Below are 143671 nucleotides of genomic sequence, written 5' to 3' on the forward strand. Positions count from 1 at the left end.
CACATTTGGTTAAAATATATTTGTATTTGTAGATATAATACGTGCTTATTTTATTTTTTATTTATATATTTTAATTTTATGAAAAACTGAGAATACATATAATAAAAACATATATTACATATTGTCGTACCAATACCGTATTGTATTCTAATTTTTGAACATTTTTCATGTCGTACCGTGTTCATATCATCGTGTCCTTATTCATGCATCATAGTCAAAAGACTCAATAACAATGTCTTCTTCCTGTCAGCCCACCGCCCACCACCCCAAGATTCTCCACAACCAGCCAGGAATAAACAACATTCATATATAGCACAATAAATACAACAAATTTTGATCAGATCCTCACCATCTTTAGTGTTAACTGGACCACAAAATCCTTGCAAATTATCTATCTAGTTGGAATCAAATGAATTAGTATAATTATAAGAATCAAAGATACTTGAATTTTCTATTGTACTCATCTCGCCACATAGTTTACACCGACGACATTATAAAAAAATTGATTTTTTTTCTTTTTATAATCACAACTTAAAAAATATTATAAATTAATACTATATATTAATTACTATCAAATAAAATGAATGGAAAAATTTAAATTTTTATCATAGTTGATTAATATTCGATATGATTTTTAGTTATAATCAAAATATTTGTCATGGTTGTAACAGTGACTAATATTTGGTCTTATTTACAAAAATAACAATTAATATTCATTGCACAATTATAATTAATTTATGTTCTTCCAGCTTTTAACCATAGTGATTGTCATGATTATATTTAATTTATCTTTTTCATCTTTAGATTATATTCTCCATCCCATGTATTTGAACGACAATATAATTATAAGGGATAGTTATATTTACATTATCTGACCTATGGTGTATTTATACAAATTATTTTTATCTTATATATAATTACAAAAACTACCCTGGCAGCCAAAAAATAGCTGGATTAGTTTGTTTAATTATGCTAATATTTTTAAGGGGTATGTTTGTAATTCTTTAAAAAAGTAATGGGTGGTTTGCGTAAGTAATATTAACATTTGATGGGTATATGCGTAATTAGTTTAAAATAGGAAGGATTTGTGTAAACAAATCATAAGTCAGGAGATGTAAAAGTAATTATCCCTAATGATAATTCCTTGAAAGCATGCTTCCTTCACTTGAGTTCTATAGAACTTAAAACATTAATTTATAAAAAGAGATAATTATATTTACACCCTCCTCATCTATTGTCTTTTTACACAAACTACTATTATCTTTTAAAAAATTACAGAAACCACATGTCGCAATCATTAAAACTAAAAAATATCCTTGTTGATCCAGTCAAACTTTAATTTAATTTTTCAAAGGTAGAAATGCCCTAGGAGTATTTTGTAATTACCAAAAGGTAATAAGGGTGTCAAAGTAATATATATGAAGATAAATAACATGACCCCATATATTTTTTTATTATTTATGCTATTTTTAATTTAAATTTAAATTATTTTATTAACTTTTTTAATTGAATCTCAATATAAAATTACACCTTTAATAATTAAAATATTAAAACATTTAATTAATATATTAAAAAAATTAAATATTAGATTATAAATTTAAATAAAAAGTCAAACGTAAAAAATTATTAAAAATTAAAAGTAAAAAATTATTTGTAAGTTTTTAAAATTATTAAAAGTAAAAAAGTATTTATTCTCTATTTTTTAATTAAATTTTATTAAAATTAATAAATTATAATTCAAAATAATTTATGCAGTTTATATAAATTATATTAGAATTAATAAAATAAATAATTTATTTATTAAAAATATTTTAAATTATTAAATTAATTTTTTTAAAAAAATTATTTCTTCTTCCTAATCCTATCGCCAGGCTACCTTCAACTCCTGCCTTCGCCCTTATTTCCACTGCTCTATTGCGGCCTATGGATTCGCCTCACTTGCACCCAGTGTTTCACCCTCCTCCACCATTGTTGACCATCAAAATGTGTATGTATAAATGTATAAATATATACATATGAATATGTACAATTATATACATATGAATATGTACAATTATATACATATTTATATATTTATATTGTATAAACATATATACTATATATATATATATATATACTATAATATCGCCTCACTTGCACCCAGTGTTTCACCCTCCTCCACCATTGTTGACCATCAAAATGTGTATGTATAAATGTATAAATATATACATATGAATATGTACAATTATATACATATTTATATATTTATATTGTATAAACATATATACTATAATATAATTTAGTTATAAAATAATAAAAAAATTCTTTTTATTTTAAAAATTTAAAATAATTTATACAAGTGTGATAATTTTTTAATTTAAATTTATAAGTTTGTAATTAATTTTTATTAATATATTAATTAAATAATTTAATATTTTAATTTTTAAGAGATGTAAATTTATATACAGATTCAATACAAAAGAGTTAATAACATAATTTAAATTAAAAGTTAGCAAAAATAATAAAAAATATTTACAAGGTCATATTTCATTCCCATAAACATTACTTTGGCAACCCCTCTATCTTTTGGTAATTACAAAACACCCCTGAGGGTATTTCTGTTATTGAAAAATTTAATTAAAGTTTGACCGAGTCAACAAAAATATTTTGGAGTTTTAAAGGTTATCAGGGGTGGTTTCTATAATTTTTGAAAAGGCAGGATAGTTTATGTAAAGAGACAATAAATGACAGATGTAAATGTAATTATTCCTTATAGAAATTATAACACAAACATGTATATTATACACAAATTTCACTAAGTTATTCTAACTTTTATAATTAATATATTCACTTGACTTTATTAATTCTTAGGCCTGGAGTTGCACGTAGGAAGAAACTTCCCAGTCTTCTTCTAGTAACTATCTATTGTTCCAGGAAACAACAATAGATATTTATTGAAACTCCTTCGAGCGAGTGTTTAAGGTCCTTCGCTACTTTAGATTGCATTAGGGCTAAGTTCGAAGAGGTTTCGATTATGGCTTTTCGACGCTCAAATCAATGTCGAACTCAAGATTTCTGAGAGAAGAAGTGTAAATAGTTGGGTAACAAAAGTTGTACCTGAGCATGGAGAGCCAATATTTAAAACTATCGGTCTGGTTGTACGATTTCATGTGCACCTTTGATCTGAAATGTGACTTGTGATTTCTAGTGGTTTGTAGTCCATATATACCAGGATATAACACTGACAGACGGTGATTCTAGTAGACAAGGTGATTTTTTTATATAAGAATGCATACTCTTTTCACCAAGTATAGAGGTTTCATTAATACCTTAAATACTTAAGAAATATTGAAAAGTGAGGAACCTTTTAGCAGGACTTTGAGTGTATAATTTTGGAAAGTACAGCCCATTATCATCAAGTTTTCGCTTTTCAAAAATAAATATCATAATTGTTTTTATATCGTGGGCTGGCTGCTATGTTTAGGAGAATTTTTTGTTTTTTAATAATTGCTATGTTAGTAAGGATTAACATGTGCAACTTGTCACAGCTACTTTATAACTTGCTAAGTTGCATATTATTACATGCCCTTGGTCATGCAAATGTATATTGATAAAAGTCATTTTGAATTACATATACATAAATTACAACGAGGTGAGTAGCTAGTGAGGTGAGCGACGGAGAAAGTGAAAGCATACCAACAAGAATATTCCAATTGGTCAAACCAATGTTAGATATGTCTTGTTATCAATGGTGAGTTTTTTGGTTAGTTTATCTTATATTAGAGACAAATAGGTAAACAGCGTGGAGTATAAAAAAGATATATATGTCTAGGGAACAGGGGCTGGGGCCGAATTAGAATCCCATCTCCCAGGAGCTATCATGATAAAATTGAGTTGTGGATATTAATCAAGGGCCTAAAGAAATAAACGGGGGATCGATACGAATTGGGTTGGATATTGGCCCAATTCGAATAAGTTTATGAGGCTTAAATTCATAACAAATCAATTCATATATTTGTTGATTAATTGATTTTCAATCTACTATAAAAAATTTATTAAAAGTAAAGGCATTTAATTTTTGTATTCCAACATCATCAATCTTGTATCCAACTTCGAAGCACTATAAAACTAATTAATTTTCCCAACGAAAATTTTTTTGTGACAATGATAAATTTATCACTAATGGCACCTTTACTTTCTGTGACGTGATTATAAGATGATTGATTAAACTTTGATTAATTTGAGGATTGAGGGGCTGGGTAGAGTTTTATTTGCCAATTTTATCGTATTATTGCAGGCCAATCAACCTTTCTTATTACATATTCTATGTTTACATTGCATACTTATTTTGTGTGATACTCGGAGAAAAGTCATGAATACCCTTGAAAAAAGTCAAATATATCTAATCAAGTGTCATAGAGAAGCATATGAAGATGTTTTACCCGTGGTGGTTGAGTGGCATCAATGCTGAAAGAAGATGAAGAAAGTTAACAAAGAGTGTCAGACTTGACATAAATCACCTCACAAGGATGTTGGGTAAATTGGCCTAAGATTTACTAATTTATTTACTAATTAACTAAATTTCATAAAATTTGTCAATTAATTTCACAATTATTTATTATAATTTCTCAGGTGTCGCACGAGGTATATATTTATTATTTACAAATTAATGGATGCGATGAGATATAATGTTCACCTTTATAAGTGTAGTTTGGTCATAAAAGATTTATTTGATATGGAATAGTCAATCGGGGACAAAATATGGATTCTTATTCAATTTTTGTTTTTCTACTATTAGTAATTTTGGTGAATTTTGAATAATAGAAAAATCTGTTTGTTATTGTTATTGTTAAAGTACTCTGGTCATATGAATTCTTATTCAACTTTTTTTTTTTGCTACTATTAGCAAATTTAGCTGATTGACTAATGGAATGATCTATTTATTTTAAAAAATAAAATATTAAATATAATTTTTTAAATTATAAAAAAATTATATGTAATTAGAATCAAATATTAGGGAAGTATGGTGTAATTATACTAGCAGTAAAAGAGGGGTTAATTATATAAATATTATTTAAAAAAAATATATAAATATATTTATATAAACTGTATAATAAAATTATGTCGAGTCGTGGATCACATCTGCGACTCGACTTAAAAAAGATTTTTTTTAAAAAAAATTTGGGTGTCGTGGTTCCAATCCACAACTTCATGACGTGTATTGCAACCACGACATGAAAATAATTTTTTTTTGTTTAATTTTATTTTTTATAAAATAATTATATTTAATTAATTTTTAACAACATATTGAAATTCAAAAAATTATAATGTTAAAATTGTATTAATTTTAAAAATACAATGAACTATACAAATGTAATAGTGTATATGTTGTTATACCAAAAAAAAACAATGAATTATACAATTATTGTTGACAACCCCCCAACGCGGCACATTTGATTGTACAGAAGAATCTCTTTGTTGGTACTGTTACCTTTCACGTATTTGCGGTCAATCCATCTTGTTGTAAATATGTGATGTTTGGTCTGGACCAGGGCGTGTAGAGATACAAACAGTAGTGTCGTGGACCAACTCAAATTCTGGGACATCTCAATAATCTTCGGAATGCACAGATTCAAATGACTTAAAATATGTATTCTTATGAGCCATTAAATCATAATAATCCTTCACCATTGATGCAGTATTAATCATGTATGTAGTGCATACTTTTTGAGCGTGACTGCAAAGATACCGAATTGAGTCCACTTGCCGCATGAATATTCTCGGTTCACAAGTTTGACAACATGGGTATTGAGTCTATGTACAATCTACGTCTTGTAACAACCGAGGCGGATTGTTGAAACTGATGGTATTTAGTGACGGTACGCTCAACATAATTTCGTTGCCAACGTGTGAACATCTTGTATGCAATATCCGGCTACAATTGGTTGTTGGTCAACATTATACTATTTTTCACAAACCTCTCATGAAAATAATGAACAGTACGTTGAAGCGTCATCTCAGCTATTGCTATCAACGGTAGGCGGCGAGTCCCTTTCATACTCCATTGATACATTCTAACATGTTGGTTGTCAAAATACTGCATTGCCATCCACCATCCACCATCATGAGAAGCTGTCCATTTTTCCTTGTTGATTTGGTCTAAGAATTCAAACGCGGCTAGTTTTTGACTCTTTATCTCTTCCATAATTCGATTGAATTTTTTGATTTGATATTCAGAGTCAACTTTTCAACAAAGATCCTTCAACACGATATTTTTTAAATGACTGTTGAAATTATAACACACATGCCTCAACCAATACTGGTGCACGCTGTGAGGTGGCACAAATCTGACTTTTCACCTACTGCTTTAATGATACCGGGTGAAGGTCACAAAAAAGGCACATCCCACGTCGCTCCCGTATAACATGTCTGCTCGATCGTTTAAGAAACCACTTTCAAGATGAATATGATTATTCATCGATAATTGCAAAAGTAAAAAGGAGTACCTATTGATTTCCATCCATTGGTGTAACAATTAACATTTTGTGCTTGTACTTTGTGTATAAATGAGTCCCATCTACACTAATAAGTTTGAGACAGTATTGGAACCCTTCGATACACAGTTTGAATGCCAGAAGACGTATCCTAGCACATATACACCGAAGGCTTTGTGTTCCCATTCAACAATAGTTTTTGGATTAATGTTTTGGAGAACTCCCATGTATTTGGGTAGCTTTCGAAACATTTCCAGTAAAAGAGAAACATAACAAGGGTATTGAGAATGATACTACAACATAACACGAAAATCGTGTCATTATCTACTGGCAAACGTGTGGAAAGTGAGTACCAACCTGAAGATGCACCTATGCTACAAGTTGTGATTTGCTATATAATATCGTATACTTTATTTTAAATATTTTTTTACAACACATGTTTTGTACTTTCTTCAGGTAGAAGAGGTGAATGCCCTTAAAGTTTGTGTCAATTTAGACCACTAAATATTGAAAGATATAGTCAATTGTTGGACAGATTCGAACACGGGTTACATATTATCAAGGAAGCCATAACCCATCAGCCACAACAAATTAATTCGCCATTTGATGATGCTCCCACCACATCCCACAAGCAAAGAAGAAGTTCTAGCCGAATGTCTATTGGTTTAGTTGAACGTCATGATGTTGGAGTGGATATAACTGGTCCTTCTATAGTGTATATACCTCAAAATTATTACGTGCCCCAACCGCCACAAGATCACTACATGTCTCAATCGGTACAAGTTGATTGGTTTCAATCGACTCCATATATGCCAACTCAAATAGAATATTAATTTTCATAAATATATCTTGACCTTAGCTTGGCATGAATCAACCATATGCATCAAGATACAACATTTCACCAATTCTATTTCCATCATTTTAGTGCATATCGTGATAATATAGAGTTTAGTTCTGCAACAACATCAAGTCGGTTGAACATTAATCCCGATGGTGATGATAATGAGGCACAGAATGAGTCAATGCAAAAGGCGAGAAAATAAGAAGATCTCAGTATCAACGCTACATACGCAATTGTGGAACAAGTGGACATTTTTTATATTCGTATTTTTATTATATAGTTCAATTGTATAAAAAATATACATTATTATATTTATATAGTTCATTATATTTTTAAAATTAATACAATTTCAATATTATGATATTTTGAATTTTAATATATTATTAAAAATTAATTAAATATAATTAAATAAAAAAAATATTTTTATGTTGTGCTTGCAATCCATGACATGATGTTGTGGATTGCAACCATGACATCCAATTTTTTTTTAAAAAAAAATTCATCCGCAACTCAACATATTTTTATTACACTTTTTATATGAATTATATTTATATAATTTTTTTAATAATAATTAAATAATTAACCCGGTAAAAGAGGCTTTTTACTACACAACTGGGATCCAGACGGACAAAGTAGGAATTGGGGCCTGACGTATAGAAGCAGTAGAGAGACCAGGGTCTGCTGCTGGTGGTGGACCTATCGTCATAATTCTATTACCAGTAATAAATACAATCTCCTTACTGCTTTTATTTACTCTTTTTATTTATTGTTTTACTTGAATGGGTTTAGATCATTATAATTTGTATCAAAGCGGTTTCTTTCGAGCCCTTTTTTTCCGCTTTCCATGGCCAGCAACACCAAAATCCATGTCAAGCAAGAGCTCGTGGACCCGAATCTGGTCCCCAGAGTCAAACTCAAACCTGATTCCACCGCCTCTGCTGCCGTAATCGAACTCTCGAGCTCCGACTCCGACTCCGATTCTTCTTCTTCCGATTATGATAGCCCCACCCCCAGCAGAAGTAATAGTGTGAAAAGGAAGAGAAGAACGACGGTGGAGGACTTTAGCGCGTTGTTGCCGGTGGGGTTTCTGGATCCCTTGCCGTCTAAACTGACGCCGTCGCCATTACCGTTGCCTTCGCCGCCGAGTGATGAGGCGTGCTTACCATTGCCGCCTGCGGGAGTGAACGCCGTTGTGGATGCTAGTGCAAAGCAGTTCTGGAAGGCGGGTGATTATGAGGGGCCGCCTGGTGGCGACTGGGATTCTTCTAATGGTGATATATTACTTTTTTTTTTCTCCTCATGTACTGCATGCTTGTTTTTGTTCTTCAATTTAGCCTCCGTCACTGTGTATGTGTTGGTTGTGTTAAAAAGCGCAAGGTACAAGTTTTAGTGCGTATGCTTTTTACTTGAGGAGATGCTCGGAGACTTTGAGGAGAAATGTGCACAAAATTTAGAAGCTTTAATGGACGATTCGCGAGTTTTGTACGTTTTGCTTCAGCGGTTGTACCTTCGTCTCTGTGCATAATAGTAACCCGGAAAAGGTTTTCTTGCGAAGGTCATACGTTAAGGACATAAGGATGTTTGTACCATTTTTTGTTTCAGGGAGATGATGAGGTTGAGAAACGTAGCTATGATAATTGACTCATGTGCTCAACTTTGGAGTGTTGGCCATTCAGGAAATATTTTCCTATATCAGTAGCTATGAGAAGTGCCTTTCATCTGTGCCTGTGGTCTTCTGTTCCAGCATAGCCAATAGATGGAAATTTGCCAATCGCCCATGCATGTAGTTTGAGTGAAGAATGTTAAGATGGATCTTTGTCAAAATTTTGAAGAACAGAGTGAGAAATTGTTGGATTCATCCTTCCCTTATTATTCTTATTTCTCTAACTAGAATTATGTTTTTCTTGCTTTTCAATTTTTATCTGTTAATTTCTATACCCTGATAATATGCTTGTGTAGGTACCTTCAATATAAAGGTAGATATATAAATTTATATGCCAATATATATTAACCATATTTCATTTAGTTTTTATTTTTATATAAGCTTAAATGCATATATGTACATATATATATTATTTTTATGCATATATTTGTGTACATATACACATAAATATATGTTCGTTGAGGATATTTTTGTCAACTTATCTAAATATGATGGGAATTCATTTGTTGTTGTCAAATAACGCATTTGCAAGTACTTTATTTCATCTCCCTATTCAAATGCTATGTGCGTCACAACACTTGAAATGGAACAAGATGAGTAGCAATCAAATTCTTAACAGTTTTATTCTTTGTGTCGGAGTCTATTCCGGCCAAGCAAATAGGTCTTAAGAGTTACATGGAATGAAGTGATAAGCGAGGAGTTAACTGCATAATGATAAAATATGGGCATGATACTTGATTGAAGTGGAAGATGAAAGACCAAGGACAGAGGGGTATGCATTTATGCTAGATGAGTTGAATTGTAACCCTATAGTGACATGAACAAGCTGAGACATAGCACTGATCTAGAGTGACTCGTAGCATGGGAATGATATTTAGAAACCAAGTGGAAGCATAAGGCTTTTCTTGAAATGATGCTGCTTAAAATTCTCTTTTCTATCTTTCTGTACCTCTCCTTGTTAATGAGACTGACTAAATAAGATGGAGCGGGTTTAACTGCTTATCTATCTCTTCCATTCTATGTACAGGGGGCATGGACCATGTCAGAGTGCACCCCAAGTTTTTACACTCTAATGCTACCAGTCATAAGTGGGTTCTTGGAGGTAAAGGGACTAACTCAATTAACAAAATCTGATCTTGGTGATATGTTTCTGCAACTCTGTTCTTATGCGACATGCAGTTTTTTTTTTTCATTCTTACCATGCTGGTTTATTTTATGAATCTGCTTTTACAGCCTTAGCAGAGCTCTTGGATAACTCATTGGATGAGGTACATGCAATGTACATTCTTTTGTTGATCACAGTTGCTCTAGCCTTCTGATTGTTATGCCTTATTGGTATCTTTATATTAGGTCTGCAACGGAGCAACTTTCGTGAATATAGATATGGTGAAAAGCAAGAAAGATGGGAGCAAGATGTTGCTGATAGAAGGTATATTGGTGCATTTCACTTGTCGTTGCTGGTACTATTAATCCTATATTTGGTTAAAGACGTTCATATATAAAAGTTAAACATAAACTCATTCACTACTGAATGGAGTTTAAAGTTACTTATACATGTGACAACTTACATTGGCTTTACTTTCTTGCAGACTTCTGATGTGAGAATAGTCTATAATCCTTGAGCCATCTACATTTTTCCTTTAGTTGATTTTTTTATGGTCATATTTCATATAACCTATTTATCGATGTAGGCTTTACAAAAATTGGCTACAGTTATTGTATCAGTTGTACTTAGCCTTTTGATTACATAATTCGAGTAGCAGTTTGATCGTCTGATTTTTTCATCTTTGAGGTATTTATTACTTGATATTCCCATGTGCAAAGTGTTTACTTTGGGTTTTCCATAGATAATGGTGGCGGAATGGATCCGGATAAAATGCGTCAGTGCATGTCTCTTGGTTATTCTGCAAAGAGCAAACTTGTAGATACTATTGGGCAATGTGAGCTCTCTCTCCAACCAACCCCCCCCCCCCCCCCCCCCCCCAACATGCACACATAAAGTTTGGAAATATGGTATATGTCTTTGTCCTACTACTTAATTTACTAAGGAAAGTCTGTGTGTCAGATGGAAATGGCTTTAAGACAAGCACCATGAGACTTGGCGCTGATGTTATTGTTTTTTCTCGATGTTGTGGGAAGAATGGAAAAAGGTTAGTATTCTTTAACTGAACTCTGTACTTGTATTTTTATGATATTTCTAAATAAATATTGATTAACGTGAAGAATATACCTTGGAGCCCAGTTATTACCTGTCATCTGCCTAGGCTCCTTAGCAGTTGCGTAGGCAACTAGGGGCCTGGATATTTGACGATTATTACCTTAGCATTTTATATTGGTCAATTTTGTTTTCTAAGGTTAGCATCAATATATATTATACAACATTATATGTTAAATGCTATCTAGCTCTTCACACATTGATGTGCAACTGGACATACCTAGAAGTACAAGGAAATACTGTCTAGAGATGTTATATCCTATTTGTATGGATATACTTTTGTCCCTGGACATTTGCAGGTTGACCATCTATCATATATATATATATAAATATTATATATATTATTGAATGGCAATTGCTGTGCTTGCCAAGCTAGTGAACTAGGCTTGTTTATTGGGTTACATAGTCATATTTCACATATATGGTTTAGCTTGCAATTTAGAGACTAAGTCTCATGTGCACTTTTCTGGATTTTGAAAAATTTGCATTGACTGGGTTCTATCTTATGAGCGAGTGTTGTTTTCCCCTTCAGTGATGCCTAATCATAAGTTTTATCTGATCTTTGTTTTTCCACTGTAAAGATGATTTTAAGTCTTAACTGAAATTTGATCTACAGTATTTTGCAAACTGGTGGTGCAGTACCATTAAATATCAGTAATATAATTTTGATATCTACAAGTGATCTCTGATATCTGGAGTTGCAAATATTATTAATTTATGAACTTGATTACTTGATGAAATATCCAAGTTGTTTTGCTGGTCTAAACTACAAAAGATTGATTAATTCCTTCTAATTTTTTGTCTCTGATGAGAGGAGTTCTGTCATGATTAAATTGCATCAGTGGTTCCTTATATTCAGTCAATTGGGTTAATGCACTGTTTCATCATTTTTGTGGCCCACAACACTCTCCAATCTGGAAAAAGTTTCAAAAAGTTTGCTATACTGTTTTTCTGCCGACAGAGTAGATGCACCATGATTAATGACAATCTATAATGAAGAATGGAATAATTATTGGGACTTGTTAAAGTAATGCTGCAGTTAGAGTGCTGAGATCTGTTCGCCATTTACTAAAATATTGTTTGTTTCTATTATCTTCATTTCCATCTTCCGCTCCACTCTGCAATTCTGTTTGCATGATTTGTATTTTAGTACTCTCCCAACATATAGTGGATTATTGAATTGTTTTAGGTCAACACGAAGCATTGGATTGCTATCCTATACGTTTCTGAGAAGCACCAGAAAAGAAGATATCGTGGTTCCCATGGTGAGTAGTTTTATAGAATCTCAATGGTATTCAAATTCCTTCATTTTTGAAATAGAAATAGAGATAATTGAAGTTTTTGACTCAATCAGCATGTTGTCCTGTCACGTCTTGATCCAAATAAAGCAGAATAGCACTTGTCTGGTTTATTATTTGTTTAAAGTAAATTGCGTTTGTAGGAAGAGATTTCCTTATGGAGAATGTGATGCACGAAACATTGAGAACACAGAAACTGAATAGAGTTACATCATCAATTTTGAACCCTACTAGGGATATCCTGATGAAATTACCTATATGCTATGAACTAAATGGTTGCGAGAAGATGAATCGAAAGTTTATCCATTGTATTAATAGTTCCTTTTGGTTTCTGGAAAATCTATACCCTAAAGTATGTTTGACACAGAGAAGGGTCCCTCTAATGTCAAATTATAATTTATTTCCAAAATCACAAGGGGACTTAGCTGTTGTGTTGTTAAACTTATTCTCAAAATGTAAAATGAACTGTTACTTCTTTGAAAACTGGAGGCCATGTCTGTTATCATTCTTTAAGAATTTTATCTTTTCTCAGACACCGTTAAGGTGAAAATTTGTTTTGCTTCATCTTAAACATATATTACAAAAATGGGCCTCCTTTTCCTAACCTAATTTCAGAATCGGTGCCCCCTTTTTCAGAAAGTGCTAATTAAGGACAATGTTTCAAACTTTTGTAAAAATGTAAATCTAAAAGGCAAACTAAGCCTTGTTTTTTCACGATTTCACATCAAATGATCTCATCAATCTTCCGCATCTAGTTTACGAGCATATTTTTATTTTCTCATCAAATACTTCTGACATGTTTGCTTTCAGACACTTTCCAAGGAAACTTTATCATCAATCTTCAAGAAGAAATTTTGAAAATGAGACAGAAGAAAAATAAAAACAAACATAATGTCAATATTCAATAAGGGCTGTCCTTTTTGACATGGTTTAGCTGAGAAGCATGTAATGCCTATAACTAAATTGAAATTTTTAAGGTGTTGTTGGCATACACATGTAGTTCCATAAAGTTACATTTTCTTGCATTTGTGAAGATATATAATTAGAAGCACTGGTCTTGAATTCTATTAGCCATCACTTCAACTAAGTTCAGTATTTCTTCTTTAGCTTCTGTTTTATGTTAAGTAGTTCATGCCTACTGGCTTGCTTTTATCCTTTAAATACCCACACTACTATAAATTATCACAGTAATTTTTGTGGTCTTTTACTACTTTGCATTATTGCTGTGTGCATGATATGGATTTTTCTAAATGGTTAAAAGCTTGATTATGAAAGAAGAGGACAAGAATGGAACCGGATGGTTCGATCCTCTGCTGCTGACTGGAAGCTAAATGTTGAGACGATAGTACAATGGTCTCCGTTTTCAAGTGAAGCAGATCTTCTTCGACAGGTGATTTTTCTTTCTGGTTCCTAGTCCCAGTTTTGTTGCAATCTATAGTTCTACATAGTTTTTACTGGTAATGGCTATATGTCTTAGGACCGCTGCATCTGGCCTAAACTAACTAGTTTGAGGTTAGGTTGGGTCTAAAGATGTTGTAAATTGGGTCCAGTTGCTCAGATTTGGTGGGTTCTATTGGGTTTAACCGGGTCCTGATTCGAATGGGTCCATAGTAGGCCTATAAGTGGGTAGGTCGTTCACAGTCCACATTAATGCAGCGTGCATCATGAATGTCTTGTCTTTGCATTGTCGTGCATCAGTACACCCACGTGCCACAAATTCTGCGACTCCTCAATCAGCTTCTCTAGGTAAATATCGATAAGACATTTCAGATTGGAAGGACTATGGATCACATACTCAAAACTCATGTACATTCTCGGTGGGAGATTGTACAGTGCATGCAAGTATAACAGGCCAACATGAATATGTACGACCGCACTCCTCGTGTGGTGCGATCCCGTCCGTGCACAAATCCAGTCTAATATTACAGGATATGTTGCAAAATCAGGATATGTCTGGTCAAAATACCTCCATGCCTCTGCATTAGACGGATGGCACATAGATCCGTCCTCCGTTTGATTATTGGCATACCACGTCATGTGCTCGATAGTCACTTCTAAAGCATACAATCTCTACAGGCGAGGGTAAGCAGCAAGTACCTAAGAACGATATACTAGATTTTCTTTCGGTTAGGATTTCGCTCCCTGATCGGCTTATATCTAGCTTCTCCATAAAACTTGCAGTAGTTCAAATCAATGTCGTCCTTTGGTAAATTATTCTGTTAATGCATTTCTTGGTCGTTTATTTGCTAATTTTGTTTCTTGTCTATGTGTAGTTTGATCAGATGCAAGATCAGGGTACTCGGATAATTGTATACAATCTTTGGGAAGATGACCAGGGCATGCTGGAGCTGGATTTTGACACTGATCCACATGTAACCTGTTCATGTTATTTATGTTTGTGGATAGCTTCATTTATTCCATGTCTTATGACACAATTTCTGTATTTTCATCATATTTCTAGGATATCCAAATCAGAGGTGTCAACAGAGATGAGAAGTGCATAGATATGGCAAAGAAGTATCCTAACTCCAAGCACTTTTTGACATATCGTCATTCATTGAGGGTAAAAGGCCACAGCTATCATGCTATTTTGCATTTGGTGTTGTTTTGATCTCCTTTGCCTGCATGTTTTTATTTATGTAGTATTCTGTATGATGTTCTTAATAGTATCATTTGCTGTTATGCGGTCTCTTATGCGTCCCTCACCTGTATCCTTGTTCTTTTTGGGGCTTGTCGATGTTACTTAGATACCCATCTGTAATCATATTTACGGTTCTTGGTTACAATCTAATTTAACTCGCAGAACATTTTAGCTGGTCTGATAATGTAGCATAATACTAGCTGAGGGCTAATAACCTTGTATCAGCATGCAGTATATGTAACAATATCAGGATGGACATGGAAATGTGCATGGCTATGCATGGTCTTTATGAAAATTTATTGAATATTTCTAATTTACTTGGTTAGGGACATTATATTGTATTGGATTGAGCTTAAGTGTGTTTGTGCTCTTTTTCCTTGGAGGAAAATTTCAAAGCTTCACCCTCTTGATTGGTGCATGACTTTTAGGATGATTGAGTAAATTTTTAATTGACGTAATATTTGTTTAGCTCCCGATATAAGTTGATTATCATTTCACTGGCCAAAAAAGCATGGACCAGGTCCTGACAATGGCCATGAGCAACTTCCATTAGCGTTATCCAACTGTACTTCGCATTGTTGAAATTGAAGCTCCTTTGAGTAGACCACATCCCTGCAGGAAGCTGGTGCCTGAATATTTTGTCAAGGTTCTTAAGAATTCAGTAGTTTTAGTAGCATTATAGTTGTTTAAGAAATATCCTTGAGAGACCAAACTGTGAAGCAGGGAATAGTTGGCTATGGCTACAAAGGGACTTGAGAGACCAAACTTTCCAAGTTGTTGCAAAACAGTTGTGTTCGCTTAAGAGAATTAACTAAAGTTTGTGTATAATAACAAATGTCCCTGTGGGTGTTTTTCTTTCACTGCCGTTCTTTCTGCTTTTCCAGTAACCCTCCTCTAATTGTAAATGTTAGCATATTTCTCTTGTAAGTGTTTGTATCAACATATATATATATATATTTATATTACATATACATACTTAGCATGGAATACAAATATGTATGTATGTAATGAACAGAAATATATTTTTTTTCTTTAACAAATTTGCTTGTTGGATTTGCAGAGTTATGCAGCTATTCTCTACCTCAGAATTCCTCCTAACTTTCGAATTATTTTGCGCGGTGAAGATGTTGAGCACCATAATATTGTGAATGATATGATGATGTCTCAGGAAATAACATATCGTCCTCAGCCAGGTGTTGATGGGATTCCAAAGGACTCAAATGTAATGACTTCACTATGGAAATTGGTTTAAGTTTGTGTTGGATTTCTGCTTGTGCAATTTCGTTTACTTACTGGTCTTTGTTATAGATGGTTGCTGTAGTTACTGTTGGGTTTGTGAAGGATGCAAAAGCTCACATTGATGTTCAGGGGTTCAATGTTTATCACAAAAATCGGCTTATCAAGGTAATTTCATTTTTGGTAGCTGGTCCTCGCAAACAGATTAAGGCCTTTCTTGCCTATGATTGTTCTGTAGGGATGACCAAATTGGTTGTGTGTGGTGTTTGTTTGTTTGGAGTTTTGTTTTAATAAATGTTGAGCTGGGGGTGGTTCATTTTTGTTTTGTGCTGTATTCAACTTTTGATGATTCTGTAAACGCCTTTTGGTTTCTTAAGTTGTTTTTGGCCTTCTAGTGGTATAACACTGAAAAATAGGTATCTAATAAGAGTTCTGGGTAAGGTTATCTTTTTAAGTTGCATTTAGTTCATGAAGGTCATGCACAAATAACCCGCTGCAGGGAACAGAGACCAGGTTATTGAAGTTAACTCAAGATAGTTTGCTTCAAGGCTTCTTTAATGCTTGTTAATGCAGGAAAAGATCAGAGGAAAAATGATCTTTTTTTGGCCACCTTCAACTTCTTGTGTATATTGTAGAAATGTATTTTATTCTAGCGCAAAACTTGAAATTGTACCGGAACAATATATTTGAATGTCTGAACTGTTGTTACCAAATTTTGCAATGTTTGACATCTTTTCCTTGTATGTTCTGTGCATGAATGCATTCCTCATGGTGAGTGTTTCCATTTATCCAGCCATTCTGGAGAGTTTGGCATCCTCCTGGTAGTGACGGTCGTGGGGTTATAGGTATTATTACAATCCTTGTACTTTAACAAGTTTGATTATTTGGTTTAAGTTTCTTATGGCTATATTTTTTTATCTATGAAAGGTGTGCTTGAAGCCAATTTTGTGGAACCGGCTCATGATAAGCAAGGTTTTGAGCGGACTACTGTTCTTGCAAGACTCGAGACGCGATTGATACAAATGCAAAAGACATATTGGTTGGGTTCCTAAGAATTGATTTCTATTTCCACTGCTTTGCTTTTATTTTTTCAGGAAAATTTTTATTGTTTGTGTTTTACTTCCGTCAGGTCCTCAAACTGTCACAAGATTGGCTATGCTCCCCGACGCAATAAAAAAGTTAATGAAAGAGGTAACAGAATGGAGTCTTTTGTTCCCAAACGCCACCGCCCTAATAATGGAGGAAATTAAGAAAAAGTGAAAGAAAGAAAGATGAGAAAATGAACTCTAGCGCAACAGACATGTATGTTAGCATCTGATACATTTTTGTAAAGGATCTTTCTGATGAATGTTTATTTTTATCAGAGATCTCCCCTGATTCTTTTACTAGAAGTACGGAGTTAAAGAAGAGAAATATTGCTTCAAGTGACAAGGGACAGACCAAGTTGGTGGACAAGGGCAATAACAACGGGCGTCTTAATGGGAAAGGGGAAGCTGGAACACTTAGAAAACGACCAAGTTATCGAGAGCAGTCCCCATCTTCTTCAGAAGATATAAGCTACAATGATAGGCAAAACCGTGCATCCAAAAAGCAGACAAATGGCTCATCTTCAAGGGAATTCTTGGGAAAAGATGCTCAGAAGCTATCAGGGTCGAGAAGTCGTGAAGCTCCACAAAATAACCCACCTGCTGAAAGGCCTGCCCGAACAACCAGAAATTCAAACCTACAGGTGGTTTTCTTCGGTTGTACTTTTCTATGCTAACAGAGATTCTGCTGAATTTTATTGTCTTAACAAAATTCGTTTCTGTTTTACTATTAGAAGGTAAATACTGAGGTCCTTCTACTGTCTCACCGTAAAAGTAGTAGTTAATTTGTTACTACAAAAGCTGTGTTGGCTAATATAGGTGCTTGAAGGTTGTTGATTTGTGTACTTACAATTGCAGAAAGAATTTGCCTTGACGATAGAAGTTTAAATTTGCAATCATGGTTCAGTGGTTTAGTTCTGCTTTTTACATTTGTTATTGGCTTGAACAATTTGAAATCACCCTCTTACTTTGTTTTCCTTCAGCTGTGACCCCTTTATTAGGTAATGTTTGGATCTCAACATGTTCATTTTCTATATATGCAAACGAAGTTATATTGCTTGAATTTCAAAAATGCCTATGCACAAAAGCTTCCATGATTACAAGTGAATTAACATTGAACGAATTCTGGATGCAATAATTTAGGGGCATGTTGAGCTAGCTTGTTTAAGATTGGCACGTTTCATGTGCTTCCATATTTAACTAGAATTTTCTCAGGAGACTTCTAGGAATTTCTTTATGTTCTTCTGATAACTGGATCTACCTGCTTGTGGTTCTCAAAATTCTGCCTCCGTTGAGTTGCTCTAACAGTGATAACTTTGACCATTATATCATCAATTGAAAGAACTGGATTGTAAAAGTTTTAAGGATGATGGTTATCCAGTTATACGGTTCTAGGGGTTGGATGGGAGGGGGTGGTTGGAAGAATGGAGGGCTTACAAACCTTGGGTCATTTGGTATTTTTGGTCTTAAGTCGTATAAGGTCTACTTTTTGTCTTAGCCTGACGCTCATGAATTCTGAGGGTTTTGATATATGGAAACTTGTACCTCAAAGAACATTATTTTCCCTTACAAAGGCACATAAGGGTGATCTTTCTTTCTATTATACTATGTTGCTTATTGTCGGTACACCAATTTTTGATTTATGCTGGTGTTTGTATGATAAACAGGAGAATGGCTTTAACTGCTATGAGTCATCACCATCAAGTTCCAGTTCTCATGCTTTAACTCAGTTGAAGGAAGAGAATCTCCAATTGAGGGAAAGGTGTTTATTCTACCTGAATTATGGTTTTCTCTGTGGGGTGTTTAATTACCTCAAGTAATTTGTATATTGCTGAGTTGACAGATTGAAGAGGAAAGAAGAGGAGATTCATGGTGATTTACTGCTTGATTTACAGAAAGAAAAAGAAAGATGCAAGTCTCTCGAAGCTCAGGTAATGATTTATGTTATTTTCCTTGTATAATGGGTGATATCGCTTTCCTCGTAACTATGTCATTTGAGTGAATTTTCTGAAAGTACTTCCTAGTTGATTAGTTTGGTTTCTTTGTGTATAATGTTCTTTTGTGTTATAACTAGATGTTAAGAGTACTTGTCTATGGTTTGATAATAAATTAAGATAGATTTGTTTTGGTAAAATAATGGTGGAGAAATTTCTGTGACAGCTTAAGCACCTTTCTTGTTTAACTGTACTTTGTAAAGTGGAAAACCTTGAGCAAATACATGTTAACTAGGCTTTGTAGCATGAGCAACTGATTTGTTTTCTTGATATCAGAGGGCCATATTACCATATTGATTCTGAATCCAATGTGAAGAACCTTGATAACTTTGTATCTTAGATGGTTGTTCTTGAAGCACTTGGTGATTGTTTTTTACCATATGCATCAGACATGCTTGAGTTTCACAAATTAGCTTTTCCGATTGTCTGGTATGGAATAAATGGGTCGCCAGTCTACCTTCTATTCAGATTACTACAAATCTTTCACCTCCTTGTTCTTGACCCTAAAAATTAAAATAATCATATAGCTGGCTGGATAAAACTTATCTGAAACATACTTTGTTAGCTACACTGGATAGAGCTAATTGATCTTTGTTTCAATTGCATGGCTGATAGATAGTGAATGTTAGCTGTAACTATAACTTGCAACTTTTGTAGAATAACCCATCTTGTTATTCAGCAGCATAGAACTATGGAATATTTTGGCTAGCTGTATATATGTAATTTTCCTACTTTAGCTGATGCCTTTATCATTTGACCAGTTGCAAGAGGCAACGCGGAAATATGACGAGCTTAGTAAAGAACAGGAGAGTTTAATAGATATATTTTCAGAAGAGAGGCAGCGCCGTGACATTGAGGAGGAAAATTTGAGAAAGAAACTAAAGGTTTAGCATCTCGCCCTTGTTTAGCTAATTTGGTTTTATTCTTGTCACTCCTTAATCATCACCTAATTTCTTTCCTCAGGATGCTTCAATTACTATTCAACAGTTGCTGGACAAGGTGAGGTTTCTGGAGAAAACTATCACTAAATAGGTTAAGTTGCTGATGTAATTGGAATTAGCGATTCGTACTTGTCGAAGTGTATGCTGTGTAAAATTGTACATGGTAGGAATAGCCACATTTCTGAGCACCAGTTGCTTCACATTCCCTCCGTCAAAGCTGCTGGAGTTTGCTGATGTATAGTAAGGCACCATTCTCCCTCAGATTCCAGGTATTAGGTTAGTCATCACTACGTCTGGCAGGTTCTAACTTGTCTTGACATCTACCCTTTAGCATCTTTTGATTTCACAGGTCGTCTAAACAAGAATTGTATGGGGAGGGAGATAATTTTTCTCTGTGCCTGTCTGTGCATTGAATATTTTCTGTTGTAAAAGATTCCAGTGTAAACTGATCCAATTGATGATATTTGTTTCTAGTCTTATATTATTTTTCCTTTGATTTAACGCCATGCCGAGATTCTTGCCTGGCATGCATTTCCTCTTCAATATCCCTCATGGGTACGTCTGCTGAGGCGTGAAGAGGAGTTGGCTTTTCTGTTCAATTTTTTCTGATTTGTTAGCAGGCTTTTGTGCTTTCAAAAGAAAGTATTGAGTTTCAGATAAAGCAGTACAAATGGCTTAAGAGTTGCAAATTCTTACGAAGAGTATGGAGCTGTAAGTGAATAGAAGTTGCTTTTAGTAGCTTCTGGGTTTCCGAATGTCAAAATTATCGCTATAACTTGAAAATTCTGTCTACCAGTTTTTTCGTAAAATCTACTCTTATTCAATAAATATTTATCCATCACAGATCAATTTTAGGGTTAATTCCTTTTTAATACGAAATTGTAGTTTTTTCTCAAATAAGTTTTGAACTTATACTTGGACTCTTTTTTAAATTTCATTGTTTACACTTGAGCTGTTTACTCTTTTAGTTAGGATTCGAATGAAAAATGTTGATGCCAATAAAAAAAATGGCATAACTTTTTTATTTTACTTATTATTTGATATTTTCATGTAATAAAATATTAAATGAGGGATAAAATTAAAATTTTATGTATTTTTTTTTTTATTTTTGTCAGCATTTCCTGTCAAATCTTAATAGAAGGTTGGTAAATTTAGAATTTGTAGAGGGGGTGTAAGTGTAATCTTAAATTTTCTTTGAGAGAGTGTAATTTAACAATTTTTTGAGGGGGTCTAAGTGTAATTAATTCTTAATTTGAGTGAAAAGATATGATTATGGGTGCTTGAGGGGCGCTTTGATGATCAATACGCAAGGTTTTGGGATTGTATCGAGGATGTTGGAGTTACTAATCCTAGGTCCGTTCTTATTTTGGTTACTGAAGATCATGATGCGTAGTAGAGGTTCAGCAGGTTACTTTATATGTATGTTTTGGTGCTCTAAGAATATGTTTAAAATCTCTGTACAGGCTTATAATTGGGGTGACGGGTCTCATTTGAAATGCTCGCGTGGAGGTATTCTCTTCACAACAACTTGTCTCTAATTGCTTATATTGCTGTTAACAAACAATGTAGAGAGGGTTTTTAATAATTTTAAGCATAATGAGACAAGATGAATTCAATTTTATGTCGGATAAGCAAGAGGGTCTTACGCATGCAAGCATTTGAAGAAGTGTTCCCAGTATCTAATCACAAATTTTATGTTAGGTATTTGCATAGTAACTTTAAATAGGCGGGGTTTGGCATTCTGAAACTGAGCATGGTCATGTAAGTATTAAGGCTCAAATAACTTACTTATTTCAAATTTATTGATATACTAATTTTTCGTTACTTTTAAGAAGAAATCATTCGGATTGTATAAACCCTGAATTTCAAATTAATTATATTTTGTATGTTGTAGCCTAATAATTATATTTCAAGAGCAGCTATTATAGTTAAATTTTAAATTTAGTTATTTAAAGTAATATTGACTATATATACTATTTATCATCAACTAACTTCAGCCATTTCAATGGCATTTATTGTTATTTGACCTCCATGATATTGTAAGAAAATGAACAAAAGTAATTTCTATATACTTTTATATTAGAGAAGGTACATTATCAATATGTTCTATTTTAGTTCTCTATACGATTTATTTTAAAAATTAATACATATAACCCTAAAGAAAAATATTTAAAATACTAATTCATGTTGAATTCATCCTCAATTATTTTTATTATATATATATTGAAATACTTTATAGAATCTATGGATTATAGTGCTAATATTTTGTATCATCAAATATAGTTTGCTTTAGTTTAAAATGTTCACTCATAGATTTCATTAGGAATTTTTATAAATTAAAAAATCATAATTTAATAGTGCAGAGGATCAAATAATATTCTAACCAAAGTTGCTTTATTGTCCTTCTCCCCTCCCCCATATTTCCCATTTCTATCCTCAACAAAACACAAAAATCATGAATACAATAGTTAAGAAAAGATGAAATGGAAAGCAAAGGAGAATAAGGTGTGGGAAATGTGAAGGGCAAAGTGCTACAAAAATGACATTGAGGGTATCTGCATTTAACACAAATTAATATATATAGAAAAGTAGATTAAAAGCACAGCCTCCATGAGAAAAGGATAGGTTCATATGTGTGCAGGATAGTACCACTACTCCAATACCTCTTACTTATCTACTGGATTTGGGATATAATGCTTATTAATATTCTGTAACACCCAACAACACATTCATCAATGAACTCTCTGGTCCACACTATGTGAACCACTCACCTTCACATGATGTGTATGCAGAATTAAAATGTCAAACACAATAAATACCCTAATCCCACTGCCTTCACATAAATACATGTACAAATTGTAGTTGAAGCTATAATTATATCTTCTTTTTTTTTTAAAAAAAAAAAAAAGTAAATCAATCATCTTTTTTTTTTTTTTTTAAATAAATCGATTGCAATTGCATTCGATGACCTTCAACAATTATATTATTCAATATACTAAACATCACAAGACAATAATATCAACTTGAGATCATAACCTCATATATAGGTTTGAGGCTCAATTTTGTCGATTAAATTAGGTTTATGCCATTATATCGCAAATTTCCAGCAAAATTCAGATATTAATATCATTAACTGTTGTGGGAATAACAATTGTAGCAGAAAAAAGATGCAAAATCTCTTTAGGTTGAGATGGGGTATCTCACTCTTTTGAAGGACATTCAAGCCAACTGCAGTAAAAAATTCTCATTGGTCCAATAGTATCATTCTTAACTTGTCCCCTTTAGGATACAACGGTCCGACAACATCGTATGACTCTAACTCACTCTGAACAAATTGTAGATGTTAAGATCCACAAAAAAGAACACCTTCCTTCACTGATGTAACTCTTTCTTTTGTAGAATAATAACATGTAGATATATATTGTATATGTGTATATATAAACAAAAAGAATGATGCTCCCTTTTACAGGTCTAGAAATCACCCAGTGTATTAATATGAATTAGTGAACAATAATGCGATAAATTACAAAAGATAGTACGGATAAATGATTAGTAAGTGTAAGTATAGTGTAGTCGTGGGAAGATGTATTGAAAAAAAAATATTACTAATATTGGCCATAATCATCCATCAACGACACTAACCTCAACATCAATAAAAGAAAATAAAAGGACATAACTTACATAATTTAAATATTAAATTCAATATATACTAACATTAACTTTGAAAATTCAGCTTCATCATTAAACTTAAGTCTCATTATTAACAAATGTTCTCTCATGCGAATTTGTCTTTTTCTTTTCTTTTTTTTTTTTTTTTGGCAAATTAAACAATTTAAGATACAAATTTTTGGCTAATGTTGAATAAGTTACCTTCATTTTCTCCCAATGTTTTATTTCCTTATTTTGGTTTTGGTCAAATAAACCGGTTGATGCATCATTAGGTGGGGTGTGAAATTCTCCCACTAGAATATTATGCTTATGTCTTTTTTTTTTTCTTTTTTTTAATACAGTGGAATTAGATTTCATTATACGAATCCTATTTAATTTTTATAAAATTACAAATATATTTTTTTTGATTTGAAACGATGAACTATCATTAATTGAAATTAAATATAGACAACACATAATATTACAGTAGACAATACCTACTATACAGCATATTACGGGTTTGAACCCATAACCTTTAAGGTCATAGAACCTCAACTTCGTCAATTGAGCTAAATGTCATTAGCAGTATACCGCTTATTTAAGGATAAAATTTTACAGGTAAACCCCTTGAAGTACTTACATTGATCACCCTCTCAGAGGGTGACCTTATAATTTTATAAAAAAATAGGGTGTATTTGTGTAGTTAGATTTGACACGAGTAATATCAATATAATTTGTACTGGTATTTCTTAATCAATTTTCAAGATTGTGGTAAGTACATTCTTCAACTTACATTTAATTCTTTTGCAGTCATTAGATACTGATAACATAAAGTGACAAATAAATTCAACACAATCATCAAAAAAATTTATTAGTTTTCAACAAATGCTGAAATTGAAATGTCACATCAATATAATATAATATAAAGGTAATTACATTTTTGGTCCCATAAGTGGGCCTGTTTTCAATTTTGGTCCCACACTCAGGTCAATTCGCACATTGAGTCCCATATGTGGTTTGTTTTTCAATTTAAGGACAATTGAGGGATTTTCGTTCAATTGATAATGTCAGTTGTTCTCTCCATTAGTTAATACAAATCAAAATAAGGATAAATTACATTTTTGGTTCCATAAGTAGATCTGTTTCTAGTTTTTTGTCCCACACTCAGGCCAACTCCACATTTACGTTTCTCACACTTGCAGATCACATGACTAATGGCCTGACAGGGAGAGCAACTATCGTTATCAATAGGACGAAAATTCCTCAATGGTCCTCAAATTGGAAAAAAAAAAATCAATATATGGGACTCAATGTGCGTATTAACTTGAGTAAGAGCCAAAATTGAAAACAAATCCACTTAGATAACCAAAAATGTAATGTACCCTAACATAAACTCATCTACAATTTTAACTTCATTTGAAAATTGAAATTATAAATGCTTTGATATATGATCTGTGATATTGAATTTTGTAACAGTACTATGCCCCAATTATTTTTCTATGCTACTTAGGCCTACTTTGGCCCACCAAATTAATTTTAAAAAATTAATTATAGCTTTTGAATTGACAATTTTATAATTAATTATGAAAGTGCAAATTGCAGTAAAATTCCATAATTTTAGGGCAGCTCTCAAGAGATTTGACATAATTATAAATATTCGTTCATTGTTTGAAAAATTACTATACCCCCTCTAATTTTAACAATTATCTAACAATTAACTCAATTCGTTAGTCTCCGTTGGGTTTTCACCATTTTTATGGTAAATTGGTCAAAATGCCTTTGTAGACTATGAATTATAATTTTACTTATGTTTTTAATAGATCAAGTGGATAATTTTTTTGTATAATCTTTTAAAATTTTCTATCCACCTCGTCCACTATTTTCATATTTTTTTTAAAAAAATATAGTTAGAGTAAAGTTGATAATTCCAAACCTCCATCAAAGAATTATATAATTTTTATAAAATATTCAGGAAGTATTGATAGTTATTTAAACAATAAGGTATATTCATAATTATGTCAAATTTTAAGAGAGCCCATTGTAATTTACTCTATTTGACCTCAAAAGTTATTATAGATAATAGGGCAAACGACATTAAAAAAAATACATTTGCACTGGTAACGAACATTTGGCCTGTATTTGCAATCACAGGACTGAACAGACACTTAAATATTTTATATTAAAATTTTATTTTTGAAATAAATTTTCTTTTTCTTTATATTTTCAATCAAAATAATAATTTTGATTATGTCACTATTTTTCAAGGCAATGATAAAAAAGTTAAAGTTTTTGCTTTCCTAACCTCGTATATAAAGACTTATTTCGAGTTTTTTTTTTTTTTTTTAAAAAAAGCTGGCTTTTTCATGTCTTTTTTTTTTCTTTTTTTGACTAAGAAGAATCAATGCATGAAACAGGCTGATGATAACTCCAGAGCAATTCTCGTCATGCCAGAGCAAAATTACCTAAATGACAGTTTTACCCCTTTCAAATTGGTTTAACTCCCAAAGGCCCCCCACAAGGCATGTCCCCATGAATCTAATTTCCATAGCATAGATATCATCACATAAACAAAGAAATCACTTTGTATTAATGAAGGAGATTGCTTTAGTATACTTGAGTGGTTATTCAAGTGAAAAGGGTATAATCGGAATGCAGAAATTTATTAGCAATTTTTGCCACATTTAACTTATTCTTTGCAAATAGACACACTAAATGTGTGTGCAAAATTAAAAAAAAAAACAATGTTATTATGTATACAACAACAAAAAAGAAATTATCCATGCACTATAAACCATCACTGAAACTTAAAAATTATGGCAAATCAACACTATTTGTTACTGTTAAACACAATCGATAAAAAAACTTAAGTTTTAACCACAGTTAATCAACATTTACTATAATTTTATCTATGACCAAAATATTTTTCATATATTTTGTTGTAGCCACTGTTTTGGCCTCACTTGCAAAAACAACGATTAATAGCTATTGTGCAACTGGAGTTAATTAGCATTCGTCACAATTTTATACTTTTAACCATGATAAGAAACATAAAGATAGTATAGTGATTAATTAGAACATTTCTAGTTACAACAAGCTACTTCCACTCAATTAATGCAAATGTAAAATAACTATCGAGCACACTGAATGCTTGTGCATAATTTAATTATTAGATTTTATTTGAAAATGAAAAATTATAATTTTTTTTAGAAAAGTTTTAAAATTATAATTACACCCCCTCCAAGAATTTACTAATTAAATCTTACCCCATTTTTGTTAGAATTTGGATGAAAAATATTGATGTTAGCAAAAAAAAATTACATAATTTTACCCTTCATTAACATTTTCATGTAATAATTTTGTACTTATGAAGAAAAAAATGTAATGATGTTAACTTCACTCCATACTTATATATTTCATTTATCTCTTCATAAGTATAAAAATATTAAATGAGGGACAAAATTAAAAATTTATATAATTATTTTTGCTTACATCAGTATTTTTGTCCAAACTCTAGCGGAATGATGTAAGGTATAAATCGAGAATTTTTAGAGGGGATGTAAGTATAAATTCAAAATTTTATTAGAAAAAAGTATAATTTAATATTTTTAAAAAGAGTTTAAGTGTAATTTACCTTAAATTTAATTAAAGACGAGAAAAATAAATAAAGTACTAACCAAGATTGATATTTTTTTAAAAAAATTAAATAGGTGTAAGTAGAATTTTATTCATAGGTATAAAATTTAGAAAGCCTGTGGTCCTGCCTGAGAATAAATACGTTTAAGGGTGTTATAGTCAATAAATATTTTATCGGTCAAATTAAGTTAAAAATGAAAGTAACAGTAAAAGTAATAATGTCATCACCACGTGCACTTTTTTTAACCGCGGTGAAAATTTTTACCAGCAATTCGGCGTCGTTTATCGCTTCTGTATAATAATCAAAGCTGCGTCGTGGGCATGCTTTCATGCCTTGGGATTTATACTCAGAGGTCTTTCGTTCCCAAAAACCCTACACAGCACTGTGTTTCTCTCTCCGCACATAGATACAGACTTTCTCTCTCTATATATACACACACAATCATGCACGCTTCTCGGAACTGATTGTTCTCTCTCTCTCTCTTGCAATATTCCAATCCAGAATCAAAGGTAAAAAGACTAATGAGGAGATCTCAGAATGCTTATCGCCATTTGCTGCTGCGCCATCTCTGCCTCTCTGTTTTGTCGTCTCCTTCTGCGTTTTCTTTTGCTTTCAATGAGCTGTCCCCATGTTTATATGTGTATATTTGTATACACAGAATTGTTTTGGAATTTTTACTATTTTATGGTTGGTTTCTGCTTTCTGATTCTGAATCTTTTTGTTTGTGGGTTGCATTAATTGGGAATGGGAAGTCAGCATTGAGTTTGGAAAAAATTCGGCTGTGGGCTCTTTTCCCGGGATTATGTTAAAAGCAATGTCGGGAAACTTTCCTTTATTGATGCTTAAATTCTGAGAAAAATTCCATGGACTTTCATCGAACACCCACTCTTCTTGTTCCTCTTCGTCTATATATGTAAACGCCACTCCTGACTTCTCTTTCCAAAGTCAAAACCCTAGCCTCCTTCTCTTCTTTCTTATCAGTACGTGTGTTAAACTTAAATTTTGAAGAAAAGTTGTAGTTACTTTTTGGTATGTATATATGTGTGTGTGTTTATATATATGTTGATGGGAAATGATAGTAATGGTTTGATGTTTGGCTTTTTGCAGAGATTTATAGTCGTGAAATCGAAGCTGTCAAGTCATATCAAAGATTTTCTTCTTTATCTCTCTCTCCGGTTCCCAGGCAAGGAGGACTCGGAGGATATTTCTAAAGCTGAGATGATCTTCGTCCGTGCAGTTCCTACAGTTCCCTTCATGGCGGTGATTTGCTAGCTTCCTATTTCTTAGGCTATAGCAGCTAGTTCTGGGTCGACTCAGTTTGACTAGGTTCCCCTCCAATCTCTCTTCTTCTCAAGCCAACCCAGTAGAAAACACACATCCGCGAGTCTAAATTTTTGGGTGCTGATAGAAATATGAATTGCGAATCATCATCATCACTAAGGCGGCGAAGAGTAGCTTCATTTACGGCGGTGTTCGCGGTCACAATCCTGCTGCTAATCATTGGAATCTATACAGGTCGGTGTTCACTGAACACAAACATACAGAGATTATATATTCATATATTATGCAGCGTCTACTGTGTGTGTTTCTTTGTACGTATCTGCGTTTGTTCTTCGAGCGGAATTTCATATTGGAAATTCAATAATTGGGTGGCTGGGATTTGCACTTCGCCGATATTTTTTAAGAAGTTGCCTCTCTTTCAGGGACAATATTTCTTAATTTATAACTGGACGATACCAAATGGGCCCATTTATATTTAATTGTTTTTTGATAAAATTCGTATTGGATCCATGGATTGAGATCTGATTTTCTTTATATGTTGGCCTTCGTATTTTAACTCGACACTATTAATCATAGGATTCTTGCGTTTCAGATCATGGTTTAATGGAGTTTAATCCAATTTTATCCCAGAAGAGGAGCTCAGCACGCTCTGTTACACATCGGAAGCTGCTTAAACATGGTAATTGAACTTTACCTTTTCAGATTAATCAAGTTTTGTGATCACTTTCTACCTGAATTTTTGAGCAAGAACAGTAGTGGAGGGGCAAAAGAAGAAAAAGAGAAGAAATCGCACACAGTCCGTACAGTGTTTGAACTTTGAAGCTCCTGCAATTTAATTATGGTTTTTGGAATATATATGAAAATAAAGACCAAAATGGTGAATCTCTGATATACCCAGTGGGTATATAGCAACGCTCTTACTGAATAAATGATAACGCATACACAAAAATGCACTTGGCTTATGTGCATGTATGCAAATTCTGTCAATGTTTTTGCTTTTTTGCATCTTTACATGCAACACAGAGAGACACACACTGAGAGTGAGACCTGTCCACTGTGCGCACTGCGTTTGGCTCAGACTTAGCTACCTTTTCTCTTCTCAGTTGTCGCGTACGGTTCTGCCCCCATTTAGGTGGCGCCTCTTTTCAGCTTTTTTACTACGTGTCGTTTTTCTCAATGGAACCCCCCCAACCCTTTAACCTTTAGCCTCCTGCTATTGTAGTAGGAGGGTGTTAGGCCCTAGCTCAATGCTGCCCGTGTATTACTTGTGTAATAATATCATCTTAATTATCTTTTTCACTAGGGTGGTTAATAATTTTGTTGCTATCATTAAATGGAATTACTTACACGTGTGTCTTGATAGGTACCCTTTTCCTGGTTGAATTTAATGTCCACGTTCTTGGCTTTTCTTTTTTTGATGGATCACGTTATTGGCCTTGTAATAGTCGAAGAACGAACTAATTTAGTACATCGAAAGCCATGTTCATCACATGAAAGTTTTTGGTCACAACAGTAGAAAGGGTACACAATCAAAGAAGGGAAATAATCAATTCTCTTCTCATTGCCCTTGCACATCTTCCCAGAAGTTAAATTCTTCTATTAATACCATCAACAATGACATTTCAATGTTCTTTCCATTTTCTTGTTAGACTCTCGATTTTGTAGCTCCAAAAAGGAGTCTCTTCATTGGTTTGGACTGATCATCAAATTAGACAGACAAATGGAGTAAAGCATATGACAAAGACCCTCAAAGACAAACAAACAGTAGCACTTAGTAGCTCCTTTTCATAAAAATAAAAAATATTGCTTTATGCTGATTCCATGTTTGTATTTGTTGGACCTTTTAACAGCAGCAGACAGTGAAGATGGAAAAGGGGTGGAGCCAAACAGGATTTGGGGCGACAAGTGCTCAAAATCAGACATAGTGATAAGCCAAGGCGCCACCGAGCCGCTCCCGAATGGGATCCCCACTTATACGGTGGAGATCATGAACGTCTGCGTCTCAGGCTGCGACATCTCCAGTATCCACGTCAGCTGCGGCTGGTTCAGCTCTGCCCGCCTCGTCAACCCCCGCGTATTCAAGCGGCTCCGCTTCAATGACTGCCTTGTCAACGACGGGAAGCCACTGGTTAATGGACGAACACTCTCCTTCCAATACGCCAACACTTTCCCGTACCCTCTATCCGTCTCCTCCGTTAGCTGCTGACCGATAAACTCCTATTCTACTACTAACCCAGAATTTCTCTCATACATATATATATGTATACACGGAGTATGGGGAGAAAGGAACAAGAAAAGACAAGGAAAAAAGTTGGTGAAATTTTTGTGCATATTTTCTCCCATGGATTTTGAGTTTATGCTGATGGGAGACTCCTTTTTTGTGAAAATTGTAAATGGGATTTTGATTGATTAGAGGATGGATCAATTTCATGATCTTATTACTTGAAGAGGAGAGAAATCGATATTTCTTGATTGAGAGGTGAAGATTTGGGATTAATCCCATGTTTTTGGTGTGTACATGAATATCTAAAGATTGGATGAACCAAAAATATAGTTTTACAAGTTTTAGTCCCACTTCTTGATTTGTTACTTGTGGAAGTCATTGTCCATAGTTGTTTCTCTCACATTCTTCTTCCTTTTAATGTTTTATGGACTGGTGATCCAGGCGCATTGATTACACTCGCAGAAATATGATTGTAGAGCCTAATTTGTGTGAATACGTTGTCAAATATTATTGACATCAAATAAGGAACAAGTTATAGAGGAAAAGGACAGACAACAGTTAAGTAGTAGTAATAAGTATCATTCAATTCTATATATGTGATGAAAAATAATGCAAATCACAGCTGGGCATTATCATTGTCCTCTTTTCTCTGCCCTTCTCGATGTAGATACTCAAATGATGGTTGCATGGTCAATGGAATTTTAAATTATAATAAAACGTGAACAATGATTCAGTGTATCATATGTCTTTGATGTATTCATGGCTTAAAGTCTCCATATTCATCGACGTCTCTGGGCTGAGAGTTCTTACAACGTATCTCATTATACATCTTTATGGTATTAGATGCATTTTGTAGATAGCTATTTATTGTTCATCTTAAACGTACAAAATGATATAATAGAAAATGCTTACCTGTTTGTGAAATTGCTTTTTACTCAAGAGATGTGGGATATTTTGGCGTATCTTTACATGTGAACTTAATCTTACCGTTGTTAATGATGTTATTCAATTATGGTGTTACAGAAGTTCATCTAACGGATAATTACACTATTTTTTCTTGAAATTTTTAGTGTAATTCTGCGTAGATCCGTTTGGTCTGAAAAATTATATCGAGTACTCATAAAATTTGCTTTTGTAAAATAAATAGGTCCTGTCGTTAGTCAAAATTCATTGAATTTTGTTGATATTAACAAAAAAACGTATATGAAAAATCGACATTTATCTTTGATTGACTTATTAAGATTTATTGCAGGTCAAACAAATATTTTGTACTAAAACTGAAGATATACCTCATCACATGCATTAATGTATGAAAATATATAAGGGTATTTTGATCATAAAAAAACTTATTTTACCTACAAAGTAATAAGTCAATCAAGGTTTTTTTTTTATCCCATTTTTTTGTTAGTATCATCAAATTCGATTAATTTTGACTAATGAACGAACTTATTTGTTAGATGGAAGCAAATTTCATCTGTATGACATGTAATTTTTCAAATCACAATAAATTTATATATAATCAGACCAAATTTCAAGAAAGACGCACGTAATTATCCCTTCATCTAACTACAAAATGTAACCAAATTAACTCGCTTTCGCAAAAAAAAAAGTATTCTCTCATCCCAAAATTTCTAAAATTAGAACAGAAATAAGAAAATAAATATTTAAGTTAAAATGCTGAAAAATGGGTACAAAATCCTTATTCATTCAAGTGTTGTTTCATTTGAATAATTCAAGAAGTTGAATAAATTTACGATAATTATGTTAATGTGTCATTAATTAATCAAGTTATTATTTATACTTTTATATGATTGAATGAAAGAGCACTATTTTTGTGTCTTCAACTTTAGTATGCAAAGAATGTGAATGTCTACCTAGACCCGTAGAACACCATGTATGTAGTATTTGAATAATATATGTAACACTCAAAATTAAAGTTAAAATAATAACATTTAGTAGCGTGTTATAATATCAAAAAGGGGTTTTACAAAATTATTTTTGATTTATTAAACAATTGATTTAATAGTAATATAAAGTTTTGAAACTTCAAATTTGTAAGAATCCCTTACAAGTTTTAAAACATCAAACTAAATGCCACGTGATAGGTGCAGGAAACTTTAAGCTTGAGCTTAGACATAGTGTGCGATTTTCATTTGAGGGAGTTACATGCGCTACGCCTTGAATTAGGTTTCTTGACAAATTTCAATATATTATTGACATCGATTCTAGTCCAAAGCAGGTTAATATTGTTAATGCCCATGTGCTCTCATCATGATTTCCTTAAGAGTGTCGAGGTTAGTCTAAACTTGTAGCCATCATAACAATTCACATTTAGGTGAAACCTTCAATGATGCGGACATATACCCAGTACAGTTCTCCTCTTGATATCATTAAGGGTCAAATCCTGATATAACATCACAATGCAAAACACTATCATCAAGGGATGGGAATGAGTCACTCTCCTTACAAAGTAGTTCTAGACGAATTATATAGAACAAGTTTTTCTTATATATGTTTAAAGCAATTTACGGCCCCTTGAAATAAAAAAAAAAAACAAAACACTCCCGTTTGATAAATAAATTAGCAAACAACCACTGTGAATAAAAATAAATAGGCAAACACCACACCTCGGAGTTGCATTTGTGGTACAGGCACCAATGGTTCGCGGATTTTTTAATTTTTGACATATAAAATGACAAAAATTACCTTTATTTATCAATTGTTGGATAATTTTTTATATGAAGCAAGAATCTATATTTAATTAATTCAAATCAAAGGTCCAAATTTGTCAACTATAACCTAACTATTCAGATTTAACTTAACAAACCTATGGTCCATATTTTCTTTGATCAAAATGAGTGGTTCAAATTTCATTTAATTTGAATCAATGATTTAAATTTAAAATTATATATATAATATATTAATATATATTAAAAATATACATATATATACAATTAAAAGATATATATATATATATATATATAGGATAAAAAGTAATTTACCTTCATGTGTTATTAAAAAAGATTAAAAAAAATCATGTGATAAATAAATTAGCAAAATACCCTCCTATGGAAAAATTAAATAGGCAAAATACCCCCTTGGCTTGATGAGTGCGTGACACGCATCCACTTTTAGGTTTTTTTATTTTTTTAATTAAATAATTATATTTATACCCCATATCATATGAACCATAGGATCTTAATTGATTAAAATCAACGATCAAGATTTTATCTGTTTTGCATTTATAGATTAGCGGGGCAACAAGACTCCACCTACAGAGGCGCGGCTGCATCTAAACATATCTATATCCATATATTGTATTATATATATTATATATAATTTGTATACATAATTGTGTGTATATATAGATAAAAGATATATTTTAAAATTATTTTAGATCTGAACGTTGCTTTTTAACTATTGAAAGTCAACGATTACCATAACAATGGTATAACGGGCAATCCAAAAAAAAAGTTAACACCATTAAACCTAACTAACGGAAAGAGAGAGTGTGTATAATTTTAAAAAGGATAAGGGGTGTTTGCCTAGTTTTTTAACACAGGGGGGTTTTCAGATAAATTTTTAAAATACAGGGCGATTTTATACAATTTATCCTATAAAATATTTAGTATTATATAATTTTTGGATATATTTATTTATTTTAATATAAATCTTAAAATCATACGGTTCATAATAAAGGGTAAAAACATAATTGTCTAATTAAAAATAATGAGAATAGGCGCGTATTATGCACTAATCATGTTAGGGGATTTTTTTACAATTTTTTTTTTGTTCTTTTATTTTTTTTGGTTTCACAGGGGGATAAATTGCTTTAGACCCATTTTTACACATTGAACCTTCTTCAAAGTCTCCAATTACGAAGGTCGCGTTACTCCCAAGAGTGACTCCCTTATGAAATTAGCCTCTCCCCTTACATGATTCATATCCACCCTCTTTGGAGAGACTTTTGGCCAAGTTATCTACAAAATTTTTCTCAGACTTCATAAAAATAAGAGATACCATATTTCTTTTCAATAACGACTTTACACTCTTACACCTTGCTTGTAAATATCTAATAATTTTCTCATTAGAATGTCTTAACTTCAGAAGATCTATAGAAACCTTACAGTCAAAATGTATAGAAACGGTTGTCAAAGTCTTATTTACCAAGAGGATATCAATTAATAGGTCTTTGAACCATTCAACAATTGTACAAGCAGTGTTTAGAGCTATTAATCCCGTTTCCATTATGTACTTCTAGATATAGCTATTTTTTTCTTAGAAATCCAAAATTATTGTTGTCCACCCAACATAAAAGAAAATCCACTAGTAAACTTAATCTCATAACTATTAGTAATCCAATTAACATTACGATATCCTTCAAGCATATTAGGACAACCTTTATAACATTAAAAATAGCTTAAAGTTCGTCTAAGATACTTACAAATTATTTTCAAAGCATTGCAATGGTTCTACTAAGTTTTCCAACTGCATAGGAGATCAAGTTCTAAAATTCCTTTTTGAGTTCTACTACCTTCTATAACCAATATAAGCTTCTCCCGAATATTTGATTTCTAAGTTATGTAATGATAACCTTCAACATTTTTGGCTATCTCTAAATTAGACCCATATGTTAATATGTCATTCATGTATAATATCATATCACATACTTTTATCTATCATGCTAGTTTGATTTGAATACATAATCTATAATTAAATCATTAAATTTTTCATGTCACTACTTGGGATCTTACTTATGGATCATGGGGACAGGCAGAGAATTGGCAGAGAACTAGCTTATGGATTTATGGCTATTTCCTTCGGCCCAGGCTTGGGCTGGGAACCAATACGTGTTGTCTTATTTGGTTGATCGGGTACCAATTCCATATTTACCAATTTTTCTCTGGGTTGGACCTTTGTTGGGCTTCTTCCCTAGAGTCACTTTCTTTACCCATAGTGGGGTCTTTCCCCCTCTATCTTCGAAAATCCTCTCTGTTGACCTTCCGGGGAACTTGTTTTTGTCCCTTCTGAACAGGCTCTACACCATTTTCATGGCTGGAGCTGATCCCGTGTTACTTCCCCTCTTCCTTATCTTCACATAAAAAGTATAGACGACATCTAGGAATGTATCCAGAGTGGGTCTCTTTAGGATTGCATTATATGTCGAAGGGATGTCTACCACAAGAATTTATCATTCATGTCTTCCTCCAAGGATATATTCCCAACGATAAAAGGTAGTGACATTATCCCTCGTTGGCAGACCATTTCCCTAGTAAAACCATACAAAATGGTGTTTACTGCCTCTAGGGGGTGTCTGTCAGATCACTGACTTCTCCAAATAATATATAAGCTAAGCTACTTGAATTGATGAATAGTTAGATAACTTTGTAGTTGGCCAGAGTGATAGTGATTAGTATGTCATTGTGGGGAGACGACGACCTATGCTTCTTTATGGTGCAAACTGAATAACAGAGGTATTGACCTACATTCCTACATCATGTTTGGTTTTATTTTTAACTTATTTTTGGATATTTTGTGGAGATAGAGAGAGAAAAATAAAGATAAATAAAAATAAGTTAGAGATAGTGTGTATGTTTAGATTTGTTTTTGGAGATAATATAAAATAAGTATAGTATGTTTGATGTTGGGTAGTGAGGAGATAAAAAGTACTGTTCATTGTCAAATCATGTCTCTTTTATATATATTTATATATATATGTATAAAAATGTATATAATTTATTTAGTTGTGAGTGGATTAAAATAAATATTATTTTCTAATTATATATGTATGGAAATGTAAAAAAAAATAATTATGTCAATACACTTTTATAAATAGTTAAATGCACTCTAGTAATGGATTAATAATATTTTTTGTTAGACGTTCTGTTCGAGGTGATAAATTTAAATACATTATTCAAATAATGTAATATATGAATTAACCGCATAGAATTGTTATATTATTTTGTATTTTCTAAAATTTTTAATTATTCCAATGATGTAGAAAATATTACGTACAAAATATTAAGTGGTTAAAATAAAATGTATTTGTACTTAAAAGTCAAATACAAACCTCACTAGAGAAAATATTATACATCTAACATGTATATCAACCCTCTAATGCATCCTTCAATTTTTTATGTAAATGAAGAGAGAGAAATTCTGTAGTTTGTAAATGAAGAGAGAGAAAGATGAGGAAAGAAAAATTCTGCAGTTTGTAAATGAAGAGAGAGAAATTCTGTAGTTTGTTCCCCACCACTGTTACAAAATACTTAAAAACAAGATAAAAACAGGTAAAATGCTTAAGACCAAACATTAAATCGATTTTGGGCCATCTCTGAGATGGCCCAAAACCGAAGCCAAACATAAGCCTAGTGTTTCTATCGTGGGAACCCTCTCAAGTTCTCTAAATAGGGCTTAGAAGGTCCATCCTTGGCCCTTCAATGCCATGCCACCAATCCCTTACCTTCCACGGATATCAATGCCTGCGTGATGGAGGTGTTGAGGGAGGTATACGAGGCATACCGCGTGTGAAGGGAGCCTTCGTATCTCGAAACTTTATCTTGGGCTTCTTGGTCGTCCCTTGCTCCTTCAACATTCCTCCTTATCCCCCCTTAATGGAGGGGCCTCGTCCATGTTGATGTAATTATCAACTCTGGAAAAAAATCTATCAATATCGGTAACGGACTTTTTGGCGAGAGACTTGAAGAAGTCCCTATCCTGTAATCCCTGCGCAAAAGCACTGGCTAGCACCTCGGACATGGCTGAGGGAACCTCTAAGGTAGTGGTGTTCAAGAGCTGGAGATACTCCCTTAATGACTCTCCCTCTCTATGCTGGGCCAAGAAGAGACACATGGCCATCTTCTACAGTTGTTATACTGAGGAATTGGTAAAGAAATAGGGAACACAACTCCCTGAATGATTGGACCAAGCCCATTGGCACTTGGTTGAATTACTGCTGAGCAGCTGGGGCGAATATGGTGACGAACATCTAGCACTTGACCCCATTGGTGTCCCTATGGAGGTGAACGACACTCTCGAATCAGGAAAAAGTCTCCGAGGGGTCCTTAGACCCATCAAACTCTGCCATGTAGGAGTATTGCAGTTGGTTGGGGGTTCATCAACCATGACCTCTTTATAAAGGGAATACACTCTTGCTTCTCCAAAGGTCCCCCTAGGACACGTTTCTGCACAGCCAGGAGTCCTTGTTGAAATCGATCCACACAAAGGTTGTCCCAAAAATTTAAAATAAAAGAAATAATATCGTTTCTGATAATCGTTACAACCGCCATCCAAAACTAAACAAAATCGTCCCAAAGTCTGTTCCTAAATAATTTATTAAAATTACTTATTAATTTTTAAAGATGAGAAAAAAATAAAAAGGTATACGTTTAGTGCACCTAATTCTGTAACAGAGTAGTACATTTGTATTACGACCCAATTAAATTACATAAAAAAGAAAATGTATTTGTTTTCCACCGGTTTACAAAGAATGAATACATTAATTGAATGTTCATATTTATAAGTATGTTAATATAATCAATTATTGTTACACTAAATCATTCTACCGAACCATCTGATTTTATATTCAATTATTAGATATGATTACATTGATGCCATATTATTTGACAAACACCGTATATGGTATCTGGAAAATTAGACTGATTTTTAGACAAACACGACATGATTTTGGGACAGATAAGGTCTATTCGTCACAATTGTCATTCCAAAACGAAGTCCCAATTTTTTAAAAAAATTGAAATTTTAATCCTCTAGAATTTAGGTCATACCGATCACACTGGGGCGGTTCGGGATGGACAATTTAAATTTAATCTAAATGTAAATTACCCCCATTTCTTTGATCCCTGCACCAATTGAAAATAATTGGGACAAAAATATGTCGTCTCAAAATCAATCCCTAAATAGTTATTGGGACTACTTATAGGACGAAAATTAATAAAAAAAAATTAGATTCTTCATCATCCCAAAAAAAAAAAAAAAAAACTATGTGCTCTGAAACTTCATCTAAAAAATTGGATTGATGGATAGCCGTCTTGAAATTCATCACAAATAATTAACGAATAAAATATTTAGACTAAGTTTGGGATGGTTCGGGACGGATTTGTGTTTTATACTATTTTTGGAGGGTATTGGGACGACCTATTTTGTTGTAGACCCAAATGGCAAGCACCCCGCTTTCCGCTAGAAATCCATCCAAATTCGTCCAAAATTGGGACAATATTTCTAATTAATTTTGTCCGTTTCAAATTTTCGTCCCAATAAAATAAATTTTTATAATAAACAGATAATAGTAGAAGGTCCGATCATTATGCTTGCCCCGTCAAAATGTTTGGAAAATATGAGGATATCGTGATGGTATTAGCTACCTCGGTTTGACCCAAGTGAACTGTTTTTCATGGATCACCAGCAACACCAATCGTGAAGAATTTGATAAGTCCAACTTAATTAGGTCGTATTTACAATGTGGGCTGTGCGATGGACAAAATGACTACGTGAACGTTTAAAACAGCAGCCGTGCATTGTTGCCAAATTCCGTTACGAAAATTATCTTTCACATCTTCAAATTTTGTTCTCCGCAAATGCTTTAACATTTTGGGTATAGGTTCGACTATTACTGAATGTGTTGGTATTTATTTCATTTAAAGGTGAATAGTAATTTCCCCTCATTAATATTAAAAATGAGCACGTTACCTCCTATGAAAAAAATATAGCAATTTATTCTTCTATACTTTTAAAATAAAGCAATTTACCTCCTTATACAGGGAGATAAATCGCTATTTTTTGTTTATAAGGGAGTAATTTGCTTATTTGCAATATTACAAGGAGGTTGCTTACATTTTTCTCTTTCATTTAATATGAATTTATTATGATTTATTTTATTATTCTTTGCTATATTTATATATTGATCGACTCGATCTATTACTCAATTTATTGAAGTATCAATATGATCATTGCTCAAGCAAATAAAATTGAATATTGAAGTCGAGTTCACTTAAGCTCTCACAGTCTTTATATATATATACTATATAGGAGCTTTTCTTTATGTAGTTTTGAATTATAATTCGAGATTTACTGAACATAATTTGGGCTTGATTTGAAATTAATCTGAGCTACAATTTGATGCTAAGCCTGTGGAAATTTATTTTTCTATCTAATTTAATGCAATTAATATTGTTGATACTAAAATAATGAAATGGTGAAACCAATTATTCCTATGATAATAAATAAAACCACCAATCCATTGCCAACTCGTAATTAAGCTTCCAATTTTCTTTCAGGATTAATATTAGGGAGTTATTGTCAAATGAAGTTCTATTTTGGATATATTTTAGATATTGGTAATTTATATCACTATAATAAAAATAATACTTGTGATAAAATATTTACTAACAGTTTCAGTCATTATATATATGTTCTTAATTGTTTATAGGGATAATTACACTTTTCTTTCCGAAGTTTGGTATAATTACACTTAGATTTTGTATAATTTGAGAAATTATATTTAGCACCCTTGAGGTTTGTTTTCGTCCAACAAATAAGTCCCCACATTAGTCAAAATTCACTGAATTTGTTGATATTAACCAAAAAAATTAGCAAAAAATCTATATTTATTGTTAATATCAATAATTTCGGTGAATTTTGACTAGTGAGGGACTTATTTATTAGACAGAAACAAACTTCAGGGGTGCTAAATATAATTTTTTAAACTATAGAGGGTTTAAGTGTAATTACATCAAATTTTAGGGGTGGGAGTGTAGTTATCCCCTTATATTATTATTAACATTGTTCTCCTTGTTCTCCTTTTTCCCTTATAGTTGAAGCTAGGTAATATTACACTGTTAGTCCCATAGGGCAACGAGTTCAATACTTTCATTCTCTTTTTTTATGAAACTTTTAAAATTATATCAAAATTAGAAAAATTTAATACATTTAGTTATCCATTTTATGAGATTTTCAGAATAGTTTCAAAATTGGGAAAACTCGACTCGTTTGGTCACATGTCCGAGTTGTCAAAAAATTAATAGAAGGCAAGGACATGTACAATATGTGTTCATTAGCTTGGTTGCTCACGAAATTGATTGGCATGCACATTGCACTTGTTCTTGCCATCTATTTTTTACGAAAACTTAGATGTCTCGAATTTTCTCAATTTTGGAATCGTTTTAAAAATTCCATAAAAACATAGGACTAAATATGTGAAACTCATTAAGAATTTGTTCAAACTTCAAAATATGGTTTGTTCAATTGGCACTAGAAAATAAATATATTATTGGCCATAACTAGTTTAACTAAATCGATGCCAAAAAAATTTTTTTTTACATGAAAAATTTATTTGCCACAGACAAAAGTCATGGTAAATATATTTTTTATGGCTTTTAGACATAACAAATATTTTAGTCACATCGCCAAAATCACGACAAACAACCACTAGAAAAAATATGATTTTTCGCCCATGGTTAATTAAAAAGAAAAAAAGCATGACAAATACAAATCAACCACGGGTTCAGAATGACAATTAGCCATTGTTTCCTGCAAGTGTAGCCAAAACATTAGCCATGGCTAAAATCATGAAAAATATTTTGGCTATTACTAAAAACTGTGGCGAATATTAATTAATCGCAGTAGAAATATAAATTTTTATTTTAATTTTATTTAACTATAGTTAATAGTAATGATTTACCATAATTTTTAAATTGAGATAATTTATAGTGTAATAAAAATTTAATTTTTTTATAATAAACTATTGCATGGCCATGTCAAATATTATATTTCTTTTAGTGTGGGGAATAAGTTTGTGTATATAGCTGAATTTATACTTTCATCTTCCAAGTCCAGAAGGCAAAAAAAACAAGAAGCAATTATGAATATCATGGTTTTAATTTTTATTTTGTTTTCACATACTTTTTCTTTTTTTTTTTGGGTACATTTTGTTTTAAAATATATATCAATTCCTTTAAAACAACCAACATACTATTACAACATTCAAATATACAATACAATAATAATTTATAAATTAATCCGCAACGTCAATTAAAGAAATAACAAATACATACTATTGTATTATAAAATTATACTAAACACCTACATTTATAAAATTCAAACTTACAATATCCTGAATGTGAGACTTCAATCGACCACCACTAAACATGGGGTACATGAAAATTGAAATATTGTACCTTGTACGGTGTATAGTACAAATTAATTGGGTAAAGGTGTATAATCCTCCTCTAATTAATATCATTCCTCTTCTCTCAAGATTAATTTTAATAAGTTACTTTGACTTTAACTCACATCAAATAAGTTTAAATCTTAACAATAATGAGACGATCTGTGATGTTAATAATATACTTTTTCTTTTTTGGAATAAATAAACATTCCAACAATACATCTACATATGTTAAATTGTCTATATATATATATATATATATATATATATATATACAACCGTAATGTTGTATCAAGATGTTAACTAATAATCCGCTACAAAAAAGTTGTCCTTAACGGACAAATTCGACACAAATCAAATTTTGCAACGGCTTTTGAGACAAACTAGATGAAAGTCAAGGGCAACCCTGTTGCAAATTAAGCATTTGCTACGGACTCTACCACTCATCATAAAGTATTGCAAATGGGTCTAAATTCCATCACAAATCTCTTAATTTGTGGTGGTCAATATTTTTTAATGATGGGTGGCATTTGAGTTCGTTTATATGACGTCCTTATATTCGCCATAATATGAAGTATGTGCCTAGTTGGATTCTTGCAACATTCGTCCATCTGAAATTTGGGTAGATATAGGTTCTCATTATTTAGCGGGGGCTTCCGTCGCAAAATTTCCGTCCCAAAAACGGTGGCTAACAAACTGTTATTTTGTAATGAAATTAATTAGTATCATAATAAAAATAGAATGACGTAATTACCTCAAATGAGTAGTTATTAAAGTAATAAATCATATAAATTGGTGTTCATTAATTAGTTTGTGGGCCAAATTAATTCAATAAAATATCAGGTTATTAATAAATTAAGTTGGCGGGTATTAATTATATGGATTATAGTGCGTTGGGCAAGTCGGGTGGTGTGGATATTCTTGAGTGAGCAAAAACCCAATGTTGCCTAAACAGGCTAAATTGGTGTCCATTTGTTTGTATGCCAAACTTGGAAAACGCAATAAACTCAAAATATTAGTGGTTTTCACACTGCTCTATCAAACTTTTCCTATCTAAATACACCTTTGGGAAAAAATGAAAAAAATTATATATATACTAATAAAAAAAACCACATTTCTACTCATAGATAACGATTACTTATATCCCGACATCAATTTTTTAAATTACCAAAAATATCCTTATATATTTTCAACTATCTCTACTCAAATTCTTTATCTAATCTATATATTTATATTAATATGAAAATTTCACTGAAAAACATCAGTTTGTAAAGCAACGATAATTAGTTTATATATTTTATTCTTGTTTATAATCTATTTTAATATATAAACAATTACTTATTATATTTATGCACACAGAAAAAGCGTACCCAACTACTGTATAATAAAACAACAGATAGACCAAGTCTTGATTGGTGGATAAGAGTCTGCTACCTACCTACCCCTACTTTATTGCTTTCTTGATATTAGCAGCATGGGAAAGTACTGAAAAAGTGTGGCATTATCTCAAGTTTTGGAAATAATGATATTTTACAGCTCATAAAAATGAGAAAAAATACAATCAACTCCTTTATGATATCGTAAATGAGTAAATTATTTTTTTATAAAATAAATAATAATTTATCTTTCTGTATTTTTTAAAAGACGACAATTTATACCTCTATAATTTTTAAAATGAAGCAATTTACCTCCCCGTATGAAGAGGTAATTGCTTCATTTTAAAAGGGAATAAATTGCTATATTTTTTTCATAAAGGGATAATGTGCTCATTTTCAATATCACAGAGAGATAAATTATCATTCACCCCCATAAAAATGTGCAAATCACCTTGCCAGTTTTTATAGATGTAATTACATAGCTCACTTTTAAAATTTAGTGTAATTAAATATAATTTTTTTTATAATTTAGAACGTTATATCCATACTTTTAAATTACCTATTGAAAGAACTAATTTGAAGTGTGCTGAAAAGATATGAATTATTTTAAATTTAAAATTAAATATTAAGGACTAAAATGAATTTTAGGTACCTTTAATATATATATATATATTTAAAAACGGAAAGGAAAAAGGAAAATTTCAAACAAAATTTTAAGCAAAAAGGGTAAAAAAATCCGTACAATTACTTAATTTTAATCAATTTCTTTTTGTTGGATTGTCACGAGAGCTTAATTGGGTCCTTTTAGCTACTTTTTTTCTTTTTTTTTTTTGCCCCAACAAGGGGTTTTAATGTAATGAAAAATAGGTGGGTAGCTTACATATTTTCCTATAAATTCTAGGAAATGTCAGCACAATTATCTCTACACTTCATGCACACGATTGTCACAACTGCTTATTAATGAGCCAAAATTAAATAATGCAACAAATTAATATGAATTAAATGAATGTTTAATTGAACCAAAAAAAAAAGATCGTCACTGCTTTAACATAAATTAATTAATAATTTGATACTGGATTGCCTATGCTACATGAGACAAGTGCTGACAAGTATTAATATGGACTAAAGAATTTTTAGTTCTGCATTTCCTACTTCCATATACAAACCAATCAAGAGATCGTGAATCCGAATTTTATAGATGGTAGGTATTTGATTTATTTTTCATAGTAATATTTGTTTTTTTAGGTTGGTGATTGATTTAGAAGCATTGTTGATTATAAAAAATGCAATATTTAATTATGTTAATTATCATATTTAAAAATAAATAGTCGTAGCAAATAGTTATTGACTATAAGTATGCAATGATTTTTGGCCGTGGTATCTACGAGAGTGGTTAAAATATTTGTCATACAAAGATTTTTATCATGGCTAAAAGCCATGGTAAATAATTTTTTCTTGGTAGAAAATCTATATTTTGCTACGATTTTATTTAATTGTGATTAATAAAAAATATTTACCATGATTTTTAGTCCATAAATATTAAAATTATAGTCATGGGTAATTTTTTTTCTAGTGGTTGTATTTGGTATTGAATATTATAATTATATGTTGTTTAATTTCAAAATTTGATATATTTCAAACAGTAAAAATAAAAAAATATATATATAGAAATGAATCAAGTCGAATAGATTAAATTTTCGCTTAAATTTGTCTGAACTTCATTGAGTTTTATAATTTGAATTCGAGCTTGAGGGCAAAATATATTTTTTTTAGTTTGATAAAATAAGAGTAGAATTTTTTTTGGTATCACAACTATGATTACTGACGCTTACAGTCCTATAAAATTCAAAATCAAGCCTTTTTAGTCCTAAAAAGTATGATTTTGGGACTTTTTAGTCCTAAAATCACAATGTATTTTTTAGTTTGAAACAACGCCGTTTTAGTTCCAAAATCGCAATGTACATGACTTTTTGAAACTAAAAATACATGATTATGAGTTTTATGGCACTAAAAGCGACACTTACCATAGTTGTGGTACAAAAAAAATTCTACCCTTATTTTATGGAACTAAAAAAGCATTTTGCCCTCAACCTTGATAAATATTCCCCTACATATTTTATCATTTTTTTTCACTAATTGAAAGGGACTTGATTATTAATTTGGCTGATCGAATTTAATTGGTAGCATCATGGAATGAGAAAATGTCTTCAAAATTTGGTAAATTTGATATGTATGATTAATCAAATTCTTATATAAACTAGTTTTTATCGATCCATATATCTTACATAATTAATTAAGTATGAATTAGATTTTCTTTTTCTTTGTTTTAAAAGAGGATCGATGCTGATTTATTAATTCAAGTATGGATTAGTTTGAATTTCATTTTTCCGCTCTATCTACTTTATCATCCAACAGCTTACTCTCGAACATGATATTTCGATAAAATTGAATTTCCATTTTCTGTCAAACACATGATATAGTCTCATAATGTAGGGAATTTAGCAATTTTAGTTCTCTACTTTACAAAATTTTTCAAAATTGTCACAAAAATTGGGAAAACTCGTTTCATTCAGTTCCCTGCTTTACGGAATATTAAAAATGGTCCCAAATTGAAAAAACTCGATAAATTCAGTTCTTTATTTTAAAAAATTTTTGGGACTAAATATGTCAAATTTTTTCAATTTTAGAATCATTTTGAAAATCTCGTAAATCATAGGATTAAATGCATCGATTTTTTTGTTCTTGATTATTTTAAAAAAATAGAGGACTAAAAGTGTTGATCTTTATGTTCTATGGGATTAAAAGTGTAATTTCGTCACCTCGGGATGCAAACTACATCGATACCTCTTTAAAGATTGCACTTGTAAATTTACAAGAAGTCGAAAATGTTTGTGTAACTGACCTAATCGTAAATAATATCAGTGAGATTAATTACCAATAATAATAACAATAGCTAAGAAGTAATGCCCTTAATATATATTTGCACTAATTATTTTCAAAGGAGGGTACGGCTGAGTTACGATTCGGGCACTCAATAATTCATGTGTTTGACAGAAAATGGAAATTCAAACAACATTATACTCCACAAAAAACTAAATGAACAAAATCGGGTTGCCATATGTGTTACTGATGATGACATGGCAAGATATGATTGGTTGATGGGGGATGTACTAGAATTGGTTTTGCTGAATAGGAGCAGATCTGGGGGTCAGCCCTGGAAGCATCAAACACTACCAGAAACTGTAAGTATGAGTTGTAACCCTTAAACCCAATTGGATGGGTGCAGTGGGTGACACATCAGAAAGAACCCATGTGGGCCCCCCCTTGGAAGTTTCATCCCTCCCCCCCATTACAACCTCAATGGTCTGATGTAAAAGAAGGGTGTGTGGATGGTAGATGCTGCCCATATTAGGTTAAATGGAGCATTAGGGGTAAGAAAAAGCACTTTATTAGATTGTGATAAAATCAGCATTCTTTGAGTCTTGAACAACTGTAAAGAAATCAAACCCAAGACAGATGATTTCAATTTATCTCCCACCAAGCCCCTACATTTTATTTTATTTTAATTTTTTCAATAATTAAAATTCATCATTTAATTCGATACCCCACTTCCAATCCCTCTATATAAATGAACGCGGAGCAAGCATTCCTACTCGTGCTGCATTTTAAGAGTTGAGTTATAGAACTAACTAGCTAGTCGTCTTCGCCTTCTTCGATCATCGATCAAAATGAGTGCTAACTTGGCTTTTGTCTTTGGCCTTCTAGGTAATATACATACATATATGATCATCTCGGTCTCATCTTCATATTCTTATATTATTGCATCTTCATTCTCTTTTTCATATATATATATATATATTTGTGCTATTAAGTGTCAAGAAGAGACAAATAGGCCACATATATACATATACATACATATGCGACATAGACAAGCTTTATTAATTTACACGAAACATTACTTTCTCTACGTACGTAAAGTGCCATGCAGAGCATGCAGATGCACAGACAGATGTTTCTTGATCAATCTAATTGTTGATTAACGAGTATGCAATTGTTCTTGCAGGCAACATCATCTCCTTCATGGTTTTCCTCGCTCCGATGTAAGGCCCATATATATATATGTATGTATATGCATATATGCTTTATTTGAAGTTCAGGGGTTTATTAGTTTCTGTTATGCAGCCCAACATTTTATCAGATTTACAAGAGAAAATCGACAGAAGGGTTCCAGTCTTTACCGTACGTGGTCGGCTTATTCAGCGCGATGCTGTTGATATACTATGCTTTCCTGTTGCCAGACTCCACTCTTCTCATTACCATCAACTCATTTGGCTGCTTCATCGAGACCCTATACATCTGCTTCTACCTATTTTATGCCCCGAAAACTGCAAGGGTACGTGATTTATTCAAACAGAAAAATAATTCCAACTCTGCATGTATATTGTTACCATAATTTTGATTTCAAGTAAAATTGTTTTGCAGCTGCAAACTGCAACGCTTCTCCTTCTGCTAAACGTGGTTGGGATGGGCCTGATTGTTGTGCTAACTCATTTTCTGGCAAAGGATTCGACCCGTGCCCATATCGTGGGGTGGATTTGCCTTGTCTTCTCCGTATCTGTGTTCGTTGCGCCTTTGTGTGTCGTTGTAAGTTATACTTACTGAGTTAAAGGACGAAGACGTACAAATTGCTCTTAATATTTATATATAGAGTGACCCTACGTACTAATCAAAATTCATTTGTTGCCACTTTTTCTTTTGCATGTATCGTTTTCCTTAGAGACAAGTTATACGAACCAAGAGCGTTGAGTACATGCCGTTTCTTCTATCGTTTTTCCTCACCCTCAGTGCCGTCATGTGGTTCTTCTACGGCTTACTACGCAAAGACTATAACATTGCGGTAAGTATATATATATATTCACATAAACACATTTGAAATTAATTATTCAACACACACGAATCAAAATAATCTGAATCTTTTCTTTTTCAGATTCCTAATATTCTAGGGTTCATCTTTGGAGTGCTCCAAATGGCGCTCTATTTAGTGTACAAGAACGCGAAAAAAGCAATACAAGAAAAGCTTCCTGAAATCATAGAGATGGAAGAGGAGAAGCAGAACAATACCATTCCAGCTGAACTCAAAGAGCAGATTATTGATGTTATGAAGCTGAGTGCAATAGTGTGTTCGGAGATCATTCCGGTGGTTCCCCACCTCATCGACGATCATGCACTCAACGTCGAGGCAGCAGACAAAGTCAAGCCCGGAGATGAAACCCTCAAAATGATCTGTACCTGAAAATTTTATTCAACTATTAACCTTTTTTAATTTAACTCGGTGTGGAGATTAATGGCGTAATTGTGCCAATTAAATAACTACTTGTAATGTGTTCTTGTTTAGTCTATGTTTGCCTAATTCGTGTTGTATCATTATTAATTCAGTGCAAGTGTAATCTATATATCATTATTATTATAATTAATCTTCAATTCTTAGTTTCTTCTGTTGTTATGTAATCACGTTAGCAAGAAAATAATTCAATAGCTTCAAAATTTTTTTAAATTGAAATCATAACTCATTGAGATAATTTTAACAAATAATTTTTTTATTAAATTTGTTGCTGATTAACAACGAAACAACGAATCCCAGTCATTTGTATTATAGCATTATGTCTTGTAGTGTGAATAATTCGTTTAAATGTTTATATATATATATATATATATTATATGTATGGATTACGCGTATATATTTTATCCTGAAATAGAAAAATATCGATACCACCATGCACAAGAAACTGCGAAGCATAGTCAAAGGATGGATATTTGGTTCCCTGAGGAAGGGAAACCTCATTCTACAACAAGAAAACATTGCAAACTGTTCCTTTTGCTCTTTTTGGGTAATTGCAGAATGGGGAAATTATGGGTTGAACAATTACATAAATATTACATCATAATTTGAAAACAAAAGGAAGGAAATTAAACTTTGGTCATGGGTTCGAATTGCTTGGAGGGTAGTTCAGGAACCAGCACTGGTCCTTTCTAAATTAGGGAGTAAAAAAAAGGAAAGGGAGGAAATTAAATGAGATAAATATTTTTTGATTCTTTTGAGTACTTTGCTTATTAGTTTCAACAAAGTTGTAATTGTAATCAAAGTTGTCATCAGTTATCAGTGTATATATATAAAGTGATAATAATTCTTTCTTACTGCGACTGTACGATTAATATTACCTTGTCATAATGAATCAATATAATGGGAATAAATTTAATTAAGGAGTCGTAATTAATTAAGATCAACTTTGGCTGCTGGAAATTAAGATGGTGATTAGAAGCATTATCCATAAATGTGTAGTGATATGAAAATAGAATAGAAAGTGAAAGATTCCAAAATATATTTTTACAGGCTTGGTTAGTAAGGAATATCATACGTAATACCAATTATAATGGAATTTTACCAAATTCTAAGTGAAGGGAGATGCAGCTGAAAAGCTCCGAGCACGCTTTTCCAGTTTCAGGCACAACTTTTACTTTCGACGATGGCCATAGTTTCACGAGGAAGCTGCATTTATAATATATACATATATATATTTATATTTATATATAGATATAATGAGAAAAATCAAAGTATCTCTCTGATATTGAAAATATTCAAAATACCCCTATAAAAAATAAAGTATCAATGACACTCTATGTGATATGAAGAAAAAAAAAAATTAAAAAAATCCCCCGAAGCCAGAGTTTGCCATACACGCGCGTTGACTTCAAATATGAACCTGAAAATTATATTTTTTTTTTTATGATTTTTCTCTTCTTTCTCCGTCGCCCCCTCACCCCGTGACCCTTGAGCGAAGGACGGGCGCCTGGCAGCTAGGGCGATCGTCGTTGCCCTCGATCTTTGGGCGATGACGTTGCCACCTCTGCCGGGGGCAATAGAGGGGGTTGGGGGAGGGGGTAGGCGGTAGGCGGTAGGCAGTGGGGAGGAGTGGGGGCGGGTGGGGTAAGGGGGAGCCGGTCTTGGGGTGGGGTGGGGTGGGGGTGTATGGGTGGGTTTGATTATTATTTTTTTAAATATTAAATTTTATTTTTATAAATTATAATTATAATTATAATAATTTTATTTGTATTATAACTATAATATTATAATTTTATTTTTATAAATTGTAATAGTTCATATAATATAATTACATCCAATATGTCATGCAACTCATTTCTAAAGCCACGTAGGATTAAAAATCTCCAAACAAATATTCAATTGGCATGTCATGTCATTTTTTAGATTAAAAATCAAAATTTCAGCTATCGAATGATTAAATTTCATAAATTTTGAAACTTAATGGACTTATAGAAAATTGGCATAATTATCTGACTAAAATAAATATTGAACATATTTAACGGACTAAAAGAATAATTTTCTCTACATGAAATTTTAATTCTATATATTATAAATGTACTATAAGTATATTTTAATAGGCCTAGGTTGACCAGGAAGGACATTTTAGTTATTTTTCTTAAAAAATAGACTTGGATTGATTAGAGGGCAGTATGAGTCATTATTCATAACATATGAGTGATTTTTTATATTTAAATTTTCATAGGGAGTTTTCGATATTTTTCATATTACAGAGGTCAAAATGAATTTCTCTATATATTATCTGAGAAGATGTTCTTTTCAAAAGAATTTCACAAAATTATACAAAAATGATGGAAGCATACTAGAACTGCATATGAGTCGAGTTCAATATTCAAAATTTTTGAAAATGTCGTGAACAGATATTAATACCAAGCTCGATTGATTATTACTATGGTAGTGTATACATTACAAAAAGAAAAAATGCATTTTTAGATGGATTTTTGCGATGCATTTCTTAAGAAATGTCACAATTCATTATGTGTGACAGGATTTGTGACGGTTGGACCGACGTGATAGGAGAACCCATTGCAAAAACATTGCGACGGAAAAAGTTAGTATCGCAATGAGTTCCAATGGGAGTGCAAAACAATCCCAAACACCATCAATACAGCGCGTTTGCAATGGCATAGTTGTTTGGTTTATTTGATTATTTGGCATGGCAATAGCTATGGAAAAAATGATGACTTTAATGGGATGTTATTCGACGGCGCTCAAGTCGCAAAATGATGCACGTACGTGTTTATTGTAATTAGTTTGCCAAGGTCATATTTGTCCCAAAATTTTATTACGGGATCTTGCAATGGCGAGATTGTAGTGATGGTATCACTAATATATATATATATATATATATATATATTGGATGGCCCACTTGGTGAGCTCATTAAAATTCGAAAAGCTCAAGATTTTCAAATAAGATAAACTTTTGCCCTAATTAAATTTGACCTCACTATGGGCTACTGCACTTCCCAATAAGCTTATCTTTTTTTTAAAAAAAATTATACACGAATATGTATAATACATACATCTCATAAGTTGGAATGGACATGATCTTGGGATCTCAAACACAAAGCAAAGACTAAACTAATAATCAAGCCCTATGTACTAACTCCACCGTCTCAAATCAATTCCAAAAAAGTGAACTGTTGCATCAGGGAAATATGCAAGGTGCTGGCTCGTCAAGGCGTACCGAAGGTTGCTAGAGTAGATATATGGGTAATATATATCCAGAGAAAGAAGGATAATCTCAAAAAGAGAAACACGTTAAAGTCAAGTCGAAAGGGATTTTAGTGATAACTTTTCGATGCTCAAGTTAGTTATAGTACAAAGAAATGTTTAGAGGATGTAAGAGAGATAGAGTGACCTAACCTGTGTATTGAGGTGGAGTCATATTTTTATATACCGGTGGATTGTATGATTTCATGTATGCCCTTAGATCTATTCTTGATCCAACCGGGTGTATTGAATAATGACAGAAAGTGATCCAAGGGACCCAAAACTGTGTATTCTAAAAAGTATTTCAGCACCAATTGTATTATCCTAATATTCCGTTTTCAGTGTGCAAAGGTTTCTGGAGACCTTCATATGTCCTTTATGTCCCAAGTGCTTAAAGATCCGTCATTTGTATCTTAGTAGCTCTAAAAGATCTGTATCAATTTTGATATTTGACAAGATCTTTTGACGAGATTCTAAAGTTCTCTGGTGGAGTTTATAAACATCCCCACATCATGAACATATTTCTTAACTAATGATAATCAATTAATCTTCACCAGCAAAGTACAATGCCCCAAATAAATGTTGGAATATATTCGTGTGTACCTTTTCCTAATTTTCTTTATTTATATTTGGTATGTAAATCAGTTGTACCTTTAATGTTTGTGTACTTATAAACCTTATCTCATCTCCATTTGATTGAGATTAGGTTTTTCTACATTAACCTTAGTGTCTGATGCACCCACTAACAAACTGAAACCGATTAATCACAAATTGTATTATTAGTCACAATGTGCTTATTTGAGTAACAAATGCCAAAATTACTTCTAATAATTACAGATTTAATATCAGCAGCATCCAAACAAGCTTGGAAAAAAAATATTTTTGAACTTATAACTTAGGCCTTCTTCATTTTTTATCTCAATGATTACGAGAATTTGACAATAACTTAATAGTTTTTTTTTTTCACTTTTTGTCTTAATATTAAATTAATATTTGACAGAAATGACCACGTGATACTCGCGTGACAATTAAGTTATTCTTCTTATCTCTGGTTGTTTGTGATTCTCAAATTGAAAAACTTATGATTCTTTAATTTGTTGATTGTTTGCGATTAAAATATCATTCAAATGCGAGATTTGATGAGAACAAAGGCTCGAATTAGGGGTTTTCTAGAGAGATTTGGGGGAAAGTATTAGGTCTTTAGGGAGTCTATTGATTTAAAAAACGTAGTATGTGCTTATCACATGCCACCATTCTCTCCAAAACGTCCACTTAAGGACCACGTGGTTATTTTCATCAAATATTTAAAGACGGGACGAAAAGTGATAAAAAAATGCAAATTGCTAATGAAATTTCCCTATTTATTATTGGGACCAAAAGTAAATAACCCAAATAATTACTCCTAATTACAGATTAATATCACTATAATCCAAACAAGCTCCAACCCCACTTGTCTCAAACAAGCGACAAAGTTTCTCCGTAAGTAACAAAAGAATCATGAAGAGGATCCCATCCATTACTTTTCCTCTGCAGCTTATCCACTTATGTCAACTACTCTTTCCATCTTGAGTGAGCAATTTTGGAAGCAGCTCTCGATGGCATTCATTCGATTTGTGCTGTGCGTTTTCTCAAGGTCAAAACTACAGCACCAATAGAAATTCAGAAAAAAAAAATAAAAAAAGTTGTAAAAAGACAGAGATTCTGTTTAGTGTTGAATGACTAGAAAGTAGAAATAATTCAATTTGAAGATGGCCCACCATGTAATAAGTATCACTCTCCATTAACGAGGGAATAGCTATATATATATATATATACATACAAAATGCATACGGTGCTATTGTGATATTATAAATTATCAAATTATCCCCAATAAAAAAATAGTAATTTATTTTTTTATATTTTTAAAAATACAATAATTTATTCCTCTGTATTTTTCAAAATAAAGTAATTTATCTTGTTATTATTTTTTATAAATGGATAATTTGCTCATTTACAATATCATAATCTGATAAATTGCATTAAACCCTTTGTATATATATATATATATATTGGTGAAGACTGCATGGAAAGAAAATGCAAATTATGGAGATATATATTTTGTAGGCATGTAAAAAGGTGAAGAAGATGATGTATCCAGCTAAAAAGATACTTTCCATTTCTATCTCAGCAAATTATGTGATGAAGGCAGCTCTTTTCCGTTGAATATTTCCTTTGAGAAGAAGTAAACCGCACACTCTCAAAGAATATTGTTATCTTGGTTTATCTTATAGGATCCATAGTGTTATTAATGAGGGATGATAAAGTTCATTAGGAAACTTCTGGCTAGTCCCTCTTGATTCCGGAATTGGGATAACGAAAAGTAGGATTAAATTTTCCATTGGATGTAGGCACATTTGCCTTTCACATTCATTACAGATGAGGAGTTGACTTGAGTGACTTATATGTTTTAAGAACTTTTCTATCTAGCATAACGCCATTTCAAATGTTTCCAACATCTTACAAACTTTCAAATATTTTAAGAAGAGTTTAATGTAATTTACCCATGTGTATAATAATTGAGCAAATTATAAATTGCTGTATTCTAAAAAATATGGGAGGATTAATTGTTTAATTTTAAAAAATACAGAGGGATAAATTGCTATTTTTATGGGGTAATTATCTCATTTGCAATATTACAGAAAGTTGCTTGTATTTCTTTTTTAAATATTTTGAAAAGCTTATAAACTTATTCAAATACTCTCTTAGTAACAATTAATTATTCTCTCTGTCCAAACACAAACGATGTCAGGCTATAGTTTGAGGAATTAAGGATTCTATACATGTCAGACGTGATTCAAGGTGCACAGTGGGTCAGGTCGGCCCAGGTCCGATACATACCGGCCTGAAATAGCCTAGTTCAGAACTAGCCCACTACTGTTCATAAACGGTTCTAGGGTGATCCTAAGCATTTACACTACAAAAAAATATAGGATTTGTAACAATTATTTTGTAACGGCTATATGACCATTCCAATACACACTGTGTTTGGCACAAAGTTGTAACTGATAAGCTATGTTGACGTCATGATGGAGATAATATTAATTTCATGAAGCTGTAAAGACCAAAGCCGTTATCTGCCCCCACCACCCCCTCCCCATTTTAATAGGTAAGTCTTTTTCTTTTCTTTTTTTTTCTAATTTTGTTGGATTTTATTGAATATATTTGCTGGATTGTGGAATATATTTGTGGGATTGTTGAATATATTTGTTGGATTGTTGAACATAATTTCTTAAAATTATTTCTGTATTTAAAAAAAAATCTCTAAAAATATGAAATAATAATAATATCTATATTATTCTGTAATTTTTAATAATTTTCTTTAATTTTCTATAATGTTCTGTAATTCTAGGTAATTTCTTTAATTTTATGTAATTTCTATAATTTAATGTAAATTTATATCATTTCTGTAATTCTATGGAATTTTTGTCATTTTCGTACTATTCTGTAATTGTAATTTTAGGTCATATTATGCTATTTCTATAATTTTTTGTAATAAAAATTTAATTTTATGTAATAAAAATTTAATTTTATGTAATAATGGATAATTATTTGTAATTTCTTGAATTTATCAGAAATTATTTGGTATCTTTTATATATTTGTCTATGAATTGTTTGTAATTTAGGATAATCACGAAATTTAATGAAATGTTTAGGAAATTTTGGACTTTAATGCAATTTTTGCCTAAATAATGGACTTCAATGCAATTTTTTGCAATATTTTAGACTTTAATTTAAATTTCATTAAAATAAAACACTTTCATGCCAATTTTAGGAAAATAATGGAGTTTAGCATAATCATGACATTTAATGAAATTTTTAAGAAATGTTAGACTTTAATGCAATTTTTGCCTAAATAAATGCAATTTTTAGGAATATTTTAGACTTTAAATCAAATTTCATTAAAATAAAAGACTTTAAAGCCAATTTCAGGAAAATAATGGAGTTTAGGACAATCATGACATCTGATGAAATTTTTAGGAAATTTTGGACTTTAATGCAATTTTTGCCTAAATAATGGACTTCAATTCAATTTTTAGGAATAATTTAGACTTTAATTCAAATTTCATTAAAATAGAAGACTTTAACACCAATTTTAGAAATATAACAAAGTGTAGGATAATCATGACATTTAATAAAATTTTTAGGAAATTTTGGACTTTAATGCAATTTTTGCCTAAATAATGGACTTCAATGCAATTCTTAGAATATTTTGGACGTTAATTTAAATTTCATTATAATAAAAGACTTTAACACCAGTTTTAGGAAAATAATGGAGTTTAGGATAATCATGTGATTTAATAAAATTTTTAGGAACTTCCATTAAAATTTAAAATTTTTGGACTTTAAAATTTATATTTTTAGGAATATTTTTGGGATTTTAAAATTAAAGGCAAATTTTAGGTAACTTTGGAAAGCCCATGAGTATTTAAATATTTTTTATACATTTTAGATCCATAACTATTAGTATTCCGCCTCCTCCAAGACGAAGTCATGGCCGTGGTCATGGTCGTGCACGCGGTCCTAGCCCTCCCAGTTCTCCCGTTGTTGGTGCAGATGCACCCTAGCATCGGAGCCTACGTCCCTATCGCTGTTGATTTTTGCAAATTCCCTGCAGTGGGGTTAGATGTGGCAGCGCACAACATTACACAGGCCCCGATCAGGCCGTGGGATGCATCACCATCAGCGCCACCGCTGCGACCAGCAACCCAAAGGCAGTATATCAGCTCCGGAATTCAAGGTACATACGTAAATTTATTAAATTATTTTATAATTTTTTATATTCTTTTATTATTTTTAATATTTAATTATTTTTTCAGGTTCTACCGAGCTTTTCACAATAGAATTCATGCTACGGTCAAAGGACATTATCTGCATCCCTGGGCGAATGTATCGCAGATCCCATTGGAGCACCAGTTATTCTGATTTAACAATGTAAAGGTAAGAATATTATTTAGTTTTAATTAATACTTACTTTTTCTTTTATCTAATATTTATATATTTTTTTTAATATATGAAATTTCCAGCTGTCTTATTGGTAGGACTGCGACGTTGAGTTGACAAGTAGTTGGTGGGTAAATTTCCGCGGAAGCGGTTAGCTAACGCCAAAAATTAGTTGGCCCAATCGTTGTGACTGGCCGAGGAGATCTGGCGCTAGCTTCTGGAGCAATGGGCGAGCCCTGAATTTCAGGCACAATCGGGGAAGAATAAGGCCAATCCGGACGCAAGTGCTACCATCTATCGCGGAGGTCGTCCTCCATTGGGACCCACAAGTGTAAGATGATAAGTATTTTAACTTATAGTATTAATTTAATTTTTTAACTTTCTAATTATTTTTTTAAATGATTTTTGTACAGAAGGCACAACTCGGACGCCCCGTCAAACAGATAGAGGCACAACTCGGACAACCAATGGAGCGACCCAAGGGGTAGTGGAGGTCGCGTAAGTATAACAAATAATTTAATTTTGGAACTTAAAATAATATTTTTTTATATCTAATCATTTAATTTGTTCGCATGAGCTAATCCTGAAGATATGAGGAATGCCAGAGCTAAAACAACAATAATCAAGACCTCCATTGTCCTCTCAAGGCTCGGTGCCCTGAACGAGCAACAGGTATGGTTGTCAGCAGCTGGCGGCTGAAATAGGGCCGAGTATTCAGTCTCGGCTCCAAGGCCCACCGCACTGTTCCTCGACCATCACAGTCCAGCGGGTCCATTGCTCCATCACCCTCGCCACCACAACCGCCGCGCCCCAACCTTGATGATCGGGTAGTGAAGCTCGAGGAGTGGATGTGGCAGATGGATCCGACCTGGCCCACTCCTCCAGCACCCCAACCTCCAGCTTATGCCCCAGTACCCGACGTCAACGACAACTAACCCACAGTTGAAGGGGGTGTCGATTTAAATTTAGATTAAGATTTTTTTTATTTGTATAAATACAATTTTTAAATAATACTTTTATTTTAGTAATTAAATTATTTTTATTATCTTGTTATATTATATATTTTTTATTTAAAAAATTAAAAATGCCTAGATATAACAAAAATTGAATAATTTGTTTCAACAAAAATAAATATTTAAAATAAATTAAATACAATTAAATATTAAAAAAATTATCATTGCTTTTGTAACGGCTTTTAGAATAAGAGTTGTTGTCATAGATACACAAAACCATTACAAAGACCGCATAAAGGACAATTATTAATTTTGAAAAAAACCATCCAAAATGACGTTACTAAAACAGTATAAAAAATAATAACAAATGCAGATGCAAAACTAAAACCAACATAAGCATATAGAATTACAAAGGCCATTACAAAAACTGTTGCAAAGAGACATACAACGCTCGTTACAACAACCATTGCAACATAATGCAAAGCAGTTACAAAAAGTATTCCAACAACCGATCTAACATTCAAGCACAACCATACCTAAAAGTGTTTCAATAGTCGTTTCAATAATAATTAAATCAAATTTGATTTCGCCGTTCCAAAAATAGGTCTAATGCATTTTCTGCAATTAGACTACCTTTATTCCGGCATACAAGGGCTGTTCATAAGGCCGTTACAAATTATAACGGCGGCCAAGCACGCCAGTTATAAATATTTTGTAACACCCAAAAAAGCCGCGGTAGGGTGTGACATTATAAAGATCTTTGCAACTTTCAAAAGCTATTCCAAATTAATAACTTGATCGTTATATAAGCCGTTACTATTAAATGATTTTTTTTGTATTAATAAATGCCCCAATTGGACTCATTTATAAACCCAAGCCCAACCCGTGAACCAGCCTGGTTGAGTCCCGAATCAAGCCCCAGTGAGCCTATTTTATTTTTATTTTATTTTTATGAAGTAGATGTTTTCTTTTGAACAATTGCTTAAATATATAGTAGTATTATGAAATAAAAAATAATAAATTAAACCACACAAAAAATCATAATTAGAAAAAATAATATAAAAGATTATATGATGAACTTAGATTATAATAAATTTAAAAAGGGTTTATAATAAATTCTGCAAAAAGAAAAATAAAAAGTATTAATGAAATAAGGTACTAAAAATTTAGATATAGAACAATAATGATAATAATTTTTAAAGTTTCAAAAGTATAAAAAACTATTAGAATGGTTAATTTAGAAAAATAAAATAAAACTTATATGCCATACATTATTATAATAAAAAAAAAATGGCCCAGCAGGCCTGGCTCAGGACCAGGTGGTCCTGGGCCCTGGGTTGGGTCGGGCCTAGGTTTCAATATCGAGGATCGGCCCGAGGATCAGCCCGGTTGAAAGCAGACTTGGACAAACCCAATCAATTTTTTTATTGGTTCAATCCAATCCTGGTCCAAGTTAATCTAGGTCAGCCCATTGCAGATTCTAAAACATAACAATATATGTTACATGAAATAGAAGGTGTAATAGGATTTAAATAAAAAAACTCAATTAAAAATTCAAATATACCTCTTTTTCAGTTTTAGTACCCCAAATTTTCAAGTTATCAGACTTGGGACCCAAAATTTTTATTTTTCATCCACCTAAGTAACCTTTGTTAAATTGACTGTTAAAACCAACGGTCAATCCAATTTTAGATGGAAATTTAGGCGGAAACTTGCCTATGTAAGGGCATGTTTGGCTTCCATTTTATTCAATGCACAAAAAAAAATTATTTTGATTCATTTCGATTTTAATTTTGTAATTGAGGATAATAATTTAAAAAAGATACATATTTAATTTAATTTCTATAAAAAATTACCAATTTTACTGAAAAAAACACATTCCTTTTCTCTTTTTGCATGGCCACAACGCAAATATTATCATACTCTATTTATCGAGGGTTTATGCTATAATTTTTCATATTTTTCTTTTAGTTATTTTAACAAATAAGTTTTTTTTGGCTTTTTTTTTACTTGTGAAATAAAAACTCTTAATAAATTTATAAACAAAATTCTCTCAACCGAAAATAATAATTAAAATGTATATCTTGTGTAGAAACAACGTATAATATATTAAAGTCTCTTGTGTAGAAACAATGTATAATATATTAAGTATGCAAATGCAGTTTTATTCAACTCAAAAGTACATTGACACCCATTGAGTGGCTTATTTGATTTTTCTCTATTTATTTTTTCGTGAACAATGCGAGTGGTGATTGAACATAAGACTGTTAGTTTACTTGAATTAATTATAACTAGGCGGTTATCTCTAAATTACTCCACATTTAGATGGGTGATTTTATTTTCATAACGATTTGAATTGGGAGGAAATATTTGAATTGGTATTCCAATAACGATTTCAACTAGTTTTTTTTTTTTTCTCTTATAGAAATTGGGTTAAATATATTTTCTTTAACATTATTGTCCTCAATTATAAAATTGAAATCAAAATAAAATTTTTTTGTGTATTAAATAAAATGGCAGCCCAACATGCCCTTACATAGACAAGGTCCCGCCTAATCTTTTCTCTAAAATTGGGTTGACCGTTTGTTTTAACAGTTAATCTAATGGAGGGTACTCAGACAGATGAAAATTAAAAATTTTGGATACCGATCTGATGACTTGAAAACCTAAGGTACTAAAATTGAAAAAGGAGTATACTTTAGGTACGAAAAATAAAATTATCCCAAAATATTTTAATAAACTTTGGTACAAACTACAAGAAATAAAATTTATTTTAAAAATAAAAATATTAGAAATTTTTTTATTTTAATATAAATAATAAAATAGTTTTAAAATTATAATTATTTGCATTGCAGATATTCTATAGGATCTTTTTGTTAGTTTATTGAAATTGAATTATTATTTGATCTGAAAATATTCATGTAAAATATACATTAATGTATAACTAACAAGTATCTTCAGAAATGGTTTATTTATATAGTTGACAATTTTTTACATTATCGCACATCATCGAAAAAAAAATGTCGTAAAATTGAATTGAAAACTATAAATATGATGCGGGTCGAAATTAACGATCTCCTGAGACGATCTCAACGCAGATAGTCCAATTCTTTCTAGATCAGATTTTGGGTTCCCTGAGAATAAAACACGAACCGTGAGCTCGTCGGGCACGTCCCCGACAATGACCCTCCGACGCTCAAGTTAGGTTGATCGAGAGAAATGTATGCTATCTCAAAGTTCGATCTCAATAAATGCACAATAGTTACCTCAATAACGGCGTTTCGGGGTTTATTTATAGAGCACAGCTGGATAATGTTGACTGGGCCATGTGGCCTTATCCTACTGGCTCGCGTTCTGATGGAACGGTTGTCATTGTCCGGGTCTTCAGTCGATTTGTGTGATCCGGGTCGGGTCGACAAAAGGCGCGGATCCTGATCGCGAAATGACTCTAATGCCCTTAATGAAGGGTAGTTTGGTCTTTTTGCAGGGATTACATGTGTATACCCATCAAAATCGAACCATCTTTTTATATTTTTGAAAGTTAAAGGACTAAATTGATAAAGGTCATACTTAAATAATTAAAATTAATAGGGAGTAAAGTTGAAGAAGGAACAAAATATTTTTCCCTCTATATATAACAGTAGAACAAATTTGAGCAGCCATATATATACATGCAGAAGAAGAGGAGTAGCATGATAAAGAAAAGGCCGTCAACTAAGCCAAGATGACTGCCTGAAAGCCGCGCACAAGGGCTCTCAAAACTCTTATACGTCCTCAAAACAGAGGCGTGCAGGCAAGTCATTCTTGGCTAGTTAACGAGGGCTTTTCTCTTCATGTTAGTCCTCCCCCTCTCTTCTCTTCCCAAAATACATAACATGGTGATGAGTTTCTTGGGGGTTTTTTCTCTCTATTTATAGACACGCTGAGAATCGCATTTTCCTTTAGAATGGTTGAAATTGCCTAATCCACGACTTTTCTCAATTCTTTTGTCCCTTTACGCCATGCATGCAGGTTTTGGCAGAATATATTCTGTCAACTAGTGATATGGATATATGGAATGTCAGCCTTCAATCTTGATTCAAGAACTTTCGCCTCTACTGATCTACCTAAAAAGTTTTAAGAGTTACACATTCCATGGACTTGCATTTGAAAAAAATAATGTCTGTTTTAGACAGATTTTTCCGACGGATTCATTAAGAAATCCGTGATTGGTAGTTGGTATGCTATTTTGGCGTACCAAAATTTTCGTTAATTGAATTTTTTATCCTATTCGATTAACAGAAATGATCACCCCTAACAAAATATAGCTCAAATTTCTCAACTACAAGCACAGTTCACTACAAAAGGGGAAAAAGAAGAAGAAGAAGAAGAGTTTAATTTCCTTAAGTTATAAATGAACTGTATAGAAATCATGGTAAATCAATACTATTTATCATTGTCAAATAAACTTAAAGTGAAAATTTATATTTTGACCATAGTTAATTAATATTTGATACGATTTTAGATCTCGCTAAAAAATTTGTCACAAACTTTTAGCAATGTTAATACTTTGGTCTTATTTGTAGAAACACCAGTTAATGGTCATTGCACAATTAATAGTCTCATTTGATGAAAAAACTCGGTCTCAATGCCTATTGCCTAGATATTTTTAATTGCCTGATTTAGAATATTACATAGTACTAATTATCAAATACTAATTAAGGATGCAATTAAATTTGATATGCTTTCTTAGTAATACATATTTAATATATCCATAACCGACCATTGGCCTTTGTTGGATTAAGTGTTTCCTTATTTAATTACTATATATGCTCTTATATTTTTATCTACTTAAAGAGAATGTTGGTGGTGTATAGTGCATGATGTTTGGTCTTTCTTAATTGCTACATACAAACACTTGCTTTATTTTTTTATTTTTATTAGTTTCAACATCTTACTTTTATTATAACTATCAAAACTGCTAAACTCTCTGAAACCACATAAAACTGCACCTTTAATCTTGATTTTAAAAATGACAATTTAAAAATTATTTTATAAACCACCAATAAAAATTCAATTTAAAAATATATTTAAAATAATCGAAATCGCATCGTGAGCACCCCTAATGAGCACTCGGACTCGTGGAGACACTAACTTATGCCACATCAGACCATCAAGTACCACGCCAGTAGCCAACCTCAAATCCATACACATGAAATAGCCTGTTTCCGCTCTCTAATTGTCTTGGCATGTCGATATGCACACCTGATGGTAAAGGGTCCCTCCTACCAAATTTTCATATCCACCGGTCACTACCTTCTCCCAAAGGCTCTCCCTCCCATCTACACCCTTCCACCAATAACTTTGTCTCGCCATCGATACTCCTCCGCATCAACAATGGCCGTGTACCTCCACCTGTGTCTCAATTTTGATTCAACAAGTAAATGTGCGAATTGACCTCAGTGTGGAATTAAAATTGAAAACAGGTCCACTTATGGGACGAAAAATGTAATTTATCTTTATTTTGATTGTATTGACTAACGGAGAGAGCAATTGTCATTATTAATTTGATGGAAATCCCCAAATGGTCCTCAAATTGAAAAAAAAAAAAAAACCACATATGAGACTCAATGTGTGAATTGACCTGAGTGTAGGTTCAAATTTGGAAACAGGTCCACTTAAGGGACCAAAAATGTAATTTACCCAAAAATATATCCGTTGCAACAATTTTGCATGGAATTCCTGATTTGTTGAAATTTTAATTTTTTTATGAAATTGGTAAAAACCGATTTTAGGACGGCGCCTTTCCAAAGGGTGATGGCTAAAAAAAAAAAAAAAGAAAACAATTTGAGAATGAATTTACAAATATCATTATACTAATTAATAGCATAATTTATAGATATATATAATAATAATATCGTCATATTATTTTATGCTGTTATCGTACGCACGCTCCGTAGCTAATAAGTATAATTTAAAAGTTTCTCAAAAAACACAAAAACAAGAAATCGGAATATCGAAGGGAGATGGAGATAATGATCATTTTCAATAATTATGAAATAAAAGCGATGGAAATATAAATGACATAAAGCACCAAGAATAGATAAACCATATCTTGAATATTTTTGAGCTACAGCAGCACTTAATCTTAAAATCAGGAGCAAAACGACGTCCCCAGTGCATAGTTGACGCCGAGTGGCGCATTATTATTGGCAATCTGTTCCACACAAGATTGGATTAATGCTGAATCGGATAACATATTGAGAGTAGATTCCCTTTCAATAATTGAATCCTCCAGAAACCGTTGCATGTGAAATGACTAATATACCCCTCCGACGTACATGCAGAAAAAATATAATATCCCCAAGAAAGAAAAAGTTGCTTTAATTGATTTCTTTTAGTCTAATTGATGATCACTTCTTTTGATCGAAATTATTATATGGCTAAGATTTACGCTTTTGCACCAAAGCTGCCATGAATTGTATGTGTATAAATAGGTAGTGATGAGAGTGTGAGGCCATGCATTGATATCCATAAACATTTGCGAGGTAGAGAAAGATGGCAGGTTTCTCTGGGCACTGGGCTTTTGCTTTCGGACTACTTGGTACAGAAACTCAATTGCTATTCTTTTACTTTCTAGTTTCTATTATTGTACTGGATCGAGTTTGAACAACTGCATGCATGCATGTTTCTTACCACTAGAGGATATATATAGGTTACATGCATACAAGATGGAGCTGGTGTTGTGTGCATGGGTGTACTCATCAATCATAAATAACATCATTCATCAACCATAATTAATCTACAACGTATGATTAATGTTGCAGGTAACATTGTCTCGTTCATGGTGTTTCTTTCTCCAATGTAAGCTAATTTCCTTCACGTTCACTCCATCAGTAATTAATTTGAATCTGGGATGATGGATGTTATTGTACAATGCCACTGCAGACCCACTTTCTATCAAATCTACAAGAAGAAGACAAGTGAAGGATTTCAGTCAGTTCCATATGTGGTTGCTCTCTTCAGTGCGATGCTGTGGATATATTATGCATTTCTCAAGTCCAATACCACTCTTATCATTACCATCAATTCAGTCGGTTGTTTCATCCAGACTATTTACATCTGCTTCTATCTTTTCTACGCACCAAAGAAACAAAGGGTATGTATAAAAACGAAATATCGAAAAAATTAAAGAATAATTGAAAAATATCCAATTATTTTTTGATAGATTGAGGTATCGAATTTCAATTGTAATTGCAGGTACAAACTCTTAAGCTACTGTTTCTGCTTATAGTTTGTGGGTTCGGATTCATCCTAGTTTCCACACATTTCCTAGTTAAAGCTTCACTACAAGCAAATGTAGTAGGATGGATATGTCTGGTATTTTCCTTGTGTGTCTTCATTGCCCCATTATGCATTGTGGTAAGCATATGTTTATGTAATAAAATTAAACTACAGATACTACGTACAACATATTTATCTCAGCTGATTACATGAATAAATACATACTCATCATCACTTACACTGTCTTTTCTTAATTTGAATCAGAGAAAAGTGATACGAACGAAGAGTGTGGAGTATATGCCCTTTCTTCTATCACTATTCCTTACTCTTAGCGCCGTCATGTGGTTTTTCTACGGCTTCCTAATCAAAGATTATAACATCGCCGTACGTACAAATATTAATTCAAACATTACACATTTTTTGGATGAATTTACATTTGACGTTTTGTATACGTACAGATTCCGAATGTGTTGGGTTTCAGCTTCGGCGTGCTTCAGATGGCGCTCTACGTAAAGTACAAAAACGCAGCCAAAATGAGCCAACAAAAGCTCCCATCTCATAATATACCCAATCACATCATAGTTTTGGAGGACGGAAAGATTTCAGAACTAACGGCCGAGCAAATCATGGACGACATTGTCAAAATCAGTGCACTGTCGCGTTCCGACAAAGTTGCAGCAACTTCCCAGATGAACAGCGGTGGAGCTGCAGAGAATTCTGCTGTGAAATCTCAAGTTTGATCCATCACCATCATCTTAATTGTTAATTACATGCTATGTGATATGTAATTAATAATATTAATACCTGCCCATTTTATCTGTTTTTGAGTGCTGCTGTGGGGGACCCTTTTCATTTATGTATATCGATCGTGTACCTAATTAATTAATTAATCAATCAATGGCTGCAAGGATGATGATAAGCTCATCAAATCTTTTGTTTTTCTACTATATATATATCTATAAGCTTTAGCTATTTACATATCTTTAAACACTTTAATAATCTATTTGTCATATTTAATGATGTGAACAATTTAATTACACTTTTCTCTAAATAATATCATTAAATCGGTTTCAATCCCCAAATTTTAGTCCTGAAACTTTTTTTTTTTTTTTCGGTTATAGAATTGCTTTCTTTGATTAAGTGTACGTTTAAATGGATGAAAGAATCTAGTCGAGGGGAATATGGACTTGTTGGAGAACACAACCTGGGCCTCCTCGGCTCCGTGTTGTAGTTATTTACCATAAATTAATTTTTTATCAAGAAAATATTATTTATTATGATACGAATATTTATCATGGCTAAGTCACTCTCGCAAATATCACGATCATGATCAATGACTAATTGCTACTGCTATTTTGTTTTTAACAGAGTTGAATACACATGCATGCATGCGCGTATGATAACAACACAAGTTGCTTGCAATGGTCTGTGATAATTGCAATGTCGTCACTAGACACATATCACTAATAGTTAAAAAATTAAAAATTAAAAAGAGTCAAATACTAATTCTTATCTCATGGTTTATGAAATATATAATTATTTTTCAGTTGATAGAGGAATTAATTTATAATTTTTGAAATAAGAGATGGTACTCGTATCCATACTAAATAATAACTTGTAATTTACTCAAACAATTAGTATGATAAATTAAAAATTGTTATTGCGAAATGCATACTACTATCCACGATTTTCAGATTAACTATCATTTAATATTTTCATAACATTATGTCGAAAGTCTACCGAATTTAAAGTTCAGCAACGAGTATATTGAACTGCTCACAAAGCCACCTAAAAGATTAATATTATGGAAAATATTAATTAAACGATAATTAATCTGAAAAATATATAATACTTGTACGTAATATTTACTAATTTAGTTTTCGCTACTCAGGTCCTTTTTTTTTGTCGTAGTTCAACTCCATCGACAAAAAAGGTGAACTCCCAACAAAAAAAAAAAAGACTAAAATCAAAAAAATTAATTGCAAAAATGTCGGATCAAACTACAACACTAAAATGTTGAAAGACAAGAGTGTCAAATAACCTAAATTACGGGAACAAAAATATATTAAAATATTGTTTATATATATATTTTAAAATATATTGATTTGACACCTCTGACAACATAAAAATATAATCATATTAATTTCTAGAACTTGTACTCAGTTGAACCTAGCCAATTCTGAAATAACAAAATCTAAGATCCGCCAACTTTTCTTTGGTTTAATTATAAAGCAAAACGCGCACACATGTTAGGCGATATGCATGCTTGCAAGCTGGCACACTTAGGTTGATATTACAATATGTCAATTAAAAAGGGCAAAGAATTAAAGATTGGTTATTATATCCCCAAATCATCCAAACATTAGGATGACTGGATTTGATTCTATCATACTTCCCGCTTCTACTGGGAAAAGCTAGAAATTTCAATCCACAAATTTGCTCGAATGGCCTAAGCAAATAATTGTGTGTCTGCCATGTTTATGTAATGATCCACTTGCTGCAATTACTACAATCACATGATTCATAAACTTAAACAAAGTAAAACATCAAGGGATAACATTATAAAGGTTCATGTTGTCCATCTTTTTCCCCACCATTTTGGAGTCTTCTATTTCATTAAATCAACAAATGTGGTTTGTAATGCCACTGTATGATCTAATCTCTATGCTGAAAAAGTCACTGCATTCTTCATTATCTCTACCTGTCTCTTTCTTGCTTTTCTTTGTCTTTATAAATTCATATGGAAAAGGTTGAAACATGGAAGTGGGATGACACTGGGATAGTTTTAAATGGGTCCTGATCAGTTTCAACTGTTCGTGCAGGCAATGCAAATCCCATAACAAATGATTAAGGAAGAAAAAAGATAATAATAGTATTATTACATTATAATGAGGCTTAATTTTCATGCAAAAAACATTCTTTCTCGATTGTGTTTCCGTTCCACTTAACTGGATTACAGACAACGTATCAAATTTGTAACTAAAACATCAGCTGCAGTCCTAGTTTTAGTGCAGTTATCGATAGTTTTAATGCTAAATTAAGTTTTACATACATTATACAGGCATATCTGCAGCAAGAGGACAGTGGAAAGAAACTACCATTATGCAGACACAAACATATATAAGGCAAAGCATTTCTCTTATGCATTATTGTCTGTTTATTACCAATATTTTATATTTACAAGCCAGCACAAGCATTAACTATTTGAATCTTCGAACAGCAATCTAACCTCATTCATCAGACCACCTTAAGGTCCCACACAGTTGTGGTAGATATTGTTTCACTATTTACCAGGCTTTATGATGCAAACAACTCCAATCAAATTTCTCCATAATTGAGTCTTTTTCATGAGATGTGCCATTATCAATCATAACTTTTTCTTTTGTTATTTTATTATAAATATCTTTATTCTAATACGTCACGTTTCATATTGAATATGGATCAATAGTTATGAATCTAAACATGCACACATTCAAGTATTCTAGATAATATATTAACAATCAATCATTGGCATATTCATATGATGAAATTCCACCTCAAAGAGTTACAAAAAGCGAAACTGTTATATGCAGCGAGGATTCAAGAAAGCATTGCATTAACGAATTACTAAATGTAAAAGTTTTAACTCACGAAACTCAATTCAAAATCTCAGTCTGCGCTCCATGGGAACTCCAAAATGCTTTGTCAAGCTTCAAGAGGCTGCAAAAACCAATAGCTTACCAAATGGAAACATGCCACAACTGATAATTACACAATTGATTTCAGAATAAAAAGAAGCGACATATTCTAATAATTTGGCTACTTTATTGAGCATCCTTTCAGTACTAGCAGAAATTTCTTACCAGCCAATAATTGCCTTGAGGTTGAATCACAAAAAGCAATCATGTCAAGGACCACAGTACAAAAAAGATTGCATAAGAGGAGCTCGTGGTAATGCTAAACACCTGCTGATAGCGATTGCTTATCAAGTACTAATCCACTCTTTGATCTACCCAACTTCAAGAGTTCCTTTGCCTTGTCAACTTTTGATTGCTCAATTAGCTCATTGACCACTTTCTGGATAATCCAACCAGAAACCTTATTCTTTAGGCAAGCAGACTTCTTGCACAACTCATATGCAAAATCAATATCATTATTATCACAAGCAAAGGGAATAAGTGTCATAAATGTGACAAAATCCGGACCAGATTCGCTTTCAACCATTGCTGTATACCATTTCTTTACCTCGTCCAAATTCCCTTCATTCACAAACCCTTTGATAACTATATTGTAAGTGTAGTTGTTGGGTTTCAGCCCCTTTTCCTCCAACTCCTTGAACACATCCATGGCTTCGGAAAAGCATTTTTCTTTCACCATGCCATGCAGCCTTGAGTTATAACACCTCAAATCAGGAATGACCCTCTTCTCTTCCATCAAACTCCATAAATTTTCCGCCTCCGAAAATCTACCGCTGCCATAGAACGCACCCAAGAGAGTGTTAAATGTAACCGCATTGGGTTCTACATCATTTTTCTCCATATCATCCAACATGGACATGGCCGCATCCAACGACCCCATTTCGCAAAAAGCTCTAATTACCGAAGTATAAGAGATTATATTGGGCTTTACTGATAGTTTACCAGGTAATTCTTGGAACAGCTCAACAACTTTACTGAAGCTTTTGGAGGGGAAGCAGGCAGCCATAAGGGCATTAAAAGAAAGGACAGTACGCGGACAATTTAACTGAGGCATTTGATCGAACAACTGGAGGGCATGATCGAGCATTTTGGCTTGACCATAAAGGCAGATGAGGCGGGCAGTGAAGTTTTCTTCTTTTATATCTGGGTACAGCTTCTGGTGATCGAGAATCTCATGAATATAAGAGAAGTGGCCACCTTTGGCGAGGCGGCGGACAGTGGTCTTGTATACTAAGCGTTGGCCTCGGAAGTGGCTGAAATTTGATTTTTTCTTGAATTGGTTGACAAGTTTTTGGATCCTTTCCTCTCCGGTGGAGGTTTCAACGGCCGTGGCGGAGGTGGGCTTCTGTAGGAAAAGAGTACGGAGACGGCGGCACAGAGAAGACGACACTTTGTTCATAGTGGACCTGTGCTAGGGCCTAATCTGCCATTACTTGCCAAGTCCTCGGTTGAAGTATCCATTCGGCCCCAAGATGGGCGATTACTTGATATTGGAAAATTACAATTTTAATCCTGTTATTCGAGGTGGTATTTTTAATTTTGTATAAATTAATTTTTAATTTTTGATAAAAGAATGAGATTGATTTTGGAATTTTACTATAATTTGTAGTTATATAATCAATTATGAAATTGTGAATTGAAACACCACAATTACTTTCTTGAAATCACTTATCTCATAATTGATTATGTAACCGATGGTTCAGACTAGGCCGTAGAGCCAAGGTGCTGTGACATTATTTTCTTAAAGTCAATTATTTCATAGTCTATTATGCGACCGTCGAACCAAATTGGGGAATAGAGGCTGAAGCATTGTGAATATTATCAAAGTTTTAGGAAGTTTTACTTTAATCATTTACATAGTACTTTATCTTACCGATTATGTCCTCTTCGAGACGTGACAACGCATGAACTCGAATCCCTATAGGTTCAAGAGGTGACTCATGCGCATCTTTGTCCCTCAAATCAAGAGGCAGCTTCTACTCGTGTAAAACTTTGTCCCACATAGCACTAAGCTCTCAACTCTACTTGGTGTCCCACACAATAATTAGTTTTTTGAATTTTGCTCAACGATCAGTTTTGATATTATTTATCACACTTCAAATTTGAAAACCTATTGAATGCAAAAATTACCTCCAAACCCATTCAGTGGGTCTTGAAATTTATATGACCAACTCGTTGAATTTGGACATCTAATGGTCCCGTCTTTCGGTACTTGTTTCTTTCTCTTTTTTCAATTTTCATGCATCTTTTTTGTCATCATTTTTTGTAAATTTAATATTAACTGAATATTTTGTATATATCTTATCAATAATAAATATTTTATTTTAAATAGTATTATAAAATTTGCACACACATAAGGCGTGCCACAAATTAATTAATAGTGTTTATAGTTATTGATGAAGCTATTATATAAATAATTATCAAAAGATAAATTTTTCCAATTAAAACAGTTATATTTTTTAAATTTTATGAGGAAGGGACCAAATTACAATTTGAAAATAAAACGGGACTAACTAAAACGATTTTTTATGTAAAAAAGAAAAAAATTATCATAAGAATAATATGAAAACATCAGCTATTAGAGAGACTAATTTGAAGTGAACTGAAATGATCGTAAAAATTATTTTAAAATCAAAATCAAATATCGGTGATTAAAATAATAAATTTTACCCGACCCTTTAACTATCTCTAGTTGGATATGCATGTACAAGAGCAATATGTGCCCATAATTCAAAAATTCAATATTGATCACAACGTTGACATTCCCTTCTCCACACATCCGATCTTGAAGGAATATGTTCTTCGAAAATCTCAAGCACAAGTTGGATTGAGAGAGAAGCGAAGAATGTAATGTTGTGATAAGTCAATTTGTCATTTGAAAGAAAATGAGAATCATAAGAACTTTTTGGCTATAAATAGTGAGTGAAAAACCCATACCAAAATTCATCACTGTATATGAACTAGGAAGAGAGGGCTGACATGAAGAGAAAAGTCCTTGTTTATTAGCCAAGAATGACTTGCCTGCTGCAATCATTTCTCCCCGAGGAGAAATATGTGGAGATCCCTTGTGTGGATGGTTTTCCAGGCAGTCATTTTGGCTAAATTGACAGGCTTTTCTTTCAATGTTAGCTATCATCTTCCCCTTCACCATGCTGATCAAAAAACAACACATCACAATGTGTTTTAAGGAAAATTCTTGCTCGGATCCGACTTGATCAAATTTGAATCAATTATATGGCACGTACAATATATTTGTCGTGTGATTGGTGAAGTCAAGAAAAATGAGCAATCACGCGCACATAGCAAGTGTGATACACATGCTCTGTGATTGGTTTGGTTCGGCAAAATCTGATTTGGACAAGAATTTTTCGTGTTTTTACAGCAAAATTACACATTTAGTCATATAGGATAATGGGTTCAATACTTTTGGTCCTTTGTTTTATGAGATTTTCAAAGTGGTCCCAAAATTGTAAAATCTCGACACATTTAGTCTCATAAATCTCATAAAACAGAGGATAAATGTATCAAATTTTCTCAATTTGGGACCATTGAGGACTAAATGCGTCCAGTTTTTCTAATTTTGGAACTATTATGAGATTTCGCAAAGCAAAGGACTAAAACTGTTAAACCTTCTATTTTATGGGACTAAAATATAATATTTTTTTGTTTTATATATAACATATTTTGGTCAAAATTACTTGAAATATGACAAAAAAAAATTATATATGGAGAAGTGTTGAAAAATAAAAGAAAGTAAGTGGGCTTAGCCCGAGATTGTAGTGATAAATTTATATTATATAAACTAAAATCCAAATAGATAAATTGAAATTACGGTAGAGTTATTTTTCCAATCATATCATCTTTTAATCGTGTTGGAAAATTTTCATGAGCTTCGTAAGGGGTTGAATGACTTTCCTTCATAAGATTTACATGAATCCCCATCTTTGGGGCTAATTAATAATATGTTTGGTCCGATAAGTTAGATTTATTTTATTTTTTATCACATTTATTACATAATTAGTACTTTTAATCCTATAATTTACAAAAATTAATATTTTTAGTCCTTATCTACTTTTTTGTCTATAGTTTAACAATATAGCATATGTGTCTAACACGTGATGGTTCAGTAGTTTTGGCTGGAAAACAAATTCCAGCTTGAGACCATTTTTGGGGAAAAATATAACTACATTCTGAAGGGAAAAAATAAATCTTGAAGAAAATTAAAAAAAAAAAAAAACATAGCGAATTCTCTCTTCTCTCACAAAAATTGAATCATATCCTTCCCATATTTCTATAAGTTGAAGTCAAGTAAAAGCAACATAAAGAATTATGTCTTCTACAATTTATTATCATAATTTTTTGCTGAAAAATCGATATAGATTAAAAAAAGATGTCAGTGAACTCGATTGCAACATTAATATATCACCAACAATATTTCAAGCCATGACTTTTCATTGCAAACTTTGCAGATGTCGTTCCAAACTAAATAAAGTATTGCAAAGTTTGAGGCTGATTTCTAGACAAACACTAAATCATCATTTGTTGTAGTAAGTTTCCATATCCCATTGCCAAATCCATGGAAATTGTGATGGATTTTACTCTGTCGGAAATGTTGATACAATTTCAATAGTTATTTCTTAACGCCTATTTTATACTGTTCCAAATAATGATGTGTACTCCTACTCTCTTCCATCCAATCTATCAACATGCATATCTTTCTATTTAACAACTTCCAAAATTTAAAATTTTATTATTATTTTTAATTATTAGTTACAATATCAAATTTGGATAGGAATGGCAATTTGGCCTCGGAAAATCGGGGCACCGATCCGGTCCTGTCCCAAATATGAAATTTTCCGAGTTTGGGGCGGGGTACGTGTCTTGTCCCAAACCCGCCTCGGACACGGAGTAATAAATTTAGCATTTTTTATTATTAATATATAATACGTTATTAATAAAAATTTATAGTATTATATATAAATTCTAAATAATTTTTGTATGTATCCAACTCTATATAAGAATACAAAAAATAAAAAATTAGTTGATAAGAAAATTAATAATTTAAATTAATTGATGAACGTATTCTTTGTTTTATACAATTCATTTTAAATTAAAACTTATATTAAGGTATTTCAATCTAAAGTGATATTATTTATTAAAAAATAAAATATTAGTTGAATGTATTCTTCGTATTATATAATTAATTGTAAATCGTAAAATGTTATTATTTGATGAGAAAATTAATAATTTAGATGAACGTATTCTTTGTCTTATACAATTCATTTCAGATTGAAACTTATATTAAAATATTTAAATCTGAACAGATATTATTTATTAAAAATAAAATATTAGTATTTACATGATGAAAACTATATTATTTTAATTCATTTATTAAATGATATTACTTAATAAAACTATATTAAGGTATTAAATGAGTGAAGGCGGGACGGATCTCGAGTTGGGCCTTACCCGTACTAGACCCGCTCTATTGCCATTACTAAATTTGGACAAGGTCGAGGAATTGCAAATAGGCTAGTCTGTCTGAAGGAGGTGATATCCAGACTTTTCTTTTCTAATATTCCCTCAAATGCAAATCCATGGAATGTGTAACTCTTAAAACTTTTTAGGTAGATGAATAGAGGCGAAGGTCATGAATGAAGATTGAAGGTTGAGATTCCATATATCCATATCACTAGTTGACAGAATACATTCTGCATGCATGGATTTCAACCACTCCAAAGGAAAATGCGATTCTCAGCGTGTCTATAAATAGAGAGAAAAAACCCCCAAGAAACTCATCACCATGGAAGAGAAGAGAGGGGGAGGGCTAACATGAAGAGAAAAGCCCTCGTTAACTAGCCAAGAATGACTTGCCTGCACGCCTCTGTTTTGAGGACGTATAAGAGTTTTGAGAGCCCTTGTGCGCGGCTTTCAGGCAGTCATCTTGGCTTAGTTGACGGGCTTTTCTTTATCATGCTACTCCTCTTCTTCTGCATGTATATATCTAGCTAGCTGCACAAATTTATGACATATATATTTTGTCTAACGTCTCAAAATAAAGTTCCATTTGAGACATGGAAATAATTTAATTTTTTCAAAACTTCAGTGTTATTAAAAAAAAAAAAAATTGCAATTTTCATCTTGTAATTTGGAAGGTGGAAATTTGGTCCTACACAAATTAATTTACATAATTTAGTCCTGTAATTTTGAAAAATCCGATAATTTTGGTCACATTTGGCTGTAAAACCCCAACTTTAAAGGTTATGTGGGCAGCACATGCGTCTTTTAGCGGAAGAGGCCAAAATACTCAATTTTTAAAAATTATAAAATTAAATTGCGAAAAATCAATTCGTGTATGTAGAACAAAAATTATCACTCTCTAAGCTATAGGACGAGAATTATATAGATATATTCATCCATTTGTTGAGCATTGCTCTCAATACACCCTATGCTAGAGGCATGTCGGTTTAAAGCTCTAATTTTTAAATTATAAACATTATTAATTTATTTTCTCTTTGAGGAATAAAAAGTCGTGAAATTTTCGGCAAGAAAAAAAAAAGGTATGAGTTGTTTCTGGAAAAGTGCTGAGAAGAGGAGTTAGACAACAAAGATTGCTGTGAAGACGCCATTCGCAAGAGTGTATTGAAAAGTAGAAAAATGGGTTCTTCGATGATTACAATGCTCTGCAAAACAAAGTTTATATAAATCTCAGACTAAGTCCTAACAACGAATTACAGTTGACCTTTAACTAATTTACCAACTAAGCTTAGACAACTAATTTAACTGTAACAAGCCAACGGTTTAATTAAAAACGTGTAAGTTAAAACGCTTTCAACTAACTCATAAAAGAGCAACTCTTTACTTTTTATTTTTTTGAAGAGCTTATAAGTTGATAATATGTTATATTTAGACCTTATAAAATATTTTCTAAAAAATTTACTAAACACTTTGTAGTATCTTAAATGCACTTAAACCTCTTATAAAATGTTTCAAAGTACTTAATTACAAACTCACCTAAACACCCTCTTAGTTTCATAATTTATGAGTGCACTAATATGTATTTATAGTTGGTATTAACAATGGAGATTAAAAAAAAAAAAGATTACAACCCGAGTTCGAGAAGCTTAGGGTATGTTCTTCAACACGATCATGTTCCCCTCAGCGAATTTCTTTCATCCAATTTAACCTACACTTAATGGAAGAAATCAATCTTTTTTTGGAGACTAAAATTTGGAGATTGAAACCGATTTAATGATATTATTTAGAGAAAAGTGTAATTAAATTGTCCACGTCATTAAATATGACAAATAGATTATTAAAGTGTTTAAAGATATGTAAATAGCTAAAGCTTATATATATATAGTAGAAAAACAAAAGATTTGATGAGCTTATCATCATCATTGCAGCCATTGATTGATTAATTAATTAATTACGTACACGATCGATATACATAAATGAAAAGGGTCCCCCACAGCAGCACTCAAAAACAGATAAAATGGGCAGGTATTAATATTATTAATTACATATCACATAGCATGTAATTAACAATTAAGATGATGGTGATGGATCAAACTTGAGATTTCACAGCAGAATTCTCTGCAGCTCCACCGCTGTTCATCTGGGAAGTTGCTGCAACTTTGTCGGAACGCGACAGTGCACTGATTTTGACAATGTCGTCCATGATTTGCTCGGCCGTTAGTTCTGAAATCTTTCCGTCCTCCAAAACTATGATGTGATTGGGTATATTATGAGATGGAAGCTTTTGTTGGCTCATTTTGGCTGCGTTTTTGTACTTCACGTAGAGCGCCATCTGAAGCACGCCGAAGCTGAAACCCAACACATTCGGAATCTGTACGTATACAAAACGTCAAATATAAATTCATCCAAAAAATGTGTAATGTTTGAATTAATATTTGTACGTACGGCGATGTTATAATCTTTGATTAGGAAGCCGTAGAAAAACCACATGACGGCGCTAAGAGTAAGGAATAGTGATAGAAGAAAGGGCATATACTCCACACTCTTCGTTCGTATCACTTTTCTCTGTTTTGAATTAAGAAAAAACAGTGCAAGTGATGATGAGTATGTATTTATTCATGTAATCAGCTGAGATAAATATATCGTACGTAGTATCTGTAGTTTAATTTTATTACATAAACATATGCTTACCACAATGCATAATGGGGCAATGAAGACACACAAGGAAAATACCAGACATATCCATCCTACTACATTTGCTTGTAGTGAAGCTTTAACTAGGAAATGTGTGGAAACTAGGATGAATCCGAACCCACAAACTATAAGCAGAAACAGTAGCTTAAGAGTTTGTACCTGCAATTACAATTGAAATTCGATACCTCAATCTATCAAAAAATAATTGGATATTTTTCAATTATTCTTTAATTTTTTCGATATTTCGTTTTTATACATACCCTTTGTTTCTTTGGTGCGTAGAAAAGATAGAAGCAGATGTAAATAGTCTGGATGAAACAACCGACTGAATTGATGGTAATGATAAGAGTGGTATTGGACTTGAGAAATGCATAATATATCCACAGCATCGCACTGAAGAGAGCAACCACATATGGAACTGACTGAAATCCTTCACTTGTCTTCTTCTTGTAGATTTGATAGAAAGTGGGTCTGCAGTGGCATTGTACAATAACATCCATCATCCCAGATTCAAATTAATTACTGATGGAGTGAACGTGAAGGAAATTAGCTTACATTGGAGAAAGAAACACCATGAACGAGACAATGTTACCTGCAACATTAATCATACGTTGTAGATTAATTATGGTTGATGAATGATGTTATTTATGATTGATGAGTACACCCATGCACACAACACCAGCTCCATCTTGTATGCATGTAACCTATATATATCCTCTAGTGGTAAGAAACATGCATGCATGCAGTTGTTCAAACTCGATCCAGTACAATAATAGAAACTAGAAAGTAAAAGAATAGCAATTGAGTTTCTGTACCAAGTAGTCCGAACGCAAAAGCCCAGTTCCCAGAGAAACCTGCCATCTTTCTCTACCTCGCAAATGTTTATGGATATCAATGCATGGCCTCACACTCTCATCACTACCTATTTATACACATACAATTCATGGGAGCTTTGGTGCAAAAGCGTAAATCTTAGCCATATAATAATTTCAATCAAAAGAAGTGATCATCAATTAGACTAAAGAAATCAATTAAAGCAACTTTTTCTTTCTTGGGGATATTATATTTTTTCTGCATGCAGGAGGGGTATATTAGTCATTTCACATGCAACGGTTTCTGGAGGATTCAATTATTGAAAGGGAATCTACTCTCAATATGTTATCCGATTCAGCATTAATCCAACCTTGTGTGGAACAGATTGCCAATAATAATGCGCCACTCGGCGTCAACTATGCACTGGGGACGTCGTTTTGCTCCTGATTTTGAGATTAAGTGCTGCTGTAGCTCAAAAATATTCAAGAAATGGTTTATCTATTCTTGGTGCTTTATGTCATTTATATTTCCATCACTTTTATTTCATAATTATTGAAAATGATCATTATCATCTCCCCTCCATATTTCGGTTTTTTTATTTGGTTAATTATATTTACTATTCTGCATATAAAGAGTAGTAAAATAAGGACTCTAAATATAAGGGTGATAATTATTAACTTCTAATTAATTATTTTTTTATAATCATAAATTTTAAAATTAACTGAAAATTGTTAAGGTAGACAAAACTAAGACTTTTTTATTTTGGGCTTTCATTGACTGGATATTTTTTTATTCTTTTATGACCACCCTTGCCACTAAAAAATGACATGAGAAAAAGAGAGAAAGAGAGAGAGAGAGAGAGAAAACACTTTTTTTTGGAATTTTTTTACTGTTTGGATATATTTTCTATATCTCCTGTGTCACATAAGCTCTTAAGTGCACAAAAAAAGGCCAAATTACATAAAAATAAATTATTGCACGACATTTCTATATGCATATAATAAATTATATGCAAAGAAACAAATGCAATTAAGCCTTCTTGTTTTTGTATTTGTTGAGAAAAAGTTATACTTGTTAGCTATGGAGTGTGAATAAGGTGACAGTATGTGATGATATGACGATATTATTATATATATTGTTTATGGGGAAACAACACTTTTTATTCTGTATTTTAAGGTCTTTATTTTTTATTCTATTTGCTATGAGATTTTTGTGTTGGGTCTCATAATTTTTAAAAGTATCTCTTTCAAAAAAAAAAATTTAAAAGTATCACTTTGGTCTCATGATACTTTTTCGTTAGATATTCTAACGAAAAATATGCACGTGGCAGTTAGGCGGGCCTTTAGTCTTTTGGTCTAATTGGTTACGAAATATTATTTTTAGTCCCTAATTTTAAAATTTAGTACTTTTTTGTTCTATGAACTTAGTGGCCACGTGTCCTATTTCATTAAATATTTAACCATAAGATATAATAGAACCAAAAGAGTTACTTTTTTAAAATTATGAAATTAAAGTGAGAATTCTAAGTAAACCCCCTCAATGGGTAGTGATGATGAGTGGCCAATTAAGCTACCTATTTATATACATAGAATTCATGGGACAATTTATAGTGCAAAAATTTGTAAAGCTTAGCGATATGATATAATTTTGGTGAAAAAAGTGATGATGAATACTGATAAATAATCCTAAAGAAAAGATGCTTTTCTTAATTGGGGATATTATTTTTTTTTTCTTCATGATAAGGGTATCTTGGTCATTTCACTTTATCTATCCATGCAATAGATTCAGGAAATAGTTGGATAATTCAATTATTTAAAGGGAATCTACTCTCAATATGTTATCCGATTCAGCACTAATCCAATCTTGTGTAGAACATATTACCAATAAATGTGTGCCAAAAAGAAAAATGAACATATTGGGCAATTTCTATAGTCTTACGATTTAATATAAGCAAGCTAAACCTCTAGACCTGTGCCCAATTTTATTGGCGCAAAAATGATCAGTTTAATAACACATTGAAAATTAAATTTTCAGTATAGTAAAGGGAAATGAGTAGTTAGAATAGGTGAAGAACAAATAGAAAAAGAAAAAAGAATGAAGTGGGATGAAAATGTTCTTTTATTAACACATTGCAGCAAATTTAGCCACGAATTTACAAACTTCAAATTCGTTGCAAAATTCGTGGTGAAAGCACCTTTCATTTTGCAACGACGTAACTGTTTAATGCTAAAGTTGTTGCAAAATTGTGGGCAACATTGCTATGGAATTAAGTGCGTTGCAAAATCCGCTGCAAACTAGTCTCTTTAAATTTGCAACTGAAAGCATGCCAAGTTGGTCGTGGCAAAAATCGTTGCTATATAATTTCCAAAATTATACAACTTGAAGATTGTTGCTAAGCCATTGCAAAAACTTTTGTTAAATTGCAATGGCTTATTTTTTTTTTTCTTTTGCAACAAAAATACTTTGAATATTTATTGCAAATGTTGTTGTGAAATCGAGATGTTGCAAAATCCATTGCAAATAAGCAATGGAAATCTTCGGGGCCAAAGTTTTGCCTCGACTTTTGCAACGACTTGCAAAAAAAGTGAACCACCTTAAAGTTGACTGAATTTTGCAACGAAATTTTGAACGGAAATGCAGTTGCAAATATTTGTAATTGTTTCGCCATGAAATTTTCCATGAAAACTCAAAAAATTAAAATTTTGTTGCAAAGCCGTGGCAAATTCAATGTCCGTAGCAAAAATGTCCTTGGCCAAAAATCTTTGGCAATGAGCCGGTTTTTTTGTGGTGCCCATTGCCATTTCCTACTCACTTCTACTGGGCTTAAACATTATGGACTTTAAAGACAAATTAGTCACCTAATGGATCATACTTAAACATATTTTTGTTCAATTAATCAATCTAAAATAAAAGATAATCTTATATTTTATCTTCGATCAATCAATCAAAAATGCATAAAGCCCAAATATGATATGGGCTTATTGTGGATTTTCATTTTAAAATGTGTAAAGCTCAAATGTATTTTGAATTTTTTTCCGAAACTAATTAATAGTCAATTTATTTGGACTTATAGTTAGTAATTTAATTCCAAATTTTTTATGACACCGGATATGAAATTCAGACCAAACTAGTTAAATGCACAATCCCATTGATCCCCAATTTCTTGAAAATTGAAGTAAATTAATTGGAGGGATCCATGGATAGTCCTTCTTTGTGCTCAATACTGGAAACAGCATTGTCTTCTTTAGCACTAACAATCTCTAAATCAGAAGTGGGATCTGCATTGGGGTTGAGATGAGTGATAGAGAGTTTGTCTGCTGTATGTGCCTTGCCCTTATAATATATCATGTACAGCATTATCTGTACTACTCCAGCAATCACCCCTGCTGTGTTTGCAACCTGTAAATAATTGCAATTTTGATCCAATAACTATAGGGTGTTTGGAGCTGAGGAGGGAAAAGAAATAGAGCAAACTTTACCATTATTTTTTTTTTTTTTTTTTGTTACGACATTGGTCATTTTCGTTAAGTGTCCGATAGAACGGACGAAGCAATGGCTGATAGAAATACATCCGTGTTCGAGAACACAGCCTGGGCGTGTTCCCCTTTGCTCGTTTGCTTTTCTCGATCTCCATAGTCAACAACAATTGCAAATACATTAATGCACTCCCAAACCAAGAGAGTAAGTGCAATAATGCAAATACATTAGTGTACTTCTAAATCATTATACATAGTTTGATAGTTTAGGAGTGTGGTAATATATTTGCAATTGGTGCTGATAATGGAATCATGAAAAGTAGGGTAAAATTATATTTTTGATCCCTATATGTTACGTCAAAATTGATTTGGACCCTAAATTTATCGGATCACAATTTTAGTCCTTAATATTTATATATTATTACGATTTCAGTTCAACCGTTGAAATTGAGTTTAAAAATGTTAAGAAGGGAACTGGATGGACTAAAATTTTAATAATTTGTAAACATAAGGGATCAGAATGGTGCATCGAAAAGTTTAAGGACCAAAAGTGTTCTCCAACACACCCATGTTTCTCTTAACCAATTTTTTTCATCCGTTTTTATGTGTACTTAAAGGAAATTACCAATTTTGTTAAAAAAAAAAAAAAAAACAGACAGCTTGAGACAAATTTGTCACCTCTAATTATTTGAGTATCAAATCAAATTAGTGGTAAAATTTGGGGATGAAAAGTGTAATTCTTCCATCTTTTCTCACTCCTCACCGGCATCGTGCAAAAAAACATGACTTCTTTCGTTATTATTTACAGACACTTGACGAAAAGTATCAAAAGTATAAAAAAACATAATATTTTGAGAATTAATATTATAAACTCAAATTGTTCAAAAATCAAAACAGAATAAATAATAAAGTTTGAAACTAAAAGTATAATTTTTCCTAATAAAATTATATATATTATGGGTTTATTCTTATCTCCTTGATATGGAGTGCAAAATTCAAATAGTTTTCGTATATAGCAATCATAGGAACATTAATGTTTCTTTCTTCTTAAATGAACAAGTATGCGTGTATAGTTTATTAAGTCAGTAAGAAAAATAATACATTGTTCCTTATATTATAAATAGAGTAAATTATATTTTATTATTTGAATTATAATCGTTTTTATACTTTAGCATCTAAAATTCTTTGTTATATTAACTTATTATTTCAACTTTATGAATTTTGACTTTGCCATTTATAACTATTTTTCAATCAAGTTTTTTCATAAAAATAAAATCAAATACGTGCACATGTTATATTTAAGGTTTATGTGATGTGATATTTTTCAAATATACATAGCATGAGGTTTTTCCGACAAAAAAAATCAACAAAAAATGGTCATATATGCCACAGTTTAAATTTCGCAAAGTTGATATGGTAAATTGATATTGTTGGCAGAGTTTAAAAATGGGTATAGTTCGGGCGGTAAAAATATAATTTACCCTTATAAATAACTATAACTCAAAAATTTTAGTAAAAAGCAATACTATCTATCATTGTCAAACAAACTTAATACATTTTGACTACGGTTAATCAACACGTGTCATGATTATAGTCATGACTAAAACATTTGTCATGAATTTTAGCTATGATTAATATTTTGGTCTCGCCTACAAAAACAACGTTTAAGAGCCGTTTACAGAGTAACGATTAACTAATATTTACCATAATTTTTTACTTTTAACCATAATAAAAATCACATGTATTTTAGTGAGTTAGAGAGAGAGGTTACCACAATATGCAGGTCTTTGAGCAGGAAACCATAACAAACCCACATTGCAGCAGAAACAACAATAGCAAATGACAATGAGATGGGCATAAACTCCACGCTTTTCGTTTGAATTACCTTTTTCTGCATTCACAAAATTTTTGGCCGTTAACAGTTCATTAAAAATTAATTGTAGTGTCAAGTACTGGAATAAGAATTGGGAAAAATGCAAGCAATTTATTCGTGATATTACAAGTGAGCAAGTTATCCCCCTGTAAAAGAAATAGTAATTTATTTTTCTGTGTTTTAAAAGTGCACTACTGTATTTTTTAAAATAAAATAATTTACCTCTTTAGACAAGAAGGTAAATTGCTTTATTTTAAAAGAATATAAAGGAGTGTATTGCTGTATTTTCTCATAGGAGGATAATTTGCTCATCCACAATTTCCTCCTATTTAAAGTATACTACCGAAAAAATATTCTCCATCTATTTTTTTGTTCTTTTTTCCACTAACCTCTGTATTTGTTTATTTTTTCTCTCTTTATCTTTCATCTCACTTTCTTATTTAAGATTCAGTTTTTATTTTCAATTATTTTAATTTTATTAAAAAAAGAATTTGATGCAGGATGGAAAATTGCAATTTCAGTCGTCCAACTAGACCACTTATTCATTTTTGATTCTCTGACAATCAAGGGTCACAGTTTTCGTCCTCAAATATTGCATTTATTTGACGAAATTAGTAATTTTTATCATTTTTCAGTTAAATATAATGGGAAACCTCACGTGGCAAGACGTGAGAATTCTTAGAGGGGAGAAAGAAAAGACTCATTTTTTGTCATTTTCAGACAAGAATGGAGAGCATTGGCAAAAAAACAAGTTGACTCTATCGACAATTGCAAAATATGGTGACTAATCCTGAGAATGGATAAAATATTTATTACTAGAAGAATTATGTGAACCTTAGTGTGGTTGGTAGTGGACTGCAAGTGCCACCCGGGTCCACTGCATTCCACCCCCGCTGCTGCAATCTCCGCCTTGAAGCGCCGCTGAGCTAGCCTAACCCCTTCTAACCTCTTGCAACTGAAAAGAAAACGAGAATGGCGAGGGCAGTCTCATCTAAGTCATCAATAATGTCCTCAACATTGCAACCCATTACTCCCAGAAACAACCTTAACTCACTCCACAACACCTTTCTCTTTTCCAACTCATTTCTGCACAACCCAAAAACTCCAACTACTTCCATTTTACCCGCAACTTTCAACAAGAGTTGGGATTTGATCCGAATTCATTCTTGCGAAATTTCGGAATGGATTTTACATGAAAATTGAGAGCTTTCTTGTCTATTTTCTCTATGTTCTCATCTCGCTTCACACTGTCCAATATTAGTTTGATTTCTTTTATTAAAATTTTGTCTTTTGCTTTGGTTTGATTTGTTACAAAAAAGATAAAAAAAAAAAAAAAAAAACACTAGGTATGTGTTGGACCCCACCCAAAAAATCGAGTATGTTAAAATACTTTCGACTTTAGAGTTGGCAATTGGCCTCGAAAAATTGAAATCCTGACCTGGATTTACCCCATTTGGGATGGATTTGGAATAGTATTGACGAGTTCAACACGGGGTATGGGTTTTGCCCTGGACCCTCCCCGCCCCTCCTCCCCCATCCCGAATTTTATATATTTTTTAGTTTATTATTGATATATAATTCATTATTAATAAAGAAAATTATAGTATTATATGTAAATTTTTAAACAATTTTTACATATATCCAACTCTATAAGAAATACAAAAAATAAACTTAATGAGAAAATTAATAATCTAGATAAATGTTTACTTTGTTTTATTCAATTCATTTAGATTAAAAACTATATGTTAAGATATTTAAATTTAAACTATATTATTAGGAAAAATAAAATATTAGTTGAATGTATTCTTTATATTATACAATCTATTGTAAATTGTAACATAATATTACTTGATGAGAAAATTAATAATTTAGACGAACGTATACTTTTTGCTATACAAACCATTTTAGGTGAAAACTATATTAAGGTATTTAAATCTAAACAATATTACTTATTAAAAATAAATTATTAGTTGAATGTATACTTTGTAAGTCATTATAAATTGTAAACGTATATTACTTGATGAGAAAATTAATAATATAGATGGACGTATACTTTGTGTTATACAATTCATTTTAGAGCGAAAACTATGTTAATATATTCAAATCTAAACTAATATTACTTATTAAAAAAATAAAATATTAATTGAATCATGAATATATTAAAGTCTAATTAAATGATAAATTTAAATTATTTAACTCTAATTAATAATTATCAACTAAAATAACAATACAATTATTTGTAGTTAAAAGAAGACACTTAAAAGTCAAAATTCAAAACCCCATTTTGCATTCGGGGCGAGGGTGGGGCGGGACGTATCTCAAGTCCGGTCAGACCCGAACCAAACTCGTCCTGTTTCCATCACTATTTGACTTTAGAGACCCGTTAAATATTGAGTTAGATGAATAGCGCTTGAACATTAACAATTTGTATGAGTTTTTTTGGATTTGGATTTGGGTTTATGGAACGTCTTGTCCTACCCATTGATAGGCCTAATTAGCTGAAGGAGTGGACAATGTCCCTTGATAGTGTTTAGAGACTTCAACACCATTATTAATGGGAGTGAGATATGTAGACGTTATGTGGACAATGTCCAAGCTAGAATGGAGTTCCGGTAGGTAGTTGAAGGTGTTTGGCAGGTAGCCTAGAATGTGTGTTGTGACTAGGAAGCTCAAGCCACCTCATGTGTTTGGCACTTGATGGTAAAGGACTAATTCCGTCAAAAAAATGCAATATTTGAGGACCAAATTTGTCATTCTTGATTGGTTGAGGACCAAAAACAAATATTAGTGATATAATTTGAGGACTAAAAGTGTAATTCCCCCAAACACATTGAAATTACTATTTTAACTAAATTTTTATTGGATGGACGAAATGAATAAAGGGTAAATTTGGATATTTAAAAATTGACATGACAAAAGATTTTTTTTCCCCTTTAAAATGAATAGAGCGATAGCATTATAAATTGAAAGAGTGCAAAACTTCCAAAGCATAATACGTGCATGAAAGCAGAGTTCTCTTTTATAACAGTACAGATATTCTTTCTATTAAAATTATGAAAATCATTATAATATCAAATTAATAGTTCTTGTTACCTAATAAATATAATCAGCGACAATTACTTTACATCGCTAATTTTCTCTTATCTTGCGATGCTCTTTCATGTTTATAAAAGTGTCGTGACCAAATTAATTAAAAGAGAAAGGAATAGAAATGAAAAGAGAAAGGAATAGAAATGAAAATCGAAAATTTTTGTACTATAATAACATTTTTGTTTTAATAGATTTTTGTAAATTATAAATAATAAACACAAGTTTCGTATATATAACAAAAAATAAATAAATAGAAACGTCATTAATTACCGTGATGCCTAAAGGCGCGATGTACGTAGTGGCAAGCAATGTTGCACATATCCATCCAAGAAACTCAACTCTTTGTGCTCCTTTTACTATAAAGTTGGTGAAAATAATAATAAACCCCAACCCCACAAAGCTCACCAAAAGCAGCGTCAGAGTTAGCATCTGCAACGTAAATTAATTAATATTGACATGTAGAATAATCAGCGCAAATAAAATATATGTTTATCTAAACTATTTAATTGCATTTTTATTCCTATAATTATAATCGTTTGGCATTTTTTAGTACTTTAAGTTGTTACAGTTGTAAATTGGTCCGTTACATTTTCTATTTTCACTATTTATGGACAAAATTGGTTTAAAATTGGTCGAAAATACTCCAAGAAAATATGATTTTAGAAACAAAACATCAAGTGACAATTTAAAATTTATCACTAAAAATATATATTAAGTAACGATAATTTCTATCTTGTCATTATATAACTATTAGTGACTTATGAATAAAGTTGTAATTGAATACAATTAGTGACGCATGTAAGTGACGACCTAGTGACAACAAATAATAGTCGTCATTATAAATATGTCACTAATTGTAATTAGTGACGACTTTGTGCATATTCTTTTGTCAATAATTCGCGCTAATAATAATTTTCACAAAATAATATTAATTATTACAATCATAAAAAAAATTCATTATTGTGACAAAATAAATATTCTTATCACTAAATATATAAATTAGTGACACTATTAGAATCGCCACTTAATGTTTTTTTGACACCAATGTTCCGATTTTCCATAATTGTCGCGCCCCTACTCTTGCCATATCATATAAAATCAGCCAACAATCTTATTTTTCTCAATTTTTTACTGGCACATGACTTGTATATGCCACTTTTTCCGACCAATTTTGTCCTAATAAATTTGTGAAAACAAGAAACGTACGAGATTGAATCACAAACCTAACAAGTTAAAGAATTAAAATACCAAATAGCTATAATTACATAACTAAAAAGGCAATTAAACCTATTTAAAACCCCCCACCCCACCCCCTTACATTGAGAAATAAATAGTTACCCTAGGTTTCTTGGGTGCATAAGCAATGTAAATGGAGATGTAGATGGCCTCTATGAAACCCCCAACGGAGTTGACAGTGATGAGAGGAATTTCATTGGACAGAATAATAGCATAATATAACCACAGCATGTTGGAAAGTAAAGTGACCACATATGGCACAGATTGGAACTCTTCTGTTGATTTCTTCTTCATGATCCTATAAAATGTTGGCCTGCAACGTAATCCAATTAAGTTCATTTTATTATTTTTCTCACACCAGAAGAAATCTAGCTAGGTTTTCACCATAATTAAAACTATGGTTAAAGTAAAAAATCGTGACAGGTATTAAATAACCCCAGTTGTGCAACGGCTATTAGCCATTGTTTTCATCAGTGAGGCAAAACAATTGCATCAGTTAAAAATTATGACAAATACTTTAGGCATAGGTAAAAATTATAACGAAAGTTGACTAACCATGGTTAAAACTTAAATTTTCGCGTCGACTTTTTTCGAAGGTGGTAGATAGTATTATTTTGGTACGGTGTTTAAGTTGTGGTCATTAATAGTGTAGAAAATAATCATATTTCTTTTGGAGTGTCATAATTTCAATTATTTCACAGAGATAAATATGGTAGAGAAATTAAATAACTTACCCTGGGGCAAGAAATACCAAGAAAGTAAGAAGGTTGCCTGCAAAGTATTATAAATAAAAAGAAAAACAAAAAGTCTGCAATTCATTAGTTTTGCAGCTTCATTATTATGTTAACGTCTGAACATATTTGCAAATATATAACGCATAATTTCATACTACGATCAAGAAATCAGGATACATATATATATATATATATATATATATCGTATATGATTATATATGTAACATATACAACTTACCTAGAATGCCAAAGGTAAATACCAAAGGATTATGAATGGAGAAAGCTGCCATCTCTCTCTCGCTCTCTCTCTCTCTCTCTAGAATGCAACACAGGAAAAAGAAAGTAAAGCCTAATTTAATTGAAGTTGATTTTTGAGTTCACATGCATATATATAGAGAGAAGATAATGGGATGAATTAGTTCGAAGTCATGGATCGAGTTCCATAAAAATGTGGGTATTTGTCTCATTCAATGTGAGTTTAATTACTTGTAATGGATATTTTTCTTACTTGATCTGAATTTATTATTGTTAATTGTTGTAATCTCTATTTATTGTAAAGTGGATTTAAGGTCGTGGGTTCAAGTCCACCAGCGTTTGGAATGTTATTCTACTTTAATAGTTGGTGTTGGTGTCGTTCTATTTTAATAGTAGTTGTTTATTAGATATAATTATCCGATATTAATAATCAGTATACATTTGCAATATGGTCAGTTATTGTTGGATATATAGATATTTGATACTATAACCAATTTATTCAAAAAAATAATAGTTCATATATTGCTTTAAGTGATCGAATAAATACATTACTAAATTTATTAATATTGATATAATTACATAATCAACTTTTATTAGAAAAAGAAAAAAAAAAGTTTTTCAGAGAAGCACGAAAATGGTCATGTAATATTCTGGTATATCTCTATGATATGTACAATAAGCTCTAGATGTGGCCAAGCCAATGAGCATAGTGCATTTCGTCGTATCCGAGGATGGTTTTCGGCTGTCTATTAGTGATCATGTTATTAAAAATAAATAAATAAGGGGACCAAATTTTATTGCATGGATGAGGAGTTAGTTATTTTATTTTATTTAAGAAAACGTCATTATAATAAAATTTAGACGATTACGAGGTGTTTGCTACAAAGAAATTGGCCAGACGATTGCATGCATACATACAACCTATCCGAGACTGGTAAGGGAAGCAAAATTTGCGAACATTCATATAAATCGTCACTTAGATTTGAAAATTTTTTGTCCGAATCAAATTTGGTCGATCCAAACCAATCACAGATGATATTTACCTTAGATTTTTACTTTATAAATTGTGCTAGAAACTCTGTTGGTCTGTCACGCTTTTTTGATCGAACCAAATGAAATCACAAACAAAATTTGACTTAAATTTTTACGGCATCATGCAGATTGTGCTAGAAGTCTGTTTTGCAGCAAAAGTTGAATGAGGCTAGTCATGTGACACCCCGGTATTTATTATATTAAATATTATATATCATTTTTAGTAAATTAATTTATTATCACCCCATGAGATTTGTTCTTTTTTCACCGATTTCTTGTTTAAGGTTTATTTACAAAATATTTATTTTAATTAATTTGGGATAAAGAAGAAGTTATATGAAACTTAATTACTTAATTCGTAAGAATTAGAAAGTCCCAAATCAACGACAGAATAAATTATAATCAAAGGAAAAGAGAAAATCGTGATAGATTTGCATATTTGAGTTGACGTGCCCATACTTAACCGCGCAGACAAATCAATAAGTAAAAAAGAAAGGGAACGAATTTTGCTGCCGAAGGAAGGATGGTTGGTGCAGAAATCAGTAGTATAAATAGATTGGTAATTCATATGTCAAACACATCAACTCTCGTCTTCTCTCTATCTCTTGACTTCAGTACTAAGTTTATGATGGAATTCAACTTTTCTTTATGATTTATTTCATTTGCATGTTAGGTTAGTTCTTTTTTTTTTTTTCCGGTTCAAGTTATGGTGAACGCTTGATTCCTATATATGTTTAATCATCAAGAAATATACATTTTATTTTTCATTATTATAATAATTTATTTCTAAAAATCTAAAAGAGTCCAAATTTATTCAATATTAATGTATCACTCATGTATATAGGATAATTATAACGACTCCCATTAAATTTGACATAATTACGAATATTTCTTATCCCGAATGCCCATTTAAATCTAAATACATAACCAAATATCATATTCATTTTCGTTTATTAATAAAAAAATTTAAAAAAATATTTTACTCAATTTCGTCGCAAGAAAAATCACTTTTGATATATATATATATACTCATACACAATATACATATATCTTTCAATTTTACAAATACTAATATAATTGTAATTAGTACTTACCAAATCCAACTGAACGTCAGATTTTATAGACGTAGCTTGTGTGAGGTTGTCATTTCTTCTGTTGCATGTCAACATTTATAATAAATATCTCCATATAGCTCATGCTAAAAAAGATCTCCTCCGATGCTTTGTACTGTCACATGAACTACAATGTCCTCATTTACATAATGGATATATTCAGATAAATTAAAACACTAATAGACTATAATCTTCACTAATATTATCATTACTTACAAATCCCTTATTTTTTATGTTTTTTTTTTTTTTTTGAGATGAAAAGCGATGATTATAATATATTATGAAAGGAATTACTTGTAGTTTTTTTTTTTAAAGGTAAATTTCATTAATAAAAGGAATCATACAATAGAGCCAACTATACATGAGACACGTTCACGCTCCAATTTTCTTCCATATTCTCAAGACTATCACCGTTTGAATGCTGTGACGTAAGTCATCACTCATAATATAGATTGGGATATGCTCAATGACTCTTTTAGTCAATGACTGATGACTTACTCCATCCATAAGTGGTACACAAAGATCAGAGAAGCCAAGATTGCCCTTGATGTCGCTTTTAGAAGGTGGCGTTCTCTCCATTTTCGACTTGTCCTAATAATACCCTATTGAGAATTGTAATCAGGCCAAGTAGAACGTACATGGTGTTGAAGCAGTTGAAGACATCTACCAGCAAACTCACATATAAAAAATAAGTGGTCGTGTGTCTCCATCTGTCCGCTATTGCAAAGAACACACTCCCGAGAGTTGATGTTGAGCCATGCCTTATCTGCGGTTGTGAGTTTCGCTAACATAGCTAACCACAGAATGAAATATTCACTTGTAGTTTTTGACAGCATCCCTATGTTTATTTTAAAATTATTTAAATAATTAAATACTCTTTGAATAAGCATAGTATGTTTCAAATATTTTTTCTTTATTAGTAATTTTTCATTAATCCATCGATATTATTGGATTTAAGTAAGCACTACACATATAATTAAATATTTTATTAATAAGTTTAGTTAAGTTGAATAAATTAGTTATAATAACAATTCTTTCTAATAAATTATATAATTTAATTAATTGGATATAATATTCTCAATTCAAATTAAATATTTAATCAATGATGGTTATTGAAGCCATCAAAAATAATTTTCTATTAGTATTTCAGTGATAATTGATGAGTAGGATTGATTTTCTCATAAAGTGGTTATAAATTAATTTCTTCAAATAACAAAAAGGGGAGATTTCATTTGAGGTTTAACTGAAAGATGATATTAAAGGAGATGAATCAATGTAAGAGAAAAGTTTTTCAGTTAAAAAGTCAACTTCATGTTTGTTCCCTTATTGATGATTGATGCATAGATGACAATCATTCAAATAAATGAATCAGTTATGGTTGTCATTTGTACGACCTGACGGCCTCGGTCATCTTTCCTTACGTTTCGGTCAACAAAGGAGCGTGGCTAATTTCTAATCAATGAACAATTTTGAAAATATTTACAAGATTTAATTAACCAATAACATTAAGAATTATAAAGGTTCAATTCTAACTAATAAATTTTTAAGAGAATTTATTTAAGTTCGATCATGCATTCCCTATAACATAATCAACTATTGTTACATAATATGCTATGTTACCCCTAATTATTCAACTAAAAAAAATTAAAAATTCAATTGGCTAGAAAAATATGAATAATTGACCATATCATTTATAAATTAGATTATTTGTGATAAAAGTACCAAGAATAACACAAATATCTATTAAATAAAATTATAAAGCATAGATTAGATCTCGAACAAAAAAAGGAATAAATCATCACTAAAACCCGAACATCACAGGTTCCATGGTGTAGTGGTTAGCACTCTGGACTTTGAATCCAGCGACCTGGGTTCGACTCCCGGTGGGACCTTTCCCCTTTTTATTTATATTAGGAAACAAAACTTTTGGGCCTATACCAACTGCGCTTTGGAAGCCCAAACTAAAAGTGTTTTATGCCAATGAAATTTAAGTTGAACGATACTGTTTTTCAAAAAAATTAATACATAAAATCGTAAAATAATTAAGAGTTTAATATACAAAAATTAATACATACCCTCACATCAAAAGTGTAGAGCATCAAGATTGTTTAAAACCATAACCTCCAGAGAAAAGACAGAGAGATGGGCTTAATAAAATAATAATAATAATTAATTCAATCCTCTCATACTAAAGCTTTTAGGATGAAATTACTAAAAATTCGAGAGATAATCATCTCGATTTAACTAAGTTGGATGACTATAAATTTTTCATTGCATATTTTTAAAAATATATTGATTATGTAAATTTTTTAAATCACATTTGGTTAAGAATTTAAATGTAAACATGCTTACATTATGTTTTATCATTATATATTTCATATTTATTTTAATTTTATGAGAATCGAGAATATAGATAATAATATACATATATATTATATATGACAGTGTTAGTGTCGTATCATGTCCTAAATTTTTTAAATTATTTGTGCTGCTAGATCCGTATCATATTGTGTCATGTCCATGTACACAATTTTAAATATAACGAAACCTTAACTTTAACCACTACACTAAAACGTCATTAATAATTATCGCTACAAGTAGTTAGCATCCAGTCTTAAAACATGCATTAGAAGAAACATAGATAGGTTATAAGCTTCAGAAGTTTGTTCATTTATTAATATATACTCAAATAATTACTATAGTTGGGGTGTTTCTTTATTGATATTTCTCTCAATCTTTATATGTAAACTTATAGATTTAATCTCAAATTATCTCAATTATTCAACATTTATAAAAGTTCAATGAAACCATAAGTTCACTTGATTTAGAACAAAGTCCATTTGGTATGAATTCAATCCATGGTTCAAAATCACTCTTAATTAAAAAATGTAACAATTTTATACCTTATCTGATTTTGTAATTTTGACCAAATCATTTTATGAACTGAACGACGCAATAAAACGGGATTCAAACTCATGATTTAGAAGTTACAGGACCTCAACTTCACCAACTGAACTAGTTTTCATTGACTAATATTTTTTAACGTTGTTGTCAAAATATGTAACATCATTAAAATATCTAATAGCATTTCAAATTCAATAAAGTTAGTCATATTAATATATTAATTGAATTGTTGTATTGCTTGCCTTTATATAAATACACATATACACATAAAATTAAAATTCTTAAATTTACATTCGTCAATCCAAATATAATATTTATACTAATATACAAAACGAAGATATTTTTTATTCATAAATGACAGTTTATGACATCGCTATACTTTTTTTTTTTTTGTCTCAATAATACCTCCAAATTATTATTATTTTTTTATTTCTCTTTTTATAAAATATGATATATTAATTTATATATTTTATTTTTATTTATAATATATTTTAAAATATAAAAAATTATATATTATATACACACAAAAATAACGTGTGACGAGAAAAAAAAAATAATAAGCAAGGCTTGCAAGTTATCTCCATTTTTATTCCCTGACATGTCCACGCCTAAACGCCTACCTTTCTTCCTCGCACTTACCTTCTACATGGATTTGATACCTTGGACAAATCACACTCCAACCTCATGCCCCACATAAAATAACTTTTCATATAAATATACTAATTGATATTGATATGGTACGCCGTTATTGTATATATATTAATAAATATTATTTTTATATTTTAAAATATATTATACATAATAATAAAATATATAATTAACATATCATATTTCAATAAATATATAAATAAATAAATAAATTTAACTTAAATATGTTATCGATATAAAAAAAAAAATTGGTTCCGCATGTGTCACAAACCATCATTTATAAATGAAAAAAAATATTTTCTTTATTATATTAGTTGAGATATATAGATGAGAAGAAGAATTTGAGTAGATGTGGTTGAAAAATATATAAGAAATATTTTTGATAAATTTTAAAAATTCGTGTTGCGGTGTAAGTAACCGTCATTTATGAGTAAAAATAGAACATTTTTATATAGTGTATATATATATATATAGTTTGAGTTATAGTTACATAAAAAATATCAATAATAAATAATTCTTATATCAATTATTATTAGCAAATATATATAAATTATGAATAACTACTATAATAAATCAACAACTACTACAATATTTTTAGGGATAATTATACTTCTTTTTCCTGAGGTTTAGTGTAAGCACGTGTAAATTTTTTATAGTTTGAAAAATTACATCTAATACCCATGAGGTTTGCTTCCGTTTAATAAATAAGTCCATCTATTAGTTAAAATTCATAAAAAATTTGCTGATATTAATAAACAAAACTAAAGAAAAATTGAAACTTACATTCGATTGACTTATTACTGATTTTTGCAGGTCAAATATATTTTTTTATGATCAAATTACCCTCATTCATTTTTCATGCGTTAATGCATATGAGGAGATATATATTCATGAGTAGTTTAGTCCAAAAAATATTATTTCACCTGCAACAAATTAGTAATCAGTCAATCGAGGATAAATATCAATTTTCATTAATTTTTTTTATTAATATCAGTAAATTCAATAAATTTTGACTAATAGAAAAACTTATTTATTAGACGGAAACAAACTTCAAGGGTGCTGATATAATTTTTCAAATCACAATAAATTTATTATAATTACGACGGAGTGGAGTGCATATTCCTTATTCTTAATATATTATTTGTCGTTCATATTCAAAATTGTAATTTATTAATTAAATCCTTCTAATTAAATACAGGAGATTATAACACTAATATTGATTAAAAACTAAACATATTTATTAGTGATGCATGTCTAAACTCAGTGGTTAAGGTTAAAATTGAAGTTTTACGAGCTTATGGGTTTGAGTTTTATCGGACGAGTGGTTATATATTTTATTTTTATGAATTTATTTTAATTTCTTACTATTATTAGTCGTATTAATGTATTAATTGAATCGATGTAATACTAAAAAAAATTAAATATATTTTTTTCAATAAACATATTTTTAGTATTATTATGTTTTTAAAGTAATAAAATCATGGATATTCTTGTTTGATCTTGAACAAGAAAAACTCAATAAGAGGAAATTTACATATATATTAGGAATCAGAATTGATCAAATTGAGCAGATAATTATCCGATCAAGAAATCATAAAATATTCAACAAATCAAAGAAAGTTAAATAAATGTCATTAATTACCCACCACGCTACGCATTACACACAGTCCACCAGCCAAATTAGCTTGAGTAGGAATTCTTCTCTCCAACCCATCACCACCTTAAACCCCCGGAGTCGGCGGCCGGAATATGACGTAATCGTCGGCGGAGGTGGCGTCATCCGATCGAAGTACGATATGCTCGCACCAAAGCCGCCTTGTCATGTAGTATTCCTCCAACTATATTCCACCAAATGCTTTCGGTTTTCTTTTGAATTCGTCGCTGTGACTTTTCTCACTACGATTGATTATTTTCCCGCTAACATTTAATCCCATTTTGCTGTGTTTAGAGAAAGAAAGAATTAGTTTGTTAGAAAAGAAAGTTAGTTTTGGGAAGAGGGATGAATGCAGTTGCGCCGCCGGAGTCCCACGGTGCGGCGGAGGTGCTCCGGACTTACCAAGCTTGGCCGGGGAAAAACGTAATATCATCAACTATTTCTTATTATCTGATTATGGACTCCTGCTATCTGGGAGAAATAACTTCATTACGTTGAGGTTTTAAGATTTTATGATCAGGGATTGAGTTAAGATTTAACTTCCTCGTTCTAAATTGAAAGCTTCATTTGATGGTAATAATCTGAATATTCATGTTATCTTCACGTCTGCTGTGGTTTGGAAGGTGTTCAAATTTTTATGTCTGGTTTGTGGGATTTCAGTACGACTGGAATGCAACTTTTTCTGTTGTATCTTTGCAATTTTTGGCTGGAGTAGTGAACAGCTCTTTTATGGATTACTTTTTAGGCTTTTCTGGGCTGTGGGGAGCTAAAAATAAATCAAAATTGGCATGGTGGAATGAAGAATTAGCTTGCTTTTTGCTGCTCTGAAGTATGCAAAGACCATGTTCTAATTTCCCATACAATGGAACCCAAAAAGAAATGGTGAAAACATATCGAAACATTTGCTTGATTGTGTTCAGAATCAAAACATATTTCTTTATATACGTGAAAGTCGTGAGTACTTTCTATCTGTTGTCCCTAGCAAGAAAGTTTCTGGTTTAAGGATGGAGTTTTCTGAAGTGCCGCATTATTATATGTTTTGTTATGGAATATAAGTGCTGCTGCTAAAACACATATTTGGTTGAGCTTGTCTAAGAGATCTTATAAGACCATTTTACAGCTTATAAACTGTTAGCTCTATTTTAAACATAAGAGTTTCAGTGTTTGGATAAAGTAAAATTATGGAGCTTATACAATGATAGCTATGATAATTTATAATTAATATGATCAACATTGTAGGAGCATGTAAAAATCTGAAAAATGAATTGGAAACTTTTTGTGAGCAGCTGATAAGCTGTACCCCTAAGAAATTATTATTCTCTTGTAAAATATTTGTAAAAGTCTTATAAGTTTATTCTCACACCCTTTTTATCTTTCTATCAGAAGATCTCACCATGAGATGCTTGTTCTTACATTTTCTAAAATCTGTTCTTCGACGTTTCCTTGCAGAAATTTTGTCTTGGGGGGAGGTTAATTTTTGGGCCTGATGTTGGATCGCTATTTTTTACACTATTTCTGATGCTTGCTCCTGCTGTTGTTTTCTGCGTCTTCATCGCCAGAAAGCTGATGGATGAGTTTTCTGGAAATTGGGGGATCTCAATCTTGGTTGTATTTATTGTTTTCACAGTATATGTAAGTCCAGTTTCCTTCTTTCAAGTTTCTGTTTCTTTGTTATTGTTCAGTACCCCTGCTATCCTCTGGCTTCATTAGGTTTATATTTCTCTATAGATTTACTTTTAAAGTTTCTAAGCTCTTGCATAGATGAGCGATCGTTAATTAGGTACTTATTGATAAGGGCATGTAATTTGTCTTCTGATTCTTATTTTTCTTTACTTTTCATGCAAATGGCATATCTGCTTGTACAAAAGATATTAGTAAATTCTGAAAATATGTTCATTCAATGCACAAGCATGCAAACCGTGACAGAAAAGGAAGTTGTAGATTCAGAATATATGAGGAAACTATTCTTAAAAGTTGTTATGAATTGTTGCCATGCAATTTCTAGTTTGATTCTGCTGTTATTGTCAATCTAGCAGTTCAGAAGGTAGGGTCCAAGCACATAAAATGAAGGTATCTTTTGATCTTTGATTTTTGAAGCCAATGCGCACGTATCATCTTGTACTTTCTTGCATCTCTATCTTCTATCCGACTTTTAAAGAAAACTAAAGTGTAACTGAAATTGAAATGCACAGAAATTAAAAGTGGCATATTATTCTGCTGTTACCATTGAATTGAATAGAGGAAACAATTTGCTCCACACTTTTATCATTTCCCATATAGATGGCTGATTGCCTTCCAAATTGTACCAGAAATACATTATGCTAAAATAATCAATATAGGATCATTTCCTGCTTTCTTTTATCTACACTAGAACGCATCATTATAAGCAACATTTCTTATTGCATGTACTTCTCCAGGTGTTAGTCCTCCTTCTACTGACTTCTGGAAGAGATCCTGGTATAATTCCTCGCAACACTCGCCCTCCGGCACCAGAAAATTTGGGAGCTAATGTGGAACCTGGCCCTGGCCAAACGGCAAGTTTGCCTCGGACAAAAGATGTTGTCGTTAATGGAGTAACCATGAAAGTCAAATACTGTGAGACTTGTATGCTTTATAGGCCTCCACGTAGTTCACATTGCTCAATTTGCAATAACTGTGTGGAACGGTTTGACCATCACTGTCCTTGGCTTGGACAGTGTATCGGACTGGTATGCCTTGGTTTTGAGTTGCGACTCTTGATGTATCCATTGATGACAGCCTGCATGATATTTGTTCAATAACACTTTCTTGGACCATCGGAGCTTCCGTGATATCCATTCTTTTCATGTTTATTTGGATATGTATCTCCTAATAATTAGAGCGCTGCAGCTTCATTCCACAGTCCTTATACTCTAATTTACACAAGGAAAATTTTTAAAGAAAACCACTTGCAGCATTAGTCTTCCCTGCTGGAAGTTGGAGCTTAGTCGCTCTTTGCTTCAAAATATGCCCTGCTCAGATTCTTTCAAAACTTAGTTTAGGAAATTTATATATGATATTAAGGAGAATGATTTGATTGAACCTGAACCACTTTATCTTTTATTCTGGTTGCAGAGAAACTATCGCTTCTTTTTCATGTTTGTCTTCTCCGCAACACTTCTTTGCTTATATGGTCACGGGTTTTGCTGGGTCTATATTAGAAAGATTATGGACAGTGAAAAGACCTCCATATGGAAAGCAATGAGGAAGACACCTGCCTCCATCGCACTTATTGTTTATTCTTTTCTAGCACTCTGGTTTGTTGGCGGGCTCTCAGTCTTCCATCCCTACCTCATATGTGTAAACCAGGTAATCTGCTGATCTTTATGGCTTTGAGGTTTTCTTTCATTTAAAATCTTCCTGTTTGTAATATGGTTTCTTGTTTTGAAAGGGAAACTGATTCTTGAACCTTTTCATGCTCTGTCACGTCGAGATGGATAACCACGACCAAAACTGTCTGTAGCTTTTGCCAAACATAATCTGTATCTTACTGAATAGAACACGGAAATTTTTTAAAATGTATCCAGTAAAAACTCAATATTTTCACTAGCTGATAAATCCTATAATATTTGCTATGATTACCAGGGACGGATCTTTTACCATTGTGTCAGCCATTTTACTAACATGTCCTGAATTTTAGTTGATTTTAATTGCATCGCCGATGAAGTTAAATACCATAGTCTAAAAGTTATTTCTAAGGACAATCTGTTGTATGCCGTTTTTAGTATATTGTGTGATTTTTTTTATATTATTGCATGCAAATGCTTTGTCCTTTTAATAAATGGACGGGTTATCTGTGAATTTAACGATTGATGATTTCATCAAATTATTACCAAACCATTGCTAAAAAACCTGAAAAATACTCTGATCACAAAATTGTTGCTATGGTTTTAATTTATTTATGTAATATGCATTTTCCAACTTCTGTAAATATTTCTTCAATGCAGTCGACATATGAGAAATTTAGATATCACTACAGCAGGCATACCAACCCCTTTAATAAAGGTATTGTCAAAAACTTCATGGAGGTATTCTGCAGTAGCATTCCAAAATCCAAGATCAACTTCCGAGCTAAGCTGCAGAAAAAGTCTGTGATGCCACCTTAAACTGTCGATGCTAGTTTCGTCTGCACAAAACCGGCAAATGGAGAAGGGGAGCAAAAAAAGGCAATTGGGATTGAAGCTTTGGTTGTAGATGGTCCATTACCGTCTGAATGGATCGCTCTTATCAGCAACAATATCCAGACATAAGATTGACAAGATCAATTATTGCTGAAAATTGAACAGGGGAAAGTATTGAGGGGGAAAGGTAAATAGGAAAAAATGAGATTGAAACCAGCAACAGCATTGGATGTGTGTATATAGTAGTTCAATTCAAAGAATCTCAATTTTATGATTCTTGAAAATGCAAAATTTGCCCATATATCCAATTTCTCTCTCTCTCCCACAGACAGGGTCTATCCAGCTCAAATTGGGCATATGGTGCAGTAACTAAGTGGCTAGTCATGAAGCATAATGCACATAGACATTGGACGAAAAATGAAACTAAAAGCCTTGGAGAATGAAAAATTGAAAAAGACGTTCCTGGGTAGTATTCAACTGAGATGATAAAATTTCCCTTGAATGCAGGGTAAGGTTAAGCTTAAGTCCATTGTTGCTAGGACACTATTGATCAGAAACTCAGGAATTTTCTAAATCAAAAGAAATATTATTAGCCTAACTTCCTTGCTGGAAACGTTTCATGATGATGAGACTCATATCCATATAGCGTTGAGCACAGTTGGTGAGACAATTTGATTCACTAGAACTGAACTTGCTTCCTGGAGTTCCTGTTATGCATTTGTCCCAGCAAGCAGATGTCAACTTTCCTATCATTTCGGTAACCATTGCCTTCTCTTTTTCTTGCTGAAAAGAGGCAAAGAAAAGAATAAACAACACAAGTCAAACTGAGGCAATAGTAGTCCATAAGGAATTTTAGAATGGAATGACTTAAGATCATAAAACTGCACCAAAAGGGTTCCCTGACCGAGTTACCAGTGGATTGAGGGTTTATGACTTCACAATTGACAAATGAATCCAGATTATAGCTCATATGAACTTTAAATTTGCAGTTATATTAATTTATAGCTATTCTGTAGCTACATAGAAACAGTATATAGTGGACAAGTCTAGACAGAACAGAAACCTAGTGTCGCTACAGTCAAGCCATTCCCAGGGTGAATACTTTACAATAACTACACTACAAAGTGAATGCAAGCCAACAAGCGCAGGGTAGGATTTTCCTAAAGTTGCGTAATTTAATGAAGGGCTTGCAACAAAAGTTTTGATACATTCATGTTCCACTAGCATTAACGTGAGACATCATCCATAAGATATTCAAAATACTAACATATTGAGCCTCTAAAATAACTCCTTATTTGACGTCGCCATCTTATATTTTTAAGTGTCTGCAGTCACATTGTAATTCAACTAAGTACTTCTTTTCAAGGAAACTGTAAGTCTGTAACTCAAAGTCCTTTTGCAGTGGAAATTATCCCCTGTCCCAAGAGATGCTAGAGAAGGTGAACAGGGTTATCCTGAGTACAAGTTAAACGCTAAAGAATTCTATGCAGAGCAGTGAAAAGACAGCCTAATTGTATTGAAACCTTTCCCGGTCACCAAGCATCCCAATTTAAAGGTCAATAAAGATAACTCTTCACTAACATTAACAGCAAAATGCTTAGAACGAAAAGGATGACGAGATTTTTGGAGCTCAAATTATGTCGGTAACACAAGGAGATGCCATCTTGCTCCTCCAACATTACGATCAGCAAGCTATGCCAGTTCAAATTTTAATAACTGAACTAAATTTCAGACAAGATATGCCAGTTCAAACTCTAATAGCTGAACTAAATTTCAGAATACAGACAGATACAAATGGCCATCCACAATTTTCTGAAAGATAATACCAGTGCAACAGTCTCAATTGAAAGAAAAACAACCTGATTCGCGTGTAAATATAAGTGCATATGAATCTAATTCTATTTCCTCCTCGATCCTTGCAGTTTCACCAATTGAAACCAAGATGCCATTCGAACACACTATATGGCCAAGAACATACAGATAAACATTTTACACAGACTGAGGTGAAATCTTCACAAACGGCACGGTTCCAAGAGTGATATATAAAAAATGGTGCGACGAAGAAGAGTAGTACCACATAATTCAACACTCATTCTCAAATTTAAATTCTTCTGATACTAACTGAACATTGCATTTTCACTAGAACTAATTCTTGATAACCTCACTCAATCAATTGCGCTACACAGAAAAGAATCCCCCCCCCCCCACAAAAAAAAAAGAAAAAAGAGTTCAGAAAATTGGGGAAAAGTAAAAATGGAAAACCCATTTCCACACTTTCTTCAACATAGTTGATCTAAAAGATGCATTGCAACACTTATAAACAGCATATCAAATTAAAAATATCCAAATGCAACACACAGAACGTCAACAGACAAACACATATATATTCAAATACTTGGAAAGACTTACATTTAGAAATTGCTGCAGCTCCGGAGAGTTGAGTGATGAAGGGTCCATAGAGAATCACTGAACTTTTGTCGTGATGGAAAGCAAACAATTTTCAACTCTAAAATTTCGTGGGACTTAAACTAGGTACAAAAACCCTAGCAAAACCCCTTTACGAACTGGGGAACAGAAGACTGAAGATGGAAAACTGGGCCGAAGATGTGGGCTTCGGCCGATTATTTCATTATTTCCCCTGAAACCATTTTGATTTAATCAAATTTTAAGTGTAATCCACTTTGGTTAAATAAGGCCCAATTCCGACTCTACGTTTACATAATTGATTATGAATCATAAAAGATCAATTCTATTTTAAAAAAACAGTTATATTATTTAGATTCGTAATTTCATAATTGATTATGTAAATACGTATTATAGCTAAATCTTACAATTAATTCTATTCTTAAGGTTAATAACCGAGTAAAAAATTATTTAACGGGCATAATAGATAATTACGGTAAACAAAAAAATTTCGTGGAATAAAAAAATAAAAATTCTAGATTTATTCTAAAAATGTTCGGAATGCAATTTAGTAGATATTGGAAAAACCAAAAACAAGAGGGGGGGGGGGGGGGCAACAAGAAATCAGGGTTGTTCTAGTTAGAGGGTGTTTGAACATCAAAATGGCTTCAATTCAGATTCACGTGGGTTGGATTTTCAACTTTTGCAAGGATGATTAAATTCTTCTCGTGTGCCCCGTGTGGACAACAATTGAGTTATTACATATGTAGGTATTTAAATAATGAGTAAAATGGATACACCCCGATGTATGAGGTCATTTGTATTTTGCTCACCAACTTTTTTTTTATATATATTTTTCTATTCAATATTTTAATTTTGTTGCACTTTACACTTTTTGGGGAATAATGATATAATATTCCATCCGCGTGTATGCACGCACCTAAAGACAATTTTGGGTTTGGTAAAGTTTTAAAGGTTAAATGCAAGTAGGCCTCTAACATATGGAATCATTTGCACTTTGTCCCCCCTCCAAATCTTGTAATAAAAACAAAATAAATTAAAAAATAGAAAAAATGGGAAAAAAATCTGAAAAATAGAGAAAAAGTTAACTACATAATTTGTAGATAAATAATTTCACATTACAAAATAAAACAAACAGAAAAACCATGAACTTTCTGCAATATCAGGTGTGTGAAGCCCCTAAACGGAACAAGACAATTTTAAACTTCAGGTCACAAACAAAAAACTTCAACACAAACATAAAATCACCAGAACATTACAAAGATTGAAAAAGAAAACCCAGATAAGAAAATATGAAAATTCATTGACCCAAATGAAGAGATTGAACTTCAACAAACCATATAAAAATATTATGAAAGAGTGTAATTTCACAACAAAATCAAATACACTACTAGTATATAAAAAGAGGAAAAATCAAACCAAAAAAATAAAGAAAAAAAATTCCTATATTTCTATTGGTGCCACCATCAAGCATATGTGCATTTCAATCCGTGCCAATATTATATTTGGCTTGTAATGTGGAATGGTTCATATGCAGATCAAATATTAAATTTTCTGAAAATTTTCTCCTTTTCTCCCCATTTACAGAACTTTGTACCATATATATATATATATATATATATATATATTTTGTTTTGTAAAAAGATTGGGGGAGCAAAGTGCAAATGATCCCATACGTTGGAGGGTTATTTACATTTAACCTTTACAATTAGATCGCTCTTAGACGCGTGTATACACACCAATAGAATATTCCACCATAATTCCCCAAAAAATGCAAAGTGCAACAGAATCAAAAGATTGGGTTTAAAAAAAAAAAAAAAAAGGTTGGGGGACAAAGTGCAAATGATCCCATACGCTAGGGGTGTCTGCATTTTACCCTTAAATAAAATATTTACTAAACTAGAGTTAGGAGTTTTTGCATAATAAATCATAAATAGATATGAATGTATTTGTCATAACTTATAGTAAATTATTTGTTACATCTTTAAGTATATTAATTCCCTACAGTTCTATGCTCATTAATATTTTATGCCTTTTCTTTTCCTTGTTATGTTTGATCTTTTTGCAACCTATTCGTACCATATAGACTTATTAATGAACGGACAATAATTTTGTTTATACCAACAAGTTAGCTGTTATTAATTTGACGGAGTCAAACTCTATCGAGCCAATCCAAAACATAATAGGTGTACAAATTGGATGTATCCATATTTTAATTTGGGTCTGAGCTCGACTCTTTGGTATTTTATTTATTTATTTAGTCATGGCTACATTTTATACTATATTCCCAATATCTTAGAAATTAGCCTCTATCCAAATTAGAGATTATTAGATTGTCAGAAGAAATTAAAAGAGGAAAAGTGAAAATAAGAAAACTCATTGGTGAGCATCTAAGCTTTAGGTCTAATATATATACTATGACTTCGAATAAAAATTGAATAATTTTTTATCTGTTCGACTTATATTCAATTAATCGCAATCATTAGTCCAACTCATGAATAAATCAATATAAATTCTTATTTCTTATGTAAACCGCTCCCTTATCATTGCTTAAAAGATAAATTACAACCAATCCTCCTGAGATTTGTTATAATTATAAATATTTTTTTATTATTTAAAAAATTATTAATACTCCCTGGAATCAACAACGGTTTAACAAATACTCCCTATAATGATCTGTCACGAGATGATATTTGTTAGATGATTGTTAATTTCAAAGGGTATTTGTAACTTTTTAAATAACAAGACAGTATTTGTAATTATGTCAAATCTCACGAAAGCCAATTGTAATTTATCTTTATAGAAAAAGGGTAAATTACAACTACCTCCTTGTAGATTTGGCATAATTATGAATACCACCTCGTTGTTTGAAAAATTACAAATACATCACTCAAATTAACAATAATTGTGTAGCCCCTAGATTGTGAAATGAGGGTAAAATGCAATCCACCTACCTGTGTTATTAGAATAGGCAAACAACCCCCTTTTGAAAAATAAGATAACAATTTATCTTCCTGTGTTTTTTAAAGTGTAGCAATTTATCCCCTTAGGATTTGAAAAAATAAAGCAATTTACCTTCCGATCTAAGGAGGTAAATTGCTTCATTTTTTAAAACACAGGAGGGTAAATTACTATTTTTTATTTTTTATAAGAGGGTAATTTGCTCATTTCTAATATCACAGGACCGTAAATTGCTATTCACACTTACTATTTTACCCTTATTAATTATTTTAAAAAATTAAAAAAATGAAAAAATATAAAAGAACTTGAGGGTAGATAAAATAAATAATCTAGAGGGAATTAGTTTAAAAATATTTTAAAAAATTATTATATATATATAACATTATAATTTATAATTCAAAAGGACGTTTTAATCATTTCACCACAAAAATTAGATGAAAACATAACCGTATGAGCTCGTTGTTAGACGGACGTTAAAATCAAACAGGTATTTGCGTTTTTTTTCGAACAATAAGGAGGTATTTGTAATTATGTCAAATCTTAGGGAAGATAGTAGTAATTTAAAGGGGTAAATTGCTCTAATTTTGTTACATAAAATATTGGATGGAGCAGTTTGCTTTTTGAATGGTGAGCTGACTTTATTATTGTTAGCATTAAAAATGAGGAAGAAAAGCAACATCTTCTCCATGAAGCAAAGCACCTCTCCAAACATATCCCATTTCAATTTTCAAGTCAATCCCTCTTACCATCTTTTCAGGGATTTATTTACTTTTTTCAAAAAAAGTAGCAAACTTTTCATTTCTTTTTTCTTGCTTTCAACCCTATTTTTTTTTTTCAGAATTAAATCAAGAAAAGTAGATTTCATATTGCAGTCTTTATTATATATTAATTTCACATAATTAATCGGGTGGAAGAGTCAACTTTAGATGTCAGACATCCATATACATTAAAAGTGATTGAAAATAAAGTTATTTATACATCAAATTTTAACTATATTGTATTATATATATATATATGTGAAGTAATTAAAATAAGCCATAATAATGAGAATCTTGCGACGCTAATCATATATGCAGCATTCATAATTGTCAATAAGACTTTGCTTAGTTGATGAAGCTGAAGTCCCATGACCTTAGAGGTTATGAGTTCAAATCCTGCTATATGCATTGGATGTTGTTCTACTGCACAGTAGGTATTATTTAGATTTTATTGATATGATACTGTTGATTAGCGTATGACTGTTGTAATTGTTTTTGTTAGATACTGATATTTGACAAGACTGATTGTAATGAAGTTATTTAAATTAATAATAGTTCAGCGCTTAAAAAAAATAATTATGGTGTTTGGATTGATAATTTCATAATTGATTATACAAATTCATACTACAATTAAAATTCAAAATCAATCGCAATTTTGAGGTCGATGAAAGAATTAAAAAATTAACTAATGAACATAATTGATAACTAAGTTGAATAATTGTGACGGAATTAAAAGGTATATGTAAAACTGTGTAGCTTTAATTAAACGTGATTTTATGAAAAAATTGATTCCCAGAATGATTATTAAAAAATTGGTCATATAATTGCAGAGTGGAGCGCTAAGTAGTTGATATTTGCCTTTGATTATCATATGATCGATATGTTAATAAACAATTCTTGTGTACTGATCTTCAACTTAAATACAAACTGTATGCATATAATTAATGGTAGGGTAAGAGACATGTTCACTTCCTCACTTTATCTTAATTATTTCTTACATTTTGAAAAGCAACCTTTGTGTATCAAAAATGGCCCAACAATCAAATTGTCATCTGCATATATTGGAGGATTCTTAATCACCAAGAAATACTGTGAAAATTGACATTGATGTGTATGTTGGTAACAAATATTTATTGTGTTAAATTTATTTTGATCCCTGGATAAAATTTTATGAAATTTTTAATATGAAAAATCACTCTTATGTTATGAATAAATAATCATATCGTCTCCTGATAAACTTGAGTTTATTTTTTAGAAACAATGGCTAAAATACCCCTCTTAATCAACCGATCAAACAAGGTCTATTAATATATAATTATTTTAATTTATAATATATATAATTTATAACTATTAAAATATACTCATAATATATATAATTATAATTTATATAAAAATATTATTTTAAAATAATAATGATAATCCACCCCCACCCACTGCTTCCCACCCTCCGCCCAACCCACCCCACCCCCACCCCCACCCAACCCCGACCTCCTCCTCCCTCCCCTTCCCACCCACCCTAGGCTTGGGTGACGGTTTGAGCAACGTCGGGTGATGCCGATCGTCCTCGTTGCATTGGGCGACGAGACTAGGAGGTCGCCTCTGTTGCTGCTGCTTCTGCTTTTTTTTTTTAATATATAAATTATTTTTTGATTAATTTAATTAAAATTATATTTTATTATATAAATAATTATTATATATGTGAAGAAGGACAAAAATGTTAAAAAAAAAAAGTATTTTCATAGCCATTTCACAGTTAAAGTGCGTGTGGCGCAATTTCTGTACGTAGGGATTTTTTTGAATTTTATTTTATATCGTGGGAGTAATTGATACTTTAATTTTCATAGATTTTTTTTTTTTTACATTTCTATTATCACAGGGGGTCCCTGAATTTTTTTCAATATCTATTTATGAAAGTAAAAAAAGTAATTTTTATATATAAGACATACATTAATACATATACCTTACACACTATATAATTTTCAACACGATTACAAATATCCAAAATATTTTTCTACAGCAAACTACTATTCATTTAATTTGACAAATCATAACCTCTCTCTCCTAAAAATTCTCTCTCTAGATTTAACTATTCACCTAGTATGTTATTATGTGAGGGTAAAATTCTCGTCCCATCTATTAATCAAAATTACAACTACATTAGACATATATTGCAGCACTCAAATGGCAGCGTTTCTACTGTCGAGGATTGCTCGATTCTTAAGATTGAGATTTTACGATTCAAAGATTCTACTTTTATAATTATCGGTACTTGTAAGAATCTCATTCTTTAATTTTCAACTATATTTTATATTACTATTTACAGTTTCAATTCTAGTCAGATTAGTTAACATTTATATGTTTCAAGCAACAAATATTTCACATTATACCAATACGTATACTATTAATTATGGAGGACGGGTTTACAGTAACTAGTTCGATTCTAAAAAATGTATATTTACAGAAATACCCTTTTCTTCCTAAAAATTAAATAGAAAATTTAAACAAGAAAAGTTGTCATCCTTCAACTTTATACATTTAATTTAGAAAATTTGCTTTTATTTAAAATTGATTTGCATAATCAATTCATTGAATAAGTGATATCCATTTTTATAACTTTTTTTCATTACAATTTTACTGTAAATGTACACATGCATCGAGTGTGCATAAACTGCTAGCTAGTGTATATAAATGATTGTGTCACAAATGATATTTGTAACTGTACACCATGATATTTACAATATATTAACTGAAAGTATTTATCAACTTTTTGTTGAAACTAATGTTACAAATTTATCATATATATTTTTAAACCACTTACATTAAGTTCGTTTAAACCGAATATTACCATCAACTTTTATAGCTTATTGGTAAAAGTTATACAAATTGAACTTCTTTCCCAAACAAACAGGTACTCAAACTTCATGCCTTCTCAATTTCTCTCTTTCATTTTCAAAAACTCCTAGCTTACCATCTAAACTTACAGTTTTCTGAGAAAATTACAATTTAAGTTAAAAAATATAGGATAGCATGTGATATTAATCCCACATTTTTTAAAATAGTCAACATTTGTCTTATATTTTAGGAAAATGTTGCACAAATTAGTTTCATGATTGCAATATTAGTCCCACACTTTAGAAAAACGTTGTAAAGTTAGTTCCACTCTTGAGGAAAATACTGCAGTTAGTCCTAAAATTATTCCCGAATGTTGTAAAGTTAGTTCCAAACGTTGCAATTTTTTTATGGCGGACTAACTTTTCAATATTTTCTTAAAGTGTGGGTTGACTAATATTAGCTATTTCAGAAAGTACGTGACTAATATTGTTAACCATCCTATATTTTGGAATAAAAAATATAATTTTCTTCAATTTTCTCTACAACTTTTCTGACCATAAGAGTAAAAGCTATTACAAACACCTCTGTAGTATAGCTATGGAGAATACTGAATAAGAATGAGAAGAAATCTTAAAAATGTAGGAGTACCATTAATTTAATCAGACATTCTAAGTATCAGATGTCTCTCCAGAAACAATACTTTAAAGAGGCAAAAACACTGTCAGCATAATCTTTTGTTAAGCACACAGCCTAAAAAGAAAAAGGGAGGAGAACAAAAGTCACACAGCCATTTCCATCTCTATAAAGATCAGCTCCAACTGTGAATTCTCCATGCAAGTCAACACCTTCTCCCTCTTTAAATTAAACCTCTCTCTCTCTCTCTCTCTCTCTCTTTGATTTCCTCCGTCGTGCACTCTGAGATTTGCACGGCGGATTACTGCGCTTTCAGCGCCACTAGTGATACAGTTCTACAACATGGACAAGTTCAACTTTGTTAGAGATGGAGAGAGCAAGCTGCCCCCTGGATTCCGTTTCCAGCCCACCGATGAAGAGATCGTTTTTCAGTACTTGGCGCGTAAAACATTTTCGTATCCGTTGCCTGCTTCAGTCATCCCAGAAATCAACGTTTTCAGCTTTCATCCGTGGGAGTTGCCAGGTTCGTCTGTTTCTAGAAACGATCAATTACATCATACAATGCATCAAGACAATAACATATGTACTCACATGACCTTATCCGTTGAAACAAAGAGCACTACTTCTCGACATAATTTATGTTAATCAGTACTTTTAGGCTAATTGCAGCTTCATTGTATAGGTAATTCGGACCAAGACAGGTACTTTTTTAGCCACCTGCGCGAAAGCAGTTACCGGAGCGTTAACAGAAGCAGCAGAACAACTTGTGGGGGTTACTGGAAGATCACTGGTTCAGATAAACAAATTGTCTGCTTGAAGAGGATGCCGATTGTGGGGATCAAAAGGACACTAGTGTTCTACAAGGGGAAGCATCCTCGCGCTGTTAGGACTGATTGGTTCATGCATCTCTACTGCATTGCACTTTCGGGGAATGTAGCTTGCAATATCCAGCAGAAAAGGAGTTCTCAGGTTAATTTTGTAATCCTGTTTCTGGTTTACTGAGTTAATGCCTCGTCTAAAAGTTTAAGCTGTTGCAGCTAATATTAGCCAATTTAGCTCGTTGTTTTAGTGGAATGATGCTAATGATATTTGTTACCGGTTGCAGGGATCTTCGGTTCAAATAGGAAAATGGGTTTTGTGCCATGTGTTTACGAAGAAAAGGGGGACTAAAGCTGAGGTTGATAGTAACAGTAGGCGTAGGAATTATGATTTCATGATAACAGGAGAGACAAGCGATACAGATTCTTCGTCTGCTTCGTCATCATCATATTCTTGTGATTCCGATTCTAGTGCTGTCAGCGAGGTCTCTTCAAATACTGCTAACAGTGAAACTAATAGCGGCCGTAATGTTTAATGTATTTATATTTCTGCATCTTGCTATTGAACAAGCGTTCTGAAGTAGCAACGCTCGTTGAAATTAATTGTTCGCATCTCAATAAAGGAATTCTTGTCGAGATATTTGATCATATTTCTGATTATTATATTTTTCTTATTTTCAAGATAACAAAAAAAAAAAACATGATCTTACAACCTGGATCAACTTCTGCTCCCTCTCTAACATAAAATGTGATGTAGGAAAAGGAAAAAGTCCTGCAGCAACTAAGTCAACTGCTCTGTGTACCAAAAGAAAGGGGATGCTTCTAATAAATCTGCTGCCTTTTTCCATGAAAAGGGGTTAGATTTTTGTGAAGAAATTAGTTCGAAAGAGGTTGAATAAGAAGCAAGCAAAGCATATGCTTCTCTCTGGCTTTATGTAATAAAGAGAACTCTTTTGTGAAGAGGGCAAGAACAAGAGCAAGAACATTTTCACATGCACACTCTTAAAACTACTTTTAGTGCTAAAAAGTGATCTCTTAACACTAAAATCACTAATACTCCCTACATTAAGGTCAAATTACATGATCAAGTTGCCACAACAGACATGGGGTGTTAGTGAATTATTTAAAAAAGTAGGGGGTGATTCTGTAATTTAATCATAGTTGAGGAGTCTAAATATAAATGTTCTAAGAAAGAAGGATCATGAAATGTAGCAGTGGTAAGAAGTGATTGCTGTCACAAGGTTTAGCAAATAAGAGTTGGGCCTGAAATGAACAGGCTAATTTACACTATATATGTTTCTTGCCTGGAAACTTCATAAACATCCCTACAGTTCCAGGAATTCAGTGTCATTCTCTTCATGTTTTGTATGAATTCTCGGAGGCATCCCCTATCAGGAGCTGAATCCCTGATTCATTATTGTAGGACCTGAATGGCCTGAACTACCATACTCTTACGTCTGAAATTGAATACATAAGCATTATTATATTGTGTAATCTATTAACTCCCCAGAGGAAATCTTGCAAATCCAACGTTCAGTAACCTGCTAAACACCAAACTACTACCAAATACAGGCTAAGTCGTTGCCTTTGCTGCTAAATCCTAACCAGAATCGATGTCCACCGAAATGGTATTGTTCTTCCTCCTCCTACTCTTATTTATCATCCATTTCTCTCCGGCAGCATGCCAAATGCTACCTGCGTATGCCCACATCGAGGGCGAATGGCATCTCTTGCACAGAAGTATTGGCATATCAGCCATGCATATGCAACTCCTAAAAAACAACAAAGTTGTCATTTTCGATAGGACAGATTTCGGCCCTTCCAACATCTCTCTATCTGGTAGACGCTGCCGGTTTGACCCAAATGACCGGGTTCTGAAAAAGGACTGCACTGCGCACTCTATTTTGTATGATATCAGGACAAATGGCTTTCGGACCTTAACAGTTCAGACTGACACTTGGTGCTCGTCTGGGGCACTCCTTCCGGATGGGACTCTTGTCCAAACTGGGGGATACAATGATGGTGATCATGTAATACGCATTCTGGTGCCGTGTAATGGGGGAAACTGCGATTGGGTTGAGTTCCCCCGCAGTCTTTCACGGCGCAGATGGTATGCTTCTAATCAGATACTCCCTGACGGCCGTGTAATTATAGTTGGTGGCAGAGCACAGTTTAACTATGAGTTTTACCCTGGACATTCACCTTCTTCCTCTAAGTCCTTTCGGCTCAATTTTCTCCGAGAAACGAAAGATGGACATGAAAACAACTTGTATCCATTTCTCCACCTTTTACCAGATGGAAACTTGTTCGTCTTCGCCAACACACGATCCATCGTATTTAACTATAAGCGGAACCAAATCGTCAGGGAATTCCCCGCCATCCCTGGAGCTGATCCCCGGAACTATCCGAGTTCAGGCTCCTCTGTTTTACTCCCCATAGACGAAAACGCTCCGGTCGTACCTGAAATCATGATCTGTGGCGGAGCTACACGGAATGCATTCGAGCTTGCAAACCGGGGGGTCTTTCAGCGTGCCTGCTCCACCTGCGGTCGCCTAAAAATCACAAAAGAAGAACCAGCCTGGAAAATAGAAAACATGCCAATGCCACGAGTGATGAGCGATATGCTAATCCTCCCTGACGGGTATGTGATCATAATCAACGGAGCACGCTCAGGCACGGCAGGGTGGGAATATGCAAAAAATCCCGTCACCAGGCCGCTGATTTACAACCCAAACGGGAAAGCAGGTGTCCGATTCTCAATCATGGCCGCTTCCTCCAGGCCGCGGCTCTACCATTCCACTGCCGTTCTGCTAACCGATGGACGAGTCCTGGTGGGAGGCAGCAATCCCCATAAGTATTACAACTTCACAGGCGTTGATTATCCAACTGATCTGAGCCTGGAATCATTCTCTCCCCCATATTTATCTCCCGTGTATGATCGATTGAGGCCAAGAATAATTAGAACTTATGAGATTATTAGATACAAGAACGCGTTTTCGTTGACTTTCACAGTGCAGAGATTCGTGAAAACGAGCGCTGTTTCAGTTAGGATAGTGGCTCCATCATTTAATACACATTCTTTCTCCATGAATCAGAGGATGGTGGTGCTCAAGGGGGCTCGGGTTTCGCGTGTCGGACCCAATGTTTACAGGGTTGCTGCATCAGGGCCATCTAAGCCTGAGATTGCGCCTCCGGGATATTATTTGTTGTTTCTTTTGCATGCTGGTATTCCGAGTTCTGGGATGTGGGTTAAGATTCAGTAATATGTTAGCTTATAAGGTTGATGATACTGTCCTTCCTTTTACTATAAACTAGTGTGAGTTATCTCAATAAAATTGTTATATAATAATAATAAATAAATTTATAAATAAATAATAAAAATATAGTATTTTATATATACAAAAATATTAATTTTATAAAGTAAAAGGAACAAATAAATAAAATAATTTTTTTCACTTTATTTATTATTTATTTCGATGTAATAAAAATAGGTTGATGTAAAAAGTTTCAAATAGTTCAAAAAGAAGGAAAAAAAATGCAAGATTCATGATGCCTCTAGGGAGCCCAATTCAGGAGGAGGCCAACAATTGGCCCAAGTTCGAGAGGCATTGATCCAAGAAGGCCTCATAGGCCGACAATGAAGTTTAAGAACTTGAAGTTCCCCAACCAAAGTCGAAGGTTCTCCCGCCCATAGGGAGACCTAGGCAGCAGCCACGTAAGACCTTTAAGAGACCCCTCACAAAATTGGATAAGGACCAACAGCTCTTTTAGAGGGACATGGCTCTCCAGAAAGAAGTGTTATAGACCCTAACAAACTTGGGGTCTAGTTGGGAGAGGTATTTTCAACACCTTCCTAAAAATTTGAGAAAAGCATCCTTATCACCCAGTAGACACACAGCTGGCTCCAACAATCTCCTAATCTGAAGAGGATCCTCCAGCTACCTTTCAAATTCGAGGGGAATCAGCCAGTCATTGGGGACTCTACACCAAATCTGAGGGGTCCAACATTATCCAACAACTTTGAAGGTCATATTTTTTGAAATTTGTGTCCTTCTCCAACGATCTTGCGGTTGCTTATAGAGAGCTTCCTCAGCTGGAGAAGACATGTTGACACAATCAAAAGGACACGTTCACATACGTTCATATATTTTTACACTTTTAGTATACCTACTATAATTTTCCCCTTTTTGCTATCATGTTAGCTTGAAGGAGCATCTTAGTTTTGTACTTAAAGTTTTGATTCCATATTAATCTCTCTATTGTACATAAACCAAGAAATAACACTCTCTTCTTCACTCATTTGACCGTTTTTACCTTCTAGTGCTTGGGTTGAGCGCTGCATTTTTTGCTCAGATCATTTATTCCATACGTGGTGTTTTTTGCACGCATCAATTGGTGTCATCTGTGTGATCACAGAACTAAAACATGAGAACAATGGAAGCTACTAATGCTAGAGCTAACACCTCCTCGGATGACTCCCCTGGAAGGATGGTTCCCCTCATGCTGGAGGACCTCCAATGGATGATTACTACTTGTGTTTAAGACTCAACTTCAACATCCCGCCATTATCATTATATAATGCTAATGTCCCTACTAATTCGATTAAATATAGGGAATTGTGAGACAAGACGTCCCCTCGGGGAGAAAGCGGGAACACCCTCCCCCACAAGAAGGTACCCATAGGGACTGGAGGGCGCACATTGATAAGCTTCAGCAGGAACTCTTAGACTTGCAGAGGAGTGTCTTTGGGGTCCACTTGGAGGAGCAATAGGGCATCCATTCAACGAAAAAATCCTAGCAAACGAACTCCCCCTCAATTGGAAGGAGCCCAATCTGTCAGAGTATGATGAAATTATGGATCCTCAGGAGCACCTGTCATGTTTTGATAATGTTGCCCTACTCTACCATTATACTGCTGGGGTCAAGTGTCGTGTGTTTATAACTATCTTCACACGCTCCATCCAACAGTGGTTCAATCAATTTCCTCTAAGATCAATCTGATTATTTGGAGAATTTCTCTCTCTTTTTTCACCAATTTGTCAATAGTAAACGACATCAAAAGACAATGAAAGATAACAGATATTCTCCTGATAAAATAATTTGGCATTTATAAAACAAAAATGTCCTTCTCATTTATTCTATATAATTTTTATTTTACTCCCTAAAGTGTGATTTATTACCAAAATTATTTTTAGAGATTTAAAATTTTACACATTTTTTTATTTAAAAACAATTGTTAAAATTTATAGCTTCTTATAAATTGTATAATACAAAAAATATTTACAAGCTCATATATGCAAATATATTTTACAACGTGCATTTATGTTAAAAACAATACATGTGTAAATTGTGATGTAATATATACATTACATATGCATATAATTTTATAAAAAAATATGTTATATAACTTATATATTTTATATCCAATTACATTTACAATAATTCAAATACATCATATCATTACTCACAAAATCATAGAATATTATATATTAATTATATACATAGATTTGCATACTTTACAGTTATGTTCAATATAATATTTTAAATTGTATTGATAAACTCTTTTAAAAAAATGTTCAATACATAACAATACAACGTAAAAATTATGTAAATTTCATAACAGTTATATAAAGATATAAGAATAAAATTATAGAGTTTATACAGATTTTTATATTAATTATAAAAATTATATAAAAAATTTCAATAATATTTATTTTAAATAAAATATTCATAATAATTCAAATTGTATCTTAAGAGAATGATCGAAAAAAATGGTATTTGAGAGGGTGTAAATAATAAGGACACTTTTATCATTAAAAAATTGGTCCGTATTATGAGGGGATTTTGTTACATTCGTAGAAAGTGTATTGAATCCTAAAATCTAATTATGTAATTTTGAAGGAATTATAAAATTAATTAACTCCAAATATCTATACCTTTATATGAAGAGCACTGTATGTTATAAATCTAATTAATATATTTTAAAATAATTATAATTTTTTTTAATTAATTATACATACGCATTTAAATATGCCACGTATACTCGTAAATTAGAATGTTCGGTCAGTTCTTGTAAAGGGTAAATTCAGTGAGTCTTCAATGGGTGCATGTTGCACTATTGCACCTGATGCTACCTTGATTTTTCCAACATACTCATGTAAGTGTGTATGGATTTGTTATTTTAAATCCGTTCCATCTTTTATTTTAATTAACATATAAATATCATGGTACAAATATTATTTTATTTAATTTATTTAAAAAATTTATATAATGAACTTGTATTTATTAAACAGAATAAAAAATTCAACATGATCTGAAATTTAAAAGAAAAAAAAAAGTTACTCCGAAATTGGGGATATGCAGCATGAAGTGTGAGTGATGTTAATATCATTATATCTTATCTTTATAAGTACAAAATTATTACATGAAAATGTTAAATGCGGAATAAAATAAAATTTTATGTACTTTTTTTGCTAATGTCAATATTTTTTGTGCAAATCCTTATAAAATGGGATCAAGTGTAAACATGAATTTTCGGAGGTAATATAAGTGTAATTTTAATTTTTTTCAAAAAAAAATATAATTTCATATTTTTAAAGAAAATTTAAGTGTAATTAACCCTATAATTATATGAATTCTCATGAAATAAATATTATATTTGATAACATATGACGCATATCTATTCTGCGTAATTTCTTGAAGTATGTAGTTTTTCACTTATACTTAAAAAATAACTAAGGCTTTTAATATTTGTCGAGCCGATATACGTTAAAAATCAAACTTTTTATTCATTCACATGAGTAATGGACAATAGAAAATTGAAATGCATGTAATTTTAACTTGTTATTGTTTCTTTTGACAAATTTTTTATTTTTAGTACCACAATATATATAGAGCATTTTAAAGTTGGGATAAGATGTTTTTTGGTCTCGTAGCATAGATTATTTGGCAGTTTCATCCTTTAACTTTTTAGGGTAGCATTTAGGTTCAACATCTTTTTAGTTTTCGAGATCTCGGTTCTTTTTTCATCAGAGTTCACCTCCACCAGCTAGAAAGATGAACTCCAGAAAAAAAATAACTGAAATTGCAAAAATAACATACATGACCAATTGCTACTCTAAAAAGTTAAAGAATTAAAATGTCAAATGATTTAAGTTGATAGCACAATTATGCAATATGACCAGTTAGTAATTTCGTTAACTCTACCTTCACCACATGCATTTCACGTGACATTTGACGCCAAAAGCTCATCATCAACGGTCAAGTACACTTTTTTGTTCAAAAATTAATGGAAGTATCAGTTTTATAGACGAGGCCACTTATATGGTACCAATTCAAGGTGCACGACTGGTAGGGACCAACTCAGAAATGTTCAATCCAAGACCGACCCACTATTGTTTATGGTAAGTCTTGGGATGGTCTTAGGCCTTTAAAAAGGCCCAATTGGATTTGTTTCTAAACCTATATCAGGCTCGAATGTGCTTCTATTTTTTTAAAATTGAGGTTTTCTTTTGAACTATTACTTAAATTTGTGATTATTTTATGAAATAAATAAATAATATATTCAATCACACAAAAAATTATAATTAGAAAAATTAATTGGTAAGATTATATCATTAATGAACTTAAATGATAATTTGACTAATAAATTTACAATAATAACCTTATATGATAATAAATTTAAAAATATCTTAAAATGAACTTTGAAAAAAATAAACAAAGAGCATTAATGAATTAAAGTACTAACAACTTAGAAGTCGACAATAAACATAAATATTTTGATAGTTCTAAAAGTATAAAAGAATGACTAGAATGATCAATGTAGAAGAATAAAATAAAAATTATAGCCACGTATATTAAGAAACAAATGGCCCTAGGCCACTAGGGTGGGCTAGTCCCATGTATCAATACCAAGAACCGGCCCCATCCCAAGTGCGCCTGTGCCAAACCAACCTACTTATTGGTTCAATTCAATCCTAGGTTAGGCTTGTCCAACTCAACCCACTGTACATCTTGAGTATCAATTTATGCTATTTTGAAAAATCATGGTCCCAATTTTGCAATATATATACTGTGTAACATAATAGCAAAAATATTTTTTTTTCTTTAAATAAAATAAAAAGAAAATATGATATAATTTTAAATAAAAAATTTAATCCGAACATTTAGTGTCACATAAAACTTTGCCCTTAAATTCAAATTAACCACACGACAGAAAATTCTTAGTAAATATTGATGGCAACACCAAAATAATTGATGGTCTTCATTCCTTCATTTAAATTTCTTTAATTATTTTTTAAATTAATTTCCTTCCATCCACCTGTTGCATTCTTCGCCCTTCCGTTTTGTGGCCCTGGCTGATCAATGCAAGCATGCATTCAGGCATGCAAGCACGCATCCCCCATCACTCTTACAACACTCCTAAGAATGGGGTGCAATGTCTCGAGGGTAGAGGCCAATGGCGTCTCTTTGCCGGCCCGGCTGCTGCCGATCTTCCCCATGCGTCTGGGGCAGATCAGGCATCGCAAGCACGGCACCCCCTTGAAGGATCCCACCCCTTCCCAAAAAAATTTGCTTCTCCATAAGGATGAGGATGACTATGCTTCCATCCGTTCTTCCATTGCCTCCAGAACATTAGCCTCTTCCCTCCAAGATAGCATTAGAAACCCCAATCTCGTCGAACAAAAACAAAAGGAGATTGGCTTTCGTGATGATGAGAATGACGATGAAGGAAGCTTGAAAAAGTGTACTAAAAACGATACGAAAGACAGCCCGAGAGAGGAGGGGAATGCCAAGATTGAGGAGGCTGTGACAGATGACGAGGAGGATGATGACAACGACGACAAGAGAATGATCGGCTATGAGGATGATAAATCCTGTCCAGGGTCGCCTAGCTTTCGAGTATATTTCCATGAAAATGGAGAAGACGAAAGCAATGATATTGGTAAGAAATGCTCATGGTTGTATCAAATGTTTGATAATATGTAGAAATATTTGATCGTGATTAATTGAGGGGTTACGATGAAATGCAGGCAAGACTAATAATATTGGTGCCTCCAGAGAAACTACTGTTTCGAGTAATTGTGATGGCTTATCATCAAAGGTAAATTTCTACACAAGAATACAACCTCTAGCCCGTCAAAAGGTGAAAGCAGATATATAGCCAAATTATTGGCAGAAATTCAGAGGAGAAATGGAAAAGGAACTAGGCAAAAAGAATTGATTATACTCCCACATATGACAAGGAAATCATGAATTTGGAATACGCAAATTTATCATCTATTCTAAAATAAAAAAAAAAGATATTATTTTTTTACTCATAAACGACGGTTTTTGATAATATTACATAAAATATGTTATTGAATAGATAATATCATAATTAGTTGGTTTTCTTTTCTTTTTTGATTTTTTTTGAAAATGTGATGTGTTGGTTCATATATATTTATTTAATTTTTGCAAGAAAATAACTCAATAACTATGAAAAATTTGATATTATGATATATGTGTTCAACTAATTAGCAAATAAAACTTTCATTGTTAAATTCATTAGCAAGTAAATTTTTTATATTAAAAAGTTATATTAGCAATGATAGTTTTACTTGCTAGTTAGCTGGACGCTAAATTTTTTTCGTTGCTACTAAATCATTTTCTTGTTGTGAATTCCTATTCAAATACATTTTAAAGTATAAAAAATTATTTATTTTATGCACGACATGCCACGACGGCTAATCAGTCCTATAAGTTAGTAAAAGATTGTGTTGCAGGGATCGTCTGATCCAGACAAGAAAGTGAAGAGAGGAAGAAAAAAGAGGAGCTTTGTAAAGATATTGCCAAAGGGAGGACAAGCCGCAGTCAAGAATCTATTGAAGGTGAAATCGTGCTGCACGTCGACTCGTTCCTCCCGCGACCACGCCCATCTTCTACGAACAAAAACATCCACTTGAAACCGTGCATGCATGCTGATTGACAGAGGAACCGCGGTCCTCCTCACAGTTTGGCCTGGGTTTTTTTCTCTCATACCCCCATCTATTTTTCCTTCAGCTAGAGGAAAAATCACCTAAGTATACTATGTATCGGTAGAGGAAAAATCAGGGATTGTAAATTGTAAGTTTCAGCATGTACGGAAGCATAGCCCAACCTAAACATCCAAATTGATTCTTAATGAAATAAAATGGAAGAGTATGTTGTTATACGCACAGGATATTTATTTATTAAAAAAAGACAGCAAGTAATTGCGACGGATAATGAAGAAAATCCATCATACAGAAATTTGTGACAGATGTATATATGGAAAAAGGAAAATCGCAACAAAGCCCGTCGCGAAGTACTGTTTGAGATGAAAATGATGACCCTTGCCCTCCCCCCACCAATTTTGCAACTGAAGCAAAACTCTATGATGTCCGTCGTTTCAGAAAATAAAAGGAAATGTATATTGTGATGGAGGGTTCAATGAAAATTGCGACTGACTGTGACGGCATTTACGATGAAATTTCCTTAGCAAAAGTCGTTTTATTGTCGTAATTTTGTTTTTGTGACAAAATCACTCTGTCACTAACCATTGGTATGGAAATTTCTAGCCTTGCCATGGAGTGTGTGGTTGCAGTTATTGCAATGGAGTTTGTGATACAGCTGTTGACATAAAAAAAACTAAAATAAATTATCAATTAAAAAGTTCAATATAAATTGACTAAATTGAGTTTCAAAGCAAATTCATTATAAATTTGAACTTTTAACAAACTAGAAGACGATCTTTCGCCCGACATGGATTCGTTTTATCATAGGATTTATCCTACAGTTTTTAAGATAGAAGCCCAATGAACACTCCGAGATAATATAGCGATGCAAATACGCACAACACATCCAAACTAGGGATGATGTTCTTGAGATTGTATTATCTACTTTAGTACTATACCAATTAGTTAACCGGCCAAATTTAGTGGTATATTCAACGTGTCATGTTTTTTTTATCATTAAGTGCTACAAAATTTCATGCTAATCACTGTTGCTAGAGCACAATAGTAGCTTCAAGTTTAGTATATAAAAAAAAATGTAACAATTCGTCTATAACATGTAACAACATGATGCTTACCTTAATAGCCAACTTTTATTGCAGGCATGGAATATTGCACATGTTAGCCCATTGGACTTACTCAGGAGGAGCACTAGATGTTAAATATTGAGTAACGCGTAATATGGATGATACTAAATGATAACACACGTGTCCCTATGAGGGACGATGCTCGGGCGGAGGCATACATGGATCATTAGGTGTGTGCAATACATCGCCACTTTGGCCATTATACTCGAAAGAGGTCCGTGACAAATTCTATGAGTTTAAGGAGCAATATCGTCAATTTCATGAAACCACATTGATACCAGAGATACAGTATGATGTAGAGACATTTTGCATGGACTTTCCAAGCGAATTACATATTCTAATGACACAAGTAAGCTGCACTATTCTAAATGTATTTAATCAAGTTTTATAATAAAATAATTTCTCTTTATATCTAATTAACGATATTGATTGTCACTTTACACTATAATTAGCTATTCACGTTGGTGCAACTTTACTATAGTATCCAGAACCGTATTACCAAAGCATGTGTGAGGTGTCGGGAGTCCCTCAAGGCCTATAAGTTGATGCAAGGGAGCTAGTGACCCACAAAATGGAAACAAGAGCAACACCGTACATATTCATCTTAGAGGCACAAAAGATACGTCTATTATCATTTTAAATTCCATTGCCCCTACCATACTGTCCCACACTCATATTGGAAGTTAGGTTGCAGTAGGATAGGTGGCGCATAAGGCTGGCAGCCCACAATTGGCACAGAGCGTGTCACTAGTACTTTGTAGGAGTCTAGCCATATATTACATCGTGAACGAATTACATCCGTCATTCTAGAGTGCAATTCGACTATAAAGAATACACTGTGAGTGAAGGTGCTAGTATAGCCCAATCGAGGCGGCAAACCTACCACGCCCTTGGCCTCATGACAGTTCTTAAGCATTTACTTGCATTTCTAAATTTGGTACTTAATTATAAAACTAAGTGATGATGAGAAGATGAACTTGTTTAATTATATGTGTGGCCAAGGCATGAGATTCTCCTATCATGTAAGATGTAGTTTAATTGTACAATTCCCTCTTGATCTTCCAAATTAAATATTTAATATGTTTCAATCATTAATTGAATACAAAACTATTGTTTAAAATATTAATAAAAAAATAGTAAATAATTTGTCACACAAATATCAAGCAATAATATATAGAATTCAACCTACTTAATAAGAAATTTATATATATATATATATATATCTAAATACATATGAAAGGAACATACTTTGACATTAAATAGTCAATTGTGCCTCTATAGAATAAAAACAAATATACAATACATATTTTAAACTATTTCAAATTATCTTTAAAAAGAAATCCAAACATATGCACTATTTTCAAAACATACTTATTATATCTGTTTTTCTCTTTCTATTTTCACAAAATAAAATAAAACTCTCAAAAAATGAATTGAAATACTATGTATATTTTTTAAAACATTTTGGATAAGAAGAATAAATAACACAATTTAATTTATTTATAATATAACCCTTGGACATTGTCCACTCACTAGAAAAAAAAATTACTGTTGACTAGAATATTAATGACTATGGGTAAAAATCATGATAAATAACTACTGTTAACTACGGTTAAATAAAAACTGATGCAAAAAATTATTTTTTTCACCATGAAAAATTAGTTGCCACGACTAAAAGACATGGTCAAAATATTTATCATGGCTTTTAACCATGACAGATATTTTAGCTACCTTCGCAAAATTTACGACCAACAACCGTTGCATGATTATGGTCAATAACTATTTGCGACGATTGTTTGTTATTAACCATGACAAATCAACCATAGTTAAATGTTATAATTTTTCTAGTGACTACACATAACATAGTGTTGTTACTAATACACTATGCTCGAAATTAATTGTGAAGTCTTTTAAGAACTAACTAAAAATAAAATTAAATAAAAGAATTAACTTTGATAAATCACGAGTTCGAATTTCATATAGACATTGAAAACTCAACTTTGATTATACTTTACATATAAAAGAAAAATATAGAAATTAGCTTTATGGCCCCAATGGAATTTTTTTTTAAAAAAAAAAGAAAAGAAAAATGAACAAAATTTGAAATGTGCAATGCTATTCCAAAGGGTGGCTTTTGGTTTGGTGGCCCATGGGAAAAAGCAAAGGACAAAAGGAAAAGAAAAGACAATTTTTATTATTTAAATGCTATAATTAAACAAAGTCAATAATGCACAACCATGTAAATATTTTGACTTTGAATTTGGTAGGGCATAATTAAAAACAAAGGAAAAGAAGTAATCAAAATTATAGGTGTAGGAAGGGAGTTTTTCACTGCATTATGAAAGTATTCTCAATTTTTGTGGTAACTGCATACTTGATATGTATGCATGTACAAAACATAATTATAATTATTATAACAAAAAAATAATATCACTTAATGAAGAGATTATGACCTAAATTAATTTTAAATAAAACATAAACTAAAATCAGCTACAAGTATAGAAAATTATATGAAGAAGAAGCAAAGAAAAGATAATTTTTTAAAAAAATATAATAAGGTTGAAGGCGTATACAATAAGGTGTTTAATATGGATTTATATACGAGAAATTAAGTTTTTTTTTCTTTTATTTAAATTTTGAACAAAAAGTGACATTTAAGGGTTGTTTGCAATATTTTTTTTTTGGGTGGGAATAAGTTGTCAAAAATAATGTAAATTAAGCAGTAGTAAAAATCGGGAGTATTTGAAAACAAAAGCTAAGAGTGATAAGAGTTGAAGACAGAGTGTTTGGAATAACAACTTAATATTTATAATTTTACTAATAAGTTGCAGAAGTTGGTAGGGAGTTGCTTATAGTGTTTGACTTAATCAGCTTAATTTAAATAGTTCAAAAGTAGAAATTGTAAAAAAAATATATATATGTTCAACTTATTTCCAACATAAGATGATAAGTATTTCCAAACATCCTTTTAAGTAGACATACTTTCTCTACGTAAGTTACTTATTATAGACTTCTCCCACTTAAATCAATAGTAATTGTACTTTTTGTGTATCAAAATTAATTCAAGAACATATGTGAAGTGGGCGAATGAACATTTTTTAGCTCCTTAAGTTCGTACCTGTAATTAAGGATGTCTTAGTGTAGTGGTAAGGTTAAAATTAAGGTTTTATGAACAAGTTCGAATTAAGAGGTTCGAGTCTGATCGAAAGTGTGGTTATTTGACATAATTAGGAATATTTCTTTGTTGTATATAAATAATAATATTTATTTTATATTGTTGAAACAAACATTTTAAAATTGCTATTAAATTCTCCTAAAATAACACTATATTTTAAAAATTATCATCCATATTAAATATATAAGAAATAATCTACAGTGTTTATTTTTAAAGCTTTTATTTTATTTATTTCTCTTTCAAAAGTCATGCTTTCAAGAAAATGTTTTTATTCAATATTTTTTAATTTATTGAGGATAGTAAATTTAATTACCTACTTTTTTTATTTTCAATGTTAAAATAAACTTTAATTTTTTATTAGTAGGTCACTCACATAACTAACAATCTTATTTAAATTAAAAGTCTCTCATTTTCTAAGTTATGCATTATTCTATTGTATATGAAATTAATATAATTGGACAATCTTTCAAATCTTGAATATTGAAATCCTTATTTTTATATTTTAAATCTTTAAAAATTAACTCAGAGATTATTTATAAATATATATATGAATAATGTATTATATGGAAGCAAGAAAATCTGGTAATACAAAACGTGTTGTCTTTCCTTTTCTATAATTGCATTATAAGAAAATTCACCAACCACAATATCTGATCTATTTAAATATCCTGGTCTTGGATCCCATCTTCCTCCCACTCAACAAACCCTAGATTGTCGATCTTCCAAAGGTGAGAATGAGGTGCAGCAGACTCAACGCAACGTGGCTTAGCTAAATTCCGCTTGTGTGAACTCTGCATCCATTGTCAGGTTATTTTCTCTTAATCTCCATTTCTCCTTAGAAAATTCCGTTAAACTCGCTCGATCATTTTCTGTGCTTCACAATTGCGATAAATTTCTGTTTTTTTGTTTCAATGGGCGACTTGAGGTGTATATTATTTCCTTAAATCTTAGCTTTGGTTCGAGAATCACCCATGCGAGCGGTTGGGCTGGCAATGACCGTTTCTCAATCCGATGCAATACTCTGTGTGCTTTTCATATTTCGAGTATGTGAGGCTGAAGGGTGGAGATTATGCTGAAAAATAAATTATTTATTAACCTTCTATCCAGCAATTACCTTGTTCCGAGAATATACATTTTGTTGAAAGAAAACGCATTGTTTGCTAGGGGTTCGGGGAAATTTTTAGATGTATGGAATGTGACTATGTGAATAATGAAAAAGGATTATTCTTTTGAAGATATAAATAGTATAATACCTTATCAAGATAATAATGTTAATGAAAAAGAATGATCCGAAACTAATTAGGTCCAAAAATTTGATCTTGCATGAGGCCTATTGGGAGAAATTCAAAGTACTAATGAAAAAATGGAAAATGGAAAATGGAAAATGAATTGGTTTTGACACGGGTAATTATCTAACTTTTAACATTTAATGTCTGCTACTTTTCCTAAAACAATTAGAAATGTCAGTTAAGTTTTCTGGAAAAAAAAGTGAGGAAGTATTCATATAGGCTTTTATGTCTACCCTTCTGAGGCATGATGTTTTGATCTATAACTTTACACAGTTGTCTAATAGGAATTTTTTTTATAGCATGAATAAAAAAATTCTCATGTTTAGCTGCACATCATTTTTGCCTATGAAAGCATTAAGGTGGACAGAAGTATCATATAGGTCAGATTATAGCAATGGTTAATAGTTTTGAAGGTTTGGTATTGTATGTTCCATGATCTAATGATCCTAATCTTTCCATTTTTGATAGAAATATCAGCCTACATATTTGTTTTTAAGGCTTTATCGAATGTTGTTGTGGAAACTACACTAGGAAAGTCATGGAGACGGGTGAATGAGTTTGGTGAAGGCCCCTGATGAAACCTTGAAAAGATGAAATTATAAGATTCTTAGAGTTACTACATAATCAAATGTGTCAAATGTCAAATACTATGTTTAAATTTATACTTCCTTATTGTTTACTCTGCATCTTTGTCAAAGTATTAAATTTTAAATGACCATACATATTAGAATTAATTAAAATCTTGCAAGGAAGCATTATTCTTCCTTCCTTTCTTTTACTATTTCGTTGCATATCTCAAGTTATAAAACCGTACAATATGCTCAGTTCATCTCTAGAAGTAACAACTAATTTAAAACCTAAAAGTTGGAGCAAGGAGTTTGACATGCAATATTACCTAATATAACTAAAATGGGAATTTATTAAGTCTCTACATCTGGAGTAGTCCAGATTTTGCTTTCATGCAAATCCTTTATTTTCTTCTCTTTTTACTTATAAATTTACAAAATAATCCAAAACTAGGAAACATGAAAGATATAAGAAAGAGAAGAGAACACAAAATAAGAACTAAACTTGTGTAGCAAATGAGCAAGCGAAATGAGAACGATAAAATTAACCAAATATCAGTCCTTTTAGTTGATCACATATACATACATGATACAAAACCATGATGCCTGTGAGAACTTTTTGCTGCTTTATTGTTCAAATCTTTTAAGTTAAACTTCTTGGACATATTCGTGAACATATCTGGTCCATCAAAGTGGTGGTGAAAACTGAAAATGACCAGACACAATAATCCAATGACCATTGATGGACCAGGTGCGTGTACTTGGTCCATGGGAAATTGAGTGTATAATATTAGATGATATCAAACACTAAAATATTTTTCATACAAAAAGATATATAAAACTAAAGTATGTGCAAAGTGATATAGCAACCTTCCTAAAATTCCAAATGAATGAAGAACTTTAAAAATTAGCTTAATATTTTTCAAATGATGAATGCAGCATGTATACTACAGAAATGGAAAGACAAACTCAATGAGAATGTATTAAGATTAAATGGCTGTGGGAATCAACAAATAACTGAACCAACTAAATTCCTTTAGATATAGAATAGGAAAAGTTAAAGTATTAGGCTAACAACAAAATATATAAAATCAGAAAGGTAAGTACAGAGACAGAGAGGAAACCAAAGCTTAAAAATCATAAAATCATACATAAAATAGCTTCTAGAACATCTTGAAAGCAAAATGCTAATTTAAAACTACACAAACCAAAAACATGATTATTCCACATGAAAATAAGATAAATATTATTGACTAAATCATCTAAACATATTTTGGATTTCATGAAGATGAATATGTCTGTTATTACCTGACATATAAAAATGTTTAAGTTACATGGCACAACCTGACATATAAATATGTTTAATTTACATGGCACAACCTGACATATAAAAATGTTTAATTTACATGGCACAACCTGACATATAAAAATGTTTAATTTACATGGCACAACGGAGTCCAACAGGGCCATGCAAGTGTCTGCATACATGGCGCTTGCATGGGGCATATAATTTATGTATATTAAATATGCATACATGTAAATGCACGGCTATGTCTGACTCTTTGTGTATTGATGGCAGAAGGAGAAGTAGGGCAAGTGGATATTTCCTAGATTGTGGAGTAGTGGAAAAGGGAGGTCAGACTATACGACAAGAATTTGGCCTTTTTCTTTCCTGTGGAGCCATATCTTGAAATTTTTGAAAGTTGTAAGAAAAGGTAAGTCATTATTAATAAAAGTCATATACACTCAGAACTCAGAAGCATAGTTGAATCAATGGGCTGTCTGGTGTAAGATTTTTCCTGAAAATAGAAGTATTGTCTGCTGTTTTAGGTGTGCATAACTTGTGTTTTTGTGATCTTTTGTTGCTTGATCTTAATCAGGCAGTTGTAAAGAGAGGAAGATATGTTGGGAGTTTTAAGGCGAAAAGTAGCCTGCAAAGCCAATGCTTCGGTGGGATTTTCCATTTCTGTTAGTTCATTAATTTGATTGGTCACTCTCCTTGATTTGAGTATCAGAGTAGTAACCATTTTTGTTTTTACCTTTGTCTTGAAAAGGCTTTGGAGCAAGGAATCCGAGTTGCTGCATCACGGGCTTTTTCTTCCTCAGGAAAGGAGGTACTTGCTTTCTGCGTTTAGTTGGAAATTATTTCTTTGATGAAACCATGTGTTTGGGTGATGGGAAAGTGGTTGATACTGCTAAAAACGATGGAAAATTTCTTTCTGAGATCTTTGGACTTAGTGTTGCATGCATATATTTTGAAGTTTCAGTATTAGTGGAAATTTTCCTTGTTGATGTTAAATTATCATAATCTAATTCTAATTCCAAGTTGGTCTCCAGTTTAAGCATATGCAAATAGTGTAAGTATGTTGTGCGGTAATCTTTTATGATTGTTTTCAGTTGTTCAGGGATTTTGATATATGTAAAAATAAATATGGTGAATGATTTTATTGCCATTTCTTACAGATGACCGTGCGTGAAGCTTTAAATTCAGCACTTGATGAAGAGATGTCTGCTGATCCCAAAGTCTTCATAATGGGTGAAGAGGTATCATAGAAGTTTTGATTGTGTTTATGAGAAGAAAAGACGATTTTCTGTTGTTTCTTATGGGTTCTTTGTGAGTTATATATACTATGTTGACTAATTATTACTGTAATACAGGTTGGTGAGTATCAGGGTGCGTATAAGGTGATGACCAGTTCAATTATGACCTCAGTCTTTATTTAGAAATTACTCTGTGTCATTAACAAGTTTTTGTTTTACTATATTTTAGATCTCCAAAGGGCTTCTGGAGAAGTATGGTCCAGAGAGGGTGCTCGATACACCCATCACCGAGGTTGACTTTTGTTCCTTTTCACATGAATTATTTGAATTTAGTCAAAGTGGAAGAGTCATTCTCAACCAAGTACTTTGTTCAGGCTGGATTTGCTGGAATTGGAGTTGGTGCAGCATATTATGGTCTAAGACCTGTAATTGAGTTTATGACATTTAACTTCTCAATGCAGGTAGAATTCTTCACTTTGCACCATGTTGCTTTTCATGGATTTATATTTTCCGAGCCTCCTTTCATATTGCATCAATTCTTTTTGAAGTTCCAGCTTTACATTTCAATACCTTGATGATGCCATACTTGTGTTTTGTTGCATCTATTCCACCTTAGCAGCTCTGAGCTATTTATTTTGTATTAAGATGGTCAAAAGCTTAAATGAAACCTTGTTTGGGCCGGGGAATATAAACACTCTTGTGTTAATCTTTTGGTTATGCTGTTTGTTACTCATAATAATGTCAACTTACAAATGTTGTACATACTACGAAGAGAATTATTTCAAATGTTTATCTTGCCTAAAAGCCTATGCTGTTCTGAAATGATTTTGTGGAGTCTGAGTACACTTGTCAACCATGTTGTAGGGTTGAAGAACCCAGGCTTCATTGTGTATTGTAACATTTTTTTCATGTTGGCTTCCATTTTTGGACAAACATAAAGACAAAGCGCCTAGCTGCATAGTCTTGCTGTGAAAATCTGGAGATGGATTGCAGTTTCATCAGCTGTCAATGTCCAATTCATCAGCAAGATCAAGATGCAAAACTTGAAGAGTTCATTGTGAAATTTCGTTGTGGTTCAGTGAAAAACTTTTGATGCATTTAAATGTTAGCAATAGCTTTGCAAAAATCCAATTAACACGAACAGTTTCATGAGCATGCTTTAATACAAACAAAAGATTTTTGGAGGTACTGATGTGTCCTTGCTGCAGGCCATTGATCACATCATCAATTCTGCTGCAAAATCAAATTACATGTCTGCTGGTCAGATATCAGTGCCTATTGTTTTCAGAGGTCCGAATGGTGCTGCTGCTGGTGTTGGTGCTCAACATTCACAGGTATATGTCTTATATAGGGAATTTGAAACTATTCTAAACTCCACTTGTTGATATACCTAATAAGTTCACAATTGAAGCTGATGAGGAGGATTGCTCCTGAAACTCATATATTTAGCTAGGCAACATCGTAGCCCCAATTTGGTAATTTGATCATGATTCTAATCCATAAGGTGGATCAGGTCTGAAGCAGAGATCAAGAGCAAATTGGACTGTTTTTTTTTTTTTAAATAAATTTTTCTTATGTGAGGAGATTGCTGCAAGCAGGAAAGCATAAGCACAACATTTCGAACATATGAAGATTGCCTCCACCTTGCATAGGATATCATGTTCGCTCTTTTTACCAATAAGAAAAGTAAACCCATCTTCCAAAATGACCCATTTGTTTGTTACTAACTAGAGTATATAGAAAATTAATTTGTTTAAATTCTAGATTCTACTTAGATTATCTTTTCCAATGGAGATTATTAATAGCCACATTATTAACTCTTAAATTACAGGATTTTTATGTAAGTTTATTTTTGGGTTGGAACAAAGCTTTAACTGAGCCCCCACCTTCCAACTCAAAGATCCATTTTCATGTTGTATTATGATATAAATATTTTAATTTGATATCATTAAATTAAGTTTTTAGAGGAGAAATGAGTATTTCAGGTTAAATTATTCAACTTAAGGTTCTGTGAAGATTTATGGACAAGTAAAATGTGGAATCCGGACATCCTTTGCATAATTGAGAGTTCCATTTCTTGGAGGAGCATCTAGTTTACATGGTCCAATTTTAATTTAGGTGATGTTGGTTCTCTTTGGTTTAAAGAATTCTTCCAAGTTTTCCTTGAAGTAATATTATAATGGAGTAAGAATTATTTTGATACTAGCATTATTATCAAATTAATACATGAATTTTTGCAAATGATTGAATTGATACCCGAGTTTCTTCATAAATATCAAATTGGTCATGAGTTTTTTGCAAATATTTGGATTGATACTTGAGTTTCTCCATAATTGTCGAATAGATACCTATTTCTATCTTAAAATATTTTGTAAAGACAAAAATATCCTTTAATCTAAAGTTAGTTTTTCTTTTTTCCCATTCGATTCAAAATTAGTCTTAAGTATTTTTTGACCTTTATTAAAAACTCAAGTATCAATTAGGGCATTTATAAAAACTCATGTATCCATTTGACATTTATGAAGAAACTTGGGTATCAATTCGATCATTTGCAAAAACTCATGTATCAATTTGATAATAATGCTAAAACTCAGGTATTAAAATAATTTTTACTCTATCATAACGTGACCTAATCCAAATTGAACTAGCAAACTGAAAATATAGATGATGTAAACACTTCCGCTTATGAAGAGGAAATACTTGCTATGTTGGGGAACTATGAAATCTGAAAATAAACACATTTTATTAGTCAACTTCTTGTTTCCCTACTTCCCTGATCAACCATGAAAGAGTCATTCTTCCTGTCCAAATTCTTTACTTCATTCTGCATAACAATGCGATGGGTGTAAGAGTGCACAACTTCCAATATACTGCATTGGTGCTTATGAAGAGGGAACACTTGCTATGTTGGGGAACTTGAAATCTGAAAATAAACACACTTTATTTAGTCAACTTCTCGTTTCCCTACCCCTGATCAACCATGAACGAGACATTCTTCCTCTCCAAATTCTTCATGTCTTCTGCACAACATGATAGGTGTAAGAACTTCCAATAAACTGCATTGGTGCTTAATGCTCCAGTTCAAATGATTTGCCTTCACTCTCTCTTCTGACAGAGTAAGTTGAAACTTTGGACTCACTTATGCAGTCATGCTATCTGCTACAGACCACATTTCCCTGATGAGTTTGATAAATAGCCGCTTTGCGGCAATTTCTAGCGGAGTCTATGACCTCCTCTAGTGATTCCATTATCAGCTTTAATTGTCACATTTTCAAAGAATGCTAATGTTCCTTTTCTTCACAATTATGAGGAGCACAATTAAATGGACACCGTCCTTATTTATTACTCAGATAAATAGATTTTGTTGTAGCTCATTAGTCTATAGGTCTTAAATGGTCAGGCATGAGCTGAATTCACAGGAACAACACATGTCCATACACTTTCAAGTGAATTCCAAAATCCCCTACCGTGCTTTTGGTCCTTTTTTTTTGCTGCTAGAAAGTAGACTAGCTAAGATCTGTCGTATACCATAACATGGTTTTGGTCAGGTTGACTATAAAAGTTATTTAGAGTAGTTAACTTGTCTCATTCCATTGAAGGAGAGTTTATGCTAGAACGACTGTTAGGAATTGCAGACTCTCTTTCAAAATTTGATGAAATATCAACTAATAACTGAAACTGTTACATGGAGTGAATCGGCAATTTCCCTGCTTGTAAGAAGGAAATTGGCTGATGTTTTACCCGGTTTTTACCATATACCAGCATTCTTAGCAATGTGAACTGAGTTACTATTGGTTGCAGTGCTATGCAGCATGGTATGGATCATGTCCGGGATTAAAGGTATTGGCTCCATATTCTTCAGAAGATGCTCGTGGCCTGCTTAAAGCTGCAATAAGGGATCCAGATCCTGTTGTCTTCCTTGAAAATGAATTACTGTTAGTATTAATTTGGTAGTTTCCATTTTGGTATTATTCTGATTTTTTTAATTTCAGTTGGCAATTAAATTTTTTTACACAGATATGGTGAATCGTTCCCTGTTTCAGCTGAAGCTCTTGATTCCAGTTTCTGTCTTCCTATTGGGAAAGCTAAGGTACAAGCTTTCCCATCTAGTGTATGCTATGCTTTCTATTTGCATCTAAATGTTTTATTGATCTCTGGTTCATCAATTCTTGTGGCAGATAGAACGTGAAGGAAAGGATGTAACTATCACTGCTTTCTCAAAGATGGTTGGCTATGCTCTTCAGGTGCCATTTTATTTGTGAAGAAATTGAGATTAATGTTTTAGTTTATGACATTCTGCCATTTTTCTAGAGTTTCATCATATGTTGTTAACTGCAAAGTTTCATTTGTTTTCTGACTTATGAAAAATGAAACTGCAAGGATATTTAGTCTTGTCTTATTCATGACTGCACTTAGAGCTGAAACACCAGTCCTTTTTCCAATATCTTCAATACTATTTGCTATGGCGTCCATGTTAAGTTCATAAACTGTCAAACAATTTCTAGATGCAGCCTTTTGTCAAAGAATTCACTTGGGTGACCAAAATTTTCCATTTTTGTGCTAACTTCCCAACTTCTATGGCGACAAATACTCAGAGGAGCATTATTTGTTGAATACTTTTTGAATGGTTAATTTGGTTATATACTCTACCCAACTAGGTCAATGTACATACCTCGAACCAACTAATGTTATGTGCAAATTTGCAATCTTGCTGTTCTAACGTTGCATCTCCTCATCCAATATACACAGGCTGCTGAGATTCTTGCAAAAGATGGAATCAGTGCTGAGGTAACTTGAAAAATTCAATCATGCATATCATGTATGCATTTAGAGACAAAAAAGGAGTTATCTAATTCTTGGTTTTATTGGGGCTCCTTTTGTCGCAGGTGATAAATCTTCGCTCAATCCGCCCTCTTGATAGATCCACAATAAATGCTTCTGTTAGGAAAACCAATAGGCTTGTGACTCTTGAAGAAGGATTTCCGCAACATGGCGTTGGGGCTGAGATCTGGTTGCCTTCTCGACTCTCTCTCTCTTTCCCCCCTAGAAATTAGCTATACCTCTGTTTTCATCATTTATGCTTATTTTATGACTACTTTTGGACCCTTCAGTGCATCTGTTCTTGAGGATAGCTTTGAGTATCTCGATGCAGCTGTTGAGAGGATTGCTGGGGCTGATGTTCCCATGCCCTACGCCGCAAATCTGGAGAGGATGGCTGTCCCACAAGTTTGTCCCTAATTCTTTTTCATCTTGTCCTTTGAATAATTGCTTGCCTTTTAAAGATGTTACCATCAGTATAATTGCTGTTACGGTTGCAAATGTTAGATTACTATGCTTCAAAATCATGTGTAACAAAAAGCATTTCTCAACTAGAGTATGCCATGAAAAATTGCTGTGAAAATATGTTTTTTTTTTCTTTTTTTTTTTTGGGGGTACATTCTGTGCGTAAGGCTCAAGTGCCTAATATTTAGATAAGATGTTTCGATCAATAATCTAAGGAGCTGCTGAAGGTGTCTGCTCGTCTGGTCTCAACCATGCTTGATATTTGCTAGTATTCTTTACCTCATCCTCCATGTGTATGCTCTGTCTGTGGACTGAGTTGACACTTTGTGCACCCTTTCATGCATGCAAAATCATTGATATATCACCTCTCTCTCCATTTCAAGATTGTATTTCCTCTGCGATGAGGTTTGCTTCTTCCATATTTCTTGTACCATCAGAATGCATGATCTTTAAAGTAAAATCGAAATCTGAAAGAGGAAGAGGATTAATATGCCACTCTATATGGTGCTTGGTCCATTTCTGAATTAGGATAGGCCTCATTGTGCCTACAAAATTGACATCTCAGTGTAAATGTAACACACTCTGCCTTTTGATTAAGTTATGTCTGGTCCTTGGATATTTTGCATTTGTTATTCTTAAAATTGAAAAGTTTTCACTTACCAACTATCTCATCCCGGTTCTATTTGTCAGGTTGATGACATTGTTCGGGCAGCAAAGAGGGCCTGTTACAGATCAAGTTCATTGGCTGCAAGTGCTTAATCTTGCCCAAATAAAGGCTTCTTTTGTTCCTATACATTCTTTTGTCTTAATTATGCTTTAAACGCCACTGTGGTGTGTACTTCTTGCCACCCTTTCTTGTAATAAGTTAGGATGCTCCTCAGAATGCAAGAGTTAACAAGTTTACTCTTCGCCCATTTCACATGAACAAGAAACTCAGGAAAGGAAATAAGGCTGACATCTGTTTCCGTTTTTGCGCCAATTACAGAGCATGTTAATCATGTAAATGAGAACTGGTTTGGAGAAGCTGTGTTACCGGTTCAAATGCTGCTCGTTGTTCAAGTTTATTTGTGATTCCATCTGATTTAACTGCAGTGTGTGACAAAAGATTTAACTGGAAATGAGTCCAATGTAAACAGGATAACCGATCATTGTCATCACCAACAGAAACCCAATTGCTTCATAAACTCTTAATGATCATATGGAGTTGTATCTGGAAATTATATTTTGTGTATTGTCGCACCTGCACATTACAGGTTCGATCTTCTATAAGTTTTTTAGACACTATTTTGGTGAGACGAGCAGAGATATCAATCAACTTGTCAACTGAATTCCCAAAAGACCAAAGGAATGGGTTGCTCTTGCCAGTCGCGAGATATCACACCTTTCGGGTTAACTGATCTTACGCACTTCAAACCAATTTTGTTTGAGAAAATTATAATTTCATTAGAAAATATAGGATGATTTGCAATATTATTTTATGTTTTTGAAAATAGCCAATATTATGCTCACATTTTATGAAAATGATGCAAGGATAGTATGACGTTATAGAAAGATGTTGCAAATTTATTATAATGGGATCAATCTTACAATATTTTTCTAAGTGTAGAACTAATTTAATTATTTTAAGAAGTATGAGATTGATATTGCGAATTATCCTGTGTATTGGAATCAAAATTGTAATTTTCTCAATTGTTTTTTATGAAAATCGGAACCTAGTTCAGTGCATGGATTTTTTTTATGCAATAAGTGAGTTCAGTAACAATCATACTGGGACCACTAACAATCATATTAAACAAATAAGTCAGCACGACAGATTATTGTTGTTGTGTCCATTTCAAAATGCAATACTCATGTTATTTTACTAAATTTATATGTATATACACATCACATTAATTTCTTAAACATATCACTTTATAGAAACAACTTATTGAGACTTGAATTCAAACTTGTAGTAAATTTTGTTTGCCAACAAAATATAAAGCAATCATATTTCAATTAATCTTCATATGTCCTACACTGTCCGCAAAGAACAAAGCCAGACATATTAAAAACATCTAAGTGCACTCATATCTTTATTTCTCTCTCTATATTTGAACAACACTACATTTTATTACAGTTTATTACAGAAAACCTAAGGGACAAATTTTAGCCATTAGAACAAATAGATCTCAATTATCCATTAAAAGTGAGAAAGTAGTATAAATAGGTCTTGGAACCCTCATCTGTAACCATCCATTCCAGAAGCTGTATGAAACACTCTTACTGTAATATAAACTTTCTTGATGTTTTTTGTACTTATTCTCTCATTCGAACTACTTGTTATCTTTGTTTACCAAAACTATTGCTTAAACTAGCAAAAAGAAGTTGAAGCTGAATTGTGCAAGGGTCATGAGAAAGTAATGCACGTGTAAAAGTCCAAACTCATTTACACATTGTATGTAGACGATGAGCTTCAACATATTAAAAAGTCAAATTACGATTGATGTTGATTTCGATGAAAAATATGATGGTTTACTTGGATGGCATGATTGTAGTAACACTATCACTCACTTGTAAGAAAAATAGAAAGAGAAGATGATGTGATGAAGATTAGTCAAAACTTCCATGGGATCAGTTATCCAGTTTTCAGTTGAACATATACACAATGAGTTTTTTAATTCTTCTATGAACGATGTAAAAACGCGCCATCACAACCAGCACCAGAGTTGAAGGATCACCATCTTTATTGAGGCGGAGCCCAATTTCCGTGCTTAAAATCGTTGTAGAAGTTGGACTTTTTCGAAACAACAAAGAACACTGCAAGGAACAAAAAGGGTGGTGGACAAATAAAGAAATCAATTTGAATTCTCTTAACCGCATGAATCAAGAAATACAAATTATCTAGCCAAAAAATGGACAAACCGGGAATTCCAGGTATGATGATATTCGGACTTTTCAGGATGTCATGAAGTGTTCTCTTCTCATTCACCCGGATCCATTTGGGACCATTACCTGAAAATAATCATTGAAAGATTAACATTTCTAAAAATTTATAACATGGAAGGATACAACTTTTAAACTTGACATGTTTGTACACATATGCACAACTTATTTCATAACATGAAAGCAAGGGCAAATTAATGCCCTCAAAACCAAGTAGTACGGTCAGTTCTAATTTACTTCTTGCTTTCAATGAACAGTCAAAATAAAAAGTTTCTAAAGTCCATCCAGAAATACTTATCTCAAGATTTCACCTCCAACTCATGGGATTGGTTGGCCAGTTACTCAAAGTCACATCAGCAAAACTAGTGTGGGAACAAATAGCAACAAGGATTAACGACTTTGTTTTGGTAAAGTTAGAATTAAAATTTAGGGTTTGTTTCAAGTTCCTTTTTCTTTCATAAAGTAAATTTTTATTTGAATATTTCGTTAGGACTCGTGTGCGGTCTATTTACCCGAATCCTCATTGTCATTTTACACTAGTTAGGTCTAGTTCGATTATGGTTATCTAGATTCTTTGCCTATTGATTCTATATGGCAGCCAAAAGAGGACTCGAAAATTGATTCAATCATAGGTAGATCAAAATCTCTTCTATTTGAGTAATGATGCCTTTCCATTTCCATCCTCACTGCACAACAAGTTCCAGTTCACGATAAAGACAGTACAGAAGACAAAGTGGTTTGAGTGAGAATTATGTCAAAAGAATCGGAGTTTACTTTGTGTTTGTGCTTAGCTATAAGTGGAAACTCTTGCATAATGAGGATATAAATGGAATGACTCAATACCCAAGCAAGGAAATGACATGTAGAACAATTGATTTTAGAGTCGATTTTATTAAATAACAAATTACAATGGATACGGGGAACTTTTACTGTGTCTGCTGCCAGTAAAGTCTAGAGCTCCGATATATTAGGGGGTGAAATCATCTAGGTACATGCAAAAATGTAGAAACTTCATAAAGACCATTATTCTTCTTTACTTAATCACTACATATGCAGAAACTTGGTAAAACACTTATAACAGATGATTGGTAATGACTTCCACACAATTTGGTTAACCAAACTCACGCTCTTGAGCTCAGAAGATAGCACATGAATTTGCATAGTTATAGCTAGATTAATGTACTCAAGTATGAATATTCAGTTTTGACTCTATCGTGTTGTGTGTTGTTCCCGAGAATGGTAAGGCATTGGATTTAAAGGGTTATGAGAATCTAGAAACATACCGCTTGAAACAGAACTATGAGCAGCATCAGTTTCTTCAACACCAAACTTTTCCAGATGAGAAGCAGCTGTCCCTTCTAAGAGATAAGAAAGAATTTCTTTCTTGGACAAACAAACTCCAGAATCAGCCTGTTGAATCTAGATTTTAGCGTCCAGTGTATAAAAATGTGGAAGATACTTATGATGCTAATAATGATCCTCAAAGGATGTTAAAATGAGAAGAAGAAACTAAACTAGATCGAGTCAGTGCTAAAAGCTCCATTATAATATGTGATTGGTAGCCTTTTACAATGCTCATTTAATAACTCTAATTTCTCTTTAATATACTACAATAAAACATGTGGAACCTTCCATTTTTATTGGTATAAACATTACGCGCCAAACAATAAAAAAGCATACAGATGTAAGAATTAATGAAAAGAATGAAGGTTGCAAATATCTATACCTAAGTTTTCAGGATCACATAAATTTTACAAGAATGTTAATATCTGTATAGTGATCTTCCAACACAGCTTCTGACAGTATCATAAAGCCTCTGGTTAGGTTTTATCAGGTAACAAGTTGATCACATAGCAAACATCTGATAAAGATTCTGATGAAGATTGATTGGCATTTCCGGGTCCTAATACAAAAAATGTTTGCCAATACTTGGTATTTCCAAGCACAATCAATCACATTACAATCAGTACTCAACTTGTCACTTGCGTCAAGATATGGGCAGAATCACATGACAAATGCAAATCCTCTTACCCTGTAACTAGTTGGGTTTGGGCAGATCAGCATACAGTAAACCTCAACATAGTACAACTTGAAATTGGGGCTGAACTTGGTACGTACAATCTTAAGATTGGATGCATTAATAGAATGATAAGTACAAGTATCATAGTACTCTAAAGAAAAGTGAAAATGTTAAAAGAAGAAAAGAATAAGATCAAGAACATTCTCAAGGGTAAGCAGAAAGTACAGTATTGAACTTTTAGAGGCCTGAATTGTATTAAAGTAAGAGATCATATTGAATTTTTATATGGACTTCTCCCAAGCATGAAAATATAGAATCTTTTACAGTAAAACCTTTCAAATAACTAGGACTCCACCTAGTCAGTTAATAGCATAAAGTAAATTTGAAAAGCCGCCCACCACTTTAATGCTACGCATGTCATCAATAGACAACAGTACTCCTGATTCTAAAAACATCATAAACCTAAACTAAACAAATTCAGAGAAAACAAAGTCAAATTAAAATTGCTCGACTAGATGATTCCAGCGAAACAAGTATAAACAGGGACCAGGCTGGTGGAGTATCATTAATGAGGTAAACGAGCCACAGACTGCACATCCTATTTTGAAAATTTGCAACATTTCGCCCATGACCCACTTTTATAGTCATGTTCTAGGACATCCTCTGAGGCAAAACCCACCTTACCATCTACGATTAAACAATTTGCTCATCGTTTCAATTCATTTGCTCAAAACTTCTTATACCAAACTGTTGACAGCCAGGCCATGTGAGGGATATCCTATTTACATGAACTTCAGATCAATAGTGCACCCTCATGCGGTTATAACTTCAAATTGCAAGCATTGCAAGCTTAGTCATGCAGTAGAAACAGAGCGTTGAACAAGGAAAAGAATCCCCTTTTAGTTGCAAATTTGCCTATTTCCTAACAATTAGAGTAATACTTCCAAAATAGTTCTAAAGCAGGGGCAAAGTTGGGTACAATGTTACTTACTTTCCATGATTTTATTCTTTCTGCCAAGACCAAAGAACATAACTTAGAAGCAATAGATAGTCCTGATGCAATAGATATTTATTTACCTCATAGTACAACTCAATAGCATCACGAGTATATGCATTTTTTGTATCCCACGGCAATGGCGGACTACTCTCTGAGAACATGTTTGGAAGCTAAGGACCACAAAAAGGTGTGCTACAGCAAAACATTGACCAGAAACTATATTCATTTACACCAAATATTAATCAGAATACAATAATAGTGTAAGATGAAATAACAAAGCTTTTGGCAAGGATATCATATCAAGATGACCTGAAAACATGTCCATCTCACAGAAATCCTCAATGATGTCACTGGACATAACCTCTGCATAAAGAAGGAGAACAGGCCAATGAAGAATTTTGTTTTTGTCTAGCATTGGTTTTTTAATTCCAGTGAGCTCCTGATACATTGCCTTCCCAAATGTTATCCGTCTATCCTCAAAGGCAGAGACAAGATCCTGTATGATTTCAACTAGAAAGGTCACAAGCATGTCAAAGATTTGAGCAATCAAGTTTCACCAAACAGTGCCATAAGTTGGAACCTTAGCTGCTGCCACGGCCTTGGAAACTTCAGCTTCACGCTGTTGTTGTTCTGATAATTTTACATCTATTTGCTTAGCTAACTTCTTCAGTTCTTCATTGTCTGGAGACTGCTGAAGGCCTTTGTCACAATACGATTTTGCTTCATCCATCAGATTGAGTGACAATGCTGCTTTGACGGCCCTGTAAAGAGCCTAAATGTCAATAAAAAATGTTAGTAATTGAGTGGAAAGCTATACTCAATATGAAAAAACGAACATGAAAACACAACCTTAACATTTGTTGGAGAAAGTCTGATGGCCTCCTCAGCATCCTGCAGAGCCCGTCTGTAATTTCCCAAGAGCAGATTGACGTGGGCCCTATTGGAATAAAGAATGGAGCTCTCTGAATTGCTTAAGGCCTTCTGGTTAATGGCCCTTGTGTAGCAATCAATGGCGTCAGAATAGTGCTTCTTCCCCATTTTTACATACTCATTTCCCTTTTCCTGAAAAGACACAGAAAACCAAAATAAACTCTTTTTCATTTTATTCTTTGAATGTCCTGAGTTCATTTATCATTTAATTCAGCAGAAAAACTTAGAAAAGAAACATCAAGACTAACAACCAGTAAAACGTTTTATTTTTTTTAAAACAAAAAAATCTTTGTTTCCAGTTTCTTAATTTCTTCTGTACAGAATGCTCGAGCGTATCCAAAGACCGAGTCTTGAACAGAAAACGAACCAGAAGGAAAACGAAAAAGTTAAATTTCCATGCATGAACAACATCTCAAGCAAGAAAGCTGCTTGCAGCCAATAAAGCATCATAAAAGCTTAAGTGAATAATTTTTTCTTAGCGCAAACGAACATACAAAACAATCTAACAAGAACAAAATAGTGAACAAACTAGAAAAAAATAAAGTGAATGAAGAGATTGGAGTGAGGACCTTGAGTTCGATAGCAGCAGATTCTTTGAGAGCAGCTATAGCCTCAAGGTCAACAATTTCTTCGTTGGTTTTGGGCTCCGAACCAGCCTCCATCCATAGAGCCATGGTTTGAATTTGCAGTACGAGGGCACTTGGAGAAGAAAACTCAACAAAATTCAGTCCGATGTTTCTGGAAAATCCAGATACTGAATGAGAAACAGGCCTTGTTGATTTTGACCTGAAATCGCTGTCGAAGTGCGGACTTCGGGCCTTCGGCCCGTTACATTTGAACTAAACTTAATCAGAGTAGGGTTTAGTTTGCAACACACATTTAAGTTTGTTTCCTTTTGTATGTACGGTGACTAACTTTGTTTTAATAAAAAGATAATTCATTGAGTTTTTGATGTAATTATATATAATTTTTTTATAATTTAATATTTTTTTATATTTATTTCAATTTGACAATATATATTTATATTAATTAAAATTTATCGAATTTATTGATACTAATAAAAAATATTAAATAAAAATTCATATTTGTCTGTGATTTACTTATATATTATAGGTCAAGCATATTCTTATAAATCATCACATACTAATATATATGAAGAGTTATATCCTCACCCTTGTAATAACTCAATACTACGTTAATCGAGAGTAAATATAATTTTTTTTAATTTTTGCAAATATCAATAAATTCAGAAAATTTTGACCGATATTGGGATCTAGTAGTTAGATGGAACAAACATTAGGAATACTAGATGTAGTTTCTCAAACTACAGGAGTTTACGTGTAAATATGCCATTTTAGGATAGGACAGTGTAATTATCTTTTTTAAAAATAGAGTGAACCAACGATTGCTTAGCTCAGTTGTCAAGGCGGACGTCGTATCTATAAGTTCAATTCATTAATTCTCACTGGACGTATGAATATTCGTCTCTGTTAATATAAATAAGTTATTATAATTAGTATATATTCAATCTAATTTGAATTCATTGTAATATTGATTTATTGATCAAATCAATTTATTTTTTAATTTATTAATATTTCTCTAAAATTATGTGATCATTGTTTCTGTAAAAAAAAAAAAATAACAAACAAACAAACAATCAAAAGATATATAGTGATTAGAAGTTCAATAGGGTAAATTTAGTCCCTCACATTTGGTTTCGACTTTAAAATAGTTATTATTTTCAATTTATCAAATTAGCTCTCCAAATAGTATATTTTTCATATTATCCTTATAAAATATTTCTTTTATACAAAAAAAATGTGGTCCCTCACACATTAATTTAAAAAAATATAACCATTTTAGTTAAAAGAATTTACCATTTAGCAATTATTTATATTATAACTTAAACAATAAAATGTAAATATAATGATTGTGAATTTGAAATTTTCAAATAATAGAGGACTTGAATAAATAAATTAGAGAAAAAAAATTAAATAGTATGAAGAGTAAAAGTGTAATCCACATTTTTTAAAACATCTTATAATTAAAATTTCTGACATATTACAA

General features: G+C 32.2%; 14 protein-coding genes and 1 non-coding gene across 21 annotated transcripts; 10 read left to right on the forward strand and 5 right to left on the reverse strand.

Moving 5' to 3' along the window:
• Window positions 1-8068: 8068 nt before the first annotated feature.
• On the forward strand, window positions 8069-20866 carry LOC105158158 (protein MICRORCHIDIA 7). The gene is made up of 20 exons (XM_011074802.3): window positions 8069-8585; window positions 10005-10079; window positions 10211-10245; window positions 10328-10406; window positions 10825-10917; window positions 11043-11127; window positions 12382-12457; window positions 13752-13880; window positions 14764-14862; window positions 14952-15053; window positions 16192-16353; window positions 16440-16535; window positions 17161-17212; window positions 17295-17406; window positions 17497-17558; window positions 17732-18096; window positions 19120-19214; window positions 19296-19383; window positions 20208-20330; window positions 20410-20866. The coding sequence occupies exons 1-20, from the start codon at window positions 8159-8161 to the stop codon at window positions 20476-20478; spliced, it is 2424 nt and encodes an 807-aa protein (XP_011073104.1). The 5' UTR covers window positions 8069-8158; the 3' UTR covers window positions 20479-20866.
• A 7147-nt stretch (window positions 20867-28013) lies between these two features.
• TPD1 (tapetum determinant 1) lies at window positions 28014-31521 on the forward strand. 3 transcript variants are annotated; one of them, XM_011075274.3, is made up of 4 exons: window positions 28014-28178; window positions 28777-29184; window positions 29543-29629; window positions 30801-31521. In XM_011075274.3, the coding sequence occupies exons 2-4, from the start codon at window positions 29082-29084 to the stop codon at window positions 31154-31156; spliced, it is 546 nt and encodes a 181-aa protein (XP_011073576.2). In that variant the 5' UTR covers window positions 28014-28178; window positions 28777-29081; the 3' UTR covers window positions 31157-31521. The 3 variants fall into 3 exon arrangements, with proteins under 3 accessions (XP_011073576.2, XP_088734529.1, XP_088734528.1); XM_088878403.1 differs by having other exon boundaries at window positions 30804-31521; XM_088878402.1 differs by lacking the exon at window positions 28014-28178 and adding an exon at window positions 28216-28649.
• A 15830-nt stretch (window positions 31522-47351) lies between these two features.
• Window positions 47352-49216, forward strand: LOC105158159 (bidirectional sugar transporter NEC1). The gene is made up of 6 exons (XM_011074803.3): window positions 47352-47500; window positions 47799-47835; window positions 47918-48128; window positions 48218-48379; window positions 48513-48632; window positions 48723-49216. The coding sequence occupies exons 1-6, from the start codon at window positions 47464-47466 to the stop codon at window positions 49026-49028; spliced, it is 873 nt and encodes a 290-aa protein (XP_011073105.1). The 5' UTR covers window positions 47352-47463; the 3' UTR covers window positions 49029-49216.
• Window positions 49217-64741: 15525 nt separating this feature from the next.
• Window positions 64742-66432, forward strand: LOC105158492 (bidirectional sugar transporter SWEET9-like). The gene is made up of 6 exons (XM_020692888.2): window positions 64742-64862; window positions 65086-65122; window positions 65207-65417; window positions 65519-65680; window positions 65807-65926; window positions 66001-66432. Exons 1-6 carry the CDS (start codon window positions 64817-64819, stop codon window positions 66280-66282), a joined length of 858 nt encoding a protein of 285 aa, XP_020548547.1. The 5' UTR covers window positions 64742-64816; the 3' UTR covers window positions 66283-66432.
• Window positions 66433-69013: 2581 nt separating this feature from the next.
• On the reverse strand, window positions 69014-70751 carry LOC105158160 (Tetratricopeptide repeat (TPR)-like superfamily protein). The gene is made up of 2 exons (XM_088878312.1): window positions 69385-70751; window positions 69014-69241 (listed from the first exon to the last, which is right to left on the reverse strand). The coding sequence occupies exon 1, from the start codon at window positions 70616-70618 to the stop codon at window positions 69479-69481; it is 1140 nt and encodes a 379-aa protein (XP_088734438.1). The 5' UTR covers window positions 70619-70751; the 3' UTR covers window positions 69014-69241; window positions 69385-69478.
• A 5857-nt stretch (window positions 70752-76608) lies between these two features.
• LOC105158493 (bidirectional sugar transporter SWEET9-like) lies at window positions 76609-78341 on the reverse strand. Its single transcript, XM_020692895.2, has 6 exons — window positions 78207-78341; window positions 77947-77983; window positions 77652-77862; window positions 77389-77550; window positions 77143-77262; window positions 76609-77068 (listed from the first exon to the last, which is right to left on the reverse strand). The coding sequence occupies exons 1-6, from the start codon at window positions 78250-78252 to the stop codon at window positions 76787-76789; spliced, it is 858 nt and encodes a 285-aa protein (XP_020548554.2). The 5' UTR covers window positions 78253-78341; the 3' UTR covers window positions 76609-76786.
• Window positions 78342-81363: 3022 nt separating this feature from the next.
• Window positions 81364-88950, reverse strand: LOC110011762 (bidirectional sugar transporter N3-like). Its single transcript, XM_020692949.2, has 6 exons — window positions 88852-88950; window positions 88614-88650; window positions 87982-88192; window positions 86914-87072; window positions 83452-83571; window positions 81364-81603 (listed from the first exon to the last, which is right to left on the reverse strand). The coding sequence occupies exons 1-6, from the start codon at window positions 88901-88903 to the stop codon at window positions 81385-81387; spliced, it is 798 nt and encodes a 265-aa protein (XP_020548608.1). The 5' UTR covers window positions 88904-88950; the 3' UTR covers window positions 81364-81384.
• A 3882-nt stretch (window positions 88951-92832) lies between these two features.
• On the forward strand, window positions 92833-92904 carry TRNAQ-UUG (transfer RNA glutamine (anticodon UUG)). The gene has a single exon. It is a non-coding gene; the product is annotated as a tRNA-Gln (tRNA).
• A 3274-nt stretch (window positions 92905-96178) lies between these two features.
• Window positions 96179-100658, forward strand: LOC105158161 (putative protein S-acyltransferase 7). Of its 2 annotated transcripts, none has more exons than XM_088878838.1 (5): window positions 96179-96641; window positions 97668-97850; window positions 98636-98926; window positions 99312-99545; window positions 99628-99982. In XM_088878838.1, the coding sequence occupies exons 1-5, from the start codon at window positions 96564-96566 to the stop codon at window positions 99634-99636; spliced, it is 795 nt and encodes a 264-aa protein (XP_088734964.1). In that variant the 5' UTR covers window positions 96179-96563; the 3' UTR covers window positions 99637-99982. The 2 variants fall into 2 exon arrangements, with proteins under 2 accessions (XP_088734964.1, XP_088734963.1); XM_088878837.1 differs by lacking the exon at window positions 99628-99982 and adding an exon at window positions 100184-100658 and having other exon boundaries at window positions 96181-96641.
• Window positions 100659-100775: 117 nt separating this feature from the next.
• Window positions 100776-102926, reverse strand: LOC105158162 (mitochondrial import inner membrane translocase subunit TIM8). Its single transcript, XM_011074808.3, has 2 exons — window positions 102767-102926; window positions 100776-101140 (listed from the first exon to the last, which is right to left on the reverse strand). The coding sequence occupies exons 1-2, from the start codon at window positions 102812-102814 to the stop codon at window positions 100952-100954; spliced, it is 237 nt and encodes a 78-aa protein (XP_011073110.1). The 5' UTR covers window positions 102815-102926; the 3' UTR covers window positions 100776-100951.
• Window positions 102927-110155: 7229 nt separating this feature from the next.
• Window positions 110156-111431, forward strand: LOC105158163 (NAC domain-containing protein 83). Its single transcript, XM_011074809.3, has 3 exons — window positions 110156-110488; window positions 110648-110934; window positions 111071-111431. Exons 1-3 carry the CDS (start codon window positions 110308-110310, stop codon window positions 111317-111319), a joined length of 717 nt encoding a protein of 238 aa, XP_011073111.1. The 5' UTR covers window positions 110156-110307; the 3' UTR covers window positions 111320-111431.
• Window positions 111432-112215: 784 nt separating this feature from the next.
• On the forward strand, window positions 112216-114046 carry LOC105158164 (glyoxal oxidase-related protein). The gene has a single exon (XM_011074810.3). It carries the CDS (start codon window positions 112397-112399, stop codon window positions 114044-114046), a length of 1650 nt encoding a protein of 549 aa, XP_011073112.2. The 5' UTR covers window positions 112216-112396.
• A 5099-nt stretch (window positions 114047-119145) lies between these two features.
• On the forward strand, window positions 119146-120955 carry LOC105158165 (uncharacterized). Of its 2 annotated transcripts, none has more exons than XM_011074811.3 (3): window positions 119146-119727; window positions 119816-119886; window positions 120536-120955. In XM_011074811.3, exons 1-3 carry the CDS (start codon window positions 119148-119150, stop codon window positions 120725-120727), a joined length of 843 nt encoding a protein of 280 aa, XP_011073113.2. In that variant the 5' UTR covers window positions 119146-119147; the 3' UTR covers window positions 120728-120955. The 2 variants fall into 2 exon arrangements, with proteins under 2 accessions (XP_011073113.2, XP_011073115.2); XM_011074813.3 differs by having other exon boundaries at window positions 120548-120953.
• Window positions 120956-125694: 4739 nt separating this feature from the next.
• MAB1 (Transketolase family protein) lies at window positions 125695-135777 on the forward strand. The gene is made up of 16 exons (XM_011074814.3): window positions 125695-125863; window positions 128491-128626; window positions 128792-128861; window positions 128966-129025; window positions 129375-129455; window positions 129570-129596; window positions 129682-129744; window positions 129827-129913; window positions 130661-130786; window positions 133254-133387; window positions 133470-133542; window positions 133631-133696; window positions 134202-134240; window positions 134339-134463; window positions 134564-134678; window positions 135426-135777. The coding sequence occupies exons 3-16, from the start codon at window positions 128814-128816 to the stop codon at window positions 135492-135494; spliced, it is 1113 nt and encodes a 370-aa protein (XP_011073116.1). The 5' UTR covers window positions 125695-125863; window positions 128491-128626; window positions 128792-128813; the 3' UTR covers window positions 135495-135777.
• A 1522-nt stretch (window positions 135778-137299) lies between these two features.
• On the reverse strand, window positions 137300-142478 carry TPR2 (Tetratricopeptide repeat (TPR)-like superfamily protein). 3 transcript variants are annotated; one of them, XM_088878041.1, is made up of 9 exons: window positions 142174-142477; window positions 141524-141736; window positions 141255-141446; window positions 140968-141170; window positions 140755-140833; window positions 139689-139778; window positions 138941-139067; window positions 137637-137726; window positions 137300-137531 (listed from the first exon to the last, which is right to left on the reverse strand). In XM_088878041.1, the coding sequence occupies exons 1-9, from the start codon at window positions 142276-142278 to the stop codon at window positions 137458-137460; spliced, it is 1173 nt and encodes a 390-aa protein (XP_088734167.1). In that variant the 5' UTR covers window positions 142279-142477; the 3' UTR covers window positions 137300-137457. The 3 variants fall into 3 exon arrangements, with proteins under 3 accessions (XP_088734167.1, XP_088734168.1, XP_088734166.1); XM_088878042.1 differs by lacking the exon at window positions 139689-139778 and having other exon boundaries at window positions 142174-142475; XM_088878040.1 differs by lacking the exon at window positions 139689-139778 and having other exon boundaries at window positions 137300-137726; window positions 142174-142478.
• Window positions 142479-143671: the final 1193 nt, after the last annotated feature.

The sequence above is a fragment of the Sesamum indicum genome, linkage group LG3, assembly GCF_026168435.1.
Source record: "Sesamum indicum cultivar Baizhima isolate 11 linkage group LG3, ASM2616843v1, whole genome shotgun sequence".
NCBI lineage: Eukaryota > Viridiplantae > Streptophyta > Magnoliopsida > Lamiales > Pedaliaceae > Sesamum > Sesamum indicum.

Excerpts from the sequence above, each read along its gene's own strand:
- LOC105158158 (XM_011074802.3), top strand. The coding sequence starts at position 8,159 with ATGGCCAGCAACACCAAAATCCATGTCAAGCAAGAGCTCGTGGACCCG. Across the intron at positions 17,407-17,496 it reads CAAATGCAAAAGACATATTG|GTCCTCAAACTGTCACAAGA; the intron begins GTTGGGTTCCTA and ends TACTTCCGTCAG. Across the intron at positions 20,331-20,409 it reads ATTTGAGAAAGAAACTAAAG|GATGCTTCAATTACTATTCA; the intron begins GTTTAGCATCTC and ends TTCTTTCCTCAG.
- TPD1 (XM_011075274.3), top strand. The coding sequence starts at position 29,082 with ATGAATTGCGAATCATCATCATCACTAAGGCGGCGAAGAGTAGCTTCA. Across the intron at positions 29,185-29,542 it reads AATCATTGGAATCTATACAG|ATCATGGTTTAATGGAGTTT; the intron begins GTCGGTGTTCAC and ends CTTGCGTTTCAG. Across the intron at positions 29,630-30,800 it reads TCGGAAGCTGCTTAAACATG|CAGCAGACAGTGAAGATGGA; the intron begins GTAATTGAACTT and ends ACCTTTTAACAG.
- LOC105158159 (XM_011074803.3), top strand. The coding sequence starts at position 47,464 with ATGAGTGCTAACTTGGCTTTTGTCTTTGGCCTTCTAG. Across the intron at positions 47,836-47,917 it reads ATGGTTTTCCTCGCTCCGAT|CCCAACATTTTATCAGATTT; the intron begins GTAAGGCCCATA and ends TCTGTTATGCAG. Across the intron at positions 48,380-48,512 it reads TTGCGCCTTTGTGTGTCGTT|AGACAAGTTATACGAACCAA; the intron begins GTAAGTTATACT and ends CGTTTTCCTTAG.
- LOC105158492 (XM_020692888.2), top strand. The coding sequence starts at position 64,817 with ATGGCAGGTTTCTCTGGGCACTGGGCTTTTGCTTTCGGACTACTTG. Across the intron at positions 64,863-65,085 it reads TTTTGCTTTCGGACTACTTG|GTAACATTGTCTCGTTCATG; the intron begins GTACAGAAACTC and ends TTAATGTTGCAG. Across the intron at positions 65,927-66,000 it reads TCAAAGATTATAACATCGCC|ATTCCGAATGTGTTGGGTTT; the intron begins GTACGTACAAAT and ends GTATACGTACAG.
- LOC105158160 (XM_088878312.1), bottom strand. The coding sequence starts at position 70,618 with ATGAACAAAGTGTCGTCTTCTCTGTGCCGCCGTCTCCGTACTCTTTTC.
- LOC105158493 (XM_020692895.2), bottom strand. The coding sequence starts at position 78,252 with ATGGCAGGTTTCTCTGGGAACTGGGCTTTTGCGTTCGGACTACTTG. Across the intron at positions 77,863-77,946 it reads ATGGTGTTTCTTTCTCCAAT|ACCCACTTTCTATCAAATCT; the intron begins GTAAGCTAATTT and ends ATGCCACTGCAG. Across the intron at positions 77,551-77,651 it reads ACGCACCAAAGAAACAAAGG|GTACAAACTCTTAAGCTACT; the intron begins GTATGTATAAAA and ends TTGTAATTGCAG.
- LOC110011762 (XM_020692949.2), bottom strand. The coding sequence starts at position 88,903 with ATGGCAGCTTTCTCCATTCATAATCCTTTGGTATTTACCTTTGGCATT. Across the intron at positions 88,651-88,851 it reads ATTTACCTTTGGCATTCTAG|GCAACCTTCTTACTTTCTTG; the intron begins GTAAGTTGTATA and ends AATACTTTGCAG. Across the intron at positions 87,073-87,981 it reads ATGCACCCAAGAAACCTAGG|ATGCTAACTCTGACGCTGCT; the intron begins GTAACTATTTAT and ends TTTACGTTGCAG.
- LOC105158161 (XM_088878837.1), top strand. The coding sequence starts at position 96,564 with ATGAATGCAGTTGCGCCGCCGGAGTCCCACGGTGCGGCGGAGGTGCTC. Across the intron at positions 96,642-97,667 it reads AAGCTTGGCCGGGGAAAAAC|AAATTTTGTCTTGGGGGGAG; the intron begins GTAATATCATCA and ends GTTTCCTTGCAG. Across the intron at positions 99,546-100,183 it reads ACCTCATATGTGTAAACCAG|TCGACATATGAGAAATTTAG; the intron begins GTAATCTGCTGA and ends TCTTCAATGCAG.
- LOC105158162 (XM_011074808.3), bottom strand. The coding sequence starts at position 102,814 with ATGGACCCTTCATCACTCAACTCTCCGGAGCTGCAGCAATTTCTAAAT. Across the intron at positions 101,141-102,766 it reads AGCTGCAGCAATTTCTAAAT|CAAGAAAAAGAGAAGGCAAT; the intron begins GTAAGTCTTTCC and ends GCCTCTTTTCAG.
- LOC105158163 (XM_011074809.3), top strand. The coding sequence starts at position 110,308 with ATGGACAAGTTCAACTTTGTTAGAGATGGAGAGAGCAAGCTGCCCCCT. Across the intron at positions 110,489-110,647 it reads TCATCCGTGGGAGTTGCCAG|GTAATTCGGACCAAGACAGG; the intron begins GTTCGTCTGTTT and ends TTCATTGTATAG. Across the intron at positions 110,935-111,070 it reads AGCAGAAAAGGAGTTCTCAG|GGATCTTCGGTTCAAATAGG; the intron begins GTTAATTTTGTA and ends TACCGGTTGCAG.
- LOC105158164 (XM_011074810.3), top strand. The coding sequence starts at position 112,397 with ATGTCCACCGAAATGGTATTGTTCTTCCTCCTCCTACTCTTATTTATC.
- LOC105158165 (XM_011074811.3), top strand. The coding sequence starts at position 119,148 with ATGCAAGCATGCATTCAGGCATGCAAGCACGCATCCCCCATCACTCTT. Across the intron at positions 119,728-119,815 it reads AGACGAAAGCAATGATATTG|GCAAGACTAATAATATTGGT; the intron begins GTAAGAAATGCT and ends GATGAAATGCAG. Across the intron at positions 119,887-120,535 it reads GTGATGGCTTATCATCAAAG|ATTGTGTTGCAGGGATCGTC; the intron begins GTAAATTTCTAC and ends AGTTAGTAAAAG.
- MAB1 (XM_011074814.3), top strand. The coding sequence starts at position 128,814 with ATGTTGGGAGTTTTAAGGCGAAAAGTAGCCTGCAAAGCCAATGCTTCG. Across the intron at positions 129,914-130,660 it reads CATTTAACTTCTCAATGCAG|GCCATTGATCACATCATCAA; the intron begins GTAGAATTCTTC and ends TCCTTGCTGCAG. Across the intron at positions 134,464-134,563 it reads GGCGTTGGGGCTGAGATCTG|TGCATCTGTTCTTGAGGATA; the intron begins GTTGCCTTCTCG and ends TGGACCCTTCAG.
- TPR2 (XM_088878040.1), bottom strand. The coding sequence starts at position 142,278 with ATGGCTCTATGGATGGAGGCTGGTTCGGAGCCCAAAACCAACGAAGAA. Across the intron at positions 141,171-141,254 it reads AGGCCGTGGCAGCAGCTAAG|GATCTTGTCTCTGCCTTTGA; the intron begins GTTCCAACTTAT and ends GAAATCATACAG. Across the intron at positions 139,068-140,754 it reads CTATTGAGTTGTACTATGAG|GCTGATTCTGGAGTTTGTTT; the intron begins GTAAATAAATAT and ends TAGATTCAACAG.